The sequence below is a fragment of the Mytilus edulis genome, chromosome 7 (genome assembly GCF_963676685.1).
Source record: "Mytilus edulis chromosome 7, xbMytEdul2.2, whole genome shotgun sequence".
NCBI classification, from domain to species: domain Eukaryota; kingdom Metazoa; phylum Mollusca; class Bivalvia; order Mytilida; family Mytilidae; genus Mytilus; species Mytilus edulis.
The window spans coordinates 14,337,141-14,481,319 of NC_092350.1; the positions used below are offsets into that span (position 1 = coordinate 14,337,141).

The window sequence follows — 144,179 nt, forward strand, 5'->3', positions numbered from 1 at the left end:
CAAAAGGATGAGTTTGTTCAAGCCATCGAAATATAATAATAATACAGGATAGCGGTGTTTGTTTTCGATTTATTACTCAGTATTATATATTTACCAGCCTATGAGTTTTTCTAGTGGTCATCCTCACTTAGAGTTAGAGAGGTTGCTGGTAAAAAGTAAATTCACAAAAGTACTGAACTCCGATGATAATTAAAAAAGGAGAGTCCCTTATCAAATGGCAAAATCAAAAGCTTAAACACATCAAACCTGGTTGGATGGTTAGCTTAACCTCTCACTTGTATGACAGTCTTATACAATTCCATTACATTGACATCGATATGTGAAGAAAACAAACAGAAATATAATAGGTAAACATGTCAAAGATAGGAGTACAGCAGCCAACGTTGTGTTATTATCTTAATCACTGTAAAAACAAACAGATATATATATTTACTATGACATAATAACACAATGACGGGATTTATAAGTACAGAGCCACGTCACATGCTAGAAAGAAACACAAAAACAGGGCACACAGAAAAAGCAAAATACAAGAATACAGAAGTTATCATAGAACAAAAACACAATAATGGGACGTATACAAGTATAGAGCCCCGTTATATGTAACCAAGAAACACAAAAAGGCACGCAGAAAAAGCATAGTGATCCATATTATCAAAAATGAAAGCAGAAATAGAAAAAAATATCATAAAACAATAACACAGTGACGGGGTGTGTAATTATAAGTAGAGATCCACATACAATGGATACCACCATTAGAACAGAGTAAACGCTTAATGTAATATTCATAAAGACAAATAAAAGAATACTGTGGCACGTTATTAGTATGATAAACAACGTCAGTACCAAGCATATATACTTCAATAACACCGTGTATTGTTTGTGAAGTTGATATGGAATATTTATCAACAAGGTCTTGGTACCTTTTGATGAACTTTTTTAGAAAATGGACGAGACGTTTGACATAGTACCCCTGATTAATCAACTTTCTGCTTAGACACTGATGACGTTTAACAAAGTCTGAATAATTGCTACATGCTCTGGAATACCGAATAAGTTGAAAAATATATATCCCATATGCATGTGTTACTAAGGTGGGGTAAATTGAAAATTTCAAAATAAAATAGTCTTTTTTGTCATAGATTCCGATACTGAGATGACCGTGAATGTCAAATTCGAGGTTTAAGTTTTAAAATGAGACGAAAGAAGCCGTGTCTATTGTTTTATTGTTTCTTTAATTTTTAGTTCTGGAGGATATATTTAGGGAACCCAATAAGAAAAGTTTAAATTGTTAATGGAATGAACATCATCTCTATACCTGAATGTGAAATTAAATGACCTGGCTTCTTTGATTCATATTGTTCTTGACAAGTGTCTGAAGGAACTCCGATGCATATGAAATTAAGAAAAGTTAAGCAAGGGGTGTGCACAGGAATGCCGGTAATTTGTTGAAAAAGTCTACCTCCAAATTCAACAAATATGTTGTCAATATGAGTTACAGGTCACTTGCTCCTCTATGTAATATGTTACCTTTTTGTTCACTATTAACAAAATATGCCGTATGGTATTCCAAAGTAATACAAATGTAAGTTTATAGCATGTGCTTCCTTATTTATGTTAAAATGCATTGTGGAATATTTCTTTTAAACCATTTTTTAATTTCACTTGGGAATGGTGGTATGCAGGTTTGTAAATTCAATGACAGAACTTATTTTAGAAAACGATTTTACCAGAACTTCATTTAAGTTTTTTAGAATCCACATATGTTTGATACCACTACGCGGGGATAACAGTTACACGGTATTTCTGTAGATCCTCTTGTACTGCGGACACAATTTTTGTCAATCTAATGGACAATTATTTAGTCGAGAATGCAGATGAGCCGGCAATGTACCGTTGCTTGTACTGAATTTTGTGAAGTTTAAACAATTTTTAAAGATTGACTTTGTCACAAACTGTCACGTTTTCATTTCACAGTGTCTTCCGTAGTACAAACACAGTTCTTTACAACTAACAACTGTCAAGAACAAACAATTGACATGCAGTTTCGATTTTTTTGGGTAAAGGATTAGCATACTATCTCACCGACAATAAGAACTTTAGAAACTAATATAATTGACTATTGGTGACGGTTCTATTCAATAAATGTCGGTCACTCAATTAGATTAGAGTTGCTTCTCTTTGACTTGTTAAAAACAACTTATTGGAGTTACTTCTATCATCACCGAAGAGACATGTAATTGTCGACAGGAGAATCAAGTGCCGTAATATTAGTACTGTTCATATTATTACCTATTTAATTTAGGATTGCATTCGGCTTTGTTACATAATACCAAATTCTATATCATTTTTAGCACATTACATTTTGAAGTCAAACCCCTAAAATGAAATGATATAATATTTCATCAAAGAAACTTTAAATGTAACTACACACATCGCTAAATTGCACTATAAACTACTAACTTTTACTTTATTTCAGCTCTCATTGCGTATACCTTATCGTGCCAATGTTGATTATTGTCAGGCTTTAAAGATGTTTGAAGACTAACCGAAATCTTATAGATGTTCAGTTGTCGGATATTTTTATCTTTTGTGACCATCCCACATTTATTTTTCATCTAGCTTATGTCGAATTAAGAGAGAACTTTTTCGCCGGTGCAAAGATTTATTGTGAACAATTATAGAAATCCGTTGTCATTTAAACTACATGACATTTCTAAATAATGATAGTAAGTGATTTCATCTCAGTTTTGTCTTCCGTAACACCATGAAACACTGTAAATTGATAAGGACAATTTCTTTTTTCTCTATACTGAGACCTGTCAAGAACAAATGTTTAAAATACAGTTTTCACATTTTTTTAGGTAAAGGTTGGCATGTTATATTTGACTGACAAGAAGAAATGTATAATAGTACTGCAACTGACATCGAAAAAGACGCTTAGTTAACGAGTTTAATGGTCCGGAACAACACACGGCTGCAAATTGTTTTAAATGATAGAATAATATCTATATTTTAATTTCCGTCGGGTCGTAAAAAGTTTCTATGGTCACATTTTTGTATTTTATCCCTTTAATGGGGGTACCCAACAATTTACGGTTTTGGGTAGTTACCTTAAAATCCAAAAATATATTTTTTGGTTAAATTTCCCGCTATTTTCGTAAATATTTTCTATGCACATATCATCAAGGATCGTCGGAATGATGAAGACATAAATATAATACCATCTCCAAGTAAAACTTTCAAACTTAAAGTTAGCTGTTTTTTTATGTAGAAATTTAACGCGTTTTTCTTTGAAAACGAGAAAACATATGATTCAAAAATAGTATTTGACATTTGAGAGGACAAAACATATTATTGCGATACTGCATGCAAATTTTGTTGGGCAAATTCCAAACAATTTTGTCAAAAACTCAAAAATAAAAACATCATTTGTACCTTTTTTAATTACGGAAATTTCCTATCCGTCAATCAGCTCCACCATTTATTTTTTCCTTCACCATCAATTTGATAGTTTCGATGTGATTATGTAGATTTTGTCGGAGAAGTTAATTTATTTTTGAGTGATTTGAATATATATAGTAGTTCTTTCGTGTATTTTCTGTAAATAAGTTATATTTTTGTTAATAAAATTTTGACTTTATATAAAAGTTAACCAAATCCTTCGGATAAGAGGTTTTTCCGGATAATGACTATAGTTGACATTGTATGAAAATACATTGTATGTCAATGTTTAACCTCAGAGCAATTAATATGCATGCAAGTGGTCGGGGGGAAAGTACTATTGAAGATTCGCAGAGATTTGGTGTGTGACAAGGTGATGCTAAAACCAACTTCTCTTAATATTCTGCTTTCCGTGGGCGAATCATCAGTGATGTTATGAGACTTGCACCAGAAGGCAAAATTGGTGCGTCTTTAAATTAGATTGATTGATTGATTGTTGGTTGCTTAACGTCCAGTGACAAATATTTCATGCATGTTCAGGACGAGAACAAGTTAACAATAAAAATAATAGGTAGGTTTTGTTATAATAGAGGCCATTCGGGATGATGATCGGGAAAATTTAGACTGCCACTGGAAAATTATGGTATATTGGATTGGGACAGAAATTTTCCATTGCAACAGGCCACCTTCGGACTCCTCAAAAAGTTGATGCAAGGGTTTTAACATGCAAAGAACGTGACACTCCCTTTACACGAGGCATCGGACTTAACGTCCCCATTCTGACCGGTCGTGACTGCGAACTTGATACATCCCGCACAGCCAAACGGACGCCCCACTTCGTTTTACTGCCGGTCGGGAGAAGACCAAGTGACCACATTTCGTTTCCCCAGTCACCCTTGGGGAACTTTAAATTAGAAACAACAGAAATCCATACATGTGATCAAACTGATCGACATTTATCCTCACAACCTGACACTCTTATCCGATCTCGCGCTCAGTTTCTTCCTTGTAGTTTGGATATGAAAACAGGGTTTTTGTGTAAAAGACAAACCTTTAAAAAAAAAACCAGAAAACTACGCAAAACTGAGTCCTCTAAACGTGTTGACAGTCTTTTAAGTTGTGCTTATTAATGTTATTAATGTGAGTAATCATTTATCCATGCATAACCAAGTACTTATTGAAGTCAACACCTGTGCAATTAAGTAAAACAGTTACTGAAAAATTAGAATTTGAACTTGATTTGTTCTTCCATAAAAAAAAAGCCTTTCTCATGTAGCACATCCTCTACATATACCGATCCATTTTACCCAAGATTGTCTCTGATGCTTACCAAACTGCCAAACTCCAGAACTACATGTAACTAGATATTTTGACACCTTACAATTCAGACACAGTGGGGCCAAGGGATATGAAATAAAGAGTTTAGCTCTGAACTTAATTTAGGGGATGCCATATCTGCTGCAGGAAATTTGTTACACCTAGGTGTGTCTGAAAATATTAAGGATACATTACAAGAAGAACAATTACTTCACCCTGCCACCAGTGCTCTTATGAGCTACATGTATGTCCTCGTTTTGGTATTTCTATGGAAATGCATAGCTTGTTAATAGATATCGGAAGATGTGGTATGAGTGCCAATGATACAACACACCATCCAAGTCACAATTTATAAATTAAGTAAACCATTATAGGTCACGGTCCAGTCTTCAACACGGAGCCTAGGCTCAAAAGTTCATTTGTTAGTTAATTGATAAAAATAACACAAAGGCGCTTCTGAACCGTATATTGTCCCTAAAGATAACCAAAATTCGTAAATGGATGGCTATTACAAAATCAATCGTTTCTGTAGCAACATTCGCCCCATTACATTTTGGATTGGCAGTGCAGATACATCATGCATATGCATATGGGAATATGGGTCACTAACATTGATCGAAACTTTGTACTTGCATTTCTTTTGTGTTTCCTATGCAAAGGTAAGACTATATCTAACGAGTTTGACCGAATCATGACGGTATTTACGCTCCAGATAGCATTTGTACTCAAAAACTGTGTTTGCTTTGAACAAACTCTGTCCTACGCCGAACTTGTTCTAATAAAAAAATGGAAATGTCTTGTAATGCTAATACGCGTACTGAATCCGCATATGATGACTAAGAGATTGATTCATGTCTTTATTTTATGAATTCTTGAGCTATTGTGTGTCACTTTTAAAAGTTATATAAGGACCATGACTGATTTTGAATTACAACATTAGAAAATTGGCATTGCATTGTATAATTTTTCATCCTTCCCTTAAAAAATTAATGAGTTAACTTTTTTACCAGGATTATCCCACTAAAAATATGTTCATGCACCAAACTGACTTTGTTTTACACTCATTTTTTTTAAACCTCGCATTCGCCTCGTGTGACTATAGTATATTTTGTGTTATAACTGCCCTGTCTACACTTTGCAAATACACAATATGTGTTTATCTATAACTAGATACTAATTTTCACAAAATACACAACCTTTAAGATGCAAAATTAAAAACACTGTTTCAGTGCTTGAATTTTGTTTTTTTCAAAGATAGAAAAAATATTGAAATAATTTGATAAACTGGTGTTTTATACTTTAGAAAATAATTCTGTAATATACTATAGTGAAATACTATACACAATATGAAAGTTTATGGATGTGAAAAGGTCAAGGCCACTTCTTCTTTTGCTATGTCTTAAATGGAAAAAAATCAGAAGGTTCCAAATCAACGCCATTTTTTAATGGCAGCTTTTCGTATAAGTAGTCAAATTTGTCGTTTTAACGTCGTTTATACCATATGCTTATGATTGAATCGTTTTTGTAGCATTCTATTGAATAAATATCAGAAAATTTCTCCTTTTTGTCCTTGTGGTTGAAATGTTGATATTTTTAGGTCTGACCTTTGACCTCAATTTCAGAAAATTGTGACCACTCTGGATTTTTACGACCTAACTTTTCTTATTATACACGTTTTCCTCTTTCCATCGATATATAATTTAGGTGTGTGTTCTTCCGGACCATTAAAGTTTAAAAAAATGAACTCTGGTTGCAGTACTAAAACAAGTACGGTTCCATTAAATGAATGTTCGTCACACGATTAGATTAGAGTTATTTCCCTTTCGCCTGTTTAGACACTTTTGTCAATAGGAATAAGAAAATGGCAAGAAATACGACACACCTGATAACTCAAACTTATCTCTCAATACTTCAACGTTGCACGGTTTGCATAACTAAAGGATGTTTTTTTTCTCAAACATATTGACCTCGAGTATTACAGAAGAATAGTCGAAATGAGCATCCGGAGATGTAAGATTAGTACCGTTTCTAATATTATCTATTATCTTCTGCAAGCTTATAAAGTTTTGTCCTAAAAATAAATCATTTATGATGTGTTCAATATATAGAGAGGAAAGGCAGTTTTGGAACGATAAACACTTTAAAGTGATTTGTTTTAGAAAGAACTACTTTGGTACTTGCTCTATACACAGAACAAATATTGCGAAAAAATCCATTCAGTGATCCGATCGACCCACTTTTTTCATAAACTCTATCAAATAGTCCATTTCTATGTATGTTGGCGTTTGTTTTTGTTGCACTTCAGTGTTTCTGTTGTTCCGTTGTTTTCCTCTAGAAGTGTTGTCCTCGGTTTAAGTTTGTAACCCTGATTTGTTTTCTTTCTTTCAACCGATTTATAACTATTGAACAGCAATAGTCTACTGTTATCTTTATGTACACCTATATTTAACATTTATACATATTAGGTATGTTCGTTTTGTTCACATATTGTTGTCAATCTAATCGAATTCCTATGCGACTGCCATACTTGCGAAAGGTTTAGTTAGCATTAAAACCAGATTCAATATAGCCTTTTCTACATACGAAAATGTCTGCACCAAGTCAGGAATATGACAGTTGATATCCATTCGTTTGATGTATTTGAGATTGATTTTGACATTTGTTCAATACTTTCCGTTTTGAATTTTCGGATTATTTTTTGTTCTCTTTTTTTTTTTTATACCTATCTTTGCAACTTAGCACCCACAAAATAGAAAAGCTAATGATAACAAGATTTACAAAACGGGTAACAATGACAATGACAACAATAATATGAGACGGAATTACTTGATGGTGCTTAATGGCTGAAACACGTGACTTTTGTCATCCCCTAACAATGTCCTTTAATAATTCTTATTCCTCATGGTATTTTTTCTTCAAATCAGTTCAAGTATGCGTGTGTAAAATGTAACATATAAAAAGGAAGATGTGGTATGATTGCCAATGAGACAACTCTCAACAAGAGACCAAATGACACAGAAACTAACAACTATAGGTAATCGTTCTGCATTCGACAATGAGCAAAGCCCATGACTGTATACCAGATCTCAACCGTTACATACAGGCACATATGTTTTATTTACAGAGAGAAGTACATATAGCCTCAACACTTGTATAATTTGCAGATGGAAGCATTAGAATGAAATTCAAAACAGTGTGGCTGTGGCCATTGATTGACACATTAAATTCATCCATTGACTGGGACAATTTAGGTGAACGTTTGTATGTAACGACCACTGCTCACTATGTACTTTTTAAAGAAACTTAAACTATGGGGTTACCAAAGGTTCTCAACACCTTGATAAAGTAATTCGAAAAATTAATCAGAAATAACACGATGTTTTGATTTATATCAATTATATAAATCAAAACATAAAGGTTATTCCTGATTAATTTTTCGAATTATTTTATAATTAAAGGCGTTAAGAAACCTTTGGTGACCCCACAGTTTAAATGTCTATCGTAGGTACGTCGTGAACAGTGGTCGTTACAGACAAACGTTCACGTAAATTGTCCCAGTCAATGGATGAATTTAATGTGTCAATCAATGGCCACAGCCACACTGTTTTGAATTTCATTCTATCTCAATACTATAGTTCACGCTGAACATACTTCTAACACTTGTTAGTCTTGTGTTTGTGGTTTCTTTTTTTATTGCCTACCTACGACAGTAGAGGTGCATTATGTTTTCTGGTCTGTGGCTCCGTTCGTGCGTCCGTCCGTTCGTCTGTGCGTCCGTTCAGGTTAAAGTTTTTGGTCAAGGTAGTTTTTGATGAAGCTGAAATCCAATCAACTTGAAACTTAGTACAATTGTTGCTTATGATATGATCTTTCTAATTTTAAAGCCAAATTAGACTTTTGACCCCAATTTCACGGTCCACTGAACATAGAAAATAAAAGTGGGAGTTTCAGGTTAAAGTTTTTGGTCAAGGTAGTTTTTGATGAAGCTGAATTCCAATCAACTTGAAACTTAGTACACTTGTTGCTTATAATATGATCTTTCTAATTTTAAAGCCAAATTAGACTTTTGACCCCAATATCACGGTCCACTGAACATAGAAAATGAAAGTGGGAGTTTCAGGTTAAAGTTTTTGGTCATGGTAGTTTTTGATGAAGCTGAATTCCAATCAACTTGAAACTTAGTACATATGTTCCCTATAGTATAATCTTTCTTATTTTAATGCCAAATTAGATTATTACAGTCCATGTAACATGAAAAAGGATAGTGCAAGTGGGGCATCCGTGTACTTTGGACACATTCTTGTTTTAATAATGTTTCAATTGTATGTTTTGTAGTTTAAAGCGGTGTTCATTTTGCATAACTAATATACATTACATGTATTATTACGGAGCCAGCTGAAGCCCACCTCGCTGCGTTGAAGACCCATTGGTGTTCTTGGTCTGTTTTATGCTTTTTGTCCGGTTAATTGTTATCTCTTTGACATATTCCCCGTTTCTATTTTAATTCAGTTCTAACTATAGGTCACATTCGGCCTTCAACAATGTGCAAAACACTTATAATACCACATAAATACTAAAATAGTCTTTAACCGAAGAAGATGACCCTGATTGTTTACCTCAGAGTAACATATAACTGAATGACCTTATTTATCAGTTGATGTAGACACCTGTCTTAAATCAGTTAACCTGATGTCCAATGTAATGGTGTGGTTAGTTAGTGTCTTTTTTGTCGTTTTTTTTTATATAGATAAAACCGCTGGTTTTCCAGTTTTTTACACAAGTAATTTATTGGGCCCTTTTTAGCTTCCTGTTCGGTGTGAGCCAAGGCTTCGTGTTGAAACCGTACTTTGACCTATAATGGTTTACTTTAACAAATTGTGACTTGGATGGAGAGTTGTCTGATTGGCACTCATACTACATTTTCATTTTGACTTCCAACATTTGAGTATACCATTTCAAGACAGTATTTCACGCAAAATGACTCTGATCCTGACCTCTGACCTTGGACTTTAAGTTCAAATAGTCGATTTCCCTGACCTTAACCGTAACACCTTTATTGGTAAAATGAGACATACGTGTACATGCACGTTTTAGTCCACTTTAAAAGTTTCGCGTAATGTTTTCTTTTTTTATTTGAACACGAAGCATTGTACAAATGCGTGTTGAGAGCATTAAGCTTACGTTTGTACCTGTCTCTATCAATACATATTCCTAGAAACTGGCATATTCTTTTTATAAAGTATTGATATGTATTAATTTGCATTTGAAATTAACTTTTCAATTGAGAAAACTAATAGAGTGAAATTCAATGTTGTTTTATCTAATTTTATAAATATTTTACAGAATTTACATATTTTATTAATGTCTCGTCGTATTTCATTTAAACTCATCTATATTTAATCATCTGCATATATCAGCTGTCATTTTTAATCAATTTGCCTTCATTAATGTATATAATTAAGAAATAATTCTTTCAAACCATGCTCTATGTTCATTTTAACATGGGTAGGCATTAAATTTGTTAATATTTGTGTATATAAATGTTTACAAATATAATGCCTACCCATGTTAAAATGAGCATAGAGCATGGCATGATAGAATTATTTCGATTCTAATAGGAATATTTTGAACTTTTGTTCTTCGAAGCGGACCTATAGACAGTATAGTAGACGCTCGAAATGTCGCCATTTTGATTTAAAGATTTTGAACAAAAACGTTATAGAAAAATCAACAGTTTATCAATAAAAAAAGAACAGAAACATTTAAACTTACTTTTAGAATGTTTTATTTAATTTCCTAGCGAGCAACACCAACAAAAATGTCCATTTTGATTTCTGACGTTGTTCAAAAATTCATCTGACGTTGCAATTTCAATTGTGACGTCAATCACGTGCAGCCCATGTTCTATTTGAATTAGAACATGGCTTTGTGCCCAAAACTAAAGAAGAACGTCATATTAGAATAAAAAATTAAGTATAATAATGTCATGTGAAAATGAAAGTTCTAGCCAATTAACCAACGTTCGGACCTTTATAAATTCTGTGTCTTCTCACCAGTGACTACTGAGATGACATGCCATGCACTTTATATTCTTATAAAATATCTTTCTCCAAACTCAAATTCTCAAAATCACTTCAATTGCATGTGTATGGAGACAAGGTAATGTGGAATATTCCTCACTGCTGAGACAACAACTAAACGACAGACTGGCAAAATAGGACTATTGGTCAATACGTTTTTTTTTTTTTCACAAATAACGATATTTATACATTATGTATAAAAAGAAGATGTGGTATGATTGCCAATGAGACAACTGTCCACAAGAGACCAAAATGACATAGACAGTAACAACTATAGGTCACCGTACGGCCTTCAACAATGAACAAAGTCCCCTTTTGTTGAAACCAGTGTCTAAAATAGCTATTTTTACTTTTTGACCATTACATGTTTGGAAACTTAGATACTTAACCTGATTATTGTGTAATTCACAATAACAATCTTTCTAGATACAAAATCCATAAAGCGATAATAAAAATAAGTGTATAATTGTATCATTTTAATGTAAATAAGAATTAATACGTAAAGCAAAATAAAATTGATTTCATAGAAATGTTATAAGTGCATAACATGAGCAGAAAAGTCGTGTATATTTTCACATGTCTTACCGCACATATTGCATTGTAAAGGATTGTTAACGTTATGGAGCCCCATGTGCAAATAATACAAGGTCCTATTCAGAAAAATGATTTCACAGTAGCCACACATATGCGCATGTTCACGTTTTTGTAGTAACAGTTCTAGAGGATCAGTCTGTGGCGACGCCATGAACTGACAAGAGTGCTCGCGATCATCGATGTAAGGTTCTGGTTGTTCATATCGATAGGTAATAGGTGAACCTACACTATTGTCAAATTCACTAACTTTCTCAAAATATGAACGATTTTCTATATTACCAGTAGAAGCAGGTCTTGGTCTTGAAATATAAGTGAAATCCGAATCTCCAACATTAGGTAAGCTGGCGCTCTTAGCACGACGAATTTCGTCAACCACTGTTAAATTTACTTTTGAATCTGCCTGTGACTGTGTGAGGACATGAGAGGATATGACGGGTTCCTTCATATCGATAGTTGTGTCTGTCTGATGTTCTGTGACATTGTGTGATTCTTTTGGTTTCTTTTCAGATACAAGATTAAGAGGTTCGTGTTGAACGATATAAGTGGACTTGTCATCATCATTGTTCATTTTGATTACGTCTTTTGTATCTTTATTATCCTTTTCGTTTGACCTCTTTGTACTATTTCCATTTTCCTTTGCATGTTGGGTAAGTACATGCAATGACAAAACATCACGAGATTCAAATATTGAACCACAAAATTGACAGCGGAAAAATTCATGGATAGTGATATCATTACTATGATCTTGATTTTTTTTAACTTTTCGGATTTGTTGACCGGTAGCTGATTCCTTTTGATGATTCAGTGACGCCATTTGCTGTTTTTTCGTTGCTGCATGTACTGTCATAACATGCATGGCCATTGAGTCTTGGTCAAGGAAATGTTCTGCACAACACATGCACTTTACTCCCTGTATTGGTTGAAATTTTGATTCTTCTTTCGCCGTTCGTTGGTTGCTAACTTCAACAGACAGTGCTGATTTCAAATATTCATCCTCGTTCACGGACGATGTAACATCAATAAGAAACTCCTGACCACTTTGTGACGGAACAAGATCAATCGTCTCTCCATAGTCACTGTCATTTTCCTTAACGCTAGATTTTTTCAAATGCATTTCGGCTGACTTACACGTTTCATCTTTCACGCGCATCATCACATGCATAGCATATGTGTCTCTATTCATAAATATATTGTGGCAACAGTCGCACTTGAATGTTCCATGCTGTACGTCTCCATTTAGATTATTTTGTAAGTTAGAAAAGTACTGTCGAATAGCGCCTTGTTTCATTATGTTCTTCTCCATTCTGGTCCCTAGTTCGGATGCCCATTCTCCATTGAACTGCAGTTGCTTTGCATGAAAAGCAGTATGAGTAAATAAGTCCCGCAAAGTACGAAATTTTGCAAAACATATCTGACACGTGTGTTTGGGAATGCGTCCAACCTGTCTACGACTACCTTGTTGAGAACACTGGTGATCTAAAGCCATGTGTATCATCAGTTCATCCTGGTTTTCTAGATACCTATCGCACATTAAACACGGAATAGTCGGCTTTCCATTCTCTGAAAGGTGACGAAATTTCTTCAATCCTGTTTGTCCTGCTGCCGAAATATCTTCCGTAGATTTTCGTTTCAATGGCGTTTCTTTTGATAAGACGTTACACTGTTTGTTGTTCAGGGTTTCTTCTTCCAGCGGTTCCTGTTTTATACGCTGGATCATGGCAGAAACTTCTAATTGAGATACCATCTCTTTGCTCATTTCAGTTTAATATGGGAATGCAGTTTAAAATTGTCTAAACTAAAACTAAAAATATTCCAAAACTTTTAAAGTCTGTGTTCTTTAAGTTGAATAAAATAAATCCTTCTTCGCCAGACCCCTATCTGCTAATGACTAACAATTTACAGTGAATAATGCGAAATAAAATATTAGTGCTATAAGCTCCTAATGCAATTTATTGGGTAAAACTAGAAGTTATTAATTATTAACACAACGAGGCTTCCCTTTGTAAATTATTCTATTGGCAGAATTCTTAATTATTGAATTCATGCGACGTATGTTGAACGGTTCAGTGTAATAATGCTGAATAATTAATGACCTTACGTTGGACGCTACCCACGGTCGATACACTATGTAAACGAAAAACGCCTCAAAATAATTGTAACAAATAGGAATAAAAATAATATATAATTTATAGAGTCTGAAATCTCATTTACTTTGACAATTTGCATATGTTAAATGTAAAACCATTTAAACACAATATCGACTTCTATTGACAAAAAGCAAAGTGTGATAGAAACAGTGTTTCTCTTGAGTAATAGATTATATTTATTTAATCTAATTAATATGTCTTTTTCTAATAAAAATCTGCAATATGGATTTTAATTTCTACTCAAATTTGTACTTTCATTGTAATTTTAAAAAGTATGTATGAGTCGTTTATTTATTTTAAATTAGATTCGACGTAATGTTTATATTTCATCAGGATGTTAACTTAATTTGGGATTCGGTATTAAATCGGCCTTCGTTTACTCGAAATTAAACTTTCACAAGTTCTTTCTACATCTAAAGCGATAAGATACTTAACAAAACTTGATAAAAATATAAACATATGCATCATAATAGTTAAACATCAGTCTTTTTATGGTCGTTGTATAAAATATCCAGATATTTCAGTTCTGTGCCTTTCGTAACCTCCAACGAAAGCGCACCTTTTTGGACATAATAAACTTCGATGATATTTCAGCAATACGTCACGGAGTATGCAAGTCAATTAGGAACCTTTGAATATATTCCACAACAGAGACGATTTCAATATTTATATAGATTAATCTTTATTTCTATTTGAGTTCTTTCGGGAACGTTCAATCTGACTTATTTTTTAACCGTGAATCAGTTATTAAACGCATGATGATGGATAGCTCAAATTGCAATTTTGCTCATTTTTTTTTTTTACAGATTTTGGCAAATTTTGAGCAATACTATAAAATGTTAAGAGACTGTCACAGGTTTAACAACGAGCATAATTATGTGAGAAATACAAAAACTGTAAGCTCTATATATTGTCTTCCGTGTACAAACTAATTCGTTTTGGTTACTCGAATATGTAGAATTACCATTTTTGTATCAAAATGTCCGTACCAGCATTACTGTAGCGGTGAATAGTATTTTCTTTTAAGGGAAATGTGTTAAATAGTTGAAAGTTTATTTAAGCCTCGGTCACACCTTACCGGATAGCACGAACGGACGGCTAACGGATGAAAATAAAAGTTGTTCGTTGACAAAATTGTTATCCGTTGGGAGTCCGTTGATACCGAATAAAACGGACGTGTAACGGATGCATAACGGACACACACCGGATATGCAACGTACGAGAAACGGACACGTACCGGACAGAACGGATGTCGAACGTACATCCAACGGACAAGTACCGCATAAAACGGACACATAACGGAAGCGTACCGGATAAAACGAATAAAAAGATATACGGAAAAATCAAAGGCGACAATAATAATACATGTAAATCGCATAAATATTCAAAATGTTTCTGTGTAACTGGTTTTGGTTTGTTCTTTACAATTCCCCCAAAGGGCAGTGTCTGGCCTGAATAAGAACTGCTTGATTGTGAATACGTGGCTATACTCTAAGATCGATTATGAATAATAAGAATTTATGAACCTTAAGATATCTGACATACCAATAATTGGCATTTCTGACTCGTAATTTTCAATTGGCATTTATCCGTTTCAGATCCGTTCATCGTCCGTTTTATTCGTTATACGTCCGGTATAGAAGTCCGTTTCTCATCCGTTCAACATCCGTTTTATCCGTTAAGCGTCCGGTAGAAGTCCGTTGGTGAATTTATCTTCCAGACCTCCAACGGATGTATAACGGACACGTAACGGATACAAAACAGAAACGAAACGGACGAGTACCGTACAAAACGGACGCCTAACGGACGTTCAACGGACATTTTATCCGTTGGACGTCCGTTCAAAGTTTTGAACATGCTCAAAATTTTCCACCGGACAGAACGGACGTCGACGGATAAAACGTACGCTTAACGGACATGCAACGGATAAAACGTACGCTTAACGGACATGCAACGGATAAAACGTACGCTTAACGGACATGCAACGGATATGGACGGACGTATAACGGATAAGAACGGACGTCTAACGGACATGAACGGATTGAAAAAAGTTATCCGTTAGGCGTCCGTTCGAGCTATCCGGTAAGGTGTGACCGAGGCTTTAGTATATGATATAGTTTCTTTCTTTGAAATTTCAATAGGAAATTATAAATTTTAATGTTTTGACGCTCCATGCGAGTGAGAAAAAAAAATAACAATGGTAATTTAGCGGCTCTATACTCTAAATGGCTGAATTGGACAAAAAAGGAAAATCACAAAAATACTGAACTCCGAGACAAAATCAATCGGAAAGTCCCTAATCATATGGCCTAACCACAAAAATGATCTCTTGCACGTATCCCATCCGACAGAGATACCCATACGGAGGATAAGAGTATTGGATATGCGGTGTATGTATACGCTAGAGATCCATTAGCAAAGAACCTTTCAAGTCTGGTAAGTTACTGGACTTGCTTGGGCTCAGTACAAAGCTTCAAGTTAGTATTAACACATTATTGAAATGTTTATCATTTATTATTGATAGTATAATGTAAATATTTTAAATTAATCTTTAAAAACATGTGTTTATACATGTTTTTGTTTTCAACAGTTATAATGCTTATGAAAAAGTCATACCTAAACGTTAATGAAAGTTTGCAATTTGATTTGCGGTGCCATAATTTTGAAAAGTGTGAGTTAAAACTTATATATATGGTAGTTTAAGCAAAGATGAGCTCCTCGAGAAGTTTTTTGTAGAATGGACGTTGCCTGAATTAAGTACAAAAGTTACTAAAGGTCTGTATGGCAATACATGCGTACGACCGTTAATATTAAAAGAAATAAAGGACAAAGTAAGAAAAGGACCTTATTTTATATCAGGTTTAGAAAATGTAAGAAGTATTGGAATATGCATTATTGTATATTGTATACTCTTTTAGAAATATGTTTTTCAGTCATTGCTGTGGGTAAAAAAAATAGTCTTTTTAAAAGCGGGAGAAAGCCAATCAGTCTAAATCCCAGCCAGCCCTTTAAAAAAATATTCCAACATGTGCCCAATGATTCTACCTGCGATAATCTGGCTACGATTAAATTCTACACGGGAGTTTCGAAAGAAGCTTTATAAGGAACAAAAACAGAACCTGGATGTAAGCCTGAGAGATGTAAATCTTGAGAGCAGCAAAAACTCCGAGATGTGAATCACATCTTCGATCACAAATCTCTAGTTGTAGATTGTTCAGATTCATAGATTTTTCAAAATACTCTTGAGCCTTTCTGAGACCTGACTCGGGGATATCAGTCGTTTTCAAGTAAGTTATGGTTGATTGTCGCGTCTCGGTGCCATCATAGCTTACTTATCTAGGGCCGGTAGATGGTTCCATAAAAATATACCCGAATAATGAAATTTAGTGTCTTCATAAAGATATACGTTAGATTTTGGTTGAGGTGTATATACATGAACGTTATAGTATTTCCATCAGAATATGATCTACATACAAATAATTTCGATGAGAAAGTTCTAAAATATCACAAACATTATTTGGAGCCGAAAACTTTGTCAATGATCTTATACACCTAAATGATATTCAATTCTAGTCTTTAAAGTAAGACCGCCAAGTTGTTTTAACAGATCTTAACAGTTGAAACATAGTACAATATTTTTCCTTCGGTATATATATTATTTGACATAATTCACAAAACTTGTTGCTTGTTTGTTATAGTTCAGTAGATCTTTTCGTAATTTAGGATTAATTATCGGTTTCACCCTTGTAATATTGTTCTACAATAATTACGGTATGTAGAGTATAGCCATTATAAAATGATATTGTAAGAGAAGACGCTCATATTGCAAACAAATTCAGGCTGTATCGACACATAAAACATTGGCAGTGTAGCAAAATAATTTAAGCGATGTCCACAGACCATTTTAGAGAGTTGTGTTATTCTGAGAACATTTTTTTCAGTCTTTACTTCGTCCAACAGAAGTCTGCTATTAACAGCAAGCTATGTTTTTATTCAAAATTGTATTAATTCATGGTTGATTAACTACTATGAAAATACTTGATCAAATAACTCTGGTTACACCATGTACACCGGAATTTTTAACACGCTTGGTCCGAAGTTGTTTCATTTAATAGAAACTTAAATGTAAACAAAGCTGTCGGAGTGATGGAAAATAGAGTTGCAAATCGATTTGTTGAACAGGTATCAGCAATATTTCAATTTTAATTTAATTTATATGATAAAAACATGTGTATAATATAGATATGTCGGCTAATGAATGTCATTATTTGTCTCTAACATGTTATGTGAGGACAATAATACCAAACTTAAGGGAGACAACCAAAACATTAATTACTGTTATAATTTCAAACACCTTCTATTGCTTCCAATGGCAAATGCTAGGAATACTATTAGTTAAACGCCCTTGATAAATATCATAGGCTGACACATCATAGTCTGTTTACCAAAAGGATGTGTCTTGGTATAAAATCTACACAGTTTAATAAAAATCACCCCATATCATATGTTATTCAAGAAATCAGACACACCTTTATCTGTCTTTAGAAGGTATATTATTGGTTAGTTTGAATAATTATGACTTCTTGAAAGGCTATTTTTAAAAATCTGTGACACCTAAGACAAGATGTCATGATTATTTGGACTTCTTTATCTGTTCATCTAACTTTTGCCTGTCATTACTGACAAACCCTTACTTATCATGCTTATGGCCTAAAAAAAAAAATGTTGTGTTTCCGGTAACCAGACTGACCGTCCTTCAGACCCCGACTCAAAAGTTTTCAAAGCTGATGTGGGAAAAAAAATAATTTGTATACCGTTTTTTCTGAAAGAAAATAAAATTTTTTAAGTCCCTCGATCTTTTTATCGCCCCAAAAGAAAACAACGCTAATTTTAAACTCGAGGCTTATTTTTAGAATGTACTGGAAAGTGGAATCTTCTTGGCTAATTGTATATGCGGGAGCATGCGCAGTAGTTATTTTCGTTTGTCAGTGTTTGAACATGGCAACACAATGCATCCTATTCAATGTTCAACGTGGAAAGTGTGACCATTTCGTGGAGAAAAAAATATTTCTAAATTTTACAGAAAGTAACACCTTTTTTGACATTAGCAATGAAATTTATCCAATGTCTAACATCGATGAAAAAAAACTACACAACACAAATTTTGTGCTCGACCACCGGCAAAAATGACTGGACCGAGATTGATAACAATAACACAACTGTTGGAACAATGCATTCTTTTGGAATTAAATTTATCAAATTTTCATGCCAGACCCTTCTTCAAAATGAACCTGATATTAATCCATCTGAAACTGGTAAGCCAATCAACGCTTTAGACATTCTGATGAAAAACCACAGATGCTTTGCCAAAAGAAAGTGTCCTGCCAGGTACAGTGTACATATATTTGTCTATCTGTAGGTTTGGGATGATGTTTGGTTCATGTTCCTATAAATGAATCTGCCCCACATCTTTTCAATTTCTTTCTCTGATAATCCCAAACGTTTGGTCCTGAAATAGGGGAATTGGGTTTAAAAAGCTAATTTCCTAGGGGAAGCGCTGCCCAAATTTTATTTAGGTTTGGACTTAGTTTTTTTTTCAGGGGTATTTTAAAAGGGGGTAAACTATTAAAGGCTGATAAAAACTCACACAATAATCTTGAAAATTGTCAAATGGTCTTAAGCAATGAACAAAGTGTCCATGCCTTTAAACAAAACCGAGACAGCAATGAAATATTATAAAAAAAAAAAAAAAAAAAAAAAAAAATCCCTACCTACATGTACCGTCCCTTCAAAATTTCAAGGGGGTGATCGGAAACACAACATTATTTTTTTTAGGCCTTAGAGAGAGGGTTTGTAAAACAGATAAGCACTGCTAAAGTCAACGTTTTGTTTAAATTGTGAGTCCAAATAACCCTCAATGGAAATTCCAGGCTAATGGCCGGGCCTCACTGAAGTTTTGAGTTTGAGGGCAGGTGCATTTTGACTCCAATTTGAATTAATTGACTACCATAGGATTATCAGTTTTTCTAACAAATGTCATGGCTCTCTCCAGGCACTATGGGTTCCTCCACATATAACAAAATGATTGCAATGAAAATTAAAAGTGGTGTTTAACACCAATTAATTGATCAATCATTTAACTCTATTGACCTTAACATGCATGAAATATTTGCCATATACGACAGTTATAAGCAACTATAATCAATCAATCATTTATCAGTCTTAATTGACTTATCCCATTTATAGATTTACTGAATAAAACTAACCCAGCCACTGACCGCTAGAGGACTAAACTAACCCAGCCACTGACCGCTAGAGGACTTACTTAAACTAACCCAGCCACTGACCGCTAGAGGACTTACTGAATTAACCCAGCCACTGACCGCTAGAGGATTTACTGAATTAAACCCAGCCACTGACCGCTTGAGGATTTACTGAATTAACCCAGCCACTGACTGCTAGAGGATTTACTGAATTAAACACAGCCACTGACTGCTAGAGGATTTACTGAATTAAACCCAGCCACTGACCGCTAGAGGATTTACTGAATTAACCCAGCCACTGACCGCTAGAGGATTTACTGAATTAAACCCAGCCACTGAACGCTAGAGGATTTACTGAATTAAACCCAGCCACTGACCGCTAGAGGACTTACTGAATTAACCCAGCCACTGACCGCTAGAGGATTTACTGAATTAAACCCAGCCACTGACCGCTTGAGGATTTACTGAATTAACCCAGCCACTGACTGCTAGAGGATTTACTGAATTAAACACAGCCACTGACTGCTAGAGGATTTACTGAAATAAACCCAGCCACTGACCGCTAGAGGATTTACTGAATTAACCCAGCCACTGACCGCTAGAGGATTTACTGAATTAAACCCAGCCACTGAACGCTAGAGGATTTACTGAATTAAACCCAGCCACTGACCGCTAGAGTCTTACTGAATTAAACTAACCCAGCCACTGACCGCTAGAGGACTAAACTAACCCAGCCACTGACCACTAGAGGACTAAATAACCCAGCCACTGACCACTAGAGGACTTACTTAAACTAACCCAGCCACTGACCGATAGAGGACTTACTGAATTAACCCAGCCACTGACCGCTAGAGGATTTACTGAATTAAACCCAGCCACTGACCGCTAGAGGATTTACTGAATAAACCCAGCCACTCACCGCTAGAGGATTTACTGAATTAAACCCAGCCACTGACCGCTAGAGGACTTACTGAATTAAATGAACCCAGCCACTGACCGCTGGAGGACTTACTGAATTAAACTAACCCAGCCACTAGAGGACTTACTGAATAAAACTAACCCAGCCACTGACCGCTAGAGGACTTACTTAGATGAGTGATTTTTAAATCACTGATTCAAGTAACCGGAGTTCGCGAAATCTTTTTTCTAGTTTCTACTGGTGGTCCTTGAAGAAAATCTACTGGTCCTTACTATTAATTCTATTGAAAAATACTGAAATTGTGTCGGTCCTACGCAAAATTTTGGTCGTAAAATCCTGAGGACTGACACTTTTCGTGAACTCTGAGTCACATACAATCATAAAAATGTACATGGCATACATGTATGTATTGTGTCCATAAATGTTGGAAGTAAGAGTTTCTTTAATCACCTATTAAGTATTTAGTACAAATAAATCACTGGAATACATGATTTAATTAAATTGTAGCTTTTAAGCCTTTAAAAATGCAATGCTTATCACCCAAGGACTAATTATGTTGCTAAAATTATCAGAATCAACACCTGTGTGATGGGATGATCGGTCATATCAGGTGATGACCTTGTACTGAATCTGGGGTAATGACATGGAATTCACTACATCAGGGTTTCCGCTGGCGGTTGCCATTTTCGCAATTTGCGAAAAAATAAAAAATCACTTCTTTAAGTATTGTTATCTGAATATAACCCCTACTAATCTTAACACCCCTGACACATGCCTCATCTGAACAGTGAAATTTTGATTGTCACATCAGTCATGTCAGTTATATTTTATTTCATGTATAAACTTCAGTCCAAATAAAATTCAAATAATTTTTATTGGGTGTAAATAAAGGTGCTGTTAATAATGCTGTACTTTCTGAATTAGGTTTATTACCACTTTCATTGTCAGCCCTTAAAAATGCAATTAACTTCTGACTTCATATCATTAATATGGACAGTGAGAGTATGGTAAAGAAAGCATACAATGTAAACTTGAACTTTCCTAATGGTTTTTGTAGTAAATTAAAAGTGTTATTAGGTAAACTTGGTTATCAGCATGTCTGGGAAAATCAAAATACTATGTCAAAGAAAAAATAACTTTTTTCATTTCAAAAGAAATTAGAAGAGGAATTCATAAAATTCTGGAAAAAGCTCTTTTTGTGACTCTAATAATGGTAGCAGTCATGGTAATAAACTAAGAACATATCGAAAAGTTAAAAATAATTTTGAATTAGAAAAATATCTTCTACTGGACCTTAACAAAAGTGTTACATTATTTCTAAAATGGTAAAAATCAGAATTAGTAATAGTAAATTACTAATAGAAGTTGGTAGATATACTAGAACACCTTTAGAATAGAGAATTTGTCCAGTATAATAATGGCACAATTTAACAATGTTTAAAGTGTCATGATATTAATTTTTTTTAATAATAATTTATTTTATTTAAGTGATTATGATATACATGACATAAGTAAGTAAGTAAATTGTTTATTATAGTGACATGTGTAAATCAGCATAAATATACATAAATTTGTACAAAATATAATTACATATATATAATACACCCGTCCCAATGGACCAGTAATTCATCTTTTACTTTCAATTCAATATATATCAAGCATGATATCCACAAATTGAAAATATAAGTATATGTTTATATAAAAATCAAAAAATGTATATATGTATAAAAAAAACTCTAACTTTTTGGGCAGATTTTCATAATTTGGGTATTTACATTCAGAATACTTAATTGTTTTACATCTCTCATTGTCTTTAGATTTGTACATTACAATAGAAAATTTCCTGGGGAGATTTTTTGTCACAAGTAGGAATACATGTATGTACACATTTTGTGAAAGTCTTACAATTTATAATTTTTATCTTATAAAACCACAAATAATATCATAATTGAATACAACTCATGACTATGAAGAAATTACAAACTGTCAGTACTATCATGTCACCTATTTAAAACTAATTAAATAGGTCCATTACTGACATAATAGAGAAGGTATTTGGATTTGTCCTTTTGCAAATATAAATAATATATTAGGATGAACTCCTAAACAAGTCCCTATGAGATTTCACATATATATAGTGTTCCATTTAATTACATTGTCTGTATGTAATATTGATGAAGTCATGATTATTTTAGGGATGTGGGTTTTGTTATATAACTTGTCTGAAGAATGATCATAAACATTTTATGGCCATCAAATATTGTCACTAACTTCTTAATCATTTATATACTATCAATTAACTGTTGGTTTTAATTTTAGTTTTAATTGGAATTGCAACTGAAATTTGAAATGGTTGATGTAATAAGTTCTAAATAATAAATGTTGTTCTTTCAGACTGATACTGTTTTTAGTTTCTTCTATTTCAAAAACATGGATCAAATTATTTATGTTATGATTATCTCACAAAGATAAGAGGAAAATGAAATTAGAATATTATTTAAGGAAATGTTTAATTTTGATGTTTCTTCCCACCTAATCATCCGATTAGTACGTCATGTACATGTTTATACCATGTTACCACTGCAAACATCAGTCAAAAATATGAACATTTTATCCCCTCCCCCCTATCCCCAAAACAAACGTTTTTTTATTAGAATATTAAGTTCCTGTATATATCTGGTCTTACCATTTTTAATGCTTACATGTACATGTATCCGAAAAAGAAAGAAAATTTAGCGTGTTATGTTGAAATCTAAATGACAACCATTTTTACCTATCCTTTATCAAGAAAAAAATCAATTTAAACCAGCCTATCTCAAGTTTAGTTATTGGACAAGGGGAATATATGCTTCATGTTTTAACATACATGTGTGTGTCTGAACAAAAAACAGATATATAAGAAAAAAAGTTATGTTTTTATAGGTCCTGCATTGAATAATCAATTTACTGTTATTTTATGACAGGTTGTGTTTGTTTGGACAAGGCCAGTGGATATTTAGTAATTTCATTAAACATTTCCCTCGAGGGTCCTTTGAAAACAGATTATAATTTTTATTAAATTTTGATCTCTCTGATAAGAGATATCAATTGGTTATCTAAGGTCCTATAAATTTCTGTGTTTGACGTCTATTTCTACCTGTTTGTTTGTATAATTGTTGTATTGAGTAATGGTGTATTGAACGGAAAAATCTTATGAAATTTTATATCAAAGAAAACTTATCAGTACCGGTAATCTTGATTTAACACAGATCAAAATGGCTTCAACAAGAAATTCTAACGCTTCCGAATTTTCCAGTAAGGTGAGTCAAGGAAATTAAGTTTTCTGAACATTTTTCTATCAAATACAAAATGTTTATTACTATTTTTTTGTCTTTCCTGATCTTTCAGTACAACCCTGTCATTGCCTGTGTAGTCTGCCTTTGTGCTCAATTTTTGCCTTAGTTAAAGGTTAAAGTTCATACATGTACTTCCAGTATTATTGAAAATTGAATTCTGAAGAGCAGAAATAGAACGACCTGAGCCTTGTGACACCCTACAAACAATTTATATTTCTTTATTTCATCAGATAATCATTATTAATTTATAAGAATTAATGTTATAAAAAATGTGAAAAAGACAGATTCTGCCACTGTCCAAATTACATTATATGTACATGTAAATACACTAATTTCTGCACTCTCGAACAAAAGAGGTGATTGGATAACGTTTGATTAGCTCTATATTATATTTTAAAATTTATAATTCATATGTCTCTATAAGGGTGAAAACTACAAGCATGACTCCAACTGTTTAATGACAAGATACAGTGCATCGATTATTTCAATTTTTGTTAATTATGCCTAGCTGATGCAAGAGGTGGGACTAAAACATTAATTGTTCATGGAAAGAGTTCTATAGTTTTGAGATTTTTAATGCCTATAATTGTAATGAACCAACCTATGAAACAAAATTAAGAGAAAGATATTATTTTTTGCATGTTCTACTAGCATACGATGTATATATATATATATAACTCGTCTAAACATCAACCCAACAATGTTAGATCTGTAAATTTGCTTTCACAAATTTTTGGTTCTTCCCTCGCCGGGATTTGAACCCATGCTACTGTGATATCATGAGAACCCATGCTACTGTGATATCATGACACCAAATCGCCTGCACCACTATATATCACGCGGGGGGGGGGGGGGGGGGGGGGTAACTTCGATATTTTTTTTGGTAGGGGTGTGCCATTTTTGCCTCAAAAAACGTACCCATTTTAATATAACATTCACTGAAATTCAGTACCTATAGTTATATAGATATTTAAGAAAGAATGACCTATACTTATATACAATATTTAAAATATATATGATATTTTTAAATGTCAAATACTTCCATGCAGAAAGATGCAAATTTAATCAGATTTGCAGAAGAATAGATTGAATTTATATATGATATGTAGATCATACCCCAAATCAATATACAGTTATATCATACCCCAAATCAATATACAGTTATCAAATGTGAATGCATTTTAATATAGGATGCCATTAAAAAGGAGGGTCATTTTTATATAAAATCTCGCAAAATTATGACCCATATTTTTGGCACATCACCGTATACCCAATAATAGGAAGTTACCCCCCCCCCCCCCCCCCCCCCCCCCCCCCCCCCCCCCCCGTGCTATATATATACAAGATTTGACAGTTAAGATGAAAATCTAGATAATTTTCATGCAAATATAAAAAAATTAACCAAGTTAATTTAAGTTTAATATATAATTACAAACACAGCATGTTAATGTATGTGCTCTACTCTTTACTACATGCAATGATGAGTTGCTTCAGTATATACATGATATAGATATGGAATGGTGAGTGCATCACAAGAACTGTTTATACTACAGTTCAAATATATATATTAAATCCTTTTCTTGTGCACTATAGCTGTCATGACTGTATCAGAGATATCCATTGCTATAATAATCAAAGCTAGAATAATAACCCCAACACATGATTGTGTTATAGAAGTACTGTCACCCCTGGAGGTCTTTGGGGGCCTTTTAGCTTTAAAACCCTTGATAGAGATTGAGATCAAAGCTTCTGTTTTGCTTTATGGAATATTTGAATTTCTAGCCATGTCAGGTCTGAATGGGGATATAAATACTTTTCTACTGATTATGAATGTGTCAAGTTTTGTGATTTGTAGGTATGTAGAAATTATCAATGCAAGCAATTATTGAATTTTTTTAATGCATAAGAAAAGTCAACAATTAAAAATTAAAGTTCAGCTTATTTGTTTTTTAGGTAAATGACCTGATACCCCAGCCAGAAGAGAGAGATGCCATATTTAGATCTCTGGAAGTTTATCAACAGTAAGTAAAACGTGTCATGTGATTTAAAAGTAAGACATGTCATGTGATATCTATATATGTTTTCACATCATCTAAGAAAATGTGGTATGAGTGCCAATGAGACAACTCTCCATCCAAGTCACAATTGGTAAAAGTAAACCTTTATATAGTTCAAAGTACGGTCTTCAACACAGAGCCTTGGCTTACACCAAACAGCGTGCTATAAAGGGTCCCAAAAATGACTAGTGTAAAACCATATTCAAACAGGACAACCAACGTTCCTATAGCTGCTTGAATTTAAATAAAAAAACTAGATATCTAAACTTGTACAAAACTAACAATACAATAATGTAAACAACAACACAAATAAATCACTACTTCTTTTCACATACAGTAAATGTAATGTTTTAATTTCTTGTTTTATTTGGAAAACATTAGTACAACTGGAGTATATTTAAGCTCAAGGAACAGTAAAGTGTCTATGTCACAGATTTTGGTTAAATACATGTAACACATACTACTTTGACTCAGTGAACTATATTTAACATGTTTAATTGAAATTAAAAAAATCATGCATTTATCTCTTATTCTTTCTGAAATATTACTGATTGAACTCTTCCAAAATAACATTTGTATTTATCATATATATAGAAAGCACATAATGACATAAAGCATTAAATTTATCTATAACTCAACATGTTGACCTCTCATTGTCTCTCCTGGATTGATTGTGTTTTTGGGATACATTCTTTTAGGTGTAATACCCAATATATATCTGATCACTCACTAATATATGTTGTTGTTCTGAAACAGAAATCATGAAAGCTTGATATTATTTAAAATAAAATAGTCAAAAATCAACATCCTGTACTACATGTACTACTCAGGTAGACCAAACATTTTCACCTGCTTGTTGTGGGCGTACAAGATAAGTTGGACATTGTTCTCTATGTTTTGTCTGTATCCTATAATGTTTACATGATGTTTCAAGTTTACCCAACATATTGGATTAATAAAACATTGGACATTGCCAGCAAACATTTTAGGTAATACATGTACTACTAGCATATCTTAAAAAAAGGACTAACCTTATCTGTGAGTAGAAGGAATGTAGGTTTTATGGGCTGAAAAGTGATTCAGTTGCAACATGTATGGATACTTACTCTCAAGTTTGAGGACTATTCCATGTTAATAAGTGTTAGCAAGTTTAAAAGGCATATATTATATAACAGAGCGTTATTTTTAAAATATTTAACTTTTGTTTTATGGAATATGTCTTCTAAGCTTGGAACATTCTAAGACTTTGGATTAGTTCTCAGATGACTGAGTATAGTACTCTTCATGATAAGATTTTGAACATCATATGTTTTACATTATGCCATGTTTGGTATATATATAAATATACTTTGTTTACAGAACTCTAGATCTTCTCCAGCTGGTAGAGGAAATGATGAAATACATAGATGAACCAACCAAACTAGAGCTATTTGAGTATTTGAGGTCAGTAAGGGATGTTTGCAAACTTGTACAAAGTACTAGTAATTTTTGTAAGAATACTTATTCATGATATACAACTGTTTATTTACAGCAGAGGTGTAATATGCCTTAAAAGCTTAACTGGCATTATGAGAACCCAGAGAGAGGCATTTGAAGGAATCAGATAAAAACTTGTACAAAGTACTAGAATTTTTTGTAAAGAATATTTATTCAACTGTTTATTTACAGCATTTTGTACTGCTGTCAGTGCTATATACAATGAATGCTTAATTTATGCATTATGAGGGTCCAGAGAGAGAGAGGCATTTATAAGAATCGGACTACAAAATGAGCTGACATTAGCTAACATTTCCTGGGTTTATTTTTAGGATTTTAAAGCATTTCCTTGTAGGCTATTTATAGTTTATTGGCCATTTGTTGAACTTCCACAAGACATTAAATAGTAACAGTCAATTAGTTGTTATATGTAAATGGTAATTTAAACTGTGATTAAGAAGATTATTTTCATCGTATTTAAGTCATCAGGTCAAATACAGTTATAAGTATTTCAGTAGAATTGCCATATTTCTATATAAATATTTATGGTTTCTGGCCTGGAAAGATGATCACAGTTATATTTATAGCTATAGACCGACGTAAACTGTAGTGAAAACTGTGAAACCAGTCTCAGTAAGACATTTAGGAGATAAGAATGATAACTGTTGTTATTTTAAGCTGCGACTGCATCAATTGGTGATATTATAGTTGCGAATTGACTTTACTGGTAACGCATTAGGGGAGCCAGTAAACAGTATTTGCGACCATCAAATCACCAAATCTATGCAGTTCGAGCGTAAAATAAATATTGTTATCTCCATTCTAATGAAACTAATAGAAATCAACATCAAATCATACATTTAAAATCTGTAATATACATTGTCTGCGCTTGCACATACATCATGTGAATTGATGCCATGAGAATCATTGACGTTATCCAATCAAAATGAACGTTACAAATGATGTTGCATTAGATTTCAAATGTGTGTTACACTCAGTTAAACTAGATTGCATTTTTGACTAGATTTACTAATTTCCATTTGATCCTTTGAACATGCAAAAGTACATTTTGGGATTTTGTGAAATGCATTTGGGAGTTTTGTTAAGTACATTTGGGGGTTTTGGGAAATGTGTTATGGAATTTTGTGAGGTGCCTTTTTTTCTTTTCTCTTTCAACAGGGTACTGTAAATTCAGAAATTATTGCATGTACATTTTATTGTGATTTAGTCATTTAAGACTTAAATGCGATTTTAATTTTTGCGATTTTGAGAAAAATCCTGTTGAATTCATGTAACAATTTTCAAAATGCAAGTATAAGTTATTGCAATTATACCCTGTCACATTTTTGCAACAATAAAAACATTGCAATAATTTATGAATTGACAGTATATGGTTTTAGCAATAAGTTCAAATACATAACATAAAGTTGGTTCCAAAATCCTTGACAATAATAAATTTGGATTGTTTGGTTTCATATTATATGCATAGATGTTTTATTGTTTGGAAAATGATGCCCCTATGGGTAAACAAGACTTTATGGTGGAATACTACATTATACATATTTAGCCATATCAAAACGACAATAGTTTTAACAACAAAATATTTCTAATTTTATAAAAAAAATAATGTGTTGAATTATATAATGTTAAGCACAATTTTATTTATTCTCTCTTTTTATAAGTTCACTGCTATTCCTCAAATTAGTCTCTTCTTTCTACAACCAAACAGCAATGTCAGATGGGTGCTTTGACTTCGTACTGCTAATGCCTTCAGTTAAGCATGGTGAAATCACTGCAAAAATTGCCCTTTCAAAAATTTTTTATATAAAAAATACAGTTCTATTGTGAAAAGAAATATAACAATACTAAAAGAAATATTATTGATTTTTAGTTGGTTCATCTTATCTTGTACTAAATTATTTAAATTCCATTATCTATACCAACATATTTTACAAACATTTGGACAATGTTGGATATTTATCGTATTTACCCATTAAATATTAAAATTTTCATTACAGAATTCCAGTTTAAAGGACATTACATCTTCTTGTTTTATAAAATTTTAACAACACAAGATTACTAGACAGCCAATTATCTTTTGTTTCCACTAATCAATTTTTCAGCATTATAATTAAAAAATTAATTATTCATAATATAATCTAGTCGGCTTTGATACAAACTCATCAATTTTTTACAATACAGAATAAAATGTCTTTTTTCTTTAGACAGGTCTAGTAGGTATAATCAAATATTAAAGGCTTTCACATTGTCTGTTTGTATAATTTATTGATCCCAATGCTATGACCAAAGTGTTGATAATTTATTTATAGTCTATTAATAGCATTTCATAAATAATTTGGTTGCTTACTATTATGTATATCAATTTACTTTATGAAACTTGAGAGGAAAAATATTTCAGAAATAATGAAATATTTTGTCCAATGATAGGAAAGTATAAGGTTTTAAAATTTGATACACATATATTTTTCATAATTTTTTCATTCATAAGGATAATTTTTAGAAACATAATTTTATGATTAAGCAGTGGTCCCTGGACACAGTTTTGTCCTTTGATTTTGGTTGTCTACTAATAGAGTCCCTAGTGGGGACAGTGTAAAACTTGCATAATTTGTCATACACCATCCAAATTTGTTTCTTAATATTTCATGCATGCAATAGTAAGTTAGGGGGACAGAATTGCATTTCAAAAACAAAGGGCAGGAATTCTTAGCAAATGTATTGATTTGGTCCAGTTTGAAAAGGTAAAAAATTAGCATATCTGAAGCTGTAAAACTGAATAACAGACCAGGGATGGGGTAATTGAAAATGTAATGGTAATTAAGTGTAATGCATTACAATTTTCCATGTAATTGAATGTAATGTGTAATTGAGCATTTTTTGAATTACATGTAATGGTAATTTAATTAATTACATTGAAAAAGGAATGTAATGCTCAATTACTTTTGAATTACATTTCAATTACATGTACTTCTATGGTGTTGTAAAAAGATAAGGATTTGTGTTTTATAATATAAATTGTACAATTATATTTATTTTTCAAATATTGATCTCACATACTTTTTTTTAATATATAATGTCTGTAATTTATTCTGAAGTTTTTATATTATTTATTTGACCTACAGATTTTTTTTCAATAGTCTTATAACATGTATAATTTTTAAAAAAAATGTGAGGATTATATATAAGGGTTGTTCAGTTTTTAAGAAAGAGACCTTTTAAGTAAATAGATTGATAAGTAATTAATCACCTTTACACACAAACAAACAAATGTGTCACCGTGAAAAATCTTTCTTTGACAGTTCATTTAGAATTTAAAATCACTGCACACAAAACAATTTTGTTAAATTAGTATACACTAAAGGATTATAGAAATAAAAATTAACAGCTGTAAAAACAAACAGCAATTAATCAGATTAAAATGTCCAGGGGCAATGCCACTATTACATGTATTTTCTCTAATTAGCAAAATATTGCTAATATTTAGACATAATATACATTGTTTGTACTAAAAATTATTTTCAATATTGTGACAAGCACATGCACTTATTAATATTTTTAAAGTAAATTTTTTTAAATTTTATTTATAATTTCTTTCTTTGTATTATGTTTACTTTAAATGACTTCATTTCCGAGATTTCAAAATGACCCCTTGATGTATTGACAAGTTAATCATGTTAATAGAACAAATTCCCTCTCCTATCAATATGATGATCTTTTGATCATGGAACTTCTATGTTCTGATCAAGCAACATCTGCCACATTAGCTAGAAAGACTATTTAGAATTGCTATCAAAGTGTTCCGACCAGAGAGATTCAGACTAAATGACATAACATTAAAATTAACTAATGATTATCAAATGCAACGCTTAAACTATGCTTACATGAATATTTTACACATGCATTATATATACATGTATATATTATTGTTAAAAAATATCAGACCCCTTTAACATACAAATATCCATACTTTGAGTTATAGCAAATAAAATTTTCTACAATTGTGATATAATTTGTCCCTAAAGTAGAACACTTCTACCCACGGTTTTCAAATTACAATATATGTTGCAACCAATGACAAAATTAAGGTCAATTTCAATATTGACTATTTTCCTTTTACCCTTTAGGAGTTATATGTCAGAAAAATGAGTATTTATGTTTTGTCCATTAATAAACTTAATATGAACCACTTGACCCATGTTTTGTCCATTAATATACTTAATATGAACCACTTGACCCATGTTTTGTCCATTAATATACTTAATATGAACCACTTGACCCATGTTTTGTCCATTAATAAACTTAATATGAACCACTTGACCCATGTTTTGTCCATTAATAAACTTAATATGAACCACTTGACCCATGTTTTGTCCATTAATAAACTTAATATGAACCACTTGACCCATGTTTTGTCCATTAATATACTTAATATGAACCACTTGACCCATGTTTTGTCCATTAATATACTTAATATGAACCACTTGACCCATGTTTTGTCCATTAATATACTTAATATGAACCACTTGACCCATGTTTTGTCCATTAATATACTTAATATGAACCACTTGACCCATGTTTTGTCCATTAATATACTTAATATGAACCACTTGACCCATGTTTTGTCCATTAATAAACTTAATATGAACCACTTGACCCATGTTTTGTCCATTAATAAACTTAATATGAACCACTTGACCCATGTTTTGTCCATTAATAAACTTAATATGAACCACTTGATCCATGTTTTGTCCATTAATAAACTTAATATGAACCACTTGACCCATGTTTTGTCCATTAATAAACTTAATATGAACCACTTGACCCATGTTTTGTCCATTAATAAACTTAATATGAACCACTTGACCCATGTTTTGTCCATTAATAAACTTAATATGAACCACTTGACCCATGTTTTGTCCATTAATAAACTTAATATGAACCACTTGACCCATGTTTTGTCCATTAATAAACTTAATATGAACCACTTGACCCATGTTTTGTCCATTAATAAACTTAATATGAACCACTTGACCCATGTTTTGTCCATTAATAAACTTAATATGAACCACTTGACCCATGTTTTGTCCATTAATAAACTTAATATGAACCACTTGACCCATGTTTTGTCCATTAATAAACTTAATATGAACCACTTGACCCATGTTTTGTCCATTAATATACTTAATATGAACCACTTGACCCATGTTTTGTCCATTAATATACTTAATATGAACCACTTGACCCATGTTTTGTCCATTAATATACTAAATATGAACCACTTGACCCATGTTTTGTCCATTAATATACTTAATATGAACCACTTGACCCATGTTTTGTCCATTAATATACTTAATATGAACCACTTGACCCATGTTTTGTCCATTAATATACTTAATATGAACCACTTGACCCATGTTTTGTCCATTAATAAACTTAATATGAACCACTTGACCCATGTTTTGTCCATTAATATACTTAATATGAACCACTTGATCCATGTTTTGTCCATTAATAAACTTAATATGAACCACTTGATCCATGTTTTGTCCATTAATATACTTAATATGAACCACTTGACCCATGTTTTGTCCATTAATATACTTAATATGAACCACTTGACCCATGTTTTGTCCATTAATATACTTAATATGAACCACTTGACCCATGTTTTGTCCATTAATATACTTAATATGAACCACTTGACCCATGTTTTGTCCATTAATATACTTAATATGAACCACTTGACCCATGTTTTGTCCATTAATATACTTAATATGAACCACTTGACCCATGTTTTGTCCATTAATAAACTTAATATGAACCACTTGACCCATGTTTTGTCCATTAATAAACTTAATATGAACCACTTGACCCATGTTTTGTCCATTAATATACTTAATATGAACCACTTGACCCATGTTTTGTCCATTAATATACTTAATATGAACCACTTGACCCATGTTTTGTCCATTAATATACTTAATATGAACCACTTGACCCATGTTTTGTCCATTAATAAACTTAATATGAACCACTTGATCCATGTTTTGTCCATTAATAAACTTAATATGAACCACTTGACCCATGTTTTGTCCATTAATATACTTAATATGAACCACTTGATCCATGTTTTGTCCATTAATAAACTTAATATGAACCACTTGACCCATGTTTTGTCCATTAATATACTTAATATGAACCACTTGACCCATGTTTTGTCCATTAATAAACTTAATATGAACCACTTGACCCATGTTTTGTCCATTAATAAACTTAATATGAACCACTTGATCCATGTTTTGTCCATTAATATACTTAATATGAACCACTTGACCCATGTTTTGTCCATTAATATACTTAATATGAACCACTTGACCCATGTTTTGTCCATTAATAAACTTAATATGAACCACTTGACCCATGTTTTGTCCATTAATAAACTTAATATGAACCACTTGATCCATGTTTTGTCCATTAATAAACTTAATATGAACCACTTGACCCATGTTTTGTCCATTAATATACTTAATATGAACCACTTGACCCATGTTTTGTCCATTAATATACTTAATATGAACCACTTGACCCATGTTTTGTCCATTAATATACTTAATATGAACCACTTGACCCATGTTTTGTCCATTAATATACTTAATATGAACCACTTGACCCATGTTTTGTCCATTAATAAACTTAATATGAACCACTTGACCCATGTTTTGTCCATTAATAAACTTAATATGAACCACTTGACCCATGTTTTGTCCATTAATAAACTTAATATGAACCACTTGACCCATGTTTTGTCCATTAATAAACTTAATATGAACCACTTGATCCATGTTTTGTCCATTAATAAACTTAATATGAACCACTTGATCCATGTTTTGTCCATTAATATACTTAATATGAACCACTTGACCCATGTTTTGTCCATTAATATACTTAATATGAACCACTTGACCCATGTTTTGTCCATTAATATACTTAATATGAACCACTTGACCCATGTTTTGTCCATTAATATACTTAATATGAACCACTTGACCCATGTTTTGTCCATTAATATACTTAATATGAACCACTTGACCCATGTTTTGTCCATTAATATACTTAATATGAACCACTTGACCCATGTTTTGTCCATTAATAAACTTAATATGAACCACTTGATCCATGTTTTGTCCATTAATAAACTTAATATGAACCACTTGACCCATGTTTTGTCCATTAATAAACTTAATATGAACCACTTGACCCATGTTTTGTCCATTAATAAACTTAATATGAACCACTTGACCCATGTTTTGTCCATTAATAAACTTAATATGAACCACTTGACCCATGTTTTGTCCATTAATATACTTAATATGAACCACTTGACCCATGTTTTGTCCATTAATAAACTTAATATGAACCACTTGATCCATGTTTTGTCCATTAATATACTTAATATGAACCACTTGATCCATGTTTTGTCCATTAATAAACTTAATATGAACCACTTGACCCATGTTTTGTCCATTAATATACTTAATATGAACCACTTGACCCATGTTTTGTCCATTAATAAACTTAATATGAACCACTTGACCCATGTTTTGTCCATTAATAAACTTAATATGAACCACTTGATCCATGTTTTTGTCCATTAATATACTTAATATGAACCACTTGACCCATGTTTTGTCCATTGATATACTTAATATGAACCACTTGACCCATGTTTTGTCCATTGATAAACTTAATATGAACCACTTGATCCATGTTTTGTCCATTAATAAACTTAATATGAACCACTTGACCCATGTTTTGTCCATTAATAAACTTAATATGAACCACTTGATCCATGTTTTGTCCATTAATAAACTTAATATGAACCACTTGATCCATGTTTTGTCCATTAATAAACTTAATATGAACCACTTGACCCATGTTTTGTCCATTAATAAACTTAATATGAACCACTTGATCCATGTTTTGTCCATTAATAAACTTAATATGAACCACTTGATCCATGTTTTGTCCATTAATAAACTTAATATGAACCACTTGACCCATGTTTTGTCCATTAATAAACTTAATATGAACCACTTGACCCATGTTTTGTCCATTAATATACTTAATATGAACCACTTGACCCATGTTTTGTCCATTAATATACTTAATATGAACCACTTGACCCATGTTTTGTCCATTAATAAACTTAATATGAACCACTTGACCCATGTTTTGTCCATTAATAAACTTAATATGAACCACTTGACCCATGTTTTGTCCATTAATAAACTTAATATGAACCACTTGATCCATGTTTTGTCCATTAATAAACTTAATATGAACCACTTGACCCATGTTTTGTCCATTAATAAACTTAATATGAACCACTTGACCCATGTTTTGTCCATTAATAAACTTAATATGAACCACTTGACCCATGTTTTGTCCATTAATATACTTAATATGAACCACTTGACCCATGTTTTGTCCATTAATAAACTTAATATGAACCACTTGACCCATGTTTTGTCCATTAATAAACTTAATATGAACCACTTGACCCATGTTTTGTCCATTAATATACTTAATATGAACCACTTGACCCATGTTTTGTCCATTAATATACTTAATATGAACCACTTGACCCATGTTTTGTCCATTAATAAACTTAATATGAACCACTTGACCCATGTTTTGTCCATTAATATACTTAATATGAACCACTTGACCCATGTTTTGTCCATTAATATACTTAATATGAACCACTTGACCCATGTTTTGTCCATTAATAAACTTAATATGAACCACTTGACCCATGTTTTGTCCATTAATATACTGTGAAAGTACTATTATTCGTGGGGTACCAATTTTCGTGGATTTCGTGATTGATGAAAACCACGAATTTAAGTATCCAACGAAATGCTTTTTTCACTCTTGATTCATTATGTAAATTCTAAAACCATGAATTCAAAAATCCACGAACCAGTAAATTTCTCACAAACCACGAAAATTGGTACCCACGAAAATAAGTACCATCACAGTACTTAATATGAACCACTTGATCCATGTTTTGTCCATTAATATACTTAATATGAACCACTTGATCCATGTTTTGTCCATTAATAAACTTAATATGAACCACTTGACCCATGTTTTGTCCATTAATATACTTAATATGAACCACTTGACCCATGTTTTGTCCATTAATAAACTTAATATGAACCACTTGACCCATGTTTTGTCCATTAATAAACTTAATATGAACCACTTGATCCATGTTTTGTCCATTAATATACTTAATATGAACCACTTGACCCATGTTTTGTCCATTAATATACTTAATATGAACCACTTGACCCATGTTTTGTCCATTAATAAACTTAATATGAACCACTTGATCCATGTTTTGTCCATTAATAAACTTAATATGAACCACTTGACCCATGTTTTGTCCATTAATATACTTAATATGAACCACTTGACCCATGTTTTGTCCATTAATATACTTAATATGAACCACTTGACCCATGTTTTGTCCATTAATAAACTTAATATGAACCACTTGATCCATGTTTTGTCCATTAATAAACTTAATATGAACCACTTGATCCATGTTTTGTCCATTAATAAACTTAATATGAACCACTTGACCCATGTTTTGTCCATTAATAAACTTAATATGAACCACTTGACCCATGTTTTGTCCATTAATAAACTTAATATGAACCACTTGACCCATGTTTTGTCCATTAATAAACTTAATATGAACCACTTGATCCATGTTTTGTCCATTAATAAACTTAATATGAACCACTTGATCCATGTTTTGTCCATTAATAAACTTAATATGAACCACTTGACCCATGTTTTGTCCATTAATAAACTTAATATGAACCACTTGACCCATGTTGACCCATGTTTTGTCCATTAATAAACTTAATATGAACCACTTGATCCATGTTTTGTCCATTAATAAACTTAATATGAACCACTTGACCCATGTTTTGTCCATTAATATACTTAATATGAACCACTTGACCCATGTTTTGTCCATTAATAAACTTAATATGAACCACTTGATCCATGTTTTGTCCATTAATAAACTTAATATGAACCACTTGACCCATGTTTTGTCCATTAATATACTTAATATGAACCACTTGACCCATGTTTTGTCCATTAATAAACTTAATATGAACCACTTGACCCATGTTTTGTCCATTAATAAACTTAATATGAACCACTTGATCCATGTTTTGTCCATTAATATACTTAATATGAACCACTTGACCCATGTTTTGTCCATTAATATACTTAATATGAACCACTTGACCCATGTTTTGTCCATTAATAAACTTAATATGAACCACTTGACCCATGTTTTGTCCATTAATAAACTTAATATGAACCACTTGATCCATGTTTTGTCCATTAATAAACTTAATATGAACCACTTGACCCATGTTTTGTCCATTAATATACTTAATATGAACCACTTGACCCATGTTTTGTCCATTAATATACTTAATATGAACCACTTGACCCATGTTTTGTCCATTAATATACTTAATATGAACCACTTGACCCATGTTTTGTCCATTAATTAACTTAATATGAACCACTTGATCCATGTTTTGTCCATTAATAAACTTAATATGAACCACTTGACCCATGTTTTGTCCATTAATATACTTAATATGAACCACTTGACCCATGTTTTGTCCATTAATAAACTTAATATGAACCACTTGACCCATGTTTTGTCCATTAATAAACTTAATATGAACCACTTGATCCATGTTTTGTCCATTAATAAACTTAATATGAACCACTTGACCCATGTTTTGTCCATTAATATACTTAATATGAACCACTTGACCCATGTTTTGTCCATTAATATACTTAATATGAACCACTTGACCCATGTTTTGTCCATTAATATACTTAATATGAACCACTTGACCCATGTTTTGTCCATTAATTAACTTAATATGAACCACTTGATCCATGTTTTGTCCATTAATAAACTTAATATGAACCACTTGACCCATGTTTTGTCCATTAATATACTTAATATGAACCACTTGATCCATGTTTTGTCCATTAATAAACTTAATATGAACCACTTGACCCATGTTTTGTCCATTAATATACTTAATATGAACCACTTGACCCATGTTTTGTCCATTAATAAACTTAATATGAACCACTTGACCCATGTTTTGTCCATTAATAAACTTAATATGAACCACTTGATCCATGTTTTGTCCATTAATATACTTAATATGAACCACTTGACCCATGTTTTGTCCATTAATATACTTAATATGAACCACTTGACCCATGTTTTGTCCATTAATAAACTTAATATGAACCACTTGATCCATGTTTTGTCCATTAATAAACTTAATATGAACCACTTGACCCATGTTTTGTCCATTAATATACTTAATATGAACCACTTGACCCATGTTTTGTCCATTAATATACTTAATATGAACCACTTGACCCATGTTTTGTCCATTAATAAACTTAATATGAACCACTTGATCCATGTTTTGTCCATTAATAAACTTAATATGAACCACTTGATCCATGTTTTGTCCATTAATAAACTTAATATGAACCACTTGACCCATGTTTTGTCCATTAATAAACTTAATATGAACCACTTGACCCATGTTTTGTCCATTAATAAACTTAATATGAACCACTTGACCCATGTTTTGTCCATTAATAAACTTAATATGAACCACTTGATCCATGTTTTGTCCATTAATAAACTTAATATGAACCACTTGATCCATGTTTTGTCCATTAATAAACTTAATATGAACCACTTGACCCATGTTTTGTCCATTAATAAACTTAATATGAACCACTTGACCCATGTTGACCCATGTTTTGTCCATTAATAAACTTAATATGAACCACTTGACCCATGTTTTGTCCATTAATAAACTTAATATGAACCACTTGACCCATGTTTTGTCCATTAATAAACTTAATATGAACCACTTGACCCATGTTTTGTCCATTAATATACTTAATATGAACCACTTGACCCATGTTTTGTCCATTAATAAACTTAATATGAACCACTTGACCCATGTTTTGTCCATTAATATACTTAATATGAACCACTTGACCCATGTTTTGTCCATTAATAAACTTAATATGAACCACTTGACCCATGTTTTGTCCATTAATAAACTTAATATGAACCACTTGACCCATGTTTTGTCCATTAATAAACTTAATATGAACCACTTGACCCATGTTTTGTCCATTAATAAACTTAATATGAACCACTTGATCCATGTTTTGTCCATTAATAAACTTAATATGAACCATTTGACCCATGTTTTGTCCATTAATAAACTTAATATGAACCACTTGACCCATGTTTTGTCCATTAATATACTTAATATGAACCACTTGACCCATGTTTTGTCCATTAATATACTTAATATGAACCACTTGACCCATGTTTTGTCCAAATATACTTAATATGAACCACTTGACCCATGTTTTGTCCATTAATAAACTTAATATGAACCACTTGACCCATGTTTTGTCCATTAATATACTTAATATGAACCACTTGACCCATGTTTTGTCCATTAATATACTTAATATGAACCACTTGACCCATGTTTTGTCCATTAATAAACTTAATATGAACCACTTGACCCATGTTTTGTCCATTAATATACTTAATATGAACCACTTGACCCATGTTTTGTCCATTAATATACTTAATATGAACCACTTGACCCATGTTTTGTCCATTAATAAACTTAATATGAACCACTTGACCCATGTTTTGTCCATTAATAAACTTAATATGAACCACTTGACCCATGTTTTGTCCATTAATATACTGTGAAAGTACTATTATTCGTGGGGTACCAATTTTCGTGGATTTCGTGATTGATGAAAACCACGAATTTAAGTATCCAACGAAATGCTTTTTTCACTCTTGATTCATTATGTAAATTCTAAAACCATGAATTCAAAAATCCACGAACCAGTAAATTTCTCACAAACCACGAAAATTGGTACCCACGAAAATAAGTACCATCACAGTACTTAATATGAACCACTTGACCCATGTTTTGTCCATTAATAAACTTAATATGAACCTCTTGACCCATGTTTTGTCCATTAATATACTTAATATGAACCACTTGACCCATGTTTTGTCCATTAATAAACTTAATATGAACCACTTGATCCATGTTTTGTCCATTAATAAACTTAATATGAACCACTTGACCCATGTTTTGTCCATTAATATACTTAATATGAACCACTTGACCCATGTTTTGTCCATTAATAAACTTAATATGAACCACTTGACCCATGTTTTGTCCATTAATAAACTTAATATGAACCACTTGACCCATGTTTTGTCCATTAATAAACTTAATATGAACCACTTGACCCATGTTTTGTCCATTAATAAACTTAATATGAACCACTTGATCCATGTTTTGTCCATTAATATACTTAATATGAACCACTTGATCCATGTTTTGTCCATTAATAAACTTAATATGAACCACTTGATCCATGTTTTGTCCATTAATAAACTTAATATGAACCACTTGATCCATGTTTTGTCCATTAATATACTTAATATGAACCACTTGACCCATGTTTTGTCCATTAATAAACTTAATATGAACCACTTGACCCATGTTTTGTCCATTAATAAACTTAATATGAACCACTTGACCCATGTTTTGTCCATTAATAAACTTAATATGAACCACTTGACCCATGTTTTGTCCATTAATATACTGTGAAAGTACTATTATTCGTGGGGTACCAATTTTCGTGGATTTCGTGGTTGATGAAAACCACGAATTTAAGTATCCAACGAAATGCTTTTTTCACTCTTGATTCATTATGTAAATTCTAAAACCATGAATTCAAAAATCCACGAACCAGTAAATTTCTCACAAACCACGAAAATTGGTACCCACGAAAATAAGTACCATCACAGTACTTAATATGAACCACTTGACCCATGTTTTGTCCATTAATAAACTTAATATGAACCACTTGACCCATGTTTTGTCCATTAATAAACTTAATATGAACCACTTGACCCATGTTTTGTCCATTAATAAACTTAATATGAACCACTTGACCCATGTTTTGTCCATTAATAAACTTAATATGAACCACTTGACCCATGTTTTGTCCATTAATATACTTAATATGAACCACTTGATCCATGTTTTGTCCATTAATATACTTAATATGAACCACTTGACCCGTGTTTTGTCCATTAATAAACTTAATATGAACCACTTGATCCATGTTTTGTCCATTAATATACTTAATATGAACCACTTGATCCATGTTTTGTCCATTAATATACTTAATATGAACCACTTGATCCATGTTTTGTCCATTAATATACTTAATATGAACCACTTGACCCATGTTTTGTCCATTAATAAACTTAATATGAACCACTTGATCCATGTTTTGTCCATTAATAAACTTAATATGAACCACTTGATCCATGTTTTGTCCATTAATATACTTAATATGAACCACTTGATCCATGTTTTGTCCATTAATATACTTAATATGAACCACTTGACCCATGTTTTGTCCATTAATAAACTTAATATGAACCACTTGACCCATGTTTTGTCCATTAATAAACTTAATATGAACCACTTGACCCATGTTTTGTCCATTAATAAACTTAATATGAACCACTTGACCCATGTTTTGTCCATTAATAAACTTAATATGAACCACTTGACCCATGTTTTGTCCATTAATATACTTAATATGAACCACTTGACCCATGTTTTGTCCATTAATAAACTTAATATGAACCACTTGACCCATGTTTTGTCCATTAATATACTTAATATGAACCACTTGATCCATGTTTTGTCCATTAATAAACTTAATATGAACCACTTGACCCATGTTTTGTCCATTAATATACTTAATATGAACCACTTGACCCATGTTTTGTCCATTAATATACTTAATATGAACCACTTGACCCATGTTTTGTCCATTAATAAACTTAATATGAACCACTTGACCCATGTTTTGTCCATTAATATACTTAATATGAACCACTTGACCCATGTTTTGTCCATTAATAAACTTAATATGAACCACTTGACCCATGTTTTGTCCATTAATAAACTTAATATGAACCACTTGACCCATGTTTTGTCCATTAATATACTTAATATGAACCACTTGACCCATGTTTTGTCCATTAATAAACTTAATATGAACCACTTGACCCATGTTTTGTCCATTAATATACTTAATATGAACCACTTGACCAATGTTTTGTCCATTAATATACTTAATATGAACCACTTGACCCATGTTTTTATTATTTTGATATTTTATTACTGATGAAAAAAAAGGTTTAAGATATTGATGTTGTTTTACTTTTCCCATCAATTAGTTCTGGTTTTTTGATAGATCGAAAAATGCCATTTTATTGTCGAGCCTGCAACTTTTGTTGCCGAAAGCTCGACATAGGGATAGTGATCCGGCAGTGGCGGCGGCGTTAGCTCACTTCTTAAAAGCTTTATATTTTAGAAGGTGTAAGACCTGGATGCTTCATACTTTCTATATAGATGCTTCATGTTACGAAGTTTCCGTCAGTCACATGTCCAATGTCCTTGACCTCATTTTCATGGTTCAGTGACCACTTGAAAAAAAAGTTCAAATTTTTTGTAATGTTGAATTCTCTTTTATTATAAGTAATAGGATAACTATATTTGATATGTGCGTACCTTGCAAGGTCCTCATGTTTGTCAGACAGTTTTCACTTGACCTTGACCTCATTTCATGGATCCGTGAACAAGGTTAAGTTTTGCTGGTCAAGTCCATATCTCAGATACTATAAGCAATAGGGCTAGTATATTTGGTGTATGGAAGGACTTTAAGGTGTACATGTCCAACTGGCAGGTGTCATCTGACCTTGACCTCATTTTCATGGTTCAGTGGTTATAATTAAATTTTCGTGTTTTGGTCTGTTTTTCTCATACTATATGCAATAGGTCTACTATATTTGTTGTATGGAATGATTGTAAGGTGTACATGTCTAGCGGGCAGATATCATGTGACCTTGACCTCATTTTCATGGTTCAGTGGTCAAAGTTAAGTTTTTGAGTTTTGGACTTTTTATCTAATTCTATATGCCATAGGTCAACTATATTTGGTGTATGGAAATATTTTATTATCTTCATGTCAGTCACGCAGGTTTTATTTGACCGTGACCTCATTTTCACGGTTCATTGCAGAGTGTAAAGTATTTGAGTTTTGGTCTATTTTTCTTAAACTATAAGTAATGGGTCAACTATATATAATATGTTTTATAGAAGCATTGTTAGCTGTACATGTCTGCCTGGCATGGTTCATCTGACCTTGACCTCATTTTCAAGGTTTATTGGTCTTTGTTTAGTTATCTTGGTTAATGTTAAGTTTATGTGACAGTTGTAATAAAGCTTAGCATTATACTTATAAGGACTATCAACATAATATCAATGATTAGTTTAGAAGGCGAGACATTTCAGCGTGTGCACTCTTGTGTCATTTCTATGCCATTTACTTATTAATTATTATGTACTTTTCAACCAATGCATGCTCTTAAAATTTTGATATACTTTTATTGATGACAAAAAAATGGAATTTGTGATTTTCATTTATAAGCCCTTTTAAAGTAGATGTAGTTCATGATAGATTTGAAAATAGGCCTAGAATGTTGCAGGTCAAAAAGGCCTGAAAGAACCTTTGTAAATACAGAAAACCCAAATAACTGTCAATTTGACAGCTCATTTAATTCCTTGTCTAATAACTGTTTGACTCCTCCCTTTGTGGTTGACTAACACTTTTATTAGATTCAATATTATTCATAATTGTTTTGGGAATAGGTGGTTTCCATATAACATTTTAAAATACACCTTATCTTGGCAATAAAATTTGAAGAAACAAAATTGAAAATTACTTTATTTGATGCAGTTTTGCAAATGTCCATGTATTATTCAAAGTTTTTTAATTGACTTTACAATTATGTTGTAATTGAGTTTATCTAGGAAATGTCAAGGTAAACATAAAGTAATATAATGTTTGCCTTGCTTTATTATATTTTAATGATAACCATTCTTTTAATTACCAAAAATAACTAAAATTAGGAAATTGATTTGTAAATTATTACTATCTTGTATCTTTATGATCATCATTTCAAACACTGAAAATTCAGAAATTATTGTTTTATTGCACATATTGCGATGTGATATTTGTCAACAACAATATTTGATATCATTATTTGTATGGATGCTATTTCCTGAAATAGCAATAATTAAACCTGCCTTTGTGTCCATTGTCCTACAATCACAACTAGAGATGCATATTGTTATTCTGAAGTTTTTTCAGTTGTGTAATTTGACAGTGTTGAAAGGTTATAACCAAGGACGTTATAACTTAATAGCCTTGGTGTCTATTTTTTATTGGGTGGTGCCACTTTTACCTTTCTAGAGGTAAGAACCTTAATAAAATGGAAAAACAAATGCTGAATTTTTTGTTTGCCTCAACGAAATTTTTTGAATTTCTATGGTGTTAACTTACTTTTAACTGTCTAGAGACAGCCCCTTTACAAATTTCTGTTCTCTTACTTAAGTTTGTTTAACCACAAAACACAAATCCAGTTTAAATTTTGGTGGCATCACTTTTACTTTTCTAGAGTTTATAATGCCCTTTACAGTTCTGAAGTAAATTTCACAAAAAACTTATGTCTAAGATTAATCGTAAGTATACTGATTTGTTCTTGACTTAAGACCAGTCTTAGTCGTAAGTTTTTTTGTGAAACTGAACTTAAAGTTAATCTCAAGTACGAATTTGGGTAGTGTCACTTTAACAGCTTTGAGTTTATAATGTTAATTGCAAGCAGGGGAATTATGAAGTGTGTTCCCTACAATTTGTGATCCATCCAAATCCTATAAACCCCATTGTAAGATTATACATATATTGAAATTGTGCACAAGCAGTTTTCTAATTATTTTCCCTTTTTTTCCCCCAGAACCCTGAAATTTCACTGAAAGATAATGCATATTGAAGTCTTGAACGCGCTATTTTTTTTAATTATCACCTTCTTTTACGAAAATGTTAGGAATTATTCCTAATTTTGCCTCACTCTGGGACCTGATGATTTTCAGCATCAATTGTACAGGTCTATTTTATCATACCATGAATTTTTAAAAACTTGACACAAAGTTTCCAAACCAATGTAGGCTATGAAGATGTAAAAGAGTTTACCCATTGATTTGAGATGGTAGAGTTGTTGAGGTGGTTTATCATTTAGGTGAAACAAAAATTATTAATGTAAAAGATTGACTGTTGATTTTAAGTTAAAAGAACAAGTATAAAGACAAAATAATCATAAAAGATTTTGCTTTGAAAATAGACAAAGATTGGGGAAATATATCAGATGACCATTCAATCTCCAATCTATGAATAAACTGGCAATACTATGGCAAAAAACAAAAAAAGACCAAAACACAAACAGTTCACAAAAGACAACATAGAAATTCTCGGCAACATGAATCCCATTCACAATCAGGAGGGATCTCAGGTGCCCAGTAAGCCATAAGTTGATCCAGCTCCTTAATTGCATTACAAGTAACGAAATTTAGGGTCAATGCATCTTGTAACATTAACTACACATCTAAGTAATGTAACTCTGGATGACAGTTTTTCTTTATTTTAAATCATGAAGATTTAAAAAAAAAATTATTATATAAAAAAAGAAAATGTGGTATGATTGCCAATGAGACAACTCTCCACAAGAGACAAAAATGACAAAGAAATTAACAACTATAGGTCACCGTACAACCTTAAACAATGAGCAAAGCCCATACTGAATAGTCAGCTATAAAAGGCCCTGAAATGACAATGTAAAACACTTCAAACGAGAAAAATAACAGTCCTATTTAAGAATGTTGGTTGTACAAGTCAGGGATCTTGATAGCTATATGGCTCAAGTTATGGTGTAGCAAAAAATGGAAACAAAATTATTGTTTGTTATGCAGAAAAAGGATATTGTATTAGTTTATATTACTCTTAGTGCATATAGTTTTATCTACTAGTCAAATGAAATTGAGAATGGAAATGGGGAATGTGTCAAAGAGACAACAACCCGACCAAATAAAAAACAACAGCAGAGGGTCACCAACAGGTCTTCAATGTAGCGAGAAATTCCCGCAACCGGAGGCGTCCTTCAGCTGATGATCAATGATCAATGATCAACTTATGGCATAATGTAAAGACACATCTATAGTATCTCACTTTTAAACAGAAAAATAATGTTTTATTAACTTTCTAAATAGTGCATAGTGTTCTATATATATTTTCTTTATTAATTAGCTGTTTAAATTCACACTTGATTTATCAGTCATAATGGATAAATAATAAAAGGAGATGGGTTATTGGTATCTATCAAATAAATTAAATGATTATGTGAACATTCCTTAAGGAATACAGACTCACAATTTATTCAATATCAAATGGTATATCCGTTAATTATTAAAATAATATCCTACTATATTGTGTAATTTGAAAGAACTGTATTGATAATTAAAAAAGTAAATATCATTTGAATTGAAATTAATCATTATGCAAATGTAATATTTGAATGAGGTTATATCATCATTAACCATTTGGAAAATAAATTTTAGTATTGAAGTTAAAATGAAGCATTTAAGGTTAGATTGTTTAATTATTCATGCCTTTTAAAATTTAGTTCAGATGTCCCTAAAACTACAAAAGAGTAAATGAATTATAGTTTTTCAACCTTTTTTGGTCATTTGGAATTATTATTAAGTGGAGGATAAAAAAAAAGAATAATCATAAATAGTAAAAGTAAAGATCCAGATTAAATATGTCAATAAGAGTGAAAGTAGTCCTCAATTTGATGAGTTTTAAAATTTGATGAGTTTTATAAAGATATTAAAATGAAAATAATTTCCTCCATTTTTTAATGATCAAAACATTTTTTTTATTTGGGAATATAGCTACAAAATTTTTGATTTGTAAAGTTAAGACACTTGTTAAGTAAAATATATCTGGCTCTTGAAATTCAAAGTGGCAAAATTTGTGGGTGTGGTAAATAGAGATATTTAATTTGGGTAAAAGCTGAATGGAAATGAAAATTTAAAACTTTTAACCTATTTGAATTTTTTTTTACAATTTTGTGACTATATTGGTCTTCAAATTTCTTCTTAGTTTGTGACAAGTAAGAATAGTTTAAACATATACAGAAGAATTTAACAAGTAAGAATAGTTGTAAAACATTGAAGGAAAAATTGCTCTGTAGTATGACATACCATCATATCATTGATTTGTGTAGCATTAAAACAATAAAACTGTAGGTATTGTAAATACGTTATTAAACATTATATGTCTATAAGAATATAAAGTTATTTATATTGTACCATATATATATCCTATACATTTGTGTTTTTGTACAACTTTTTCTAACAGATCTTGTGGCTGCAGTACTAGTGTTAATGTCCAATGAGCATTTGATTAATCAGGTTTATAACTGATGCATCCCCTCTAACTTTTTTTACATTTTTCAGGCCTCTCATTCCTCCCAAGCATCAAGTAGAATATGACAAGTTAGCACCTCCACCTGCTGGACAAAAGTTACGAGTTGTTAATCTACGGAGACGACAGAATGAAAGTCTGGGTTTTGCAGTAAGAGGAGGTAGTTTATTAATTTGATGTAGTTATATAAAGTATTGCTGAAAAATGAATCACCACACCCTTTTCATCAAGATTCCATATGTGTATATGCACAGAAAGGAAAAGGAAAGCAAAAATAAACACCAAAACAAACCAACTGAGATTGTGTTACATTAGAACTATGATGCATTGATGAAAGCTTCTTTGTATTGTTCAACAAAAATGGCTACTGTAAATTCAGAAATTATTGTGAGGTTTTTATTATTGCTAAAAATACAAAAAAGTTTTTAAATGCAATAATTTCAACTCACATTTTGACATATTTTATATGAATTAAACGACGTTATCTCAAAATTGTAAAAAATAAAATTACATTTAAGTTTAAAATGACAAAATTTCAATAATAAATGCACACAATAATTTCTGAATTTACAGTAATTTGTTTAAAGTAGGGTTTGAAAAGGTTTCCATGAACCTCAAGGTTTTCTTTATAACCTTTCTCACAGAAAAGGAAGAATTTTAAAGAATGGTTTATATGATATCCACACGAAGAAGACGAGGTTGAAATGATAGCTACATTGTTATAGGCTTGATGTATTTAAATAAAGGAAAGGAAGCAATGTAGCTTCTCATACATGTACTCTGTACTAGTAATTAAACTTGATGGGGTTGATGGACTTTTTTTGTGAATTCAAATTAATAAGGAATTTCACTATATATCTACTTGAAAATTAACCTTATATGATTTAGAGATTGATAATAACAACCCATTTCTTAGTCACTAATCTCCATGTTTCCTATTCCGACTTTGCACTGAAAGTTCTGAAAAGGCCTTCAGTTGATAGAGCAATCTCAAAGTACTGTTGGTATTTCAAAGGTGAAGCTGAAAGGATAAAGAAGGCAGGATAACAAAAGTTTTATTTTAGAAATTATAGGTAAAACTAAACAGAGAGTTAAACTTGATATAACACAATTTCATATTAACTTGCGATCACCCTGCAATACAATTGTTTAATAGAGTTGATATTGGTAACATACAATTTAACTCCATACTGATGAAAATTATAAACACTGTACAACAGGTCCTTAGTCTTAAGCTATTTGTAAATACTCTAAACACTTAAAGCATTTTGTTTTTCAGGATTTGAACATGGTATTGGAGTGTTTGTTTCTCAAATTACACCAGGATCTCAGGCAGATTTACAAGGATTAAAGGTACAACATGTAACGTAAGGGTACCCAAATTGCACCGAGTACCCAAATTGCACCTATTTAGAAAAAACAACAACGGAAATCTTACAAGATTTCCTAGAGACTAAACAATTTGTATTTTTATGATTTGATACTATGCACGTCTTTCAACATAGGTAAACATATTTAGATATACACTGAACGTTCACAGTATTTATCAACAGATGGACTGTTTACTGAAAAAGCAAAATGTACGAAAACGTCATCATGCGACGTCATCAAAACGTCATCTTTTTAAAATTAGCAAATACAATATATTATAAGTATCCATTACGTAAAATATGAAGAGTAAGCATGGACTAATATCCAATTGTTCAAAATATTTGAAGAAATTAAACAAAAGCTCGGTTATTAGACTTTTGACGATGTGAATTTAAGCATGGATGCAATTTTGGTACTCCTCATTACAGAATCATGGATAGTTTGGAGGTCGATTCAAACCAATTTATTTATGACTCAATATGGATTAAAAATTAAATTGGTGTACCTATACAATAAAGAAGGATAGGGCTACAAAATAAACACATTAAGGACATTTATTTCTTGATCATAAAAAAACGTAGGTGAAAAAACTGTCAAAATAGGTGCAATTTGGGTACTATCACGTTAATTGTTTTATACTGCTAAATATATCTTGTCACTAAAATTAGAAGTGCATAATGTGTTGCAAACACTCCTAAGCATTATACAGTTTTTTTTCAAAAGACACCTGTTAAAATATAAATAAAAAGGGAGATTTCATTGTCAATCTTTACAAAAAAAATTTCGCTTTACATTTATACGTTTAAAAAAAAATTATGTCCTTTAATTGAGGGAATTTGTGTATTGGTTGATTGATAGAGGATTACTAACCAGTGGCAAGTATTACAAGCCTATTTAGAATGTTTAGAATTTGTTTTTTGATTGGCTTCTTTCTCAATACAAAATCAATTCCTGTATGGGATTGCTAGGACTTTATTTTAGAAATAATTGAATACTATATGCTTTTTGATGGCTATGATATCACTTGACTAGATAAATGTTTTTGTCTATTTTTAAATTATCATATAATGATGATTTTCAAATTATGATATCATCATAAAAGTTAAAAGTCAATTAAGGAGTTAACTGAATTATTAACCTGTTATGGGATCAAAGTTATCAGTAATGAAAATCTATGAAAAATTGTCATTTATATTATGGACTAGATATCGTCTCATGTTTTGTAGGTTCACTTCTTCAATATAAAATACATCTACACAATACATGAGCTAAGTTGGATAGAAATTGACCTTATGCAAGTTCACGTACACATGTAGATGTATAAAGCTTTTGGGTGCAGGAATTTCTCGCTACATTGAAGACCTGTTGGTGACCTTCTGCTGTTGTTTTTTTCTATGGTCAGGTTGTTGTCTCTTTGGCACATTCCCCATTTCCATTCTCAATTTATTTGGTTGATTTTGGAACATTCAAATGCGAAATAAAAGATGAACTTGGGCTTATTTTATATTGTTCTTATAACAACTAAATTTTCAAAATAGACACAGTCTTTGCATAGAGATTTTGTCAATTGTCAACCTGAAAAAAGTTAACATATACATGTATTGATATTCATTTGCATAAGGTATATTTCTATCTGATGCAGCTCATATGTTAAAACATTGTGACCTTGCTTGTTATAGCCTTAACATAAAATTTATAAACATGTAACTAATTCTTATCTTTAAATTTAGAAGAAATATTTTTATCAAATTCTCTGTCTGCCATCTGGGATGCCTGTAATTAAGTTATGTCCATCAGTTTAACCCTAACGAACGTAAGGAGCAGCTTTTTGATTGCAAAAATTGAGGGAGGGAGTGGTTGTTGGCATCGTTTTGTAAATGAAAACAAAAATGACATTGATCATCTTATATATGAACAAAAACACCAAAATTTCTAGGACAAGATTGAATAAAAGAGTGGCTATACTAAACTGTTATGTTTATCTTTTAGGTTGGAGATGAAATTGTCCGAGTCAATGGATTTACTATTGCTGAAGCCATTCATGAGGAAGTTCTAAATCTTATCAAAACTTATAATCAGATTGAATTAAAAGTTACAAGTAAGTCATTATAAAATAAATCCGTCTTAGGTGGAGGGGGGCCATGGGGACTTTAATCAGATAGAACTAAAAGTCACCAGTTAATCACTATAAAACATATTTATCTGGGGGGGAAATTTTCAAAGGCAGTCTTTATAACCATGGTAACTTTACCTGGTAAAGCAATTTTTATTGTGGAAGCAAATCATAGCAATCCTACATTTCGATGTCATTGTAGGCTTAAATATTGAAGTTCAGTCTGTGGTTGGATTTTAATTTTGATACATAAATAACTTACTTAAACTTTTTAGAATTTCAAAAAATTTGCATAGAAACTCTACAGACATAACAGAGATAGTATCAAGATCTAGAGTAAAATGTTGACATTTATAATTTCATCTAACAAATGCTTAGGCATGCCTTAATAAATTATGAACTTTAAAACCCCTATTTGTTTTGTAGATATTGGAATGCTTCCAGTTAGAGAGTAAGTAATATACTGTACAATGTTGTAAGGACTTTGTTGTTGATTTTTAACTGGATGTTCAGCATGTTACCTTCATAAAAATACCTGTTAAAAAAAATATAGGCATAAAGGATCATTTGTGTCTTTGCAACCTCTTGCACTTTATTGACATTTTTGCATGTATGCAATTAAATAAAAAATCTCAGGACTTCATTATGGCAGGATTTTATTTTAAATCGAGAAAGACCTAAATACACCTTTTACAGTATACTACTTGAAACAACACTCAACAATCTCTTACTACTAGAATGCCAGTGTCCATTCGTTTTTGATGCGTTTTGTTATTTGATTTTGCCATGTGATTATGGACTTTCCGAATTGGTTTTCCTCTGAGTTCAATATTTTTGTGATTTTTATTTTTTTTTAAACATTGTAAACCGTACTGATCATTTAACACTCATACAAATCTAAAGCCTTGCATGATGATCATCACATTGCTGTAAGTTCCATTGTGGGAATTTATTCTTCTGAATTCAGTAAATACTGCATACAAATAACACCACCAAGAATTAAAATCTGATTTTTATTTTTGTGATGTCTTTACAGTAAAATTTAAAAGGGAAATGGAGAATGTGTCAAAAAAACAAAAAAAAACGACCATAGAACAGACAACAGTAAAAAGTCACCAATAGGTCTTGAATGTAGTGAGAAATTCCCGCAACCGTAGGTGTCCTTCAGCTGGCCCCTAAACAAATATAATACAAGTAGCATTTTTTTCCAAAAAAATAAAAACAACACACAAATTTATGAATTTAAGTTATATGATTTTATGATTGTAAGATATTAATATTTATTTGTAGTAAAGCTGAACATGATGTAACTTGGAAATACGTGGAGAAACAGGCTTCAAAGAGAAGATCGGTAATTAGGTTTTTGGGATACATTTGCTTTCAAGCAACCTGTAGACTTTTACCATTGACTCAGAGCCATGCCCTCACGTCAACCATTTTATTCTTAACATTAAGGAACCTCTCAGATTTTTGAGATTAAATGGTAAAAACAAACATAGGGTGGAATTTAAACAACTGTCCTATAATGTTCAGAGTTCTTCTCATAATCTTCATGTTTTGATATTTCCCTTGACTGATATGTGTGTTTTTAACAACACGGAAAATCAGAATTAAGCAGTATTTATATTTAGTGTTTTGAAAAATTTAGAAACACGTCAGAGGAAATTCCACAGTGTTGATAACATGCGAGAGTTCTCTGAATTCTGATCGATAAATCTATTTTTGTCATATAAGAACTGAAGTGGAGTTTTCTTATATGTCACCGTTATGAAACTGATATTTGATATTGTACTTCCATAAAGAAATGGAGGTTGTGTAATTAACATTTAATATACGTCCTTGCCACTACAAATCACAAGTCTAGGGTTTGTTTAGGTAATTATGGGCATGCGTATAGTTTTCTTGACTTCAAGGGGTATCAGATTGAATGATTGCTCTGGATTCTGCACTCCATAATCCATTGATTAATTTGAAACTCACAAGATCCTTTCTATGCCTGTCTGCTATTGAGGGTTATTGTTGTTGCATAATTTTAGATCATATGCATTATTTAAATTAAAATAAATGTAGTCCACAACGTAAAGGTGTAACTAGAAAACCCCTTCAGCTGAAATGGAGTATTCCATATTATTGCTTCGAGTTGTCGCCCTTATACTTTTGTCAATTCTGAATCAAAATACGACGATATGTCGAGAAAAATTAACTTGTTCTGTCGATAGACGTCGTATTATATTAAAAGCAAACACAATTTAAACAGAGGAATGTGTATGTAAAGGAGTCATGCCCACTGACCCAAAGGAAATTTAATATTTAAAGAGTTAGAAATGGGGTTCCACCTAGAATTCACGTAGGAAAATAGGTGATAAGGACAAAGTGATGTACCTTCTCTCCCTCAGTGGCTGCTGTAGAAAGTAAAATTATTTTTGAAAATAATACTAATACATGTATCAATGAAAACAATGGCAATCGTATCACTCAGAGCAATCATGCTCTTTGATTTATACTACTGTTGCTTTAATTTATTTATTTTGAACCAAATTTCATGGATTAAAGAAAACTTACGTTTTCCTGAATATTTGATTTTGTGGATTTGCTCAAGTCAGCTTACAAGCTTATAGATGTATTTTAATTTGATCAAAGATGAGATTCATGGTTCACCTGTAACAATAAAAAACATGAAAAAAAGAGTCCACAATATATGTACAATGAATGAAGTTTTAAAAATATTTCTTGTTGTCAAACACTCGTAAATGAACAAGATGATATATACGACCATTAAGAGGCCATTCTCTTGCTGTCATCTAGCTAGTAGATGTATTCCATCTTATCAGTGTAGAAAAACATATAACTAGTTTTAAACAGATTTATTCAAGATGACTTCAGGTTTTTTTGAAAATATTTCCATAAAGATACACACAACCAAATTATTATATAAACACATGCATACATTAAGCAAAAATAGCATAAAATACTTTTATTAATTTCTTTGGAGAATATTATTTTAACATATACCTAATGTTTATTTGTTTAATAGCAAAGAGACAGTGGAAGAAAATCTAACAGCTCTCTTGACAAAGAAGGAGAGGAAGTTAAGGTGTTTGTAAATTTGAGAACTGCTCCGACCCTTGGTTGTAGGTAAGTAGAAAATTTTAACCTCTGAAATTTCAAACTGCACTTTACAACTTAAATACATGTATATACTTTAAATACTGATAGATAATGAAATCAATTTAAAAAATAAAGAGATGTGATATGATTATAAATGAGACAACTGTCCACCAAAGTCTGCAATTGAATTTTAATGATTTTCAAAATTTATTGGTGAAATAATTTGAGATTTCACTAATCAGATTTTGCCCTGTAGTCTTTCTATAGTTTTTTGTAAACTCATTATGACTTATACCTATATAAATAGGTACTTATGAATGTGATGCAAAAATCACATTATTTTATAATGCTGTAATTTGGAGGTAAATCTGTTTATTTTCCCAAATGAATCTCAATTACAAAGAATTTTTACATTTCTTATTCATACATTGATCAACAAGTCACATAATTCTGCCTTTGGATGTTGAATGATTAAAAAATTATTTAATTTGCATATAAATTACCAATAAATAACGTCAGTATTATCTTTTATAAAAATCAGCTGAATATCAGTCTTTAATATTTAATATAATATACTAGGATAGGTACATAGTTAATTAAGCATCAGAAAAATGTACTTGTAAAACCACAGATAATGAATACATAGAGTTGAGAAGTAAAAAAAAAAAGTATTTTGTAATTCATTATACATGTATTCTGAGTTAACCACATCCTATTCATGACAGGAGTGGTCCTCAATTTTGTGATTTTTGATAATTCGTCAATTTTTCTTCGTTCTTTCTAATCTCTACCTTAGATTTATAAAGTTATGTTTATTAACAGACTATTTAATACTTAAGATTAAAGAGGGGCCTTGGTGTCTGAGTTGTCTAAGTAGTTACTACTGTAATCACTAGCCACTGAGGTTGTCAGTTTGAACCCCGCTCGTGCTGGTGCACTCGACTCCAATCTTAATTGACTAGGATTGTCACTTTTCCTATCGAAGGTCATGGTTTTCTCCGAGCACTCCGCTTCCTCCACCAATAACAACTGGGTGCCATGAAATAGTCTAAATGTGGTGCTTAAAAGTGGCATTAAAACATCAAAAATCAAATCAATCTATTTTAAGATTAAAGCTCCTGATTTCATGGCAGACCTTCAATTTTTTAGACCCTATATCTTGTACAATATTAATTGTTACCTTGTTTTGTGATTTGAATTTAATTTTGAATAATTATGTCTTCAACTTATAATGATATGAATATTAATAAACCCTTTGGTAGATAAAAAAGATTACTAATAGATGTTGTCATTGAAACTTATGGTATCTTCAATTTAAAAAAGAATTGTTAAAAGTATTCTCCTTGCAACATTAATGAAATTTATTTGTGATGATCTTTTAAACTTGTATGAATATCAGAAAAATAACAGTAAATTGTTGACCATAACAAGTTAAGTATGCTGGTTAAGGTAAAAACTGAATCCTTCAAAGATCTTATTCTATATTTACAGTATAATCAGCGGCCCTCGCCATTTTCCTGGTATATATGTAGAAGTTGTCAAACAGAACAGTCTAGCAGAGAAAGTAGGCATGGAAGCTGGGGACCAGATTATCAAAGTTAATGATACCAGTTTTATAGATATCACACATAAAGAGGTCAGCATTTAGTCTGTATAAAAATAAGGAGATGTGGTATGATTGCCAATGTGACAACTTTCCACCAAACTTTAAATGGATGTAAGCAATTAAATTTGTCTCCGCTTTTGAAGATGAAAAGATTGTAATGAAAGATTAATATCAAAGATTTATGCATAGCTTATGAGTTTACATATAATTGATATGGGAACAAGGTGAATTTGTATGATTGCTAATGACATAGCTATCCACAAGAGAGCAAATGATGTATGTGTAAGATACTATCTGTTATTAAAAACCATTTACTAAAAAAAGGATTAAAATATTTGTTTTTCATTTATTGTTAAAGTTGCAGGCACTCAACCTTCTCCCTAATTTGTATTAGCTCAACATAAAAACAAACTGTAAACATTTGGTTGAGAAAAGCTTCACTCATCAGTTAAGCATGAAACAAATTAACAAAAACACGAAAGGTACCAAGTACATGCGTCAGCTAGTCATGATGCTTTTAGTTTTTTGTTTGGTTTAAAGACTATACTTAATTCCTGAATGATAAAGATAATACCACTGCTATTATGTGTACAAAATACTGGTTAAAGGGAGATAACTGAAAATTATTTTAGCTATTTATTGCTCTTTCACTTTTTATTCTGGTTTTGATCAGTTTTTTTTCCAAATTTGGTCCAATTGTAATGAAGAAATAAGAAAAAAAACCATTCCAAAACTTTTCTTCTGATAATTGTGTTATTCATCCATTATTGCAATTTGGGCATTTTTCATTTCATCTTTTTTGGTTGAAATTTTGTTCATATACTACTTGCTTTAGATAGGAAATTATTGCTAGAAACTTATGGCACACTGTGTCCTTCGATAAGATTTTAGCAGAGAAGACACTCTCTTATTAAAAACCAATGATAACCTATTTTTCTCAAAATTTAGATCAAATATGAAATTAAACCATTGGTAATTGATAAAAATCATAATCAAGGGGATCTTGTGGTAGAATCTATAGATTTTCTTTTGAGCAGTAGGAACTAAATGTACTGTTAGGTTGTATGATTATTATTCTAAAATACAGAATTTGTTATGTTTATTGCTGTAATCCATAGGCTGTGGTGGCATTGAAAAGCAGTAAAGAATTAATAGTTGTGCTCAGGAAATATGTGGTGAGTATTATGATATGTTTATTTCTATGAGGATTGTTGTTTTATATCAAGAATATTTGCATGGAACTTAAGTATAATATGATAGGCATAATAATCTTCTTTTAAAAAAAAAGGAGGATGGGAGAGGTGGTCTGATTGCTGATAAGACAACTATCCACCAGAGACCAAATGTTGTTGATTGAAGCAAATAAAGCTCTATATATAAGCTTCAATAATGAGCAAAACAAATAAAGATCTCTATATGAGCTTCAATAATGAGCAAAGCAAATAAAGATCTAAATATGAGCTTCAATAATGAGCAAAGCAAATAAAGATCTAAATATGAGCTTCAATAATGAGCAAAGCAAATAAAGATCTAAATATGAGCTTCAATAATGAGCAAAACCAATACCATATCAAAAGCTGTAATAGGCCACCTGAAGTTTTCTTGGATCCTGATTGGTATATTTTCAAGATAATTGAGAGAAGTTCTCATTTAAAAAAAAAATAAAAACCAAGAAAATTACCTGAAACTGCATGTTGCTTTTTCTTCTTCAGGGTATTCCATTAATCCAGAGTGGTAGTTCTGCCATGAATCGTCAGATGACTCAACCAGCATCACCTCCACCATTACCTGTAGCAGACGACGACAGCTCCTCACTTAATAACAGGTCTGCAGTAAATGACAGGTACACTGATGATTTGGCAGCAGAATTTGATGATATTATAGATGATGAGCATGATGAGAATACGGTTGTTATGGAAATGAAAATTTAATTTTCCTTTGTTTTTAAACTTAGTCAATCCCTAGTCAGATGTTGTTATATTTTTATATTTATATCGAATTCTAGTCTATCATTTTACAATATTATCTTGACTGTCAAGGTTTCTTGCCAAATGTTATGCACATTTTTTGCAGAAATACTTAGAATTATGAAGAATAATTCAGATAATGGTGCTTATTACTTGCTTTTACAAACAGATTTGGGTGAAAGGTACTAAGTCTGAAATATTCAACCTTTTAACTTTTTAATTAATGTTAACATTGAAATTTTCAAGTGCGACAAATCTGTGTAGATATTCAAATCACTTGAAGGGAATTTATATTGTACGTAGCACTTTTGTTTCATTGAGGTTAACTGATCATGAAAGGATTTAAGAATCAAGTTAAGAAAAGATTATCTTTTCTTGTTAAGAAAAGATTATCTTTTCGTAAGAATATGAAACCATGACATTAAGGTTATGTTATTATATATAGTTTTTGTTAAAGTTATTTGCCTGTCCTTATTTTGTTTTGTTGTTGTGGTTTTTTTTTTTATTCAAATAAAGTATTAAGTTTAGGACTATTTATGATAGCTTTATTTTGAAGATATCAAAAGTATTCTCTGAACACTGATTAGTGAATAAAACAGGAACAATTTTGATGTTAAAATAGATATACATTTCAATTTTTAAAATACAAATAGAATATATTTTTGTAAATTTTCATGATTTACTGGATTGTTAAAAATGATTAAGATTTGTGTTTATCTTGTTATCTGACCATTTTTATGAAAAGAAAAAGTTATAAAATTGCAAGAAAAGTACAGAATAAATTGCTTATTATTTCTTTGCAAATTTGTGCAAACATTTGTCATGATAGTCTCCCTTAGATCATATTTTTTCATAATTTTAATAGAAGAGAATTAATAATTATATTTAACTATTTTAAATAGATTGCTCGAAATAAATTGATTTACTAAATAGTCATGATAAATCCTAAATGTTTATAACAATTGAGGTTACCCATACTTTCGTTTTAGTAATGATTTTGCATGTATTATTTGATTTGCATCCAAACTGATTTGATTGCATGTTGTTACATTTACGATTCTTGCCATGATTTTGAATGATTGCATGATTATTTATAATAAAACTTTTATATATAACCATTGCTTGTTCAGCTTTTATTTCTGTCTTTGTAGAAAGCTAGATATTCCCCTCAGACACATTTTTATTTCAGATATTATTATTGTACAAAAGCCATTAGTTGTTTTACCTTCCTTTAGTTTTTGGATGAAAAAAAGTTTTTTTTCTTATTTCAAAATCATTTTCATTTTAAAAAGAAGATATGGATAAATGTTATCATCATCATCATCCTCATCATTATTATTATACTTTTTTCCCTCCTAATACAAGACAACATGCATATATATATAATGTACATTTATAACTAAGATTATAATTGGAACTCCTGATATTTGTGTTACAATTCAACTATCTCTGATAATTTCATTCATACCAATGAAATAAAAGGGTAAACAAATGATGGATATAAGGGCAATCAAACAACCAATAACAAATAAGCCATCACAAAAAAAATAGAATGAACACAAAACACTAAAATCCAACTTCTGGCTTGATTAAATCTAACTAGTACTTATTCTACAGATGATAAATAATAAACAGAAATTTTAGTCGTAGCTTAAGAGAACTCACAATTACTGAAAGATAGTGTTATATAGCAGTTGATAAATACACTAATCTTTCATAGACTAAGGCCATGTTCACATCAAACACCATATACAGTAAACATGTTTACATTTAGTTTAATGTAATGAACACTGGTTTCACATTAAATTTGTTCACATCTATAAACTTTGTTTAGTTACCTGTACATAAGATTTTTCCACACTTGTAAACTATACATGTCATTTAAATGTTCATTACGTAGAAATGAATGCAAATTTTTCGGACAACTTCTCTAGCAGTTAGGGAACGACCATTTGACTTCAAAAAGGGGAGGGGGGAGGGGAATGGATTTTGCCTTGAAAATTATTTTGATCCCCTATATGAAAAAAAAAATATTCTGGTCATACAGATGATTAAAAAAAATTATTTTGAATCCAGAGCTTCCCCTTTCATTATAAAGTTAATTATTGAAAAAAAAAATATTTGATTGATAGCATCGAAAACAATTGAATAAAAATGTTCTCGCGAAAAAAAATCTGACTCAGAACACCGTCCCCTTTTAAGCTCACCTGGCCCGAAGGGCCAAGTTAGCTTTTCCCATCACTTTGCGTCCGGCGTCCCGCGTCCGGCGTCCGTCGTCTGTCTTCGTCCGTTGTCGTCCGTCGTCGTTCTTAACTTTTACAAAAATCTTCTTCTCTGAAACTGCTGGGCCAAATTAAACCAAACTTGTTCACAATCATCATTGGGGTATCTAGTTTAAAAAATGTGTCCGGTGACCCTGCCAACCAACCAAGATGGCCGCCATGGCTAAAAATAGAACATAGGGGTAAAATGCAGTTTTTGGCTTATAACTCAAAAACCAAAGCATTTAGAGCAAATCTGACGGGGTAATATTGTTCATCAGGTCAAGATCTATTTGCCCTGAAATTTTCAGATGAATCGGACATTTCGTTGTTGGGTTGCTGCCCATGAAATGGTAATTGTAAGGAAATTTTGCTGTTTTTTGTTATTATCTTGAATATTATTATAGATAGAGATAAACTGTAAACAGCAATAATGTTCAGCAAAGTAAGATCTACAAATAAGTCAACATGACCAAAATGGTCAGTTGACTACTTTAGGAGTTATTGCCCTTTATAGTCAATTTTTAACCATTTTTCGTAAATCTTAGTAATCTTTTAGAAAAATCTTCTCCTCTGAAACTACTGGGCCAAATTTAACCAAACTTAGCCATAATCATCATTGGGGTATCTAGTTAAAAAAATGTGTCCGGTAACTCATCCAACAAACCAAGATGGCCGCCATGGCTAAAAATAGAACATGGGGGTAAAATGCAGTTTTTGGCTTATAACTCAAAAACCAAAGCATTTAGAGCAAATCTGACGAGGTAATATTGTTCATCAGGTCAAGATCTATTTGCCCTGAAATTTTCAGATGAATCGGACATTTCGTTGTTGGGTTGCTGCCCCTGAAATGGTAATTTTAAGGAAATTTTGCTGTTTTTTGTTATTATCTTGAATATTATTATAGATAGAGATAAACTGTAAACAGCAATAATGTTCAGCAAAGTAAGATCTACAAATAAGTCAACATGACCAAAATGGTCAGTTGACCACTTTAGGAGTTATTGCCCTTTATAGTCAATTTTTAACCATTTTTCGTAAATCTTAGTAATCTTTTAGAAAAATCTTCTCCTCTGAAACTACTGGGCCAAATTTAACCAAACTTAGCCATAATCATCATTGGGGTATTTAGTTTAAAAAATGTGTCCGGTGCCCTGCCCAATCAACCAAGATGGCCGCCATGGCTTAAAATAAAACATAGGGGTAAAATGCAGTTTTTGGCTTATAACTCAAAAAACCAAAGCATTTAGAGCAAATCTGACAGCAGTTAAATTGTTCATCCGGTCAAAATTTATCTGCCTTGAAATTTTCAGATGAATCGGACATTCCGTTGTTGGGTTGCTGCCCCTGAAATGGTAATTTTAAGGAAATTTTGCTGTTTTTGGTAATTATCTTGAATATTATTATAGATAGAGATAAACTGTAAACAGCAATAATGTTCAGCAAAGTAAGATCTACAAATAAGTCAACATGACCAAAATGGTCAGTTGACCACTTTAGGAGTTATTGCCCTTTATAGTCAATTTTTAACCATTTTTCGTAAATCTAATCTTTTAGAAAAATCTTCTCCTCTGAAACTACTGTGCCAAATTTAACCAAACTTGGCCATAATCATCATTGGGGTATTTAGTTTAAAAAATTTGTCCGGTGACCCAGCCAACCAACCAAGATGGCCGCCATGGCTAAAAATAGAACATAGGGGGTAAAATGCAGTTTTTGGCTTATAACTCAAAAACCAAAGCATTTAGAGCAAATCTGACAGGAAGTAAAATTGTTGATTAGGTCAAGATCTATCTGCCCTGGAATTTTCAGATGAATTGGATAATCAGTTGTTGGGTTGCTGCCCCTGAAATGGTAATTAATTTTAAGGAAATTTTGCTGTTTTTGGTTATTATCTTGAACATTATTATAGATAGAGATAAATTGTAAACAGCAATAATGTTCAGCAAAGTAAGATCTACAAATAAGTCAACATGACCAAAATGGTCAGTTGACCACTTTAGGAGTAATTGCCCTTTATAGTCAGTTTTTAACCATTTTTCGTAAATCTTAGTAATCTTTTAGAAAAATCTTCTCCTCTGAAACTACTGTGCCAAATTTAACCAAACTTAGCCATAATCATCATTGGGGTATCTAGTTAAAAAAATGTGTCCGGTAACTCATCCAACAAACCAAGATGGCCGCCATGGCTAAAAATAGAACATGGGGGTAAAATGCAGTTTTTGGCTTATAACTCAAAAACCAAAGTATTAAGAGCAAATCTGACAGGAAATAAAATTGTTGATCAGGTCACGATCTATCTGCCCTGGAATTTTCAGATGAATCAGATAATCGGTTGTTAGGTTGCTGCCCCTGAATTGGTAATTTTAAGGAAATTTTGCTGTTTTTTTGTTATCTTGAATATTATTATAGATAGAGATAAACTGTAAACAGCAATAATGTACAGCAAAGTAAGAACTAAAAATAAGTCAGTATGACCAAAATAGTCAATTGACCCCCTAAGGAGTTATTGCCCTTCATAGTCAATTTTTAACAATTTTCTTAAAATTTGAAGATTTTCAATAACATTTTCCACAGAAAGTACTGTTATAGATAGAGATAATTGTAAGCAGCAAGAATGTTTAGTAAAGTAAGATCTACAAACACATCACCATCACCAAAATACAATTTTGTCATGAATCCACCTGTGTCCATTGTTTAATATTCACATAGACCAAGGTGAGCGACACAGGCTCTTTAGAGCCTCTAGTTTTTAAGTTAAGTGGTTGCTCCTTTATGAAAGCCATTTTGATGATTTCCAGTAGTTTAAAGATACTAAAGATGTCTCGGTTACGCATTAGAAAACGTAGGCTGCATCAGCGTGCTTAGCTTACAGACGATGAAAAGGATTGAGATGTTAAGGATCACTACATTTCTATCATTCCTGATTGTTTTTCTGTCTTTTGTTGGTATTTTTTCTCCAAGGAGTATTTGGCAAAAGGAGGGGGTAATGTTTTTTTTTATGTTTGTAAGTGTATTTTATCGGATCTGAGATACTAAAAAAACAAAACAATTTACCTCACACATTTTTAGTTATGTATTTATGAGTGAATCGTTGTATGAGTAAACATCAGTGGCAAATATTTCTGTGAACGTCCAGTCGATTCAGAAAGACCTTTTAAAACGGATTATTTTTTCGGAAATGACGATGCTTTCAGTCTTGATAAGGGGTTAATAAAGGTACGTTAAGTATTTTTTATAACAAATATATCAAGTTTATACAAATATTTCTGTAAAAAACTTTATTAATAATTGTTATAAATATTATTTTTATTCCAAAATTGTTTCTTTTTTAAATATACATGGTAAAATTCATGTTCTAAATATCTAGTTTTGTGTGCACTTAATCTACACAAGGCCTACATTGATTATCGACTTCATGTAGACAAAACATGATTTAAACTACATGTAAACATTGAGTTTTATCAATGGGAACGTAATTTTGTTTTGTTTACGTGTGAGTTACACTAACACAACACCAAGTTTAGGTCAATGTGAACACGGCCTTATTGTATTAGGCAGTGGCAGTGGCAGATCCTGATTTATTTTTTATTTATTTCTTTTTTTTTGAGGGGGCGGGGGGGGGGGGGGGGGGGGGGAAGGGGGTGTTAGAACACCCCTTTATTTTAAGGATAATCAATGCATTTTAAATGGGGACATATTGTTGGAACATGCTTCCCCCTTCCCTTTATTCTGAGTTGGGAACCCTCTTTGGAAAATGGCTGGATCTATCACATCCTTATTGTACTGCTAGGAATAATAATAGTGTATCAATTTAAAGGAAGAAAGATTACAATTTATAATCTCTGTGTTCACTGACATCGTGTGATCGGTTTTTATCTCTAAAGAGCACATTCAGTGGATTAGAGAACCCTTTGAATATAACTATTGAAAAGTGTTTCATTTTTGGAGATCAAAGCTTTTTACAGTTTCTAAGTTTTCAAATCTTCAGATAAAAAATATTTTTATTCTCTTATTGAACAAATGAAAAAATACAAATTATGCAGACTCAAATGTATCTATGGAGATCTTCTAATTCTTAGTTAGTCATGATTAAAAAATGCTGAAGATGAAAATGTAATGGAATTATCTCCCCTTACCAATAATACTGACTTCTAACTTTTGTGCATTTGAGTAAAGACATTTTGAGGTTGGCCTGTATGGTTTGAGGAAAAATGAACATCTATCATTCAGACAATTATGAAGTCAACTTGTAATAGTTTGGCCATTCAATAAAGGGAGGTAATAAATATCAGTAAGAAGGATGACAAAGATACAACACCATGGCCAATAGAAAACTAAAGATTTAGTAAATGTAACCCTCACCAACAATAGGGCTGAACAATAAATGGCTAATTGTTTTACATTTTTGAAATTTAATCTTATGAGTGGAGAACATAGTTATATATATTGTATTTTAAGCTTACAATGGATAAATACTTACATAGGATAAGAGAGAGATTTCTATTGATTTTGATGTCATTAAAAATTTAATATTAAGGTCATAGTCCCTAGAAATAGACTGAAATAAGTGTGAAGGGGCATCCAGAAAATAACACTAGAACCATATATATAGGATAGCAAACTGACTTTGAAATATGTTCACATATAAAAGGAGGAAGACGGGTGATAATTTGGAAGTCACTATAATGTCAAGGATTATTGTGACTAACAATAGACTGAGATTAATGCATAAAAAAGGTTTCTGGAAAATAAAACCAGAACCTTACATGGAAGTGCAATAAAACATGAATGTAAGGAGATAATTAAATAAGAATTCCTATAGATTTTGAGGTCCAATGATTTTTTCCACAGTTAAAATTAATATATACCAAAAGAAAGCAGAAAATTTTGTTATTCAGTAACTCCAGTAGCTTGCATAGTATTGGAGCCAAACTTTGGTCTATGCTAACACATATGATCCTGATCATACACATATATGCCTATGCTGTATAAATTATTTACTCAAATTTTTCGTTTAATTATTTTGAAAGAATAAGCTCTAAAAGAGAGGTAAAGGATACCAAAGAGACATCTGTTTGTCTATCCATCCGTCCTTCCGTCTATCCGTCAGTCTGTTAGTCTGTCCGTCTGTCCCATGATTATTTTGTTGCATCTTTCTCAGGAACTACATTACAAAGATTACTGAAATTTGATGTCACGGTTTATATGAGTCAGCTATACTGTTTGATGCTTTTTCAGATTCATTACTTAACAACTTCCTGTTTACTGAACACTTGCATCATTTTACACATGACTTCCAAGTTGAAAACTGTTGTTATATTTTTCTTCAGAACTTCATTACAAGGAATTCTGAAATTTGGTTTCAGGGTTTATATAAATTTGCTATAATGTGTGATGCATTTTCAGATTCATCACTCAACAACTTCCGGTTAACCATCAAGTATTTAGTTGAGGGTATCATCAATGAGCAGTAGCTCACAGTTTCACTTGTTAATGCTATGTATTTAAGTCAGCCTAGTGCTTTTTATTTTTGGAATTATTTAGAATTTTGTGAAGTGTATTATATTGACCATAATCATTAGGGAGCATGGGTTTGCTCATTATTGGAGCCATTACGGAGTTCTATAATTGTTTACCTCCTTGTCTTTTGATTTCTGGTGGAAAGCTTTTCTAATTGGCAACTATACAACATCTTTTATCTCTTTAATTTTTCAGAGGTATTAAAAAGATAAGACTTCTGTTGTAACTTGTACTATTACCAATGTGCTTGATACTAATGTTTAAACTGAGGTTTATTTACAGAATATTTAACAGAGATGATATTTATAACACAGAAACTAAGATGCAGGTTGACAACTTATTCCAAAATACAGGTTTGATAATTCATATTTTTTCTGTCAATTTTGAAAAATTATTAAATTTAAAGGATAAGACCCTGTGTTCTGATGTAGTAATTTTAATTAGGGAGCAACCATTAACCCCTCAAAAAAAGGGGGGTTTTCGTCTGATTCCCAATTTTTTTGGGGAAAATCTGGATTCAGAATTTTTGTTTAGAAAAAATCCATAACCCTTTTGAAGTTAAATGGTTGTTCCCTTATTGGTGTGACTTTGTTAATTACACATGTACATGAGGTTATGGAGGAAGGAACATCTGGCACCAGGGTGACTGTCCAGATTAAAGAGCAGGAAGTCAGATGTTAATAAAAATATATCATATCCTAGTTTTGAAATAAAAACGAATGAATTGAATTTCAGGAAGGAAGAAATAGAAAAAATAAATGATTGTTGTGGGCAGGAAATTGACTAGCCCCAGGTTACAGAGTGTCATTGTTGTTATTAATATATATATACCATGAAATCTATGAGAATAGTGTCAGTAATGAGGTCAAATCGAAAATAAATTGAGGAAGCACTTAATTTTAATGATATATAATTAAATGAAAAGAAGTTATAATTTTGGTACTTAAAGCTATTGTTAAAGTACAGTACTTGTAGTAAATTCCTGAATACAATGATTGTAACAAGGTTTCAATTGCATGGCATTTTATATTAATGAATGAATTGTTGCATGTCTGTTAAGCATGGGCTGATATAAGATTATTTTATTTCTGTAAAAATTATTATCTACAGTGATTCTTATGATTAGTTGTATATAACCTGTAATAATTAGCCTTTGACCAAAGATAGTCTGTTTTATTTTGTGACTTTCCTTTTTGTCGAGCCTTCAACTTTAGTAGAAAAAGCGAGACTAAGCGATCCTACATTCCGTCGTCGTCGGTGTCGTCGGCGGCGTCAACAAATATTCACTCTGTGGTTAAAGTTTTTGAAATTTTAATAACTTTCTTAAACTATACTGGATTTCTACCAAACTTGGACAGAAGCTTGTTTATGATCATAAGATAGTATCCAGAAGTAAATTTTGTAAAAATAAAATTCCATTTTTTCCGTATTTTACTTATGAATGGACTTAGTTTTTTCTGTGGGGAAACATTACATTCACTCTGTGGTTAAAGTTTTTAGAATTTTAATAACTTTCTTAAACTATCCTGGGTTTGTACCAAACTTGGACAGAAGCTTGTTTATGATCAAAAGATAGTATCCAGAAGTAAATTTTGTAAGAATATAAATCCATTTTTTCCGTATTTTACTTTTAAATGGACTTTAGTTTTTCTGCGGTGAAACATTACATTCACTCTGTGGTTAAAGTTTTTAAAATTTTAATAACTTTCTTAAACTATCCTGGGTTTTGCACCAAACTTGGACAGAAGCTTATGTATGATCATAAGATAGTATCCAGAAGTAAATTTTGTAAAAAAGTAACTCCATTTTTTCTGTATTTTACTTTTAAATGGACTTATATTTTCTTTCAGTTAATATTATATACAATTTGCAGTTAACTTAAAGTTTTCAAAACATTTATTAGATTCATTAACTATCCTAGATTTTTACCAAAGTTGGACAGAAGCTTCTTACAATCATAAGATAGTATCAAGAGGAATATTTTTATTGATTTTTTTCCTCATTTTTTTTTAGCCTGCAATTTACAGCAAAAGTAGGCGAGACACTGGGTTCCGCGGAACCCTTACAAATTTTTCTAAATTAGTTGAAGCAAAATCTAACATGTTAAGTTGAAGATAAAAACAAAGATGTGTGCAACATTTAAAGTGCAATATTTAAAGCTTTTCTTTTGTTTATATAAACTGTCCTTCTTTGTCATGATTTCAGATATTCCATATAAAGACTTTAAACTTCTGAAATCAAGACATATTTTTTCTATTGAAACAGCTGAGCCTATTGAAATCAAGGAAGTTATATTTTCAGATGAGGTACATGAAGTATCATCTTATCAGCTAAAAAGTAAAGAAGGAAGGTTGCCATACCAGTCAGATACAGAAGAGGTTATACAAATAGGTAAAGAACAACAAATACACACTACAAATCAATGACCTATATATACAAGTCTGGTGTAAAGTAACAGAGTCCAAATTGCAACAAGTACCCAATTTGCACCTTGTTTTTCAAAAAGCAAAGGCTATCTTTTAGATATCTTAGACATTTAAGGGCATACGATACAGTAGAGATCCCTCGTTGATTTTTTCTTAAAATTTTGACAGAAGGTCAATTTCAATGTGTACTTTTCAAATATGCAAAGAAAAAAGTACCTTCATGACTTACTTTTTGAGATAATTTGGTTCGAAATTTGAATATTGGGAAGAAAATCGCTGAAATTTCATAAATTATGACTTTTAAAGAAAGTAACAATACTTTTGAACGAAAAGTCGTAACTTAACCGTTTTTTTTGTAAAATATTCCCTTGATCCACGGCATCAACATGCTTAAACAAGTTAAAGGTTAAATTAAATCATCATGTTCCGGATTTAGATTGCTATATCCGAAATAAAGAAATTGACCTTATTTTTGCGTCTTTTCAGAAGTGCAGAAACAGTTTGATCGTTGATTTTTCCCTGAAATGTTGGCGGAGTGTTCTTGAAACAGTACTTGATTGATTGCAAAAGAAAAAAAATGGGGTCCATGTGCTTGTTTTTTCAATAAAAACCATTTACTTTAATTTTTTACGACGTCTGTCAGCATGGCGCTAAATTACGTTAAATTAAGTTTTAATCGCAACAACGTCGTGTGATCGTTTTCGCCGTACACGAATTCGCTGTCAGGTATATGCAGGTGTTTTTCAAAGCGTTGATATTTATCATAAAATTTTTTAAGATGGTTAATCATAAAATGGAAAATCATTAGTGCTAAACATTTACGAAACGAAATTTGGACAGGAACCTTTTCATAATAAAAAAAAAGACTATAAAAAGGATTCTAGAAGATTGCTTTGTCAAATGTGCGGCAAAAAAGAAAATCTGATAGAAGATAGAAGTATAAAGGTGCATCTCCGTCCGACATTAGTTCTAAATTGCTTCATGTACTGTAAGAGGATACACAACATTATTGGCATGACAAAATGTGAACCAACTATAATAAATTAAGTGAGGTGATACCATAAATTGACAACAATGTAACCTTCAACAATGACAAAACCGATACCACATCGTCAACTTTAAAAGGTCCCGACGTATTTTGATTTTTTTTTACATTCAAAAGATAATCATCTTTCCAATTTAAATTATTAGCAGAACTTTTTGTTTGATAATAAGAGCTGTTTTGTGCAATTTAACTCATGCCATTATTGCCTCAATCGACCGAAAATGAAGTTGTAATATAATATTTCATAGAAAGTACAGCAGCCGGTTTAAGAGAATAATATTAAAAGATGTCTTTATCAATAGATAAGTTACATAACCTTTTTTTTACGGCATAAACGTATGAATATTGGCGTACTTGTTTGTCTAGAAGTAGAGCTATATTGAAAACCCTTTGTTCGTCTGTCCGATTGTCTAACTATACGACGAGTTTTAACGTGTGTATGCTTTCTGATCTGTCTGTCTGCTATGATTAGTGTACATTTGCCGATACTTCATTGAAGTACAATATGGACATGCTTATACAAATAAAAAGACGTGGTATTATTACCAATGAGGCAAATCTCAATCAAAGACCAAATGACTAAACGACTATCATGACTATAGGTGTTCGGACGGCCTTCAACAATGAGTAAAACCAATACCTCATAGTAAGCTATAAAAGGCCCCTATAGATACATGACAAATGCAAAACAACGCAAAAGGCGAACTAACGGCCTGATTTAAGTACAAAACAATGAACAAAATACAAATATGATGAACAATACCAAAAAACACCATTTAATTACCAGTCCTTTTAACAGCATGTGAACGGGCATTTTTTGGTCTATTACATCCAGTTTCATATACAAAAAGAATACAAGCAATTAAACAAACTAACGTGAAATTCTGCATCTATTGGTAATATTTTGCTATTATTCCATATTGATAAAATATTAGTAGGTTTTTCTATATGAATGGGATTTTGAATACTAGTAAATAAGCATATTCACCTGCGGAAAAAGGATATTCACCGCGCAAAACGTCGCGTGCTTTTACGTGTATAATTTTGGTAAAAAACGTTTGATGTACAATTGGTTTTGGTAAATATTTTCTATTACATTAATTTCTCTCGGAATATGGAATAAAATATTTACTGTCATTTGTTTCGGTAAATATGTGGTTTTATTGACTTTTGAAAAACTGATATTCACTAAGGCCGTTTTTCAAAAGTCAATAAAACCACACATTTACCTCACCAAAAGACAGTAATTGCATAATATTCAAACCAAAAACGACACCAATATATTTTTTGCAATCTTTTGAATGGACTTTTATTGACAGTTTTTCTACATACACATACAATATTATATGTTTTTAAAATATCAATTAAAATCAGCAATTTTTTTTATGTACCAATTTCAAGTCCAAAACAGGATGAGACACTCTCTTTATTTATTATTTTCTTTACGATGAGGGTCTCGCACATGCAGTTGGTTCTGCTATTTCATTGATAATCTGTTAAATTTGGCCTTACAATGACAGTTCTCTGTAAAATTTGGAGGCTGCAAAATGCTAAACAAGAAAAAAAAAGAAGAAAAAAAGACACAAACTTAACTATTTTGATTCTGAAATAGTATTATTAACTTCAAATTCATTATCAATAAATGAAAATAACAGTTCTCATCATGAAAAATATTGCACAGCTGTACAACGCGCCGTAGTAATGACTTTTGTGTATGGATTTCAATACCTGACCAGATTCGGCCACCATACGCTTCATAGATTTTGTTAAATTTTTCTAATTAATTACGGGTTCATATATTTTCTCATTTCTTTCAGTTTCATTAAAATAACATTTGGATGTCATAAATGTGCAATTGAATATTTGCCGCTGGACGTTAAGAAACTACCAATACTCATAATTAGCTATTGCTGGTCGTTTTGTTCCGAATGTGTTATTGGGCCGTGCAGTTTGGGCAGTTATTTAGTGCCAGACTAACAAGCTGCACAATTCTTCTTCCGTCTTTCCATGTCAGTACTCTCTTTTGTGTCTATCCCTATTTCTTCACTTTCGTCATGCAAAATTGTAGTTGATTTTTTTTTTTTGTAAATCTCACGTATTTCCTTTAATCTCACTGTTTTTCGGCGGATTTCTCCGTCTTTTAGAAACTTCATGGTCACTTTTTTACCAGGTACTTTTTGAATTTCGCGGAAAAGAAATTAATGACGTCAGTGAATATTCCGCGAATTTTGACTTATTTTAAAGCGACGTCGCGAAATGTTAACGTTCTTATTAGAAACATCGCGAAATTACAACGTTCTGGTTACCAACGTCGCGAAAACAACACGAACAGCTTTGAAAACGTTATTATCTGCCCCTGCTACTGTATCGTATTCCCTTAAGACTAAATTTAATCCCCTATTTTTGGTATTCTTCGGTCTTTGGTTACTATGTTACATTGGATGTTTTATGAACTTGTGTGTCTTTTTTGCTGTTTTTATTTTTGGCCACAGAGTTGTTGATCTGATTCACGAGTTTTGAATATCAATACTGTAATATCTGCAGTCTCTTTTATTGCATAATAAATTACAAAGATATAAAAAGATGTGATGTGAGTACCCATGAGACAACCCTCCATACATGTGTTATATGTTTAATTCCTATATTTTTTATTTTTACATTAAATTTATGAAACGTTAACATTCCTGTGTGTTTATAGTTGATATTATAGAACCAGAGGTCAGAATTGAGAACAAACATGTACCATCAGACAATGAAGAAGAAGATACTGCAGAGAGATTAGAAAAAGTGTTAGAACAAAAGTTAGACGAGAACAAACTTGAATTGTCTGACAACGAAGAAGATGACACAGCTGAAAGATTACAAAGAGTTTTACAACTAAAGTTAAATGAGAATAAGAAAGAGGCAGAATTGTTAAGGATGCAGGTGAGAATATCATGATAGTCATGAGAGAAAAGCTTTCTCATTGTTGAAGGGTGTATGGTTGACTTTAATTGCTTACATTCATTTCATTTGATCTTTGGTGGACATTAATCTCATTAGCAATCATACTACATCTTGCTTTTTTAAGGATAATGGCTACACTGTTGCAAAATAACAAGCTTGTTCTAAAAGACTGTTAAATATTGATAGTTTGTAAATAATGGAACTGAAAAAGCATAATAAATTAAAGATCCATGTCCTTATTTTTAAAATAGAATGTGTGATGTATAAGCCATTGACAATTTAATGTGAAATGGTTCGGGCTAAATTGTTATAAATTTAACAATTAATTTTTTGGCATCTTTTTTTATTCAAAACCTATGACAAAATAACAAGGATTTTATAAGATTTCCAAAAATGGCCTATTTGTTTGAAAAGATATATATACCTTCTTGCAGAACTTTATATAATAGTTATTTTTTTTTTATCATTGTCTTTGTATTGAACTCTAGACCTTTGATAAAAACAAAAAGAAACGTGAAAGACTTGAAAAACAGTTGTTGAGCAAAATTGAGAGAAATCGTATGGATGCAGAAAAAGAATTAAGATTTTGTAGACATAAACAAGAACAGGAGGAAATGTTACGGGAATCAAGCGGGGAAATGGTATAGTTGTCTCCCTTTCCCTCACACAGATTGTTTTCTCCAACAGGCAGCATGATTTTATTTTTTATACCTACAATTATAATAAGCTCTCCTTTACAAGAATTATTATTTGCATTTTAATATATTATGTTTTTTTATTCAGTTTGGATTTTAAATCTAAGACAAATTATGTACACAGTCTTTTAATTTTTTGAATGCTTATAAATATTTTGTAGATACAGACATTTTCAATTATAGTAGTAGAGCCTTTGATGTTATTGTGTAGTAATACTTGTTTGAAAATATCAAGTTGACCATTTCTGCTTTGAAATATTGTATATTAGTATATTGTCATATAATTTAATAATTTCCTCAAATTTGAATCATCATAAAGTAAAATTGAATGAGAATTTTTACCATAATTTTTCAATGCATATACTGTTATGTATAAAGGATATTCAGTGGATGTAATGGCTTAATTTGGACAAAATATGGCAACATTTCAAACCTTGTATATTGAATTTGACAGTTGTGAAACATTTCTTCAGGAAATGACATAAAATATTGACCATTGTTTTGCTTCTTTTTTTTTATAGAAACATAGCTAGGAGAAACTTAACTTTTTAGAAAATTTCTCTTTTTTGAACCTTTTTTTTTAAATTAATGTTTTAGCAAATTTATAGTTTAAATGTTTCAATGCCTGTTATGTAAATGCATACCCATATCTAATATTTATGAATTCTAACAAAAGTTAGGATGCATTGCAATGGAAGTTTAAGAATGGTACTAATTTGTACCAAAGGATATCAAAAGAATAGGAGACAAACCAGTATTCCTGAGCACATTAATATGAACAAATGTTTGTTTAAAGATAACAAGATATTTATATTTATTATACAAATACTACAAAGTAGAGGAATACCCCTATGTCTTTTTAGGTCAATTTGTTCCAAGTTACAGCAATACAATATATGGAATATATAAGGTGTATGCTTCAGTGGTCATGATAAAGTCTACATTTTAGAATTTTATTTGAATTCTGTACAAAGTTAGGATACATAGTAAGATATTTTCAAAGATACCATATATATATATATATATATATATCAGCTAGTCAATAAATGTTTCCCACTTCTTGCTCTAAGGCTCAGAATTAATCTCTTCCTGAGATATTATAAATGAGGAGCAATTTATACCTTTGTTCAAAACTTTCTTCTCAAAAGTAACTTTTAACTTTATACAGTGAACATTTTTTGTGATAGAAATATGTTTTTGCAACCTATTTCATCATATAAGGTTTTTAATTATTGGACTGAATTAGTTTGTAAAGTTTACATTTTATTAATGCTATCATGAACAGAATGGATTTGTGAAAACTTTTTCTAAACTTTGGCAGCCAAAGTCATTGTTTAAAAAGCACAAGAAAGAGGTGGGTAAAAAATGTCTTGTAAAATAACTCCTTTCAGAAAATCTATATTACATGTTCAAAATGAAATGTTTGCGATAAATCAGCAAGGAAACAAAAGAGATGAAAAAAATACTTAATTCTAAGATTATCACAAAGGCGAAGTTGGGTTTGGTAATAATGTTCATTAAAATTAGTACTTGCTATTTGGGGTTCTTAAATGCTTTGCTGAATCGAACATGATTTGAGATATCATACAAAATGTATTTAAAAAAATTAATAGTAAAAGTAAAATATATTTTTTGAGGAAAGCTGTTACATTTTTGTATTTTGACCAAACAATATATATGAAATAACTAAGGAAATGGCCAATTTAGGTCAAATACTTAAAGTTTGATATCTTTTAAGTTTATGGCATCACAAATGAACTATCTCCACTAATAATGTTTCAAGATAATAGTTACCTGTTCATTTATCAATATTACAATAAAATTATCATAGTTTTAAAACGCTGGAACAAGTTCACTATTTTTGCAATTTAAGTTGCAAATAATGACTTGCAAAACCCCTCTTTTTACCAAATCAAATTGATGCTACTAGTTTTTAAAGACATCACATTTTTACTTTCAGGATGAAATACTGTCTGGTAGAGGAGGCCCTCTGAAAAAAACAAGTTATGGTTTACTTGGAAATCCTCAGGTGAAAAGTTTTAACTCGTTTCAAAGAATAATGCTCATTTGATATTTTAAAAGTTGTATTTTTCAGTTTGAAACCACTGGTTCTCTATAATTTTTTAATGATATTTGAGGCAATGAATTCATATTTAAAAAAAAAAACCATGAAAGTAGAACAAAATAGATAACATGTGCAGTGAGTGCAGTTTCAAACAGGTTTACCGTTTGTAGGAACCAACTTGTGAAAGAGTGCCAAAAAAAATGAAAGACATATTTTTTTTCCTTTTTAAAATATGTATATTTGTAAAAATATACATTCAATATAAAAATAAGGAGTATGAATGCCAAAAAGATGACTGTTAACCTGCAGACACCTAAAGATGAGAATGTAACCAAAAGGCTTTGCTTCTATGACCAAAACCTGTACTTATATGCTATAAAAGACCCCTGCATGGCACAATAGTAAAACTTCTCATCATATGAAATAATGAAGTAATTATCATCAGCAATCTTGTATACACATAGTTATGATTGGTTTATTACTATCTAACAGGGACTACAAGGATCTGAAAGAAGTAATACATCTGACGTCAGGTATGTTAATAACATTGATGTACTTTTTCAATCCTGTCATGAAGGGTCTGCTTTGTTCTAAGAGTCTCACATAGTCATGTGCCTGCCCAAGATAGCAAAATTATAATTTGCCCTTTGTGAATCAAAACCGTTGTGAATTTATGATAAGGTTAAAATTTAGTTTTAGGAATTGGACCATATAATGGCGATCCGAAAAATGAGTACTCTTGTATTTTATATGGTGAACGTTATGACGAGCCTGCATCATTTATGTTGCAAAAGGGAAACAGTGTTATCCTAGTTTTCTCGTCAGCATCAGCAGTGTCAAATTGGTTCCGTCTGTGGTCAAATTTTTCAGTCATCAAAAACTTTGTCAAACCTTCATGGGATCTTGTGAAATTTAGAGACAATTGTTTATGGCCAAAATACAGTATGTATATTAATTTTGCAGTATTGTACTGATATGAATTGTTTTGAAATTTGGAAAGCAGCTTATCTTCAAGACCAAGAAATAGCATCTAAAGAAAAACTTTGAATTGTTCTTTTCAATTCTGTATTTTACTGACAATATGGACTCATTTTTTTAGTCACATATTTTTTTAGTCAAAATTACACTAAACGAAGTAATGCAATGTTCATAGGCTATATATGAGTTTCTGTGGGGCCCCTTACAAATTTTAAAAATAAATCCCAAATTAGGATTTTGAGCTATATTTAGTTCTTCTTCGAAATATGATGGTCTTGGTTATAGAAGCCTATGAACACATTTTGTTGTTTCTACTGGATTTCAACTCAAAAAGATGTACAAAACTGGAAATTGGTAAAAATTAGTGATTGAACATCTAAAAACAATTTTCACTTTATTTTCAAATGATTATTTTAATAAGTAAGCACAATTTTAAAAACCTACAAAATTATGTTGTTTATTTAATACAGTTACGTACAAAAGAATTTTAGGAGAAGTTGTAAGTCCTATATCAGAATATATATATAACCTTACACAATGTATCTTTGAAAGTTTCTTTGAATTTTAGCTTGATATATAAGTTAACTTTTCACTATATAACATTATATACACACTATGCCAGTTTAAATCAGTTAACATCTTATTCACATACAAATAGATGCATTTACCTCCTGTCTACATGTATTGTTGTTGTAAATATACTTGTAAACAATAACTTAATCATGTAATGATCAATGTAGTAACTCAACAGTTTTTGTTTAGAAGTTTGTAAGATATATAGTTAAAGAGATTAAATTTAGAATGATATCAATGGAAGTTAACTTGCATAGTAAAGGTCAGATTATTGTGAAATATTTTGTGCTCATATTTTAATGTTTTGTGTGGCATGTTTTCATTTTGGACTGCTGCGTTGGAACTTTAACATACTACTAAGACAAGCACTGGGTTTTTATAATTATTTTATTTTTCTATATTTCAGCACTTACTTTTAACACAGTAGAAGACTCAGGAGGGGAACAGCCTGTTTATTCTGTGATAACTTATTTGAAACCATAATCAGATCATTTTTAATATGAAGAATATAAAGTGTGATGGAACAATACAATGAGAAACAAAAAAATATATTTATGTGCTATTTAGTTTTCTAAATTTTTAGATAATATAAAAAAAGCATATTCAAGAATACCCAATTTATTATTATATGTTCAACAGTGTTGCACACGCTAACATTTCTTAATAATAAGACAGGTTAACTACAAGTATCACATAGATTTAAAATTATCAGTGAGGTCAAGATCAGATGAATAATGTCAGACAGACAATCTACAATAAATATATATGCTAATAGTATCTAAGAAAAAAACATACCCATGAAAACAAAGCATTGACTAGCCATAAACCTGAGGTCAAGGTCAAATAAATCCTGCTGGACAGACACTTACACCTTAAAACTACTCCCTACAGTCAAATAGTGGCCCTATTTCTTTAAGTATATGAGAAATAGGTACAATCACAACACCATCTTTGCATTTTTCAATGAACCATGATTGAAAATGGGGACATGGACAGATGATTTCTATGAACACCTTGCAATAATTTCTTGTAGTGGCCCTTTATCATGTAGTATCTGATGAATAAACAATATCACTCAGAAAATAAACGGTAAACTATACATAGTAGGTCAAGGTCAGATGAAATATGCCAGTAGAACATGAACACTTTTTATATTCATTCCATACACTACACCCAAACTAATTTCTGAAATATTAGCTTCATACATACTAGTAGTTAGTGTATCTGCAACAGGATAGTAATTGGAATGTCTTGGATTCTGCAGCTTAATTGTCACAGGCCAGACAATAATTATGATTATGACATGTTATCACGTTTTATTACATATTCTCCCTGTATTAAATTTTAAGTCTGTTATATATATATATATGTATGTGGCAATATGATCTAAATGATATTACATAGAAATAAGATGTGGCATGAGTGCCAATGGGACAACTATTCTTTGAAAGAGTAAACTATCATATGTCAATAATGGCATATAACAAGGAGCCTTTGTTCACATCGAACTGCAAGCTATAAAGGCTCCCAAAAATGACTAGTGAAAAAACATTCAAATAGGAAAACCAACGGTCTAACACATATATAATATGAGAAAAACATCAGGTTTCTGACAAAAGACAGGTACAAACAAATGCATCGAGTTTAAAAGTTTTAATGTGACCCTATCTTCACACAACCTTAAACAATAGTATAACAACACAAAATAGAAAGACATACCATGAAACATCAATTGCAATTGCTTTTATCAATCAAAATACATATTAACAAAAACAAGTGAACATACACTGAACGAATAAATTTTATTTATGACACAATGTTAATACAAAATTCATAAAACAAAGGAGCAAGGTGTAAAACAATACCAGAAAGACAACCATAACCTTGGACAATAATGTACACGGGTAAATACAAATAATTTTGTTGTATGGAAATATATATTTCAAAATAAATGATATTGTTGTTCCTAGTACGTGGACAGACTTCACGCATGTTCACACTCTCCACAAATAAATGAAGGTCTTTGTTTTCCGCATTTAAGATATTTTCTAATGACGTAGGAGAGTTTTGCCATCATTTTGTATCTCTGTTTTGTCAAATCTCTCACAGTTTAAGATTCTGAAACTTCGGATACAATTTTATAGCAGATTTGTTAAAATTTGTTTTTACTGTGTCTAGATAATATGATTGTTCATACAATGTTTTAATTAATTGGTCTAGAGCATCGTTTCATTTCATTAGCAAACATGGCCCAAATAACTTACGTAGAACATCGGAATAAAATGGAATTACTTGTCTCATATCTTTCCAAAATTTCAATGGTGAAAACTGGAAATCCGAGAGACCTAAACTTAAGATGCTTAGAAAGTCCAAACCGTGGTATAAGAGCAAAAACAAGCAAAAGTAAGGACAACAATTTATGAATTTTTACATTTTACATTTTTTTTAATTATAAGATAGTATGATAAGGACTAAAAAGTGTCTACTGTAAAGTATCAGAAATATAAAATTCACAAGTGCAAATATAGTTGAAACCATTGATATACCTTGTATAGGTGTTATTGCCATAATGCCATGTCAATGTTTTACGGCTTCATAAATTATCATGAGAAATATACAAGATATATAGAAACAGTAAAAATAATCAGCAATTCATACAGGGTTTTTTTCTGTCAGATTTTAGCCTAATACAATTAACAGAGCTAGACAATCAATATTACAACACTCAAGCTCGTGAACAAAATATTGATTGTTTAAAACCTACCCCAAACACAGGGAGGTGATAGAAATACAAAGGCTTATAGAAAAGTAAAACCTTGAACAATAAGAGGACTTTTGTTTAGAACATTTTGTTCAAGCATTTACAAACGTTTCCAATAAACTCATCATAGATACCAGGACTAAATTTAGTATATACGCCTGACAGTTGTTATCTTTTCGTTTGATGTGTTTGAGTTTTTGATTTCGACATTTAATTAGAGACTTTTTATTTTGACTATCCTCAGTGTTAAGTATTTCAATGATTTTTCTTTAGGCTTTACTAAAGAATTAAAAATACAATACTTTTATTCTGCAAAATAAAGACATATATATATACATTTAAGGGTCAATTTGGTCCTAAACCGTGCGTTTTCATTATCAACTGAAAGTGATACTAATATCACTTTTCAACTTTTAACAATACTTTAAAAGTAAAATTTCAGCATTGAGAAAACGTAAACTAACACATCATATGTTGGTTTCAGCACTGGCGTCCATTTCATTGGTCTGTCCTATTATAAGTACTCGTTCACCATTATTTAGTTGATTAAGAGTAACCTCCATGAATTGATCACTGTAAGCTCTCTGAAAAAGTATTCTGATACACATTATTTACTAAATTACATTTATTAAAAAGGCATGTAGTGTTTGCCTGTTTAGATCTTTCAACAATCGAATAATATTTAAGTTATAGATATTGTTTTCCAATTACTAGTAACCTGACTTTGTTGAAGCAGTTGTATAGAAATAAATTACTGAACTCGATATTGGGGTAAAATACGTTTCTCAGAAAATTAAATGACAGGAAATCATCACTTCTACGTTTTGAAATATATGATGATTATTCTTGAAATTCATGCTTTGTGTGGATTTAATTGTTGCACGATATATATATAGGTTTCTACTGCTGCAAAAAAATCATCGTTATACTAGATTCGTCGTATTGAAAAAAAACACTACATGGTTCTAGAGGAAAACACATTTTATTTTATTCATTAAATGTTTCAATATGCCGAATTTGAAGGCAACAATATACCAAAATTTGTTGAATATATGCCATTCCTGAGCATAGTCAAACGGTTGAACTTTTGGTGTTTGGAAACAGAGACATATTATCCATATACTAACAGAGTAAACTACTGTATTAAAACGTTGTTAAAAACCGACACCGAAGAGAAATAAACTTTGATTAAAGAGATGTGGAGTTTTTTTTACACTCAAGTATGGGGTTTCAAGTATCAATTTTGATTTCAACTTTTATATTTGATATTTTATTTCTTTTGATAGATAAAATAGAGTTTTTTTTTATGAGAATGAAATTTTTTAATGGAAAAGAGAATTTGAATATTCATGGACATGCAATAATTAAGAAATAAAGTTACTTTTAGGTGGATATGCATCGCAGTGAAATTTCATGAAATGCTATGCTTTTTGATCACTTGAAAAATAAATTAAATCAGCATACCCTTGGTTTCTTCGCAGCTTGTTTCTTAGTTGATTGTTTCTTAGTTTCTTCTTTCTCTGGGCTTTTGTGACAACATGGCTTCCGAATCGTTGACTCTGAACAGGTATCAACTACAAAGAGTTTTACAAAATATTTACTAAGTTGTAGTTGATGATTTCGAAAGGATTAAGTATTGTTTTAAATGACATGAGATACTTGGCTTTCAACTGTATATACAATATTAGGTCAATGAAAGAAAAATATATTTTTGTTGGTATGAGGCTGAGAAACTGAGGAAGAACGAGGTTCTAACGAGCCCTTCCCCAGTTTTGTCGCCGAGTACGAAACAAAATTAATTTTTATGTTGTTTCTCGAAATAAACCATAACTGCCATAGTGCATAGAATCATATGCATAGACTGCAGAGCATTGCTACCAGCTAATGAGCATTCTCTTTCATTTGTATTGACACAAAAGTAACACTAATTTGGCTGGATTTTACTGAAGACTGTGTCAGGCGTTTAATTTTCATTTATTACGTTTTGTTAGTATATATATATTTAGTTTTATTCGAGAGATATATATACTTAAGGGTGGCAAATATAAAGTACTGCTTGAAACACTTTTGGTATCTTTGTATGAAAAACTATATATTTTACCTGTTTTGAAAAATGTAGATCGTAGTGCAGACATTGCAAACAATACCATTATGATCGATCCACATGTCAGCATATACCATAGAAGAGACTTGGTTATTTCAGCCCCTGAAATGTGTTTTTATCAGAGAATTTAAAATTTGCAAATGTCTTAAAGAAATGAAAAGCTGTTCAGCCTTTCAATCAACGCCCGTCTCTTCGAATGATTTGATTTTGATTTTTGATTTCTGAAAAACAAATTCTTAAACTGCGACCATTATTCATCAAGTCATCACTACAAGAACTCATTTAAAACCACCAGTTCCATCAAAATTGGTACCATATACTTTGACACAATGAGCAAGCAGATATGATACAAAGATCAAAAACAAAATATAGTCCTGATTGATGAACATAACTTAACATTAACACATATGAATGAGTGCACATAGATAGTATCCATTAGTCTGTACAAAAGCTGTGGAGTGCCGACCCTCGACTATCATGCGCACAAAAGACCGGCATTTGTTGCCGGAATGATTTAGTGCATGTTTTCACCCACAATTAGGATTTTGTATAGATCACCCCCGGATTTTGTTAGGTTCGTGTTGCTCATTTTTATAGATTCTATGTTGTGTTATGTGTTCTGTTTTTTTTTTCTGTTTTAGACATGACATTGTCAATTTGTTTTCGAATTTTAATGCGCGCATGTCTATTCTGTAAATTCAAGTAGTGGGGTTGCCGTTTCTTTTCGAAGGGTATTACCAACTTAGCGATAAGCACTTTTGAGTTACATAAAATGTATGTATTGATATGGTTGCATGCTGTAATTTCAAATGTCCATACGAATTTGAATTATCTATAATACCATGTTGGTTTTTTATTCTTTGGCATGTATGGTAATATCCATATTTGAAACAACTATTTGGAACAATAGGTTTAACACGTTTTAAACTTTTTATTGGATTGACTATTTCAACTGTTTTGATTCCAGTGCCATGTAAAAGTTTATTGAGATGGCTGATATCCTTGAATATTTTTTTTCAAACGGTTAGTGAATTTCGTAACATTTATAAGGTTTAAATGGTCATTGGAAACAAATCTCATTATTTGAGAAAAAAAAATTCTAGTTGTACAATTTTTCGGACATAGATTGTTATTTCAAGAATCGTTTGCATTATAACATGCTACAACAGTATAAATAATATCTTAGAATACAAGGTAGACGTATAAGTGGTTAAGTTCAAATAATATTGAATGCTGTATAGTAAGATAATTTACACTAATAGATGAAATGCTTTGGATATTTCAATTTTATGAAGTAAAGATGATAATGAAAATGTACACGAATATAATTCTAAGAATATTTTTGTACTTTTGACATATATGTTAGTTGTACTTTAAATCTACATTCCGTTTGTACATCATGCAGCAAATAAAGAAAGTAATTGCAATATGATATGCAAACTTACGTGTCTTGTTCCCGATTACAATTTTCTTAGTGTAATTTTCTGCAAATATCAACTTCATTTGAAATTTAATGGATATTTGCCTTATTTGAAATCATGCATACCACATTTCCTAATTTTTATGTTACACAGTATTTAGTTTTTTTATGTTTAGTTTATATACTGTTGTTGGTCTATTTGTGCTTTCCGTTTTACGCCATTGCGTAGTTAGTTTATTTTCAACTTATGAGTATGAATCTCCCTTATACAATTGATTTGATTTGACCAGCTATCTCATGATTTATTGTTCATTTTGAACACTAGTAGTTAGATTCGTGTTTATCCGTAACGGATATATTAACTTTTCTGAAGTTATTTGGAACAGTTTTCTGGTTGACTGTTCTTTAAAAAGAGATTGTAAATATCAAAGAAGAATCAAAACGACAAAATGGCAACATAAAAATGACGAAAAATAAGCAAAGGTTCATATCATATCAAAATCGTTGGAATATTATATCCTTGCATTGTACACCAATGGCACCCTTGTTTTGCTCAAAGACAAACAAATGACAAGTGTAAAGTAATAACAACCTTTAGTAATTAATCAAAACAGTTTTAAAGACATTTATTTATCAAATCGTATTATTTTGTCAACATTACATACAGTGGGGGATTGTTGTGTGTGCGTACAAACATTCACTATTATACGAATATTATACGACTACAGTGTTTGGTCTCTGGTCGAGCGTTGTTCGACGAAACGCGCGTCTTAAGTTTTACGAAAAAACTAAGGATGTTCGTATTCCAGGCATATATTTCCTTAGTCGTATTTGGCACAACTTTTTGGAATTTTGGATCCTCAATACTCTTCAACTTTGTAATTGTTTGGCTTATAAATATTTTAATATGAGCGTCACTGATGAGTCTTATGTAGACGAAACGCGCGTCTGGCGTACTAAATTATAATGCTGGTACCTTTGATAACTATTTACACCACTGGGTTGATGCCACTGCTGGTGGACGTTTCGTCCCCTAGGGTATCATCAGCCCAGTAGTCAACACTTCGGTGTTGACATTAATATCAATAATGTGGTCATGTTTTATAAATTTCCTGTTAACAAAAGTTTAAATTTTTCGAAAAACTAAGGATTTTCTCATTCCAGACATAGATTTCCTTAGCCGTATTTGGCACAACTTTTTGAAATTTTGGATCCTAAATGCTCTTTAACTTTGTAATTGTTTGGCTTTATACATATTTTGATGTGAGCGTCACTGATGAGTCTTATGCAGACGAAATAGGCGTCTGGCGTACAAAATTATAATCCTGGTACCTTTGATAACTACGTTGTTTCATTTGCCCTCATACCACACGTCATCTGATATCTTTCTCCTATATTGAGCAAACGGCGATACTTGTATAGTTTTCGAATCGTCTACGGGTTACTCCTGTAAGTCATGTTGTGTTTAACCGAACATTAAATTCATCGCTTAACGTTTGGGTGAAAATATAATGGTCTGGGAGAACATGATATCTTGTTTTTACTTACAATTTATGATTTGAACATTAGTCAACCACTGTAGCCTTAACTTCAACTACAAGTACTCTTAGATCTATAGGTAGTGTATTACATCGAAATGTGAGTTGTGTTTATGCTTTGTACTGATCTAGAGGGTCAAGTCAAAAGCAACTGATTTAAAGTGTTCCTATGATGTATTGCTGCATCATTGTCCAAGCTAAGTTATGGGGTGTGTTAAAACGCTTACAAACATCTTGGATCCCGTCACATGTTTTATGTGACTATTCTAAGTTATGACTCTGCGATTTCGTTATATTCATACCGCATCTCCTTATTATGTATAAACTTATAAATTTAAATATTCAAATGTAGGATAACACCTTTATACACCCGTACGAAAATATGAAATTCAATTGCAAAAGTTTTATAATCAATAAGATATTCCCTTCTTCCGGTTTTCAGCTTCTAACAAGGTTATAGTTATCTTCCTTCAATAATCGTACATTGCATTATTGTTTTTGAGTTAACAATCAGCAGTACGTGCGTCATCAACACTCTGGTGTTTTTTTCGGTTATTTGTCGATAAATGGAGATTGCCTTTTTTGTAGTTCTAAGGTGTTTGTTATAATCAAGAGAGAACATCTCAACCCCAAAAAAATATTTGACTTGTTTTATTTGCTTCTCCGATAAAAAATACTGAAACTCGTATTTAGAAAGCATTTTCATAAATATATTCAGTCATTGGGTAAAGCTTATAAGCTATCAATTACTAAAACTATTCCAAACTTTCAATATAAAAAAAAAAGATGTGGTATGATTGCCAATGAGACAACTCTCCACAAAAGACCAAACTGACACAGAAATTAATATCTATATGTCACCGTACAGCCTTCAACAATGAGCAAAGACCATACCACATAGTCAGCTATAAAAGGCCCCGAAATGACAATGTAGACCAATCCAAACGAGAAAACTAACGGCCTTAGTTATACTAATGGTTTATACAAATCTCGGATATAATTATGTGTTTCATGATCGAGAAAAAGTCTTTAAGAAATCTTTGAATTGTTTGGTCCCATTGTTTACTGTTAAATCAATAAATGTATAAAATTTTGAGTGTAATCATTACACTTTTACACTGACAACAACACTCCCAATTCCATGAGAGCGCGTTGTTCAGCGGAATATTGTACGTATACTTATCAACGTACAATATTGAAAAGGGTAATATTCATTAACAAATATTTATATCAGACAAAATGAAAGCGGACATGTTAGAACTGAGTGCAAACATATCTAAATGCATCATACAATGGTTTACAAATGCTACCTTAAAAAAGAACATAAAACCTAAAATATTATACGACGAAAAAATTGGTTACCTTGAGACAGTAACTGCACTGTACATTTACAGTACCCAAAGTCATTCGTAATATTTGCAGTGTAGTTCCCAATGTCTTCTTCGCTGAATTTTTTGATGTTGATTATTATTTCATATCCACTGACCATAACAGTAACGTTGTATACGTCCACTGAAATGTTTTTCTGGGAAATAGCTAAATTGTCTCCAAATTTTAACTCTGTGTCGTTTTTGCTAACAGATCGAGCTGTATAGTTTGGCTTGCTGTAAAATTTCATAACCATGCTGACATTACTTCCAACAATGTTTTGTTGGCTCGTCGTATTCTGAATGCAAAATGGTCGATCTGAAAAATTCATTCGAATATCAATTAAAAATAGTGTTTTGTTTATCATTGCTTATAAACATGAAATATTTTTGAAATATATATATTGACTCTTAAGATTCAAGAGTATATTTAAACAAAACGCATTTGATTAACAGGCGGAACAACTGATGTTCTTTAACCCTGCTGACTGCCATTGGCGATTGCCAAATAAAATTGATCACAAGATGTAACAAGATGGATCTTAATATAAATTTAATTCTAAACAGATTATTTTAAATTGTGGCCACGATGTTATGCCACAAACATACGGTGTCAATATTTTTTTAGTACACCAGAACCGGATTTCGACAATAAATGTTTCTTCAGTGATGTTAATGATCGAAACGGTATTTGGAAGGCCATATAAAAAGTACCCTCATTTTAAGAAAAAGTACCCTCATTTTTAGATAAACTCCTGAATTTTAAGAGTCATTATAGGATGAACGGATCATATAAACCTGAGGGAAAATATGATACAAGCCCAAACAAAAAAATATAAACGAGTCTAAATTGAAAACTACGTTCAAACCTATGATTGCGTTGGATAAAAACCGCAGTTTTTATACGTGTGCATGTTCAACAAATTTCGTTGTAGAAGGGTCTAAAAACAGCACAAACAACATGTTCCAAAAGACCAAAAAGGTGAAAAGTATATATAAACAAAACGCATTTGACTAACAGGTCGAACAAGTGATGTTCTTAAAATATAAGTTTACGAAACAGCAAGCCTACAACACACAACAGACGACGCTTTCATATTGGTTGTCGGTCAACGTTATATCTTTATGTACTTGTACAATAGCTCTTAATCGATTTATATTAGTTGCCTGTCAAGATAACTCAGTTTTCAGTAAAAAGTTTGAAAACTCTGTAAGATGGGAAATATGCCAAAGGGTCATTCAAATCCACATTTCGAAAACAAGCGCCATGTGAAATACGAAAAAAGACTTATAGGCAAACAGCAGAATATAAATCTGAAAAAAAAATGTATTGTTAATTCAAGGTGCAATGGTTAACGCGTTTAATATAGTAACCATACTGCGAATAATTGAGGAAAGTGACGTCAAAGGTTATAATAGCTTTTTTCAATCTTGCAAGGAAGTTCCTACATGAAGTCAGGAAATGATAACATAGGAGCAGACACCATATGTGTCGTGGTGGTAGGGCTAGTGCCTTGCAACATTTAAGTCCTCAAAAATTGATTCTGCAGGTGTATTCACTGACCAATTTAGTTTTTTTAAATTCTGAGTTCATCACAGTCTTATTTATTCAGAAAGAGCATCTACGCATTTTGTAGTTGTGTTTCTAATTGACCAATTGAGGTGCACGATATTTGGGCGTTTTGATATCACAGTCCCATAGAAGGTTAGTTGACAATTTTTTTGTCACTAGTAATCACATAAACCAGTCGGATTATGTCTGAATTTTGAACTTGCACAGATATAATCAGGAGCTTTAGACTTGAAGCGTGTACCTTGTTTATTGAGATCCTACAGCACGTGCTTGTAACTGAATATTGTAGATGCAATTGGTTTGGTTAAAGTATAAAAAATGATAGGTACAGACAGATTTCAATTAAGGAATGCATGTTCGAGCGAACAAACTTAGCATATGCAAACTGGTTTGAAAAGTATGTTGCGTGTAGTATCCGAAACGATAGCTGAATGTCTGTTTTGGTTTAAAGTTTGAAAGGAGAAGTTAGAAAAATGTCGCGCGAATGAGATGATTGATGAATAGTTGTTAGTATAAATGGCAGATTGAATTTATGGAGACCTGATTGAGAGTTTGATATGTAGAACTGATGATAACCATAACTGCTTCTACGTCGAGAAGAAGAGTGAAAATGTTTGTCACATTCACCGTGATACAATAAGCATCTCTAAATAGATTACTTGCATAGTATGGTACTGTATATATGATGTCATCGAGACAAATTGTTAACCAACAGAGACAAATGATTTGTGATTTCAAAAGAGAAGCGAAAGATACCAAAGGGACAACATATCTCATAAGTCGTCCATAAACTGACAAATCCACCGCATCAAAAAAGGAGAAAAAACTAAATATAACAGTATACAGAACACAAAATCGAATACTAAACACAGAGCAACAGAAACCCCACAGTAATGATCTCATGTGTTTTTGAAAGAGAACGCAAAATAAAAATGAAAATGAAAGACAAATGTCTTGTGAAATCAGAAAAAAACTTTTAATACTCAAGACTTTGGTTGCCAAATTAAAAGGAAAAAATAGAGTGGGACAGGGTTCCTGTATTCATACTGTTCCATAAACAAACGTCCTACGCATTTCTCTTTTTCTATTTGTTTTAAATTGCCTCTTGGAAGCTTTTCTCTCTCTTGTGTTAGAAATTTCGGCCCAACGATCACTGTCTTCAAACATTTTATTCAAATTTGTTAAAAGCATTAAAATATGACATCAGCTTTTGTTTCTCGACTGAATAAAAAATTGACAGGATCAACGTTTCAACGATGCTCTGATTTCTTATGTTGCACTTTGTATTTGTATATTTGTATATTTTTGAATGTAATTGAATCATCTATGTTTAAACAAACAACATTTCTTTCGTTTTTTTAAGGCATAATAAATTACCTTGTATATTTTCCATCTTGATAGATTTAGTTTTCTCAACAGTATTATTCCTACCATAGATGACGAATTGCGCAGTACATATGTACTCCCCTTCTTTATAATATTTAATCATTCCATTTTTGTTAAGTTTTAGGCATGACTTCAAATAGTTGTTGTTATGCATACCCAGATTTGCATCTCTTTTATCATTTTTCTTATCCCTTTCAATAAACCGTATGTGTTCACCATATAATGTTCGATGTTCCCATTTGAATGTGTTCGAACTTATATTTCTTCCATGCAGTTCACAACAAAGAGATCCGTTTGCGTTCATCATCAAGGTGTTAGTGACATCTAAAATTTACGACGAATCATATGAGTATGAAACAAAATAACCAAGCTACTAGAGGGGCTCACAACTTAAATTAAAAAACGGGAAATACATGTATGGATAATTAATATAAAAAAACCTTTTCTTTTGAAATAAATAATAATTAGATGGCTACATATGCATATAGCTATATATCTTATATTTCAATATAAAACAAACTAAGTTTCGAGCTACTTTCTAAAAAAAATTCTACTGCTTTCATGTTTTTTTTGTTCCATTCTATAGATGCTATCATAATACGAACAACTATCGAACCTCGTACCGTTTGGGGTTTAAGTGTTTAGACATTACTTACCATTGTCACCAACATTATTCGGTTTTTATTCGACTGTTAGTGAATACAAATCAGTAACCTTGATTTTAACTGACAAATAACTGGTAAATGATAAAAGCAATGACTGTACAGATACCAATTTTATAAATCATCACCTTTTTTTCAGGTATTATAAATGATTTGAGTGTGAAAATGTCGCATTCTTTTATCGGAAATTGTTTTTCCGTGCTACGTAAGAGAACAGAATTGACAGAAGTTATAACAATCGTTTAGAGCAGTATCTTAATATGATAATATTAGTCTCATTAATATTGTAAGTTTGTTTTTCAAGCGTCAATATTTAGAAATTGATCCTCGGCATTTACAAATATAATCCACTGTATTAAAGCAGACTGTTACTAAAGTGATATAATGCATACTCATCTTTCACGTTTTTGTACACAGTTAAGTCACTCACTTGCTAACTGAATATTGTAATCATACGTAAAAGGTTCTATGCTGCTTTCTTTAAATCTATAATAACATTTGTAAATATGTTGCTCCTTCGGCGTGATATTATAAATTCGTAGATATGTAACAGTTTGTAGATGGTTTGTAAAGTCAACACTAAACAAAAAAATTGCTGCATTTTGTTTCTTTCCAATTGATAAAATTGATTCAATTGTGCCCATCACATATGACCATCGGACTTCGCTCCTTTCAGAACTGTTCACTGGGCATTGTAGTGTTAGTGTGTCACCAGAAAAAATACTCTGTAGTTTTTCTTCTCCTGGGTTTAGAGTGATATTTTCTGAAATTTAACCGTGATTTGCATGAATTATAATATGTTCATTTACGAAATCCAAATTATATTTTACATGTTAGATATTATAATGCACATGTATTTATATACATCAAAAAGTCAACAATACTGTTATATAAATCATTCATTTTCCTGTAACTCTTTCAATATTATCCCGTATTATCACCGGCTGCGTTCAATATGCAACGTTTAAATTAATAAAAGCAATATTTATACATTTCGTTGTTGCTCAGTCAAATGATGTACTATCATGTTGACAATGCACTTACCTGTTTGAATGTGCTTCAAGTAAATTGAAAACACCACTACGAACATACCATTCATCTAAAACAGAAATGAAACTATTATAATAAAATAAGCCAAAAGGTAGGAAATTTCAGTAAGTAACCGGAAATATTTTATGGTTATATTTCTTTTTGGATGATCAATTGAAATTGATATTTTCTAATGATATTATTCCTTTCGAAGCTTAAATTTCTTCTACGGATACATAAATATCATTAATAATATAATAATTCTTTTAAAGTAAAAACAGAACTAAGCCAACATCATATTTTTGATCGAGATACATATTTTTCTTCTTATGATACCAAAAAATGATTTGCTTTCATGCTGTTATTTTGAATATTTCTACATGTATCAATCTTGTGTTAAGGGCATACGATAGTTACATGGGAGGTAATGACTCGCTAACGTAAATTGTTATTTTCAGGACGTCAAACTATGACTTATCAGAATAGATTCACTTTTCGACAAACTTATTTAAATTAAAAACAAGTTCATGGACCCATCTTTTTTTAAATGCCATTTTGTTTGATCACGTTTGAAGATTATGTGTGCCAATTTTGATGAAAACGTCAAAAGAGCAATTGTTTTAAATTTGATCAATATACAGCCAAAAAGGATTTTTGTCTACGTTAGTGAGCATTTGATAAATATGAGTTATTTGGAAAAAAAAACAAATTGCACAAGTTTAAAGGGCATTAATATAAAACAGAATTTACATATAATTTAACAAAACACGGCATGTGTTTATCTTTTCAAACAAAAAGGTTATGTATTTCTGTTGACATGAAACATTCGTCCACAAATCCGAATTTTGAGCAAATATGTAAAATTTCGACCTCATTTTACTCAAAAAGAAGCACATTAAAGGGATAATTCACGAATTTTCACTTTTCATCTTATTTTGTTCATAATACCATAAAAAACATATTCACCAAGTTTTATTTTGATATGAAATCTAATAAAGGAGAAAATTGGGAATTATTAATTTTATTTCTTGCAACCTCCTGACTTATGTGACGTAGTTTAAGGTAAAGTTACAGTAAATGGGCTATGTCACAGATTTCAGTAAAATTTGGCATACAACTCTGGCTCGATGAACTTTAACTGAAAATCGAAAAAATATTGCATTTATCTCAATTAACATTTGAAATATTACTGATTGAATTCTAACAAAATGGGTGAACATTTGTATAGAAAGCAGATAAAATCGGCGAAAACCCTTCTAAAATTTGTCTAAAAATCGCCAAATCTCTAATTCTACTTCATAGATTTAAAAAAAAAAACTATATGTTGTTGATACATACATTTTCGTTATGATGATGCAAAATAAACATAGGGTCACCGACTTCGTTTTTACGGTATACATTATTTAAAGTTGCGTTCTTTGTGCAAAAATCCAACAAAACGTCGAAATAATCGTAACGTTATCGCGTTTCAGGCCGTTAAACATTGATTTTTGACGTTTTTCACTACCAACAAGGTAACAAATTGATTATTAGACAAAAAACGAAGTCGGTGACCCTATGATTATTTCATATCATTTAAAAAGAAATTGATGTGTCAAAAATATATAGTTTTTTAAGAAAAATCTATGGAGTAGAATTAGAGATTTGGCGATTTTAAGACAAATTTTAGAAGGTTTTTCGCCGATTTTATGTGCTTTCTATACAAATATTCACCCATATTAATAGAAATCAATCTGCAATTTTTCAGATAATAAAAGAGATAAATGTATTATTTTTTTCGATTTTCAGTTGTAGTCCAACGAGCCAAGGTTGTATACAACTTTTTAGCAAAATCTGCGACATAGCCCATTTACTGTTCCTTGACCTTAAGTCTTTGATGCATGCCGGGAGTGAAAATATCTCATTTAAGTCTTGTTCGAAAACCATCTAATAACGCCATTTAAAGCGCATCGACGACTTTTGGTGTAGCGATTAACCAACGAAAAATAAGTGATAGCCATGCAACTTTAAAAATTAGATCGTGTGGATATTTTAAATCGAATTTTAACAATAAAATTAATTCATACAAGAGAACATTTTTATGATTTTTTCTACAAATACTTTAAACAAACAAATGAAATTGACATGATCAATAGTGTAATAAAAATACACGTTTGTATTTTGACCTTTTTGCTTCATTCCAGCAAACATTTTCACTTGCTTGTACGGTGGAAATAAAATGTGTATTGTTTTGTGACACCTAAAGAATGTTGAGTGCGTCGGTTAACTCAAGGTAATTAAAGGATTAGCATTATGTAATTCTAATCCTTTGATCCTCATTCAGTGAAATCTAGGCGTCACGGTTTACTGGCTTGAAGGTGTGAACAACATTTCGTATGAATTGAAAACGGGAGTCAGTCAAAGTTTTAGACACAGAAATCAAGGACTTATATAGACGTCCCTGCAGAAATGTAAAAAAATAAATAAAAATTAATTAACGGGAATAATAAGGTCGCACAATAACTGGATAGCTGTTGTATATTTTTATATTTTACATAAGCATGATAAGATCACTTTTAAATGAATTATGACTTTTGATTAATTCAGTAACGATAAAATACTTTATTATTTTAATTGAAGTATAAATTCATAAATAAAAATAGCCTTCTAATTACGAGTGTATGAACCAAAAATTGTACTATTTTAGATTAGGATCGGCAGCCTTAAATATTTCAAACGGATCATTAACAATTGCAATTATATAATTTAGTCCATCCAAAATTATCTTTAATTACCTATTTAGGAATTAATGTTTTCATCAAAATATTTCAAATCTCACAACGCACGAATACTTCAGATATTTGATAATTTTATAAAAAAAATTGACAGAAAATTTAAGAATCTTTTTGGAATGGAATCGAAATTTACGAACATATATGCTTTTCAAGTGTGAAAAACATCAACAATTTTTTTAACATAATCGGGATTGTCCTTAACAAAATAGTCTTCGTCTCACACCGTAACTATATCGGGCCCAATTATATATAATACTTTAGCTATTTGACCAACAATGTATAAAAAAAAACCAGAACGAATTTAATGTCATCTTTCCCTATTGTTTAATGTTATTATAAGTCTGTTTCAACTGGCAAGAATACCCATAAAGCGGACAAGCAGTTTGTTCTTTAAATTGCTGTCATTGAATATCAAGAAAGAAAATAAATCCCGAAATTGATTTGAAACTTTGATACTCTATAGTTTTCCTGGAAAATATTCACATCCCTTAGGGATTATTAGTGTACGTCCAGTTGCGTACATATAACATGCATGTCGGAACAATTGTGATGATGACGAATTTCTTCTTTTATTCGAGAACAATCTAATTCATATATAAATGTCCATATCTTCGATGAGCCAAAGAAAGTTATATATCGACCTGTATTTAAATCTCTTCTTCTTCTTCTTTTGGTATACAATAGTCTTTCGACAATTGATGATTACATACTGTTGGCATACGTGGACTAGTCCACTAACAAAACTTTTACCACAATTTACACAAAATGTATGTTTCTTTCTTATGTACAATGTATACATGTATATATTTGAATTTGCGCTATAGTTCCGTAACTTTTTATCCTGGCGTATATACGAATGGTCGACAAGTGCGTACATTTTTTTAAATCAAAATTTCTGGTATGGTCCGATCTGTCCTTCACCATTGACAAAAAATATGTATATAGATTTTTATTTCATCAAATCTGTTGTTTATTTTTAGGTATTATCTATATATTTATAAGTTATTTTCTTTACATCAGAAATTTTATTCATAAACAAGCGTATGAGCAAGGATTTGTATAGTTAGACTAACTATACAAATCCTTGGTATGAGTTTAGTAATGACTAGTATATAATATCACTTTTGGACACGCAAGATAGAAATGCATATTATACACCTAATAGTTCAAAATGGAAAGTTATAAGTTATCGGCCGTGTACACTGATCAATACACTAAGAAGTGAAACGATGCATGAATTTGAAAGCTCGACAGGAAATCGCTTGAATACCTGGACGTGTCACACCCCCTGCAATACCTTTGGGAGTAATACCTTTAGCCATGCAGGTGATCAGTGGAGCGAAGATCCTAATTTATTTGAATAAAGTTTATTATATAAAAGAATTATGAACTAATTAGATTTCCGAAAACAATTCAAGTTTCACGGAACACTTATTTATGATTTGAAACTTTTACTTTTTAACTAATTCCAATAATATCATTATTGTTAAAAATAACAGATCATAGTTATTAAAAAAAAAAGATAAGAAAATTTTCTGTATCAACTTAGTTATAGTTAACTAGTCGGATAAAACAACCGTACGATTGACAAGATATCGACACGCAATTACGACTACATCGGGTTACTGTAGTTTTGGTCCTTAGACATATCTTGGGTGCAATTCGGAGAAGGTAACAAAATGGCCGACCGGAGAGAATTGATACTCTAAATTTAAAATCGATGGTGATCTCTTATCTAGCAGAATAAAACTTTAATATTCATGAATTTGAGCATTTTTATACAGAATGAACATAATATCAATTTTTGATTTTTTTGCGAAGTTTCCCTTTAAGGTATATACTATATTACATATTTGATTTAATCAGGCCAAATAATAGCCCACATGCAAATGGTCAGTCAAATTTCAATATTGGATCAAAACTGTATCGTATGCCCTTAAGCTCTTATTACCATTATTAAACAGCTTTTACGAAGTGTATTTGGTTTCAGTGATTTATTTCCCACAAAATTCATAACTATTAAGAGTAATTCGTGAACTGCGCTTCATAATGACAAACACCATAATTGAATGATTTATCGTGTTAGATATTCAAGGGAAAATGTTTGTGTGTGACTTCATAGTGCATTATGTACACATTCGTTTCTTTGTTTTAATTTCAAAAATCACTTAGAATATGCATGATGTTAAACAATGAAGAAGTCTTTACGAATTGTTGCAGGAAAAAATAATAATAAGAAAATAATTGCTTGCTATCTTCAAAACATACACGTATGTGATACTAGAATGTATTTAATTACCATAATAGATAAAGTTATGATATCAAGTATAATGCTGTTATTTGTTATTTATGTTAGGATCAAATGTTGTTTACCTTACAAAAAAGAAATAAGACAAGCCCTTGAACAATCATTTCTATAATCAATTCATAGTAAAAATCATATGACGTAGAATCTAAATTAATGTAAACAACATACTCGAATTTTTATTCGTTACTAATCTAGTCCAAAGAATGTTTTACCATTCATTATATTACGAAACACATTATATTTACAAAGATTACTATGTTTGTACGACGGACGCGCTTATCGTCTGCAAAAGACTTAAAGATAAGGCTGGAATAAAAAATTCTAATTTTTAAAGCAAAAGAAAGTACAAATTTGAAGAGCATTGATGATCCAATATAAAAACAACTTATCCTACCTTGAAACAATGTTAATTTCACATTTTAAATATTCCAAATTACATTCCAGTTTGTTCTGAAAAATAAAACATCCGTGTGTGAAATAAATGTATCAGTTATTATACATTAAAAGCAACGACATAAACATTTCCGCACGATATCAAAGGTTTTACAAATTTATACCATGTATAGATAAAATGTAAGTAATTTCCTGCTTTTATTTACCTCTTTTATTTACCTATATTGGTTGTAGAAATATCCATCTTTTGGAATATCTGTTTATAATTAGTCATTAAAAGTCAATATGATATCACTCCATTAATCACTTTGTAAATTTGGTTTGTGGCATTTTTGCCGATACATGTCTTTGTTTTGCCAAAACATTGTTGTCAATTTAATGGAATTATATTTAACTGTTCTTAAAGAAAATAATATAATCTAGGAATAAATTATCATAGCTTTATGTGATATAACCTTTCGCAATTGTGAGTCCGCAAGTCTCTTCAACTTAGTACTTAATTGGCAATTTTTACATTTTTTCGTGAGTCTTTCGTAGACAAAACGCATTTCTGGCATACAAAAGTTTAGTCTGGTATCAATGATGAGTTAATCCAACAAAAATAACACAAGGGATAACAATATAAAAAGGACAAAAACAAAAGAAAAATAAATAAAACGGAAAAAAGAAAAAAAAATCTGTTAAAACAGTTCCTATACAAAAGATTAACAAATACAATCAAAATCAGCGGATGAATTTGGGTGCTCCAGAAGAATATTCAGTGTTTGAATATAACGTGGCATTCGTCATGTTGCACACACCAAGTATCATAATCAAACCATAAGTCGCATTCAGCGAGGTAAAACGAAATGTATGTTGCCTTATGTGACCAAAATGATTTAGAACAGTCAATCAAATCATGATAGGGTCCATAAAACGTCAAGAAGATAAACACCATCTAACAGCACACTTGTACTTCAACGTCTGTCTGTTTATACCGGAAACAATTTTGTTTATACATGCAACTAACTTGTCTTTCCCTTGTCATGCACAATGTGGTTCTATTCAAAAATTTTAGTTGGTCAAGTAAGATGATTTGAACGTTTACTTGACCGATGGTTTATTTATTTGATGATGTCTTAAGAATAGATAAGGGTCAAATACCAATTCACTTATAATATTGTGTGATGCTAAATCACTTGATACAGCTTATCAATGTATTTATGGGAGTGAAACAACGGATGTCAGACGTGAAGCATGATCAGTCTATCCTGTAGAACATGAGATCAACTCTAGTTGTTGTGCGTTCATGATATTCAGGTTTAAAGTTTCTATGTTGTTTTGTTTGTTGTGTGGTTTGTTTTTTCGTTGTTGTTTTCGTTATTTTGCAATGACAATGTCAGATTAAATTTGCCTTATGAGTTTGAATATCCCTTTGGAATATTTTACCCCTCTTTTACAAGGCAAACTTTTAGAACTTGTACGTTTGTTCAAAATCCATCATATACTTAAATCAAATGACCGAGATGAAATAAACACAATTAATATATTTGAAAAGTAGCATAACGTTTAACAGTTTAGCCAGATGGAAAGGCAGGACAGAGTCAAATAGATTACCATAATTCCCATAAAAATGTATCTTACAAATGAATGATAGAACAGTAGTTATCAAACAGTCAAATTATATATAAATATTATTTGTGTTGTAGAGAGATACACAAAAAAGCTAGGATATGTCTTCGAGGTTCATATGAATAATCGTTTATATATCGAAGTTGGAAGTTTCCATCAATCTGAAGAAAACAAATGATATTGCATGTTGATTTTAAAGTACACAATCAAAACCACATGGACATACATGACGATGTGTTCCAACAATGTAATTGAAGATATCGACATGAAATATTGTTAAAAGGAAAAAAATATTTTTTGAGTTTGTGTCATCACAAAGAAGTGAATCTAAAAGTCCACCTATTTTTTTAAATCATGCTCTTACATGTGTGTTTTTCTCTCCATATATTTACAAACTCGCTGACCATTTAACTACTAGTTATCAAAATATAATTGAACATCAATATCTGCGGTAGATAAAGAAAGGCAACAGTAGTATACCGCTGTTCAAAACTCATAAATCCTTGGACAAGAAACAAAATCGGGGTATCAAACTAAAACCGATGGAAACGCATTAAATATAAGAAGAGAACAACGACACAATACTAAAATGTAACACTCACAGAAACAGACCAAGCATCAGACCCACGAGAATAACAAATATAACATCAAAACTAAATACATGAATTTGGGATAGACAAGTACCGTGACACGTCTTATTGCAATGTGAATTTACACTAACAAATAAGAGAAAACAAACGACGCAACGTAAAAATGTTACACACACAGAAACGAACAATAATATAACAATGGCCATATTTCTGACTTGATACAGGACATTTTTAAAGGAAAAATGGTGGGTTGAACCTTGTTTTGTGGCATGCCGAACCTCCCTCTTTTGTAATAGGTGATATCTGTGGTCTTAAATGCTGAAAATAACAACACATACGTTGGAATGATAAGTTAAAGATAGTAATGAACTCCATGCCAGACAACAGACAAAACGAGAAAAGGTTGAATAGACACTCTGTTAGAATGGGTTAAACAATTAGGTCCTCATGTGCAAATCGAGTACAAGATACTTTTACAGTGTTGTTTCTCATTTTTACCTGTTTTTATATATGCTAAATGATACTTTATCAAACAAAATTTATACTGTTTTTGATATGTACTATCTTTTATTATTGTTTTCGTTGTCATATGTACTACACTATTTTTTTTCAATTTGTTTGATATATTTGTATATTTGTTAAAATGTTTGGGTCAGTTGTGATGTTTATCTTTGATTAAAGCTTACACTGTTTGCTGGTGGACGTTTCGTCCCCGAGGGTATCCTTAGCCAAGTAGTCAGCACTTCGTTGTTGACATGAATATCATAGTATATGGTCATTTTTATAACTTTCCCGTTCCAAACTTAAATTTTTCGAAAAGTAATAATTTTCCTATTCTAGGAATAGAAAACCTTAGCCGTATTTTTCACTACTTTTCTGATATTTGGGTTCTCAATGCTCTTCAGCTTTGTACCTATTAGGCTTTATAACTATATTTATTTGAGCGTCACTGATGAGTCCTGTGAAAACGATACGCGCTTCTGGCGTATCAAATTTTAATCCTGTTTACACTATTTACACAACTGGGTTGATGCTACTGCTGGTGGACGTTTCGCCTCGTGTGTATCCCATTCCAGGAGTCAGCACTTAGGTGTTTATATGAATATCAATTATACGGTCATTTTTATAATTTTTCTGTTACAAAACTTGGCCTATTTCGAAAAACTAAGGATTTTCCGATCCCTATTTGGCTCAACTTTTTGGCATTTTAGATCCTCAATACTCTCCAACTTTGTACTTGTTTGGCTTTATAAATATTTCGCTCTGAGCAATACTGATGAGTATTGTGAACACGAAACGCATGTCTTGCGTATTCTAAAAATTATAATTCTCGTAACTTTTGGTTACTAGATCCCTCGTATTTTACACCAACGTTTTTGTTTAATAAAATAAGAAGATGCGATATAAATGCCAATATGACAATACTCAACCAGACAATAAATGACATACAAGATAGCAATAATAGGTCACCATACGGCCTTTAACAATTAGCACAATTCAAACCGCATAGTACGCTATAGGAGGCACCAAAAGGACAAATGTAAAATTAATTTTAACGAGAAATGCATCGGCATGATTTATTTGTAAAATAGGACGAAAAACAAATATGACATACAGCAATAACCACCGTACACCGAATTACATGCTCCAAACATTGGACAGTGTTCACATTCATTATCATTAATATAGTCATAGTTACAAATTATCTTTTATCAAAACGTTGATTTGTTTTAAAAATAATCAGGCTTTTCTACCTCAGGAATAGACTACCTTAGTTGTTTTTGGCAAACACGTTTATTTACTTTCGGTCCTCACTGCTTTTTAACCTAAGTATTCGAACGTCACTGATGAATTTTTGTAGACGAAACGCGCATCATGCACAAACACAAAATTCAATCCAGGTATCTATGATGAGTAAATAATGTGGCCAGATTAAACTTACTTGCGGTCACCAAACTCTTCCCTAAACTCGGAAACAGTTATTAGTGACATAGGTAGAACATTACAATATATAAACAGAATAGTACGTCTGTTTGTGTTGCCCACCAACTTTTTTCAATATAACGGGACTATGAAAAATTGTCATACAAGTTGGAGGTTTACCAAACTATGTGAGAAGGTTTTTATTAACTGCACTGTACGTACAGCACCTCATTAGGGACATTCATGCTATGTTTGGTTTCATTCCATTCAGTGGTTCTCCCAAAAAAAAACCTTGTGTATGTATTTCCCTTAGGGTCCTATGATAAACTAAGTCCCCGGCTGGCGGCCATATTGGATGATGGATCGGTTACAAAGTAACAACACTTGGTCAGAACCTCATAAGGAACATTCTTGCCATAATTGGTTTCATTCCATTCAGTGGTTCTCTAGAAGAAGTTCAAAATGTGAAAAATACGACGATGGACGACGACAATGGACGACGACGGACACCGGACGCCAAGTGATAAGAATAGCTTACTTTGCCTTTTAGGTCAGGTGAGCTAAAAAGAAAACAAAAGAAAACGTTAGAAGGATTTAACGTGAACAAAATCGATTAAGGCCTAAATAATTAGCGAATAAGTAATGGGTGTTCTTCTTCTTCTTCTGGTATACAGTCACAGCGTCATTAATATTATTATTGAAGATTACGAACTGTTGCCTGCGCGGAGTATATGATTAAAAATATGAACAAAAATTTATCTTTAAATTTTTAGAATACTTGGGTGATATTAAGATGAAAGAAAAATAACAAGTGATTAAAAAAAAAGTACATTGATATTTATAAAATTAATTTTTTTTGTGGAGAACAAATGGTGTAAACTGACATCTATAGGTTTCAATGGTTTGACATGCTACCACAACTTGAGGTAACATGTTCCTTTGGATGATTGTTTGCGAATAGAATGACAATTTTTAGCTGTCTTTTGAGGTGGATATTTTCTGAAATGTTTGAGTATGTTATTCTCTTGTTTTAGTGTCTGATGGTATAAGGACTAGTGATTGGATTGTGATGAGTCCAAGGATGACTGTGTAGAACATGATAAGTCTGGTTTTAGGGCGGCACTTTGTGAGTGAGGGCCATAGTAGTATGTTTAACATGGATATAACACTACTTGTATTGTGATAGTTGTTACATACATAACGGGCCGCACGCCTCTGTACCATTACTAGCTAATTTCTTTATAATCTTATGTGTGTGGATCCCATAAACTACAGGCATATTCAAGTTTTGGTCTCACTATTGATTTGTAAGCACGGGATTTGATATTGGTGTTAGAAATTTTGAAGTTCCGCCTCAGGAAGGCAAGAGATTTTTTTGCATTTGATATGATGTTGTCGTAGTGATTGTTCCATTTTGAGTTAAACTGTAGGGTTACGCCAATATACTTTGCTGATGTTGCTGGTTCTAAAATATGGTTATGCAGGAAGTTATCGTGTTTGAATGGTTTCTTTTTTTTTGTCTGATGGTTAAAAGTTAGTTATCAAAGGTACCAGGATTTTAATTCTGTACGCCAGACGCGCGTTTTTTCTACATAAGACTCATCAGTGACGCTCATATCAAAATATTTATAAAGCCAAACAAGTACAAAGTTGAAGAGCATTGAGGATCAAAATTCCAAAAAGTTGTGCCAAAAACGTCAAAGGTAATCTATGCCTGGGATAAGAAAATCCTTAATTTTTAGAAAATTTTTAAGTTTTGTAAACTAAAAAAATTATAAAAATGACCACATTATTGATATTCATGTCAACACCGAAATGTGGACTATTAGGCTGGTGATACCCTCGAAGACAAAACGCCCCCAGCAGTGGCATCGACCCAGTGGTGTTAATAGTTATCAAAGGTACCAGGATTATCATTTTGTACGCCAGACGCGCGTTTCGTCTACATAAGACTAATCAGTGACGCTCATATCAAAATATCTAAAAAGCCAAACAAGTACAAAGTTGGAGAGCATTGAGGATCCAAAATTCCAAAAAGTTGTGCCAAATACGGCTAAGGTAATCTATGCCTGGGATAAGAAAATCCTTAGTTTTTCAAAAAATTTAAAGTTTTGTAAACTGGAAATTTACAAAAATGACCACAATATTGATATTCATGTCAACACCGAAATGTTGACTACTGGGCTGGTGATACCCTCGGGGACGAAACGTCCACCAGCAGTGGCATCGATCCAGTGGTGTAAATAGTTATAAAAGGTACCAGGATTATAATGTAGTACGCCAGACGCGCGTTTCGTCTACATAAGACTCATCAGTGACGCTCATATCAAAATGTGTATAAAGCCAAACAAGTACAAAGTTGAAGAGCATTGAGGATCAAAATTCCAAAAAGTTGTGCCAAATACGTCAAAGGTAATCTATGCCTGGGATAAGAAAATCCTTAATTTTTTGAAATTTTTAAGTTTTGTAAACTAAAAAATTTATAAAAATGACCACATTATTGATATTCATGTCAACATCGAAATGTGAACTATTGGGCTGGTGATACCCTCGAGGACAAAACGCCCCCCAGCAGTGGCATCGACCCAGTGGTGTAAATAGTTATCAAAGGTACCAGGATTATCATTTTGTACGCCAGACGCGCGTTTCGTCCACATAAGACTCATCAGTGACGCTCATATCAAAATATCTAAAAAGCCAAACAAGTACAAAGTTGAAGAGCATTGAGGATCCAAAATTCCAAAAATTGTGCCAAATACGGCTAAGGTTATCTATGCCTGGGATAAGAAAATCCTTAGTTTTTCGAAAAATTTAAAGTTTTGTAAACTGGAAATTTATAAAAATGACCACAATATTGATATTCATGTCAATTGCAACACCGAAATGTTGACTATTGGGCTGGTAATACCTCGAGGACAAATCGTCCCAAAGCAGTTGCATCGACCCAATAGTGAAAATAGTTATCAAAGGTACCAGGATTATAATTTTGTACGCCAGACGCGCGTTTCGTCTACTTAAGACTCATCAGTGACGCTCATATCAAAATATCTAAAAAGCCAAACAGGTACAAAGTTGAAGAGCATTGAGGATCCAAAATTCCAAAAAGTTGAGCCAAATACGACTAAGGTTATCTATGCCTGGGATAAGAAAATCCTTAGTTTTTCGAAAAATTTAAAGTTTTGTAAACTGGAAATTTTAAAAAATGACCACAATATTGATATTCATGTCAACACCGAAATGTTGACTACTGGGCTTGTTATACCCTCGGGGACGAAACTTCCACCAGCAGTGGCATCGATCCAGTGGTGTAAATAGTTATAAAAGGTACCAGGATTATAATGTAGTACGCCAGACGCGCGTTTCGTCTACATAAGACTCATCAGTGACGCTCATATCAAAATGTGTATAAAGCCAAACGAGTACAAAGTTGAAGAGCATTGGGGATCTAAAATTCCAAAAAGTTGTGCCAAATACGTCAAAGGTAATCTATGCCTGGGATAATAAAATCCTTAGTTTTTCGAAAAATTTAAAGTTTTGTAAATTGGAAATTTATAAAAATGACCACATTATTGATATTCATGTCAATAACGAAATGGTGACTACTGGGATGGTGAAATTGTGCATTTTTTATGGATGGAAGGCCATGAGCCAATCAGCCTCACATTTAGCTGCTGCATTAAGATCTTTTTGTATTTTTTTGACATTTAATTTCTCGGTACATACTAGTAGTACTAGCATCAGCGGAAGACGTTACTTGCTGTGTTCGAGGTAGACTGGAAAAATCGTTAATGTAAATTAAATGTTAGGCTGCCGACGAAGAATTATCACCAAATAACAACAAAAGAAAAGAACAAAAGACATCAACAAGGTGCAACATATACAAATTGGAATACGGAACAAATAAGTAGCGATTAAGTAAACAGGTATTAGTCAAGAACAGAAATGCAAAAAAGAACTAACACAAGAAACAACAAAATAAACGAAAATTAACGAAAAACGTATAAGTGGCTAATATGTAGGGAATACGGAATAAGTGACGAATAGGTAAGGAATTAGGAATAAGTAACGAATAGGTAAAGAATTGGTAACGAAGAGGTAATAAGGGAAAAAACGAATAAGTAACGAATGGAAAAAAATGGTAAGTAACGAAAAGGTGACAAATAACAAGCAAACAATCTGACTAACCTGTGGTTGTTATAAGATCATGTCCGTGTCACATTTTCCGTTCGTTCATTGTACTGTTTCAACTTAGACCGATTGTTTTGACCTATGAACTGTGTTTCATTTTTTTTAAATGCAAGTGCATTGCAAAACTGTCTATATGGTATAGTCATTTCATGGTGTTGAAGGTCGTACGGCGACCTAAAAGTGTTTGTATTCGAACTATGGTGTATAATTGTCTGAATGATAATCATACACTTACCTCATCTTCCTATTTTTATTTATGAAGCTTTTGAAGTTTTATCAAATACAATAACATAAATGTTATAGATCTAAGTTCTGCATTGGTACCATTAGCTTTCGACACCTACGCATCTATGCCGATAATAAGTGAATTTGAACTTCTAAATCAGTTCCATTTGTTTAATTTTAATAACGAAGTGTTTTGTAATGGTTTTTCAATTTAAGACACTATTAAATTCATTATAAATCTTATATAGCACACATTTATGTTTTGTATAATTTTCTTTAATTGTCTGTATCTATATCCATATGACTTAAGCTTATTGAATATGACTTAACTTAAAGTGACGTTTTCTATTGAGACATATGAGGTGTGAATTTAAGATTTTAAATGCAACTACCTCAAAAATTTGAAATCTGTCAATTTATGAATTAGTAAAAAAAAGTGTATTCGGTTACGTCGTGCATTGACGAACCTCAACATTTCAAATTTTCGTACACTACCCCCTGATTTAAATCTACATCCGAACCATCACGTTCAGTTACTTCTAGAGCAATAGATTTGTACTCATGTACCTCAATTGTATCGTGCATCACTGTGCAGTACGGATGTAGATAATCATCTTCTTCTATCTGTAGTTCATTTTCATCAGAAGGTTCCCCAGAAAATTGAACTTCTGCAAGATCGAACGATTCCCGAATAGAAAGTGTTATCTCAGATTGAGTTTCAATTTCAGTATCTTCTATTCGAAAAGTGTCTTCATCTATAGTGTGATATCCATTCTCTGCTTCTGCCATCTCCATTCCTTCTGGTGAAATGTCGTTTTCATCTGTTTCCAACGTTACCTTAAGCTTATTAAGTTTATTGCAGTAAAGGTGAATACAAATGTTGCAAATTACAGACACCACAAGAAATACAAACGGTACAATAAAATGTCCAACACCTAGGAATCTCATGAGTAGGAGTTCTGCAATGCAAATTATTTACAGTAACTTATATTCTTAACCACACTAAGCTTTGTCAAAATACTATTTTAAATGTATGTGTGTAGCACAGTTGGTTTTGTGAAAATGTTTATTTCTAAACAAAACGTGTCAGTTCTACTTTTTTGTAACTACTGGTATGGTAAATGTGTTAAGGATGTCTGCTTGTCATGTTTTGGAATTTTTGTCAGATTTTCGGAATCCTCTGGTTTTATTCATTTGAATGCCTTAAAATTTTTTGCCCATCAACCCCAATTTTTCTTTTTATAAATCTTTTACATGTATAATTAAAAGCCATTTGTAATAGTTTCATTGAACTTATTTATTTTTTCATAGTATTTGAGGACTTTGACTGGTCAATGATAAAGCTATGAAAAACCCAGAGAGAACATTTTCCCGCCAAAATTCCAATGGCTAATATCTCGAAAACGAGCACATTGACCCCTATATTTTTTTTGTCTTTTTGAAACCTCAATTAATCCCCTATCAATATATACTAGTTTCATGAAAAGTTATTTATTTTGAGACTGAGCAGCGGACATCCTTAAGCTCTATTTTAGTACTAAACTGGAGACTGGGTTGCAATTGGCAGTTTTTGTCTGTGAAAGTGAAGGCGTGATTATCTGTTTTTGGCAAAACCTTTTTATAATGTTTGACCTCTAGTGCTTCCCACCTTCGCACTTTATTTGTCCTTTTTTTTCGAGTGTCTTTCTGAGACGTAACGCACGTCTCTAGCTCTCATACACAAGTATACGACCGGTTTCCGCGTATTTGAGGCTGGTTTTACTCATATTATTACCACTTCGTTTTTAAGATAAAGTTTTAAAATCGGTTAGTTCGTCAAAACAATTAAGGGTCAAATTAATAAATGTTTACATCTACAATTGCATATTTTTTTCTGGCTTGTGTTAGCTATATACATATAGTTTACTTTATGTCAACATTTAATTTAAGTTGTACAGTTACCATCAATGTAATTTACATTTAAATACAAACGAATTTTAAATAATAAATATTATCAGTTATACAGATAAATGCTAATTCGATGAAAATATAGGATCATTTGAATATTACTTGCAAAAATTATATCTAACAACATTACAAGATATTTGTGTAACTCAGTAGTAACAAACATGATCGCGTTCTTATGTTAAAGCTATGATTACTTTTACCTTGAGATTCTGGTAAATATGTAGCACAACTCAATCGATTGACAAACAGGAAATTGTTCTTTGTAATGTATATTTCTTCGTTCTCCATACGACATGTAAAGTTACCATTGTCACCTACTGTTACGTGTTGTATCTCAATAGATGAAGAATTAGATATTATAATACTGTTCTTTGTCCATGAATAGTTATCTGTTGTCCTTCTGCTGATACTTTGGCAAATAAATAGTACACTCTGGCCTTCTGTGACATTTCCAGATGGATATCTATTGATAGTGAGGTCTTGGTTGTTGCAATGAATAGTAATAACAATTAATTTTTTTTTTAAATTAGAAAAAGATAACATTTCATTATATCTCTACACAAAACAAAACAATATCTATAATGTAGCAAACGTTACCAACTGGATTTAGCAGCCAGTATGGTCTCATTTTGTCAAAATAAGCCAAAAACACTGATTAGGAATTATTCAGTTGCAAGTGAATAATTCGACACTCATTGAATCCGTATTCATGTGAACTTCAATATTACCATTTAGCTCGAGATGGATAACACGTAAATTGTATGTGTAAAGTTATTTAAAGGAAAATGATATTGAAAGTGAAGCAAAGGTAAATCATTTGATTAACTGACTCGATCAAAACAAAAATCATTTTTTGTTTATACATGTAAAAACGATGATAAACATTCCTTTTTCATCTATAATATGAGATTAAATAGATCAAGGATAATCCAACGAGTTTGCTTAATCTATTTATATCTATATTTATGTTTACATCGCTTATATGGCCATCGGATGACTTCAGAGGTAAACTCAATAATTAATTAGATGGCGTCTAGACTAAAATACACACGAAACGAAGCTACGTAGTTGCATACCCGTGCCCTGTTAGTTGTTATCTTCTAAAATTTGACAATGTTAATGTATTAGTAAAACGTATAGTTTGATATATATATAGGAAAATTGAATTGTTCTATAAAATATATTGCTTCTTTACCTGTGGAAAACACGTAGCAACAGAAACGTATCCAACACTTTTTTCTTTTAAATCGAACCAATTCATATAGTAAACCAAGAGTAATTATTTGTTATTGACTCCTTACGTTTTCTCACAAATAATCAGTTAAAACCAAGTCTGGCATGCATTATAAAAATGTTCAAACAAAACATAATTTTCCTTTTTTAAAACATACGTCTTAGTTAAAGATAAGGACTTAAATTCGGAAGGTCTTTCATTTCATTTAAGTGAGTTGACAAAAGTAATTAATATTGCGGACCATTTGCTAGTTTCATTGCGGTATCGGTGTGTTTTTTTCTCTCTCGCTCTGTTTCACCCACTCGACTTTCGTGTTTATCATGCCAAGACTTTTTGAAGCTTTCAATTATACAGTGTGTGTTTTGCTTATTTTTAAATGTCATACGGTGATCTATAGCTGCTAATGCATGTTGGTCCCTGGAAAGGATTAGTCTAATCAATGATATTAATTGACCTCCATGGTCTGATTGTCTATCAACCGTTTATTCTTATTTCTATATGCAGTTAAATCTTTTATAATAAAATTGAAACGGAGAATGTGCAACCTGCGGATCCAAATATAACTGAAAATGCTATAAATTTGAAACGTTAATTACAAACATCTACTTTATTTGAACTTTGGTGGATCGTTGTATTATAAGCAATCCTATCACATCTCCTTATTTGTATATAACAATAAAGTTGTAACGTACATCGATTAACTTTGACTAAGATACATTGGTGTATTGAATTTTGGTTGCTTTATGTCTAGTGTCAGTTTATGTTACATTCTCTGATCCAGTAAACATTTTTATTTAGGGGCCAGCTGAAGTGCGCATTCGGGTGCGGATTTTTCTCGCTGTGTTGAGGACCCATTGGTGGTCTTTGGTTGTTGGTTTTTTACTCTTTGTTCGGGTTGTTGTCTCTTTGAAACATTCCCTTTTCCATTCTGTATTTAAACTTGTAACCTTCCGACTTTTCCTTGTCTTGACTATATTTTGCATTAAACAATACACGAAAAAAAAACCTACACAGTGCATCCTCCAACGCATATACAACACCAATGATATTGCAAATAACAGGTTAAGATTCGAAATAAGTCACTCTCTATCACATACCAATTAAAATAACGAAACCGGGATAATTACTACGACAAGAAAAAACATATGCAGTCATCTTTTCATCAATTGACAAAAAATATAGAGCATCCGTAAAACTTCCAAAGAAACGACTTCGACTTTACCACAATAAACTCATTGTGCAAAAGCGTCCTTGTAATTGTATTATATACGCTTTTATTTCTACAAAATAAACCAATACATATGACAATGATAGAAAAAGGAAATTGACAAATGATTTTGCATTCTTATTTTTAAAAGTATGTGATAGCATTAATGCATTTTATTTTTAAATACAAGTACTAAGCTTGCTGACTTGCAAATTAAAAACATGTTTTATACTTGACTATAGCAACCACTAAAGAATAGTTCAGAAATATATCAAAATTATTAAATCTCGAATAGGTTATTTCACTTGGTGGTATGGATCTTGAAGAAAATACTGATCCCCGATTTAATATTTTTGCATGTCAACTTTTAATGAGAGCCATAATTGTTTATTGTATTATCTAACCTCCCATAGATTTTTAGGACTATGACTGGTTAAAAATGTATATTCCATAGTAGTTTAGTATGCGGGGCTTATTTTAATACATGGTTAGTAGTAGTGGTATGTCTCTTTATAAAAACGAACGGTACTTAGAAAAATCTTAAAGGTTTCAATAGACGAAGAAATTAATGATGAAAGGGTTGAAACAAATTCATGAACAAAATTTAGAGCAAAACATTTGTTATTATTGACATTTGTTTTTGTATAACCAAAGGGAGTAGTTTCTTAATATAATTGAAGACTTGGTCATTTTGATATGTCACTAGTCTAAATATAAAATTCAAGATATTCGGTAAGATAAATTTGTTACATAGAGTGTTAGTGACGTAATACGTTATATATTGGGTCAGTTCATTCCATATATCACGTATTCGGTCAATAACACACTATGTAACTAATAGTATCGATAATTGTTATACACATTCAACGCACTGAATTATGAGGTTGATCTTTAAAGGTTTTAGTACTAGAGGTAACCGGTGAGATCACGAATCAAGTACGAATCACGAACGTATCACCTACTTTGCCGTATGACACGAAGCGGGGTCACTAATTTCGAGTAAGGATGCCTTAGTGTTCATGATTATCTTGCTTTGATTTAATTAATTTTATTGATTGATTCGCGTACCTTCTGTTCTATTCTTTTTATTTTGTATGTCGTCGTCAGTCATGAACCATTTTTGGGTGGGAGTGGGGATAGGGAGTTAGGCTTATATATTTAAAAAAAAAAATTTTGATTCTGATTTTGGTAAACAAAAATAACTCTGGCCAGCACCTAAAGAAGGAAAAGACCGTTTGATTTGTAGGGGGGATAAAAAGACATCACAGGTGATAAGGAAATCATAAAAAAAGACTCTTTCTTTCATAATTTATGTATTTATCATATACACATGGAAAAAAGTATTGCAACACCAAATTGAAATTGAAATTAAAAAAACACTTTTCATTTTTTTTGGATATAATTTGGTAAAATAGAACTAGTTAAACATTATTTAAGTATCACCTGCGTTTAATCAATAAATATCGACTCGATATCTGTTTATCTGCACATGCAGCTACTGTACCCATAAACAGCAAAACAGTTGTTTTAATTCTCATTGTTTTCAACCCTTTAACTGCAGCAAGATGGCAGATTATCAGCATAAGGGAAGCAGGGATGTCGCTGTAAAAACTGCACGTATTGTTGGTCATCACCATTTCACTATAAGTCGTTTTGAGAATAAATCAGGCAATAAACGCTGTTAAAGACATTCCGAGATAATGAAGACCCCCTATACCATTTGCTAAGGAAAAACGAGCATAATGAAGGTTGGTCAGAAGGTAACCCATTGCATACAAGACAATCATAAAAAGACAGTGGTGGCCATACAGGAGCTTTTAACAGGAACTGTTCGAGATCGACTCATCGCTACTGGTTATCGTGCGATAAGACCATTTCGGAGACCTTTGCTAACGAACAGACACACAGTTTGCCGTATCCAATGTAGTGCAGAGCTCGCCAAAGTTGAAAATTAGCACCGTGGAGGAAGATCCAATGTTCAAATGGAATTCGGTTCATCTTCCTTGGCACGATTGTAGCCCGGATTTCAACCATATCGAGCAGATTTGGGACACTATTGGGCGGAAAGTGCGTGAAAGGACATCCCAGTTCAAACACATTGCTACCTTAGCAACAAATTAGTCTATTTATGGCAGGAATCAGAAGACGTTTAGATGCGGTTATCCGTTTGAATGGAGGCTGCGCACAAAGTACTAATTGTTTGGCGTATAACGATCAACCATAATATGAACAGTTTAATGCCTCAAATTGTAAGTAGGGGGGGGGGGGAAATTACACTGTAAAAAAATTAGGGTCCAGAATTTTAAAGGAAAGTAGTGATTTGGTCCAGGTGAAAAAGGTTGAAAAATAGCACTCCGGAAGCTGTCAAAAGATTTCAAGACGCCCTAAAGATAAAATTGTCCATATTTTGAGTTAGAGACGATGAAGTTTCCTATAATTTTGATATAATTTGTCCCAAAAGTAGTACAACACACTGTAAAAGTTTCATTGAGAAAGCGCAGGTGGGATTTTTTAAATTTTCATTTATGTTCTAAAAGAAATGCACTACGAATTAATTGTGTTCTCGGACCTATATTAAACAGCCAAATGAATGCACAAGAGCTAAAATAGGAGTCATAGATCCTGTTGGCAACAATTATCTGGCTAATTTTATTGATTTTGTAACATTTGTTTCAAATATGACCAACTTCTTATCCAAAATCACTAGCACCGTATCAGGACCCACCAGCACAATGACAGGACCCACCAGCACAGTATCAGGACATGAATAAATTGAGAAAATGCTAAATTTTAATAAATTGCAATGTTTTTTTCACAAAATTGTTTTTTCGTGTGGATTGCGGTATAGAAAGCGGACTCTATGAGCATTTTTGTTTTATTTTTTCAGTTCGAGATTTTCTGAAAATGAGCATTTTTGTGTTACGCTTACTGAAACAGTTTAGAGTGTCATTTTTTTAATGGTTTATATATGAACTCATAAGAAACGAAATTGAAAAATTTCAACTGTTTTCTTCCATTTTTTACGAGTGAAAACGTCAAAAATCATCATTTTCGTCTTTGTTTACATTTTTTCATTGATCACCAGCACCCGTCAGGACCGAATCACCAGCACAGTACGTTCTCTCGCAGGACAACCATACCCATCGTGAATATGAGATTAAATAGATCAAGGATAATCCAACGAGTTTGCTTAATCTATTTTTATCTATATTTATGTTTACATCGCTTATATGGCCATCGGATAACTTCAGAGGTAAACTCAATAATTAATTAGATGGCGTCTAGACTAAAATACACACGAAACGAAGCTACGTAGTTGCATACCCGTGCCCTGTTAGTTGTTATCTTCTAAAATTTGACAATGTTAATGTATTAGTAAAACGTATAGTTTGATATATATATAGGAAAATTCAATTGTTCTATAAAATATATATAGCTTCTTTACCTGTGGAAAACACGTAGCAACAGAAACGTATCCAACACTTTTTTCTTTTAAATCGAACCAATTCATATAGTAAACCAAGAGTAATTATTTGTTATTGACTCCTTACGTTTACTCACAAATAATCAGTTAAAACCAAGTCTGGCATGCATTATAAAAATGTTCAAACAAAACATGATTTTCCTTTTTTTAAAACATACGTCTTAGTTAAAGATAAGGACTTAAATTCGGAAGGTCTTTCATTTCATTTAAGTGAGTTGACAAAAGTAATTAATATTGCGGACCATTTGCTAGTTTCATTGCGGTATCGGTGTGTTTTTTTCTCTCTCGCTCTGTTTCACCCACTCGACTTTCGTGTTTATCATGCCAAGACTTTTTGAAGCTTTCATTTATACAGTGTGTGTTTTGCTTATTTTTAAATGTCATACGGTGATCTATAGCTGCTAATGCATGTTGGTCCCTGGAAAGGATTAGTCTAATCAATGATATTAATTGACCTCCATGGTCTGATTGTCTATCAACCGTTTATTCTTATTTCTATATGCAGTTAAATCTTTTATAATAAAATTGACAATTGAAACGGAGAATGTGCAACCTGCGGATCCAAATATAACTGAAAATGCTATAAATTTGAAACGTTAATTACAAACACTTTATTTGAACTTTGGTGGATCGTTGTATTATAAGCAATCCTATCACATCTCCTTATTTGTATATAACAATAAAGTTGTAACGTACATCGATTAACTTTGACTAAGATACATTGGTGTATTGAATTTTGGTTGCTTTATGTCTAGTGTCAGTTTATGTTACATTCTCTGATCTAGTAAACATTTTTATTTAGGGGCCAGCTGAAGTGCGCATTCGGGTGCGGATTTTTCTCGCTGTGTTGAGGACCCATTGGTGGTCTTCGGTTGTTGTTTTTTTACTCTTTGTTCGGGTTGTTGTCTCTTTGAAACATTCCCTTTTCCATTCTCTATTTAAACTTGTAACCTTCCGACTTTTCCTTGTCTTGACTATATTTTGCATTAAACAATACACGAAAAAAAACCTACACAGTGCACCCTCCAACGCATATACAACAAGAACATTAATTTAACAAATGCGGTCATAAGTCCAAATTTGCTCGCAACCAAAAGATGCAACAGCTTGATTTTCATTTGAAATACAATAATCATTATGATTTACACATCGTTACTTTTTCAAATATTAAAATTCGATGAATTTTTGATTTCTGTTGTTTTTTGTTTTTTAGTTTACAACATTATTACAAGAACAACCTTGTGACTTCGAAATTAAGTAGTCCATAAAAGCGATGTGCATTGTCTTTCTTATGTTGTAAGTTTAATTGAGGGTCATGCATTGGTATTGTTGCCATATTGTATCTTTTATTAATATGAAGAAAGATATAGTCCGGTTGTCCAAAAAGTGAAAAAGAAATACACAAAAAAAACCGACAAAAAACGGGGGAACATTCTTTCTTTAGCAAAAGAATAAATCACTAGCTATATAGAGTACAAATTTCATTAGAAAAAGATCAATTTCATAAGAGTTGTATAGGACTTCAAAGGCTAAGGCAAACTGACAAAATCGAATGAGTCAATTTATGGTTTTAAACTAAAAATAAAACAAAAAAATTAATATCGGGAACTCTTCACAAACAAAACCCAAATTATTCATTAAATAAATAGAAGGTCACTAGAGCTCTGGAATGATCACAACGTAGATAATCAATACGACATTTTGTGAATTAACTTTATCAACTTAATTTTTTTTTAATGAATAAATATTTTTTTTATTATTATTATTATCAGCTCTGAACATTTCTTTTTAAAGTTTTGTGAGAAGAAAGTTTCATTTAATGTATTGAAATGTGTAAAAAGTGATTTTTAAAATCCCCACTGAAAGGCCTCTGATAGACTGAGTACGCATAAATTTATTGTTAACGATAGCCTAAGACAAACAAGTTAAAGGTAATTATGCAGTACGTTCGGCTACACTGTTGTGAATTTCATTATATGTGCTTGGTCTACATGCTTTTGTTTTTCTGTCTTGGCATATTTGTCTGTTTTTATAGTGATTACGATTAGGGAGCTACAATTTGATGATTATAGGGGCAAGGGTGAAAATTAAAAAAAGGGTGACAAGTCATGTAAAAATAGTGCGGATTAACTATTAAAGTAAGATTAATATAGAGTGAAAATTCAAAAGGCGGCCCATATATTACAACTAAAAAAAGAAAGAAAGAATTTTTCATTCTAGCCCCACCATAAAGTTCAAAAGGTAGCTCCATTATAACACAATGTTGAATGCTGTTACACCATTTTGACATGTTTGCCTATTTTGTCTGTCTGTGTTGTTCACATTTTGTTGTCAAGATAATGGAATGTTTTGCGACAGTTATACAATTGAGGTGTTTAGCTAATTATGAAACCAGGTTTAATCCACAATTTTCTTCATAAACAAAAATCAGGAATATAACCATCGTTATCCATTTGTTTGGTGTGTTTGAGCTTTAATTTTGCAATTTGATTAGATACTTTTCGTTTAAAATTTTCCACGGATGTTGTTATTTTGTTATCCTACTTTTGGATGAATCATACACTTTGCCGTATTTGTTTTCATATCGTGAGCAGATTGAGAAATTAAATTGCAACTCGTTTTTACTAGACAAGGGTATTCGGTGATTAGTCGTATGTTTACTATTCATTATATGACGAAAAGTTTGCAATATATATAAATATACTGTGTAATAAAGTTATAAACCTGGAGAATCATTCTTGTCATGATTTGAAAGATCTTATGACAGTTTTAAATACCCTTTTTATTGACAATGTAGTGTTGGGAAAACAAAGAAAAGGAAAATACATGAAACCAAGTTGGTGACTAAAAAAAAAAAATACTTTGTTAGTTTAGAAAATGAGTAATTCGTTATTATTGTTAAGGAACCCCCACACAAACGAGAGTTTAGTTCATGATTTGGACTCCTTGTCTCGCTCGTAGCACCAATGATATTGCAAATAACAGGTTAAGATTCGAAATAAGTCACTCTCTATCACATACCAATTAAAATAACGAAACCGGGATAATTACTACGACAAGAAAAAACATATGCAGTCATCTTTTCATCAATTGACAAAAAATATAGAGCATCCGTAAAACTTCCAAAGAAACGACTTCGACTTTACCACAATAAACTCATTGTGCAAAAGCGTCCTTGTAATCGTATTATATACGCTTTTATTTCTACAAAATAAACCAATACATATGACAATGATAGAAAAAGGAAATTGACAAATGATTTTGTATTCTTATTTTTAAAAGTATGTGATAGCATTAATGCATTTTATTTTTAAATACAAGTACTAAGCTTGCTGACTTGCAAATTAAAAACATGTTTTATACTTGACTATAGCAACCACTAAAGAATAGTTCAGAAATATATCAAAATTATTTAATCTCGAATAGGCTATTTCACTTGGTGGTATGGATCTTGAAGAAAATACTGATCCCCGATTTAATATTTTTGCATGTCAACTTTTAATGAGAGCCATAATTGTTTATTGTATTATCTAACCTCCCATAGATTTTTAGGACTATGACTGGTTAAAAATGTATATTCCATAGTAGTTTAGTATGCGGGGCTTTATAAAAACGAACGGTACTTAGAAAAATCTTAAAGGTTACAATAGACGAAGAAATTAATGATGAAAGGGTTGAAACAAATTCATGAACAAAATTTAGAGCAAAACATTTGTTATTATTGACATTTGTTTTTGTATAACCAAAGGGAGTAGTTTCTTAATATTAATGATATTGAAGACTTGGTCATTTTGATATGTCACTAGTCTAAATATAAAATTCAAGATATTCGGTAAGATAAATTTGTTACATAGAGTGTTAGTGACGTAATACGTTATATATTGGGTCAGTTCATTCCATATATCACGTATTCGGTCAATAACACACTATGTAACTAATAGTATCGATAATTGTTATACACATTCAACGCACTGAATTATGAGGTTGATCTTTAAAGGTTTTAGTACTAGAGGTAACCGGTGAGATCACGAATCAAGTACGAATCACGAACGTATCACCTACTTTGCCGTATGACACGAAGCGGGGTCACTAATTTCGAGTAAGGATGCCTTAGTGTTCATGATTATCTTGCTTTGATTTAATTAATTTTATTGATTGATTCGCGTACCTTCTGTTCTATTCTTTTTATTTTGTATGTCGTCGTCAGTCATGAACCATTTTTGGGTGGGAGTGGGGATAGGGAGTTAGGCTTATATATTTAAAAAAAAAAATTTGATTCTGATTTTGGTAAACAAAAATAACTCTGGCCAGCACCTAAAGAAGGAAAAGACCATTTGATTTGTAGGGGGGATAAAAAGACATCACAGGTGATAAGGAAATCATAAAAAAAAGACTCTTTCTTTCATAATTTATGTACTTATCATATACACATGGAAAAAAGTATTGCAACACCAAATTGAAATTGAAATTAAAAAAAACACTTTTCATTTTTTTTGGATATAATTTGGTAAAATAGAACTAGTTAAACATTATTTAAGTATCACCTGCGTTTAATCAATAAATATCGACTCGATATCTGTTTATCTGCACATGCAGCTACTGTACCCATAAACAGCAAAACAGTTGTTTTAATTCTCATTGTTTTCAACCCTTTAACTGCAGCAAGATGGCAGATTATCAGCATAAGGGAAGCAGGGATGTCGCTGTAAAAACTGCACGTATTGTTGGTCATCACCATTTCACTATAAGTCGTTTTGAGAATAAATCAGGCAAAAAACGCTGTTAAAGACATTCCGAGATAATGAAGACCCCCTATACCATTTGCTAAGGAAAAACGAGCATAATGAAGGTTGGTCAGAAGGTAACCCATTGCATACAAGACAATCCTAAAAAGACAGTGGTGGCCATACAGGAGCTTTTTAACAGGAACTGTTCGAGATCGACTCATCGCTACTGGTTATCGTGCGATAAGACCATTTCGGAGACCTTTGCTAACGAACAGACACACAGTTTGCCGTATCCAATGTAGTGCAGAGCTCGCCAAAGTTGAAAATTAGCACCGTGGAGGAAGATCCAATGTTCAAATGGAATTCGGTTCATCTTCCTTGGCACGATTGTAGCCCGGATTTCAACCATATCGAGCAGATTTGGGACACTATTGGGCGGAAAGTGCGTGAAAGGACACCCAGTTCAAACACATCATGAAATAAACAATGCCCTTCATCAGAAATGGTTGCTGCTACCTTAGCAACAAATTAGTCGATTTATGGCAGGAATCAGAAGACGTTTAGATGCGGTTATCCGTTTGAATGGAGGCTGCGCACAAAGTACTAATTGTTTGGCGTATAACGATCAACCATAATATGAACAGTCATCTAAGGATAAATTTTGAAATGTCTGACATTGTAAAGTTCGACTACAGTAATAGTTGTAAAATGCATTTTTTTGTACAAAAAACACTCCATTTTGGTATTAGAATTGTGGTTATATAAATCATTTTTTCCCAAACATTTTTTGTTCGTTTCAATGCCAATGTTATCATAAACTATATTTCAATAATGTTATACACATACTTTATTATATTTCATCCAAAAAAAGAGGCTGATTTTTCAAGTTTTAAAAAATCAAGGTGTTGCAATACTTTTTTCCATGTGTATATATAAACAAGTCTAATTGAAATTATCTATATATAATATATATATTTAATAGGCATAACATCCTGGCCACTTATTATTGGTTTTCTGTTTAGTATTAAAAGTTATATTAAGATCTATTTTGTTACATCTTGTGATCAATTTTATTTGGCAATCGCCAATGGCAGTCAGCAGGGTTAAAGAACATCTTTTGGAAAATGTTGTTTGTGCTGTATTTAGACCCTTCTACAACGAAATTTGTTTTACATGCACACGTATAAAAATTGCGGTTTTTATCCAACGCAATCATAGGTTTGAACACAGTTTTCAATTTAGACTTGTTAATATAACAATATATATATATTATATGTACGTCTGAACAAGTGACAACTCTACGATAGATTGATACATTGGGGCACCAGTGAAGGCGATACATGGCTGAAAACACATATTATATACATAATTACTCTAAATAACAGCACAACACTGTTAGATGTCCGGCGATCTAGACCACTCGAAATCAAGCTGCTTTCGGTGGCCGTGTGTTACCTATTTTTAAACCGACGCTTAGCGACGAAGAGAAAATGGCAGCACCAATATATTTTTTTTCTAAATTAAATAAGCAGGATAGAAAATTTCATCCTAGACCCCCCCCCCCCCCCCACACACACACACTCCACCTTGATTTTCTACATAAAACATATAGCGGGCGAAAAAAAGGGGGTAGGGATTCCTTGTATTTTTATTATGTGTTGCAAAGGAGTAGGTCCGGTAAGGACCAATTTGGCCTCACATTTCAAGTTCATCTGACGAAAGATTTTGACCACTTTTTAAACACTTAAGTGTCTATTTCATTTGAATCAATTAGTTGATGTGAAAGATTTTCACTGATTTAATCATTAAAAACGACCAGAGTCAAGCTCAAATATGACAAATCTATCAAATATGCAGAAAAATAAAACTTTTCAGAGGTTTTTTGTCAAAAATGAAAGTGACCGCATCCGTGTTCATCCTCAACCTTTATATATGTTATGTATTATCATAAAATACAACTTAAATTTCAATATTAAGGATGAACACGAAAGCGGCCACTTTCGTTTTACACGAAAACCGTCTAAAATTTAACAAAAATAATAAACTTGTGAAGATTTCAGTAATTTAGCATGCCTTTATGGTGGTAGTACCCGATATATGTGTATTGCCTGTACCAAGTCAGGAATATGACAGTTCTTGTCTATTCGTTTTTGATGCGTTTTGTTATTTGATTTTGCCATGTGATTATGGACTTTCCGTATTGATTGTCCTCTGAGTTCAGTATTTTTGTGATTTTACTTTTTTTTTGTATTGTCAAAAACAGTCCATATTTATGTAGCAAAAGTATTTTACTTTCCAATAAATAACTAAACTTTACATTTTAACAATTTTGTGAAACTATATTTTGGGGCCAAAAAGGGGTCTTACTGGACCTACTCCTTTCATGTTAGGGACAGTCACAAGAAATTTTGAGAAAACATTTAATCTGGCCAGGTAAGGAAGAACAATTCCTAATCTTTTATTAACACAAAAAATAACGTTAAAGGAAAAAAATGAATTGTCGCGCCGTGGTATTTAACAAATATAAGTATTTAACGACCTTGACTGACTATACAGCCCTTGCACGTTCGGTAGTATGTCATAGTGGTATTTAAAAGATTGTCCCCATGATTAAATCATGCTATAATTCCACTTGATTATTTAAAGTGGAAAAGGTGATTAACACAGGTACACATTTATACGTACTGTTTCGTTTTAATCCGTACTATAATAGGCATCCCGGTATATAAGTTAAAAAAATACCTAGTCTTGTATATCCATCCTTATATTTGAAAGCTCGTATTTTATCATTGTTTTCTGATAAAGGAAATTTTGTGAGGTGTCAAGGGGTATTTTAGTTGATTTTAATGACATTTATCCAATATAAAAATCACTGCTCCCATTACGTTCGTTCGTCATTATTCGTCGGTTCGTGATCTCACCGGTTACCTCTAGTATGTCTATAACCCAGAATATTTACAGTAGTATTTCTTACGTATAACACGTTTATTACAATCAAACCACATGTAATCCAGATAAAAAAAACACCATGTAAAAGAAAGAAGTGTTGCATACCTTCGAATAGTAAATGCACTGAACAGTTACAGTATCCAAACTCATTCGTTATTTTGACTGTATAATTCCCGATGTCTTCCTCGCTGAAGTCTGTGATATTGATTATTATTTCATATCCACTAACCATAATAGTAACATTGTATACGTCTAATGAAACATTTTTTATCTTAACATTGTCGTCTCCTAATTCTAGTTCACTGTCATTTTTTCTAAAAGACAGAGCTGAATATGCTGGCTTACTGTAAAATTTCACAACGATACTGATGTTAGTTCCAAAAATCCGATGTTGTCTTCGGATATCCTGAAGGCAAAATGGTTGATCTGAAAAAAAATATCTTTTTTAAGATCAATTGAAAAAACAAATATTATAAATTAAAAACATATTTTGAAATAAATAAGCCGTTTTGATGTTAACAAAACAGAAACCTTCTTACACACAACAGACACAATTAGATTAGGTATATATGCCTTCCAAATACCGTTTTATTTATGTCCTAACGTGTTGAAAATGGAAATTGTTATACATGTATGTTGGTGAAACAGAAATACCATTTAACATCCGACTAAAAATCTATCGATCATTTTATACAAAAGATAAAACTGCCCAATTGCAAGACATCTTTTGAGAGCAGGACATGATTTTGAAACGTCTTATTCAAATCATTGAGAAAAAATCTAAAATTGGGATCAAAGGGAGAGATTTTGGATGCACCAGATACGTACTTTTGAAGCTGATGGACTCTATAAGAGAGACGAAAAAAGATTTAAAAACAAATTGGCTTTGTACATTATGTATTTATATATAGTTGTATATACATTATGTACACAGCCATGTATCACCATCATTGATGGCGATCCGATGGATACATCTGTTGTAGGGTTGTCACTGACTCAGACGTACTTATGAATATAATTATTTTCTGTGACTGTATCTTACATTAATTTGTAGGATCCTTTACTATAGATAATTTAGCTGATCTGTAACCATAACATCTTCATGCCTTATATATCATGTACTGTAGTACGCCGCTAGATTAAAACTGACGTGGAAAGGTAACACATGCCCACCGAAAGCTCTTTATTGAGAGCCCAGGTGGTCGTGTGGTCTAGCGGGACGGCTGCAGTGCAGGCGATTTGGTGTCACGATATCACAGTAGCATGGGTTCGAATCCCGGCGAGGGAAGAACCAAATATTTGCGAAAGCAAATTTACAGATCTAACATTGTTGGGTTGATGTTTAGACGAGTTGTATATACATTATGTACACAGCCATGTATCACCATCATTGATGGCGATCCGATGGATACATCTGTTGTAGGGTTGTCACTGACTCAGACGTACTTATGAATATAATTATTTTCTGTGACTGTATCTTACATTAATTTGTAGGATCCTTTACTATAGATAATTTAGCTGATCTGTAACCATAACATCTTCATGCCTTATATATCATGTACTGTAGTACGCCGCTAGATTATAACTGACGTGGAAAGGTAACACATGCCCACCGAAAGCTCTTTATTGAGAGCCCAGGTGGTCGTGTGGTCTAGCGGGACGGCTGCAGTGCAGGCGATTTGGTGTCACGATATCACAGTAGCATGGGTTCGAATCCCGGCGAGGGAAGAACCAAAAATTTGCGAAAGCAAATTTACAGATCTAACATTGTTGGGTTGATGTTTAGACGAGTTGTATATACATTATGTACACAGCCATGTATCACCATCATTGATGGCGATCCGATGGATACATCTGTTGTAGGGTTGTCACTGACTCAGACGTACTTATGAATATAATTATTTTCTGTGACTGTATCTTACATTAATTTGTAGGATCCTTTACTATAGATAATTTAGCTGATCTGTAACCATAACATCTTCATGCCTTATATATCATGTACTGTAGTACGCCGCTAGATTAAAACTGACGTGGAAAGGTAACACATGCCCACTGAAAGCTCTTTATTGAGAGCCCAGGTGGTCGTGTGGTCTAGCGGGACGGCTGCAGTGCAGGCGATTTGGTGTCACGATATCACAGTAGCATGGGTTCGAATCCCGGCGAGGGAAGAACCAAAAATTTGCGAAAGCAAATTTACAGATCTAACATTGTTGGGTTGATGTTTAGACGAGTTGTATATACATTATGTACACAGCCATGTATCACCATCATTGATGGCGATCCGATGGATACATCTGTTGTAGGGTTGTCACTGACTCAGACGTACTTATGAATATAATTATTTTCTGTGACTGTATCTTACATTAATTTGTAGGATCCTTTACTATAGATAATTTAGCTGATCTGTAACCATAACATCTTCATGCCTTATATATCATGTACTGTAGTACGCCGCTAGATTAAAACTGACGTGGAAAGGTAACACATGCCCACCGAAAGCTCTTTATTGAGAGCCCAGGTGGTCGTGTGGTCTAGCGGGACGGCTGCAGTGCAGGCGATTTGGTGTCACGATATCACAGTAGCATGGGTTCGAATCCCGGCGAGGGAAGAACCAAATATTTGCGAAAGCAAATTTACAGATCTAACATTGTTGGGTTGATGTTTAGACGAGTTGTATATACATTATGTACACAGCCATGTATCACCATCATTGATGGCGATCCGATGGATACATCTGTTGTAGGGTTGTCACTGACTCAGACGTACTTATGAATATAATTATTTTCTGTGACTGTATCTTACATTAATTTGTAGGATCCTTTACTATAGATAATTTAGCTGATCTGTAACCATAACATCTTCATGCCTTATATATCATGTACTGTAGTACGCCGCTAGATTATAACTGACGTGGAAAGGTAACACATGCCCACCGAAAGCTCTTTATTGAGAGCCCAGGTGGTCGTGTGGTCTAGCGGGACGGCTGCAGTGCAGGCGATTTGGTGTCACGATATCACAGTAGCATGGGTTCGAATCCCGGCGAGGGAAGAACCAAAAATTTGCGAAAGCAAATTTACAGATCTAACATTGTTGGGTTGATGTTTAGACGAGTTGTATATACATTATGTACACAGCCATGTATCACCATCATTGATGGCGATCCGATGGATACATCTGTTGTAGGGTTGTCACTGACTCAGACGTACTTATGAATATAATTATTTTCTGTGACTGTATCTTACATTAATTTGTAGGATCCTTTACTATAGATAATTTAGCTGATCTGTAACCATAACATCTTCATGCCTTATATATCATGTACTGTAGTACGCCGCTAGATTAAAACTGACGTGGAAAGGTAACACATGCCCACTGAAAGCTCTTTATTGAGAGCCCAGGTGGTCGTGTGGTCTAGCGGGACGGCTGCAGTGCAGGCGATTTGGTGTCACGATATCACAGTAGCATGGGTTCGAATCCCGGCGAGGGAAGAACCAAAAATTTGCGAAAGCAAATTTACAGATCTAACATTGTTGGGTTGATGTTTAGACGAGTTGTATATACATTATGTACACAGCCATGTATCACCATCATTGATGGCGATCCGATGGATACATCTGTTGTAGGGTTGTCACTGACTCAGACGTACTTATGAATATAATTATTTTCTGTGACTGTATCTTACATTAATTTGTAGGATCCTTTACTATAGATAATTTAGCTGATCTGTAACCATAACATCTTCATGCCTTATATATCATGTACTGTAGTACGCCGCTAGATTAAAACTGACGTGGAAAGGTAACACATGCCCACCGAAAGCTCTTTATTGAGAGCCCAGGTGGTCGTGTGGTCTAGCGGGACGGCTGCAGTGCAGGCGATTTGGTGTCACGATATCACAGTAGCATGGGTTCGAATCCCGGCGAGGGAAGAACCAAAAATTTGCGAAAGCAAATTTACAGATCTAACATTGTTGGGTTGATGTTTAGACGAGTTGTATATACATTATGTACACAGCCATGTATCACCATCATTGATGGCGATCCGATGGATACATCTGTTGTAGGGTTGTCACTGACTCAGACGTACTTATGAATATAATTATTTTCTGTGACTGTATCTTACATTAATTTGTAGGATCCTTTACTATAGATAATTTAGCTGATCTGTAACCATAACATCTTCATGCCTTATATATCATGTACTGTAGTACGCCGCTAGATTAAAACTGACGTGGAAAGGTAACACATGCCCACTGAAAGCTCTTTATTGAGAGCCCAGGTGGTCGTGTGGTCTAGCGGGACGGCTGCAGTGCAGGCGATTTGGTGTCACGATATCACAGTAGCATGGGTTCGAATCCCGGCGAGGGAAGAACCAAAAATTTGCGAAAGCAAATTTACAGATCTAACATTGTTGGGTTGATGTTTAGACGAGTTGTATATACATTATGTACACAGCCATGTATCACCATCATTGATGGCGATCCGATGGATACATCTGTTGTAGGGTTGTCACTGACTCAGACGTACTTATGAATATAATTATTTTCTGTGACTGTATCTTACATTAATTTGTAGGATCCTTTACTATAGATAATTTAGCTGATCTGTAACCATAACATCTTCATGCCTTATATATCATGTACTGTAGTACGCCGCTAGATTAAAACTGACGTGGAAAGGTAACACATGCCCACCGAAAGCTCTTTATTGAGAGCCCAGGTGGTCGTGTGGTCTAGCGGGACGGCTGCAGTGCAGGCGATTTGGTGTCACGATATCACAGTAGCATGGGTTCGAATCCCGGCGAGGGAAGAACCAAATATTTGCGAAAGCAAATTTACAGATCTAACATTGTTGGGTTGATGTTTAGACGAGTTGTATATACATTATGTACACAGCCATGTATCACCATCATTGATGGCGATCCGATGGATACATCTGTTGTAGGGTTGTCACTGACTCAGACGTACTTATGAATATAATTATTTTCTGTGACTGTATCTTACATTAATTTGTAGGATCCTTTACTATAGATAATTTAGCTGATCTGTAACCATAACATCTTCATGCCTTATATATCATGTACTGTAGTACGCCGCTAGATTATAACTGACGTGGAAAGGTAACACATGCCCACCGAAAGCTCTTTATTGAGAGCCCAGGTGGTCGTGTGGTCTAGCGGGACGGCTGCAGTGCAGGCGATTTGGTGTCACGATATCACAGTAGCATGGGTTCGAATCCCGGCGAGGGAAGAACCAAAAATTTGCGAAAGCAAATTTACAGATCTAACATTGTTGGGTTGATGTTTAGACGAGTTGTATATACATTATGTACACAGCCATGTATCACCATCATTGATGGCGATCCGATGGATACATCTGTTGTAGGGTTGTCACTGACTCAGACGTACTTATGAATATAATTATTTTCTGTGACTGTATCTTACATTAATTTGTAGGATCCTTTACTATAGATAATTTAGCTGATCTGTAACCATAACATCTTCATGCCTTATATATCATGTACTGTAGTACGCCGCTAGATTAAAACTGACGTGGAAAGGTAACACATGCCCACTGAAAGCTCTTTATTGAGAGCCCAGGTGGTCGTGTGGTCTAGCGGGACGGCTGCAGTGCAGGCGATTTGGTGTCACGATATCACAGTAGCATGGGTTCGAATCCCGGCGAGGGAAGAACCAAAAATTTGCGAAAGCAAATTTACAGATCTAACATTGTTGGGTTGATGTTTAGACGAGTTGTATATACATTATGTACACAGCCATGTATCACCATCATTGATGGCGATCCGATGGATACATCTGTTGTAGGGTTGTCACTGACTCAGACGTACTTATGAATATAATTATTTTCTGTGACTGTATCTTACATTAATTTGTAGGATCCTTTACTATAGATAATTTAGCTGATCTGTAACCATAACATCTTCATGCCTTATATATCATGTACTGTAGTACGCCGCTAGATTAAAACTGACGTGGAAAGGTAACACATGCCCACCGAAAGCTCTTTATTGAGAGCCCAGGTGGTCGTGTGGTCTAGCGGGACGGCTGCAGTGCAGGCGATTTGGTGTCACGATATCACAGTAGCATGGGTTCGAATCCCGGCGAGGGAAGAACCAAAAATTTGCGAAAGCAAATTTACAGATCTAACATTGTTGGGTTGATGTTTAGACGAGTTGTATATACATTATGTACACAGCCATGTATCACCATCATTGATGGCGATCCGATGGATACATCTGTTGTAGGGTTGTCACTGACTCAGACGTACTTATGAATATAATTATTTTCTGTGACTGTATCTTACATTAATTTGTAGGATCCTTTACTATAGATAATTTAGCTGATCTGTAACCATAACATCTTCATGCCTTATATATCATGTACTGTAGTACGCCGCTAGATTAAAACTGACGTGGAAAGGTAACACATGCCCACCGAAAGCTCTTTATTGAGAGCCCAGGTGGTCGTGTGGTCTAGCGGGACGGCTGCAGTGCAGGCGATTTGGTGTCACGATATCACAGTAGCATGGGTTCGAATCCCGGCGAGGGAAGAACCAAAAATTTGCGAAAGCAAATTTACAGATCTAACATTGTTGGGTTGATGTTTAGACGAGTTGTATATACATTATGTACACAGCCATGTATCACCATCATTGATGGCGATCCGATGGATACATCTGTTGTAGGGTTGTCACTGACTCAGACGTACTTATGAATATAATTATTTTCTGTGACTGTATCTTACATTAATTTGTAGGATCCTTTACTATAGATAATTTAGCTGATCTGTAACCATAACATCTTCATGCCTTATATATCATGTACTGTAGTACGCCGCTAGATTAAAACTGACGTGGAAAGGTAACACATGCCCACCGAAAGCTCTTTATTGAGAGCCCAGGTGGTCGTGTGGTCTAGCGGGACGGCTGCAGTGCAGGCGATTTGGTGTCACGATATCACAGTAGCATGGGTTCGAATCCCGGCGAGGGAAGAACCAAAAATTTGCGAAAGCAAATTTACAGATCTAACATTGTTGGGTTGATGTTTAGACGAGTTGTATATACATTATGTACACAGCCATGTATCACCATCATTGATGGCGATCCGATGGATACATCTGTTGTAGGGTTGTCACTGACTCAGACGTACTTATGAATATAATTATTTTCTGTGACTGTATCTTACATTAATTTGTAGGATCCTTTACTATAGATAATTTAGCTGATCTGTAACCATAACATCTTCATGCCTTATATATCATGTACTGTAGTACGCCGCTAGATTAAAACTGACGTGGAAAGGTAACACATGCCCACCGAAAGCTCTTTATTGAGAGCCCAGGTGGTCGTGTGGTCTAGCGGGACGGCTGCAGTGCAGGCGATTTGGTGTCACGATATCGCAGTAGCATGAGTTCGAATCCCGGCGAGGGAAGAACCAAAAATTTGCGAAAGCAAATTTACAGATCTAACATTGTTGGGTTGATGTTTAGACGAGTTGTATATACATTATGTACACAGCCATGTATCACCATCATTGATGGCGATCCGATGGATACATCTGTTGTAGGGTTGTCACTGACTCAGACGTACTTATGAATATAATTATTTTCTGTGACTGTATCTTACATTAATTTGTAGGATCCTTTACTATAGATAATTTAGCTGATCTGTAACCATAACATCTTCATGCCTTATATATCATGTACTGTAGTACGCCGCTAGATTAAAACTGACGTGGAAAGGTAACACATGCCCACCGAAAGCTCTTTATTGAGAGCCCAGGTGGTCGTGTGGTCTAGCGGGACGGCTGCAGTGCAGGCGATTTGGTGTCACGATATCACAGTAGCATGGGTTCGAATCCCGGCGAGGGAAGAACCAAAAATTTGCGAAAGCAAATTTACAGATCTAACATTGTTGGGTTGATGTTTAGACGAGTTGTATATATATATATAAACGAGTCTAAATTGAAAACTACGTTCAAACCTATGACTGCGTTGGATAAAAACCGCAATTTTTATACGTGTGCATGTCAAACAAATTTCGTTGTAGAAGGGTCTAAAAACAGCACAAACAACATTTTCCAAAAGAGTGAAAAAGTATATTTAAACAAAACGCATTTGACTAACAGGTCGAACAACTGATGTTCTTTAACCCTGCTGACTGCCATTGGCGATTGCCAAATAAAATTGATCACAGGTTGTAACAAAATGGATCTTATTATAAATTTAATGCGTCACAGAAAAAAAAATTGTTAACTTGTGGACAGGATGTTGTGCCACAAACATTCGGTGTCAATATTTCTTTAGTACACCATATCCGGATTTCGACAATAAATGTCTCTTCAGTGATGTTAGGGATCGAAATATATATATATATATATATATATATATATATATATATATATATATATATATACAACTCGTCTAAACATCAACCCAACAATGTTAGATCTGTAAATTTGCTTTCGCAAATTTTTGGTTCTTCCTTCGCCGGGATTCGAACTCATGCTACTGTGATATCGTGACACCAAATCGCCTGCACTGCAGCCGTCCCGCTAGACCACACGACCACCTGGGCTCTCAAAAAAGAGCTTTCGGTGGGCATGTGTTACCTTTCCACGTCAGTTTTAATCTAGCGGCGTACTACAGTACATGATATATAAGGCATGAAGATGTTATTGTTACAGATCAGCTAAATTATCTATAGTAAAGGATCCTACAAATTAATGTAAGATACAGTCACAGAAAATAATTATATTCATAAGTACGTCTGAGTCAGTGACAACCCTACAACAGATGTATCCATCGGATCGCCATCAATGATGGTGATACATGGCTGTGTACATAATGTATATACAACTCGTCTAAACATCAACCCAACAATGTTAGATCTGTAAATTTGCTTTCGCAAATTTTTGGTTCTTCCCTCGCCGGGATTCGAACTCATGCTACTGCGATATCGTGACACCAAATCGCCTGCACTGCAGCCGTCCCGCTAGACCACACGACCACCTGGGCTCTCAAAAAAGAGCTTTCGGTGGGCATGTGTTACCTTTCCACGTCAGTTTTAATCTAGCGGCGTACTACAGTACATGATATATAAGGCATGAAGATGTTATTGTTACAGATCAGCTAAATTATCTATAGTAAAGGATCCTACAAATTAATGTAAGATACAGTCACAGAAAATAATTATATTCATAAGTACGTCTGAGTCAGTGACAACCCTACAACAGATGTATCCATCGGATCGCCATCAATGATGGTGATACATGGCTGTGTACATAATGTATATACAACTCGTCTAAACATCAACCCAACAATGTTAGATCTGTAAATTTGCTTTCGCAAATTTTTGTTTCTTACCTCGCCGGGATTCGAACTCATACTACTGTGATATCGTGACACCAAATCGCCTGCACTGCAGCCGTCCCGCTAGACCACACGACCACCTGGGCTCTCAAAAAAGAGCTTTCGGTGGGCATGTGTTACCTTTCCACGTCAGTTTTAATCTAGCGGCGTACTACAGTACATGATATATAAGGCATGAAGATGTTATTGTTACAGATCAGCTAAATTATCTATAGTAAAGGATCCTACAAATTAATGTAAGATACAGTCACAGAAAATAATTATATTCATAAGTACGTCTGAGTCAGTGACAACCCTACAACAGATGTATCCATCGGATCGCCATCAATGATGGTGATACATGGCTGTGTACATAATGTATATACAACTCGTCTAAACATCAACCCAACAATGTTAGATCTGTAAATTTGCTTTCGCAAATTTTTGGTTCTTCCCTCGCCGGGATTCGAACTCATGCTACTGCGATATCGTGACACCAAATCGCCTGCACTGCAGCCGTCCCGCTAGACCACACGACCACCTGGGCTCTCAAAAAAGAGCTTTCGGTGGGCATGTGTTACCTTTCCACGTCAGTTTTAATCTAGCGGCGTACTACAGTACATGATATATAAGGCATGAAGATGTTATTGTTACAGATCAGCTAAATTATCTATAGTAAAGGATCCTACAAATTAATGTAAGATACAGTCACAGAAAATAATTATATTCATAAGTACGTCTGAGTCAGTGACAACCCTACAACAGATGTATCCATCGGATCGCCATCAATGATGGTGATACATGGCTGTGTACATAATGTATATACAACTCGTCTAAACATCAACCCAACAATGTTAGATCTGTAAATTTGCTTTCGCAAATTTTTGTTTCTTCCCTCGCCGGGATTCGAACTCATACTACTGTGATATCGTGACACCAAATCGCCTGCACTGCAGCCGTCCCGCTAGACCACACGACCACCTGGGCTCTCAAAAAAGAGCTTTCGGTGGGCATGTGTTACCTTTCCACGTCAGTTTTAATCTAGCGGCGTACTACAGTACATGATATATAAGGCATGAAGATGTTATTGTTACAGATCAGCTAAATTATCTATAGTAAAGGATCCTACAAATTAATGTAAGATACAGTCACAGAAAATAATTATATTCATAAGTACGTCTGAGTCAGTGACAACCCTACAACAGATGTATCCATCGGATCGCCATCAATGATGGTGATACATGGCTGTGTACATAATGTATATACAACTCGTCTAAACATCAACCCAACAATGTTAGATCTGTAAATTTGCTTTCGCAAATTTTTGGTTCTTCCCTCGCCGGGATTCGAACTCATGCTACTGTGATATCGTGACACCAAATCGCCTGCACTGCAGCCGTCCCGCTAGACCACACGACCACCTGGGCTCTCAAAAAAGAGCTTTCGGTGGGCATGTGTTACCTTTCCACGTCAGTTTTAATCTAGCGGCGTACTACAGTACATGATATATAAGGCATGAAGATGTTATTGTTACAGATCAGCTAAATTATCTATAGTAAAGGATCCTACAAATTAATGTAAGATACAGTCACAGAAAATAATTATCTCAGACGTACTTACAAATACAATTCTTTTCTGTGTCTGTATCTTACATTAATTTGTAGGATCCTTTACTCTAGATAATTGAGCTGATCTGTAACAATAACATCTCCATGCCTTATATATCATGTATTGTAGTACGCCGCTAGATCAAAACTGACAAGGAAAGGTAACACACGGCCACTGAAAGCTTTATTATTGAAGAGCCCGGGTGGTCGTGTGGTCTAGCGGGACGGCTGCAATGCAGGCGCTTTGGTGTCACGATATCACAGTAGCATGGATTCGAATCCCGGCGAGGGAAGAACAAAAAATTTGCGAAAGCAAATTTACAGATCTAACATTGTTGGATTGATGTTTAGACGAGTTGTATATACATTATCTTCACAGCCATGTATCACCATCATTGATGGCGATCCGATGGATAAATCTGTTGTAGAGTTTTCACTGACTCAGACGTACTTATTATATATATATAAGTGCCTATAAATAGCAGCACATGACATACAAATCTATGGGAGTGTGGATTAATCAGTACAGAGATTAATTCAATTACACAAATAAAATTAAAGATTGCCTAACAATGTAATTTGAACACACTATGTAGTATGTAAATATAAAAATGTTTAATATATTTACAAAATGGTGAAAATAAACGCAATATTTCGCTAGACCAACTAGCTTTATCAAGCGTGCATCTATTCAGGTGAAATCGTCCTTTTTATCCCGTAATATCGGCCAATGGGCGTTGCTAATTTCAACTACCAATTATGTATTTTTAAGGCGGCTAAATCCAAGAGCAACATATACATGGAGCTGCAAAATTTTCTTATTTTTAAGACAGCTCAATCTAAATTCAACATAGACTTTGAGCTGCAAAATTTTCTTATTTTCAAGACAGCTAAGTGCAACATATACATTGAGCTGCAAAAGTTTCTTATCATCTACATCCGATTTCACCTGGATAGATGCACGCTTGATAAAGCTAGTTGGTCTAGCGAAATATTGCGTTTATTTTCATCATTATGTAAATATTTTAAACATTCTTATATCTACATACTAAATAGTGTATTCAAATTACATTGTTAGGCAATCTATATATATATATGAGAGCCCAGGTGGTTGTGTGGTCTAGCGGGACGGCTGCAGTGCAGGCGATTTGGTGTCACGATATCACAGTAGCATGGGTTCGAATCCCGGCGAGGGAAGAACCAAAAATTTGCAAAAGCAAATTTACAGATCTAACATTGTTGGGTTGATGTTTAGAAGAGTTGTATATACATTATGTACACAGCCATGTATCACCATCATTGATGGCGATCCGATGGATACATCTGTTGTAGGGTTGTCACTGACTCAGACGTACTTATATATATATATATATACGAGTCTAAATTGAAAACTACGTTCAAACCTATGACTGCGTTGGATAAAAACCGCAATTTTTATACGTGTGCATGTCAAACAAATTTCGTTGTAGAAGGGTCTAAAAACAGCACAAACAACATTTTCCAAAAGACCAAAAGCGTGAAAAAGTATATTTAAACAAAACGCATTTGACTAACAGGTCGAACAACTGATGTTCAATCATAGGTTTGAACGTAGTTTTCAATTTAGACTCGTTTATATATTCGGATCACCAGCAGTAATGGTGATACATGGCTGTGTACATTATGTATATACAACTCGTTTTAACATTAACCCAACAGTGTTCGATCTGAAATTTGCTTTCGCAAATTTTTTGTTCTTCCCTCGCTGGGATTCGAACACATGCTACTGAGATATCGTGACACAAAATCACCTGCACTGTAGCCGTCTCGCTAGACCACACGACCACCTGGACTTAAAAAATGAAGCTTTCGGTGGCCGGGTATTACCTTTCCACGTCAGTTTTAATCTAGCGTCGTACTACAGTACATGATATATTAGGCAAGAAGATGTTATTCTTACAGATCAGCTAAATTATCTATAGCACGACTGAGACATAACACTTGCACAAAATATGCAAAAGAAAATTCAATAAACATTCAGCGCTGGTAAGGAGATTTACGACTACAGAATAATCTACACAAAGACTATTATTTGACATCAAATTCATGTAAAGGAATGGAAACGTTAAAAAATTAACATCTTTGGTGATGGATTAAGGTTATAGTTTTCATTCATGCAGAAATCGTATTTTGCAAGATTATGTATCATTATGTTTGTGTTTGTTTTTTATTTTATCAATTTGTTTTATTCATGTTTGCGATCACTCTGGATGTTTAGATAGTTATGAGTTTTGATTTGGAACTGCAAAAGAAAAGGTCATTTGAATCATTGATTATTGGTTGCCCAACGTCTATTGGCAAATATTTCATGCATGACAGTTGTCTTGAAATTTGTACAGTGTTTAGTTAAAAGCATAAGGATAAGAGACCAGACATCATTTCCAACTTGAAACAAAATTATATGGATATCATAGCTCCGACTATGCTTGTTTCCCCCTTTTATGTATATTCAAATCAGGCATGAAGTAATGGTAATTTGTAATTATAATGCATGGTAATTGCGTGTTCTGCGTAATGCAGCAATTTTTGCATTACAAGTAATAGTGATATAATGCATTACTTGAAAAAAAACGTTGTGTAATTTGATGCCTTACATTGCATTACATAACACTAAATTGTATTAAATGAAATTACTTTTTTTTCACATACTATATTTCTTTAACCGATTGTTGGAGATTCAGCTAAAGCAGAATGTAAGATTTCTGGATTAATTAAGATCATAATCATTTGATAATCCCTTTAACAAATCGCACGTGGTAAATGATCACTCGACCAGAAATTTAATGTAATTGAAATTAACTAAAAAAAAAGACTTGATGTACGATAAAACTGAAACTGCTTAATAAATACAGGTAGCCTTTGTGAGAAATAAATAAAGATAAAAACATACTTTATTCAAATAATAATATATGGTGAGAGGTATAGATATATAGATCGATAATGATTGCAGGTACATGTACATGTGTAATGTCATTTGTACAAGGATAGATGATATTTATTAAGGTTGATGTTAATAATTTATAGTGGGAGTTTTTTTTTCTCATTTGCTTTTTCCCGACAAATGAGACGGTAAAAATTGGGGCCCCCTTAGTTGTTTCCCTGGGCAACTGAGGGTTTATGTAACAGGTGATTGTAAATAAAATATGTTTAATATTAAAAAAAAAAAAAAGATTTTAATCATTTGGATATTATTATTATTTTTTTTAAAAGCGTTCAATGATAACGTGACCAAATAATCGAAAAATGAAAAATAACTCTTATTTTAGTTTGTTTTACAATCAATGTATGCACCACTTTGACACTTGGTCATAAATTAAACTCTTTGTTCATTATTTATTTAGGAAAGACATGTTAATTAATTGAACAAATGTATATTTATAAAAGTGAAATTCACATTAGTTGAAATAAATATTAAACTTCATCTCTGTAATTTCATTTTGAGAAAACACAAAGACATATTCCTTGAAAGCCTTATTATGTTAAAATGAAATAGTTGTATCAAATAGACTGTTTACTCGGTACTTAAATTTGATATGTATACAGGCCAGTAATTGCATATGCTATAATATTTTGAGATATCGTGTTGTTTTTTAATGCTAGTATGTTTGATTTTTCCATTCAACAACATTTACAAATGTAATATGTAATTCGAAGCATAACTTTACAAAAAAATTGAAAACAACACGTTTAATAATGTCATGCGTCCGACGCGCTTTTCTGGCCTCACGGTCATAAAACTTTCGAGCATAATTTTTGTACTCGAAAATCAACTAATCAAATTGCTGGATTTCATGTTTCGAGCATGATGTGTGCCTTCAAGGCCAGGATTGACCTTCATCAGGAACACTCAAAGCCAAAAATTTGAAATCCGAAAATGTCTAAGTACTGAAACCGTTGAAGAGCTACATAACAGAAATAACTAAAATAAATAGCCAAATTCATCTAAAGTCAACTTTGCCGCCGGAGGGAGTTAAAACGTTAGTTTCTTAATAGTGTCAAAATTTATTAACGGGCCATTTTAGAAAAGTTTGTTTAATCATGTCAGTACTGAAGTACTGACTACTGAGCTGATGATACCCTGGGGACTGATAGTCCACCAGCTTTTTACAAAAGTAATTATAAAATAATGCATTACTTTGATAAATGCATGTACTTGTAATTGTATTTTAATGCATGCTTTTGTCAAACTATTTGTAATATAATACATTACATTGCAATGTAATTAGCCCAATGCCTGATTTTAATGCAATTGAATCGTTTATGTTTTAAATAAGAATGTCTTTCTTCGGTTTTATTAGACATGATAAAATACCTTGTATATGTTCTATCTTGATAGTTTTGGTTTTAACTCCCATTTGTTTCCTACCGTAGATGACAAATTGCGCATTGCATATGTACTCTCCTTCTTTATCATATTTCAAAATTGCATTTTCCTTAAGGTTTAAACAAGACTTTAAGTAGTTGTATTTGTGAATTGTAAAATTTCCATCTTGATTAACCGTTCCTGAATAATGTTTCGGATCACTTTCTATAAACCGTATATGTTCACCATACAATGTTCGCTGTTCCCATTTAAATGTGTTCGAACTGATATTTCGTCCATGCAGTTCACAACATATAGATCCATGTGTGTTCATCAACAAGGAGTTAGTGATATCTGAAATATCATAGTATAACCATTTGAGTATTAAACAAAAAAATCATGATACTAGATGAACTCACAACTTCAAATTAAGAAAATACCAACGAAAAAGTGTAGATTATAAATATAAAGACAACTGTTGTTTTAAAATAAATTATATTTAGTTTGCTTTAGATTATGTATTTGAAATCAAAACAAACAAAGTTCTAAGCTACTGACTAAACAAATGATTTCATTTTGCTATGCTACACAGAACCTGTAAGTCTGCTGCTATCATATTTTTCGATTCCATTCTATGCTATTATCATACGAACAATTATTGAACCTCGTACCGTTTTGGGTTTTACTGTTTAGAAATTACAAACCATAGTCATCAAAATGCATCATTTTATTTCAACTGTTAAAAATCAGTTACCTTGATGTATATTGACAAATAACTGGTAAATGATAAAAGCGGTGACTGTACGGATACCAATTTTTTAAATCATCACCTCTTTTTCAGGTATTGAAAATGCATTTAAGTGTGAAATTATCGCATTCATTTATCGATTTTTATTTTTTTTACTATCTCATTAAAGGACAGAATTGAAAACAGAAGTTAAAGCTATCGTTAAGACTAATATTCTTATTCGTATAGTAAGCTATAAGAATATTAGTCTCATTTACATTATAATTTTCTTTTTCAAGAGTCAATATATATATATATTGTTCCTAGGCATTTACAAATATAATCCACGGTATTAGCGCAGGATGTTACTAAAGTGATATGATGCATACTCATCTTTAAAGTTTTTTGTACTCAGTTATGTTACTCACTTGCTAATTGTATATTGTAATTGTACGTAAAAGGTTCTTTGTTGCCTTCTTTAAATCTATAATAACATTTATAAATATGTTGATCTTTCGGCGTGATATTATAAATTCGTAGATATGAAACAGTTTGTGGATGGTTTGTAAAGTCAACATTAAACAAAAACCTTGCTGCATTTAATTTCCTTCCGATTGATAAAATTGATTCAATTGTGCCCATCACATATGACCATCGGACTTCGCTCCTTTCAAAACTGTTCAAAGGGCATTGTAGTGTTAGTGTGTCACCAGCAAAAATACTATATAGGTTTTCATCTCCTGGGTTAAGGGTTATATGTTCTGAAATAGAACCGTTATTTTTATGAAAATCAATATGTTCATTTACAAAATACCAATTACTTTAATTTTACTTGTTAAATGCTTCTTTATTTACCAAAAAACGATACTGTTATAAAAATCATTTGTTTCCTGTAACTCTTTCAATATTATGCCGTATTATCACCGGCTTCGTTCAATATGCTAGGTTTGAAATTAATTAAAGCAATATTTATACATTTCATTGTTACTCAGTCAAATGCTGTATTATCATGTAAACACTATACTCACCTGTTTGAATGTGTATCAAGTAAATTGAAAACACCATTTCGAACAAACCATTCATCTAAAATAGAAATGAAACTTTTATTTAAGGAATAATTGTATTAATTGTTTCTGCCTAAATAGACATAACATAACAAATGTGGTGCACACTGAATAACGTGCGTTATATCGAATAGACTGACAAAATATTACAGATATTTCTTATAGTTTAATTCTAAATTCTATTTTAAAGTGGCGTAAATCATGAAAAGATTTTGATGACGTCATGGTGACATAACAAAATTATGTCAATGATATGATAATCAAAACGACGTCAGCCAATCAAAAGACGCGTTACATCCAAAATTAAATTATAATAAAATAGGACAAAAAGTTTGAAACTACAGTAAATTACCGAAATGAGAAACATTTGCCTCTTCTTTTAAAATAACGTAGAATTGCCAATAAAACAAAATATTTACACATCGAAATGCTTTTGATAGATGTAACAAAGCCATCAAAATTAGAAACTCAGAAGAAACATATGTGTTTAAGTTAACGATATAACCATTAGATTAGTGATCAAATCCAAATATGATGCATGCATCCTTTATAACTTCAACATTAATTTCAATAATGATTTCACATTTCACTGAATTTTGCCACCGTCACATATCTTTAAAGATAATCAACTTAAATTATTCTAAATAATTGTTGCTTAGTTCTTACATAGCTTACACCCTGTTTATAATTATCTAGATAAACATAATTTAAAAATAATCAGAACCAAGTTCAACATTTTTAATCTTATTTTAAGCGCGTGATACTAAACAAGGAGTTTTGTACCTAAGACAGAAGGGTGGGGTCAAACTATATGACGCCATCCAAATGCATGAATCGTCAAGAAATGGGGTCCAATCCCTAGCTAGCTGACGCCTGCTTTCTCTGGATCCGCCACTGAAGATTGAATTCATGTATTTTGCAGCAAAAGTGTGATTTTTTCGATTTTTTAAAAGGAGGAATTAGGGGAGTGAAATGGCACGCACATCCTGCATTGTTTCATAGAAAGTTTAGCAAATTTATTCAAAATAGATTTATCCCCCCCCCCTTTTCCCCGTTTCCGCAATAAATTTTGAACTTTCCACTGAAATCTTTCTTTAAAATATTACTGTTTTATGAACTTGCGTTTTTAAAGGTCTTAAATGTGTACAACATTCATCTTTTACTTTAAATGGTTTTTTTGTTGTTTTTATTTTTTTTATCAAATTACGAGTTTTTTACTTTTTGTCCGAGAAAAAATTCTCACCTGAATGGAAATGTAAAAAAAAATGTGTTTAAACTATAACTTACAATTACTGCTTTATGGCCATTTAAGTTTCTTCAATGTTCAGTCTTGCAAATTGTACTACTTCTTTCTTGAAACGTCGAACAAGTCAGATACAAAACAAAAGTAACAAAAAACAGACCGGAAACAACCTGCCGTATAGTTTTTCTGCACTTGTAGTCAGGTCAATGACTACTCGTGCAGAAAAACTATCCGGCAACGGTTGTTACCGACCTGTTTCTTTGTTACCTTTGTAATTTATCTAATAAAAAAACTCATCAATGAAGTGTCCAGAAGGGACAAATGCATGTGTATAATTTGTAGTGCACTTCGTGAACAATACTCGCTTTGTAAATTTCTAGACTCTTTTTTTTAAATATACGTTTTAACTTGAAGATGTCTTCAGAAACCATAACTTTCATATCGTTGCAGGACAAAAAGAAAAAGAATAAAAGAAATGTTTGCAATCTAATAAGCTTACAGTTATATATATTAAAGAGTATATTATAGAGTTTTATTTATTTCATAGTAAACGTCTAAAAATAAGCACAGTCCTAGAAAAAGGATTTTACTTGAATTTAAAATTGGTCGTCTAAAAGTGGTATGGTGATTTTTTTTTTTTTACTTTTACCCGGCAAATTTGACTTCGAATGCAGATCATAATTGGCAAGCTGTTTGGCTTGCTATTCAAAGACTGTCCCCAATTATCGTTCTTTTTTGTTTTATTCAAACATAATGTTCTATGCATTGGGCGAAAAAGATAACCCAAAAAGCCTTCAGATGACAAAACATCAGACAAAAAATTAACAAGTCTGTTCACACACGTTAGTTTCTTCGTTCACTTCGTCTCAGATAACAGTCCATGCTATTGACTTATAATGGGTAGAGTTTCCGCACGGGTCGATTTGTTATTCCTGATTTGGTACGCACCATAGCGACGCGAACTAAGCCGTCCTTGCCTTTAATAGTGTCCTGCACAACTCCAAGTCTCCAATGCACGCGCTTTGATTCGGCCGTGTATCTGAACGACATCGCCGTCTTTAATCTTCCGAACGTCGACTCCAGCTCTTTGGTGATATTCTCGCAATGAAGTAAGGTATTCTTCTTTCCATCTCGTCCAGAAGTTCTCAATCAATTGTCTCTGTCGTATCGTTTGATTGTTCAAGTTTGTGTGTGTTAATTCACAAACATTTAGATTGTCAATAGCACTATTTGACGATACATACGGTAAATTTGTTATTCTTCGTCCATGTATAAGATGAGATGGTGTAAGCGGCTCCGGATCTCTGATATCTGTTGAAATATACGTCACTGGTCGATCGTTGAGTGTGGCTTCGATCTCTGTTAATACAGTCCTTAGAGTCTCATCGTTGACATGTGCACGTCCTAATACTTTCTTAAGTGATGTTTTTGTTAAGCCAATCATTCTTTCCCACATGCCCCCGAACCATGGAGCTCTATTTGGGATGAATTTCCATTCAATGCCATAATTCTGAATATTTTCTTTAACTTTTCTAGAATTGCAAAGTCGTGAAATTTCGTTTGAAGCAGCTTTAAATGTTAGCTCATTATCTGACATCATTATTTTCGGCACTGATCGTCGACTTACAAATCTCCGGAAACACAATAAAAAAGATTCTTCGCTGAGGTCGTAAACTAATTCCAAATGTACTGCTCGAGTGACAGCACATGAAAATAGGCATATGTAAGCCTTCGATTCTTCGTTGTGTCTGTTTCTTGTCGTTAGCGCACCTGTGAAGTCTACACCGGTTATGCTAAAGGGTGTAGCATCTTGAACTCTCTCCTTTGGTAATGGTGGAATTTCTGGTGCGGGATAAGATTTTTACGATTACTTTTCGGCACGTTACACATTTCGACAATATAGATTTCACGCACTGTCTTAATTTCGGAATCCAAAATGTTTGTTGTATGTATGCTAGAGTGATATGCTGAATGTAGTGTGTTCTCATGTGCTTCTAACACTATCAAATGTGTAAGACGGTCCTTTTCCGGTACCAGATATGGAAACTTGACTGTTTCTCCTACTGTCGCATTGTTTATTCGGCGGCCACCACATCGTAATAATTGCTTTTCGTTTTGAAAGAGCTTTAATTGTCGCACAAGTGTTTTACTTTTTGTAGAATTATCTATACAATTTATTTCGTCACTAAATATTTTACCTTGTGTATATCTCATCCATAGGAATTTTGCATTTTCAATTTCATCAGTACGTAACAAATCTTTCGTTCGTTCAGTTTCCGTTGCTCTGCAGTTTCTTTCGAATCTCATTACATATGCGGTAATGCGGGTTAAATTTTTAAGAATTGTACCGTTCGATATCTATGATTTCTCCTATACCAATACATACATTTTGATTATTCTCCATTGTTTCAATTTTGTCATCGTTCTCCGACATTGTTGTACATACACTAGACGTTACATTGTTTCCGTTCCATGTCGGCCAATTTTCTTTGCTGTTTAACCATTTAGGTCCACTAAACCATGTTTCATTCTGTTGCAGTTCTTCAGATGTTATACACGTGTTAGCAGATCTGCAGGATTGTCTTTCGTAGGGCAGTATCTCCATTCATTATCTCCACACAAAATTTTAATTTCTTCAATTCTATTTTTGATAAATTGTCTCTGTGGTTTTACGGATGCAAGCCAACTTAGTACGGTTTGACTATCACTCCAAAATTGTATTTCACTGAAAGTTTCTGGAAAGTTTTTGCAGATATGATCAGTAAGTCTTGCTCCAATTACAGCGCCCATAAGCTCTAGTTTTGGTAAAGTTATAGTCTTGATAGGCGCAACTCGATTTTTTGCCATTACTATTGTTGGTTTTCTGTCATACAAGATGTACGCGCATGCGCCGTACGCATGAGTTGAAGCATCGGTAAAAACATGAAGAGTTGGTAAATTTCTGTTAGTCTCGTTCTGTGTTTGAGTACTTCGATGAATCTCTGTTTTTAAGCTCGATGCTAGATCTCGTGAAATTAATATCCATTTTGATTGGATATCTTCAGGTAATATTTCGTCCCACTCCAAATTTAGCTTCCAAAGTGATTGCATAAATATTTTCGCCTTTACAGTCACTGGGCTTAATAGTCCTAACGGATCGAAAATCTTGGATGATTGCCGTAAAATATATCGTTTAAAAGTTTTCCTTTTTTGTCCATCTCGAACGTGTTACTTTGATAAAAACAACTTGTCCGATTTAGCTTTCCATTGCATACCAAGAATTTTAGTAAGCTCATCTTTGTCTAAGGTTTGTTCTTTGCTAGCTATTTCTTGTAATTTTGGACTGTTTGAATTCCATCAGCGTAGGTTGAATCCGCCTTTCGTTAGTAATTCTCTCGATCTCGTGTAATAATTTATTACGCCATTTTCGTTATCAAAGCTAGTAAAAATGTTGTCCACATATAATCCATTTTCAAGTGTATCTGAAAGTTTCCCCGGATTTTCCTTAAAGTGCCTGAGAAGTGTGGCGCTCAAAATGAATGGCGAACATGTAGCTCCGAAGAGTACGGACTTGAAGCGATATGTTATTAGCACACTTGATGTGTTTGTAGGGTTGCTAAGCCATAAGAACCTCGTTGCATCTCGGTCTTTCTCGTCCTGCTGTATTTGTAGAAAATCCTTTTCTAAATCTGAAGTTGTAGCATATTTCTTAGCGCGAAATCTCATAAGTATTCCCGTTATGTCATTCATAACAGGTGGGTGTGATTCTAAGAATTCATTTAGACTTGGATTATCTCTTCCATCTTTGCAGCTACAATCATAAACAATGCGTATTGGCGTAGTAGATGATTCATTGGAAACAGGGTGATGTGGGATATAATGTACGGGTCGATCGGTAGGAAGTTTTGTTTCCTCAACCTTTTCAATAAAATGTCTTCTCTCCTGCTCCATTATGATATCTCAATATTTTTTTAATAAATCAGGTTTGTTTGCTAGACGTCTAATAACGCTTCCTGTCCTCTGTTTAACCAATTCCAAGTTATGCGGCAGCAGAAGGAAATCTGGTTTCCATGGTCACTTAGCTGTGTACTTTCCATTTTCTAGTATTATAGACTTTTCTCCGTATTCTCTTACAACTTCAGACTGACTTTTAATATTATCGCTTCCTGAAACCCCCAACGATTCTAAGTTCAAAAACTTTTCCAAGTCGCAAACAACGGCTGAGTGATTTGAACTACTTCCGTTCTTAGTTAGTACGGGTCCCGACAAGAGATAACCTACTCTCGACTTTACTGCGGTCGGTCCATTTCCTCTTATTATTTCGTCTTCAACTATTGACCAGTAATAGTCTGCGCCGATCAATAAAGATATGTTAAACTTGTCTTCTGCGCATATCGGATGTGCGAGTCGTAAACCACGTAAGTATGGCAGTGCTTTGATTTCCTATTGTGATTTTGTCTGAATAGGAGCGGCAATTTTCGGTACAATTATTACTTCAATTTTTATTCTTTGATTGTCAACTGTTTCAATAGCTATGTTTGCTTTATCAAGATGACGAGCTTGTCCTTCGTTTCCTCCAAATCCAGATATTTTCAGTGCAATCTTTTCGGTGGACTCAATTTCTAATTTTCTAGCTAAATCTTCAGTTATGAATGAGTTCTGTGCTCCCTCGTCAAATAAAATATTTGTCATGATAGATCGATTTTCGGACCTAACTGGAGTTACGGCAGTTTTCATTAAAACATCTGTATGTGCAGTAACAGTAGAATGTAAGGATGTGATTAGCTCCAGTGGTGTTTCCTCTACGGCGGTATGTGCTACGGTCTTTTGTGTACTATACTGGTTTTCGGTCAAGTTCTTTGGTTCTATGTTATGTACTTGGACATGTATGCTCGTGTGATGTCTCTTTTCGCACTGGCGGCATTTAAATTAAGACTTACAATCAGCTACTCTATGACTTCCGAAACAGTTAAAACATACCTTTTTTCGCTTCACAATTTCAATTCGTTTCTCAACATCTTTCACGGGTTTGCATGTATTTGGATTGTGGGATTCTTCACAAAAAAACATTTCTTACGAGACTGTTTTCCGTTCTTTCCCGGAAATGTTTCGGCAATAAACGAAGCGGTCGGTAAAATTTCTAAATCTTCATTACTTTGACCCGTAGATTGACCTGCAACCTGTACGCATACTTCCCTCTTTATTGCTGTGCTCAATGATTCAATGTCCCAGTCGTCGTTTCCGCGGTCTCGGGTTATGTTTTTTCGTACATTGGACGGCAACTCATTGTATATTATAGGCGTAAAAATGGCTCCAAATGTACTGTCGTTTGTTCCTAACGACTCGCATCCGCGTATGCTACACTCAATTATGTCGGAAAAGTTTCTCAAACTGTCTGCGTTTGACCTCGGTGCGGGTAAATCAATTAAATTTTAAATATATGCGTTGGTGATTTTGTGGTTCTGACCAAACCTCTCTCTCAGTATTGATACGGCTTGATAGTAATTTGCACTT

At 32.5% G+C, this 144,179-nt stretch overlaps 4 protein-coding genes across 4 annotated transcripts in view; 1 reads left to right on the forward strand and 3 right to left on the reverse strand.

Moving 5' to 3' along the window:
• The first annotated feature begins 17,658 nt into the window (after positions 1-17,658).
• LOC139529994 (harmonin-like) lies at positions 17,659-77,544 on the forward strand. Its single transcript, XM_071326003.1, has 19 exons — positions 17,659-17,764; positions 26,053-26,120; positions 27,516-27,599; positions 48,293-48,420; positions 49,540-49,613; positions 51,621-51,729; positions 52,171-52,195; positions 53,035-53,095; positions 54,779-54,879; positions 56,344-56,488; positions 57,577-57,633; positions 58,171-58,301; positions 66,492-66,562; positions 68,511-68,600; positions 72,379-72,605; positions 73,115-74,675; positions 75,282-75,350; positions 75,879-75,919; positions 77,344-77,544. Exons 1-16 carry the CDS (start codon positions 17,729-17,731, stop codon positions 73,271-73,273), a joined length of 1,566 nt encoding a protein of 521 aa, XP_071182104.1. The 5' UTR covers positions 17,659-17,728; the 3' UTR covers positions 73,274-74,675; positions 75,282-75,350; positions 75,879-75,919; positions 77,344-77,544.
• A 62,121-nt stretch (positions 77,545-139,665) lies between these two features.
• LOC139482973 (uncharacterized) lies at positions 139,666-140,283 on the reverse strand. Its single transcript, XM_071267002.1, has one exon. It carries the CDS (start codon positions 140,281-140,283, stop codon positions 139,666-139,668), a length of 618 nt encoding a protein of 205 aa, XP_071123103.1.
• A 1,739-nt stretch (positions 140,284-142,022) lies between these two features.
• On the reverse strand, positions 142,023-142,616 carry LOC139482974 (uncharacterized). The gene has a single exon (XM_071267005.1). It carries the CDS (start codon positions 142,614-142,616, stop codon positions 142,023-142,025), a length of 594 nt encoding a protein of 197 aa, XP_071123106.1.
• Positions 142,617-144,097: 1,481 nt separating this feature from the next.
• Positions 144,098-144,179, reverse strand: part of LOC139482975 (uncharacterized) — a 714-nt gene continuing 632 nt past the window's right edge. Inside the window, exon 1 of the mRNA XM_071267006.1 lies at positions 144,098-144,179. This exon is cut by the window's right edge and continues 632 nt beyond it. Coding sequence (XP_071123107.1) covers positions 144,098-144,179 — 82 coding nt within the window.

Coding starts and splice junctions, on each gene's coding strand:
- LOC139529994 (XM_071326003.1), top strand. CDS start 17,729: ATGGAAAATAGAGTTGCAAATCGATTTGTTGAACAG. Junction 27,600..48,292: donor GAGCTATTTGAGTATTTGAG/GTCAGTAAGGGA, acceptor TACATTTTTCAG/GCCTCTCATTCCTCCCAAGC. Junction 53,096..54,778: donor AGGCTTCAAAGAGAAGATCG/GTAATTAGGTTT, acceptor TTTGTTTAATAG/CAAAGAGACAGTGGAAGAAA.
- LOC139482973 (XM_071267002.1), bottom strand. CDS start 140,283: ATGTCAGATAATGAGCTAACATTTAAAGCTGCTTCAAACGAAATTTCA.
- LOC139482974 (XM_071267005.1), bottom strand. CDS start 142,616: ATGGAGCAGGAGAGAAGACATTTTATTGAAAAGGTTGAGGAAACAAAA.